At 41.0% G+C, this 144179-nt stretch overlaps 2 protein-coding genes across 8 annotated transcripts in view; both read left to right on the forward strand.

Annotated features, from left to right (window-relative positions):
• The first annotated feature begins 2193 nt into the window (after positions 1-2193).
• Positions 2194-76485, forward strand: mrpl1 (mitochondrial ribosomal protein L1). 5 transcript variants are annotated; one of them, XM_087985792.1, is made up of 9 exons: positions 2195-2330; positions 10915-11020; positions 14902-15175; positions 17558-17641; positions 18857-18928; positions 30819-30930; positions 43199-43299; positions 49884-50017; positions 76268-76485. In XM_087985792.1, the coding sequence occupies exons 1-8, from the start codon at positions 2231-2233 to the stop codon at positions 49968-49970; spliced, it is 936 nt and encodes a 311-aa protein (XP_087841918.1). In that variant the 5' UTR covers positions 2195-2230; the 3' UTR covers positions 49971-50017; positions 76268-76485. The 5 variants fall into 5 exon arrangements, with proteins under 5 accessions (XP_087841919.1, XP_087841918.1, XP_087841917.1 ...); XM_087985791.1 differs by lacking the exon at positions 76268-76485 and adding an exon at positions 59530-59611; XM_043696343.2 differs by lacking the exon at positions 49884-50017 and adding an exon at positions 59530-59611 and having other exon boundaries at positions 2196-2330.
• Positions 76486-107411: 30926 nt separating this feature from the next.
• fras1 (Fraser extracellular matrix complex subunit 1) overlaps positions 107412-144179 on the forward strand; it is a 446490-nt gene continuing 409722 nt past the window's right edge. For all 3 annotated transcript variants that reach the window (XM_043696280.2, XM_043696287.2, XM_087985787.1), the window contains exons 1-2: positions 107412-108840; positions 126989-127020. In XM_043696280.2, coding sequence (XP_043552215.2) covers positions 108768-108840; positions 126989-127020 — 105 coding nt within the window. In that variant the 5' untranslated portion in view covers positions 107412-108767. The remainder of the gene's footprint in view (positions 108841-126988; positions 127021-144179) is intronic.

Here is a 144179-nt window from a genome sequence, read left to right on the forward strand (position 1 = left end):
TTGCACATTCTCCCTGTGTTTGTGTGGGTTTCCACCCAAATTCCAAAAGATGTGCAGGTAAGGTGAATTGGCCATGCTGAATTGCCCATAGTATTAAGTGCATTAATCAGGGGTAAATGGAGAGAAATAAGTCTGGGTGGGTTCATCTTTCGAGAATTGGTGTGCACTTGTTGGGCCAAAGGGCTTGTTTCCACACTGTAGGGAATCTAATCTAAACACTTCCTATTCATAAACCCATCCAGATGCCTTTTATGCTGTAATTGTACCAGCCTCCACGACTTCCTCTGGCAGCTCATTTCTATACACACCACCCTCTGTGTGAAAACGTTGCCCCTAGCAGCCTTTTATATCTTTCCCCTCCCACCCTAAACCTATGCCCTCGAGTTCAGGACTCCCCCACCCCAGGTAAAACACCTGAGATGACAAAAAAGATTTGCTTGAAGGAAACAAGAATGAGGGGCTTTAGTTGTCGATAAAAATTAGAGAAACCAGGCATGTTCATCTTAGAGAGATAAGGTTGAAAGGAGATTTGATAGAATTGTTCAAAATTATGTGAGGTCTTTCCAGAGAAAATGTTTCCAGTGGAAGACACAACAAAATGATTGTCAAAAAAAAATCTTTTATTTACATTGGTTACATTGTGTTCTGTCATGTGGCACAATCATGATTTTGTACTTATATCAACTTTTTCAGTACAAAAGCAGGCTATTTGCCCATCATTCCTGTGCCTGATCTTTAAACTCATGCAACAATTTAACCCCAGATCCTTGCTCTTTCTCTCAAGCCTAAAATGTTACTCCATTTTAGGATATTTGTTTCCTTTTGAAAGTTAGAGAAACTATTTCCACTAACCTGGCATGCAGACATCCTAAATATGAGCAAATAAAAACTCTACACCCCCCACACCTCCCTCATAGCAGGAAATGTTATCCCGTAAACTCATACTTTATCTTTGGAACTTAAATCTAAAGCAGAATTACTTTCATTAGAAAGTTTCTTTCTTATTTAATTTTCAAGAATTTCTCGCAAGAGTTAATTTCTCTTACAGAAATAATGTACTGAGGTAGTTTAAAATCTGGAAGAAAAACAAAAAATGCTGGAAATACACAGCGGGTCTGGCAGCATCTGTCAAGAAAAACAAAGTTAATATTTCAGATCTAATCAGTTCTCATAAAAGGTCACAAACTCAAAATATTATTTTTCATGATTTCTATTACGAAAGGTCAGTTGATCAGACATTGTTTCCCTGCTTTGTCTTTTTGTGCAATACTCAGTTGATAAAATTAGCACCGAATTTTAACATAATAACTTGACTGTAAATCATAACTATTACCTTGCACATTTTACACTTGTAGTTGCTCCACGACCAGCATATTGTCATTTGAAGTTGAAATTATATGCAAGATACTAAAGCAAATTCAGACAAACTGGATTGACAATAAAGTCCAACAGCTTATGTAATTCCTATGTGTAAACAAGGATCATTTCAACTGAGTTGCTAACAGTAGTGACTGGAGGATCAGTTGAAGTTGTAACAAGGAATTTGAAGTTGTCAAAATTCCATTGTATTTTCTGCAATATCTGTATGGACCTGTGCTGTACTTGTTGGTTTTTACTTATAGATAATTTATGAATGAAGTGTATTTTTAAAATAAAATATTGTCTCTTCCAGAGACATCTCTCCAGAATGTGGGAGGCCTGGCCAAAGTATCAAGTTCAAAAACATTGTTATTATTTACACGTAGTGTTATAATCTCAATTAGCAGTATCTCTCCAGCACTATATGATCCAGTTGTCCTTGGAAAACGACATGTATGATTAGTAAAGATACATTGATGGAATATATATAATTAATTTAATTATGATGGTCATTTTCCTACTGTATAGCACTTGCTTTAATTTGAATTATTTGCTTATTTTTAATGTCCCCAAGAAGGACGCCTATCGTATACGTTTTATGTTTCCAACTGAAAAACAGGTCTCTTTCAATATATAATTTCAGTGGAATCACACTGTAAACTTTTGCTATAAATTCTGCGTCTTACGATCTCATACTCCACAGCCACCTGATGAAGGAGGAGCGCTCAGAAAGCTAGTGCTTCCAAATAAACGTGTTGGACTGTCACCTGTTGTTGTGTGATTTTTAACTTTGTCCACCCCAGTCCAACACCGGCGCCTCCGAATCTTGTTGAAAATGCACACAGGTGTGAGCTGCGCGGGGTAGGAACTGATGTTCGGCGGTCTGCATGGCAGTGGGGAACACAAACACGAACGGAACATTGGAGAAACCAACGGCATGGCGGCGGGTGTAGCAGGACGGTTGTCTCGAGGTCAGTTGGTGACGTGTTTAAATGCAGTCTGGTTCGATTTGAGGGCTTTATGATGTCGAACGTTCCAGAAAACGCTCGAGATTTCGTCTCTTCCCCCCGGGGAGAAACGGGAAGCGGCTGTGTCCTCAGCCCGGGCTGCGGGCTGGTAACGTCCCAAGCTCTGGGCCAGGAGACCTGGGTTCAAGTCCCACTTAACTCCAGAGGCGTGTAACAGCATCTCAGAACGAACGGGTTGGTTAGAGAATTTAGGTTTATTAATGGCCTCTGTGTGATCCTTGCCCCTGGATATTTCCGAGGGCCGGGGCTGTCCCTTATTCCGGCGTCGGTGGGAGTTGCGCTTCAGGGAAAGGAGATCCTGCGGAATTCCCATCGCAGCAGACTCCGAGGGAACGGCCTGCGAAGTGGTGCTTGGAAAATTGCTCAATGCCTGCAGCCCAGCCCACCGAAAGCCTCCATTTAAATAGGAGAATTCAAACAGCTCTGCTGAAGTTAAGTTTTTAAAAAAGTTGCCCAGGACCAAGTTAAGATAGTTAAATATCCAGGTAAATTCCTGAGCAACTATTAAACTGACTCCTAAGTTAACCCACACGCCCCAACTACACTTCCCCCAGACCTCCATCATCCCCACCCCCCAGCACTGACCCAAATTCCTGTCCCCTCACTGGGCCTGATAAACCCTAAATACTCTGCCTGCTGCCCTGCCACCCAGCTCCCTACTGTTTGGCATCTTAACCACTGCCCATCTGGCACCCCAGTCTTCTAACATCCTAACCTCGCACTTGCCATACAGCTGGAGTCTGTGTTCTCATGTTTAACTTTCAGAATAGAACAGGTGACTACTGTGGAAAAGGACGGTCTGTTTGTCTTCCTAGTACTTTATAGTCCTGCACTAAGAGGGAGCTGTCAGAATGGAAATACTACTCTTTCTTTCGAAAAGAGCCCTGGTCAGAGTCTCCTGTCAAAAATGTGGACCTCTTTTGTTGCCTAAGAAAAGGAGCAAAACTCCACTGTGTGAAGTTTCCATTCTTTCAAAAATGTGGCCCATTTAAAGGATCCACAGACCTGAAGTCTCCAAACTCCTAGTAGATGAGCAAGAATAATGATGTGGCAGAAATCATTAATCTTACCATAACAACAAAGTATGAAATTAACTTTATTAAAAGTGGTGATTAGTAAACAGCAACCAAAAATAATGCTGAAATCAATTAGCTAGCAGTGAAAACCCAACGGATTTCCTTTTATACTTATGGAATGAGTCATTCCACTCCTTCCTGCCTTCAGACCATATGTAACCTGGGTTTACGCAGTCATAATATATGGTTGACTCTTCATGTCTATTAAAGACATAAGCCAGTAAGTGTTTGTTCGAATGCATTCTCAAGGTGACTTAGTTGAACAGTAAATATACCTTTTGTTAATACTAGCCATATGTCAAGAACAAACTGTGAAATCAGATAAATGTTCAGCCTTTTCATCTATGTAATTTGTTTTTTTTAATTCATATGTGAATGTGCTTGCTGGCTGGCTGGCTAGCATTTGTTGCCTATTGCCAGAGGAAACCCATACAGACAGTTGCCTGAGATCAGGTGAATTGGCCATGCTAAATTGCCCATAGTGTTAGATGCATTAGTCAGGGATAAATATAGGGTCTGGGTGGGTTACTCTTCAGAGGGTTGGTATGGACTTGTTGGGCCAAAGGGCCTGTTTCCATACTGTAGGGAATCAAATCGAATCGAATCTAATCTATTCCCAGTTGCCCTTGAGAAAGTGGTGATCAGCTGCAATCCACCTGCTGTGTGGGTTCACCCACGATATCATTAGGGAGGAAATTCAAGGATATTGATCCAGTGACAGTGAAGGAAAGGCAATATATTTCCAAGTCAAGATGGTGAACGGCTTGGAGGGCACTTGAAAGTAATGGTGTTCCAATGTATCTGCTGCCCTTGTCCTTCTAGATGGAAGTGGTTAGAAATGTGCTAATTGAGGATCTTGGTGAATTTCTGCAGTGTATCTTATTGATTGTACAATCAGTGTCAGAGGTGAAGGGAGTGGATGCTTGTGGATGTATTTCCAATCAAGTGTGCTGCTGTATCCTGAATGGTGTCGAGCTTCTTGAGTATTGTTGGGGCTGCACTCATCCAGGTAAGTAGGGAGTATTCCATCACACTCCTGACTTGTGCCTTGTACATGATGGACAGGCTTTGGGGAATCTGTATTTCTAGCCCCTGACCTGCTACGTTTGCCACTGTGTTTACATGGGGAGGTGATGGCCTCGTGGGGCTATTGCTAGACTATTAATCTAGAAACTCAGCTAATATCCTGGAGACACAGGTTTGAGTCCTGCCATGGCAGATGGTGGAATTTGAATAAAAAAAATCTTGAATTAAGAATCTATTGATGACCATTGTTGATTGTCAGGAATACCATATGGTTCTCTAATGTCCTTCAGGGAAGGAAATTTACCATCCTCATCTGGTCTGGTATATATGTAACACCAGATCCACAGCAATGTGGTTGTCTCTCAATTGCCCCCTGAAATGACCCAGCAAACCATTCAGTTGTATCAATCGTTACAGATCAACTGGCAGTGATCCATGCACCGCAAAAGACAAGGGTAGAAACAGCCAACTGCAAAGTCATCTTTGCTAGCATCTGTGGGCTAGTGCCAAAATTGGGAGGGTGTGGTGCTGGAAAAGCACAGCAGATCAGTCAGCATCAGAAGAGCAGGAAAATAGGCATTTCAGGCAAAAGCCCTTCATCAGGAATGATGCTCACATTCTCGACTCAGATCTCCAACATCTGAAGTACTCACTTTCTCCCAAAATTGGGAACGCTGTGTCACAGATGAGTCAAGGAACAGCCTGACATAACTATACTCTCAGAATCATATATACAAACAATGTTCCAGACACCAGCATCACCATCCCTGGATATGTCCTGTCCCAGCAGCAGGACGGACTTAGTAGAGGTGGTGGCATCGTGGTGTACAGTCAGGAGGGAGTTGCACTGAGAGTCCTCAACATTGACTTCGGACCCCATAAAGTCAGGTGCAACATGGGCAAGGAAACCTTTAGGTGATTTCCAAATACTGCCCTCCCTTGGCTGATGAATTAATACTCCTCCATGTTGAGCACCACTTAGAGGATGCACTGAGGATGGCAAGGGCATAAAACATACTCTGGTGGGGGATTTCAATGACCCAGTACGACTGATCGAGTTGGTTGGGTGCTAGAGATTATAGCTGCTAGATTGGGACAGCAGTAGATAGTAAGGGAACTGATGAGGAAAAAAACATACTTGACCTCATCCTTAGCAATCTGCTGGTTGAAGATACATTTGTGCATGATCGTATTGGTAAAAGTGGCCATCACATAGTCCTTGTGGAGACGAAGTTCCACCTTCACATTGAGAGTGCCCTCCATCATGTTGTGTGGTGCTATCACCATGCTAAATGGGACAGACTTCAAACAGACCTCGCAACTCAAGGCTGGGCACCCATGAGGCACTGTGGGGCATCAACACCAACAGAATTGTACTTCTGACACCATTCTGGCAATAGTACTGAAGACTTGCTCCAGAATTTGCCGCTTCCCTCGCCAAGCTTTTTCAGTACAGTTACAACACTGGCATCTATCTGACAATGTGGAAAAGTGTCTAGATATGTCCTGTACATAAAAAGCAGGACAGATCCAACCTGGCAATTCACTGCCTTGTCAGCCTACTGAATCATCAGTAAAGTATGAAAGATGTTATCAACGATGCTATCAAATAGCAGCGGCTCGGTGACACTCAGTTTGGGTTCTGCTCGGGCTATTTAGCTTCTGGACAAAAGAGCTGAATTTAAGAAGTGAGGTGAGTGATATCCCTTGACACCGAGGCTGCATTCAACTGAATTTGGCATCAAGGAGTCCTGGAAAAACTGAAATCGATGGGTATGATGCAGCAAGCTCACTGCTGGTTGGAGTCCTACTTGGAGATAGGGAGATGGTTCTGTTCGTTGGAGATCAGTCATCTCAGCTCCAGAACATCTCTGCAAGAGTTCCTCTGAGTAGTGTTGTAGGCCCAATTATATTCAGCTGCTTATCAGTGTCCTTCTGTCCATCATAAGGTCAGACGATGATTGCTCAATATTCAGCACCATTCGTAAATCCAGATACTGAAGCAGAACATGTCCAAATATGCCAAGATCTGGACAATATCCAGGTTTCGGCTGACAAGTGGCAAGTAACATTTGTGTCACACAAATGCCAGGCTAAGACCATCGTCAATAACAGACAATCGAACTACTATTGCTTGAAGCTAGAGAAGTGATTGCTGAGCCTCTTGCTGAGATATTTGTATCATCGATAGTTACAGGTGAGGTTGGCAAACATGGTGCCACTGTTTAAGAAGGGCGGTAAAGACAAGCCATGGAACTATAGACCGGTGAGCCTGACCTCGGCGGTGGGCAGGTTGTTGGAGGGAATCCTGAGGGACAGGATATACATGTATTTATTTGGAATGGCAGGGACTGATTCGGGATAGTCAACATGGCTTTGTGCATGGGAAATCATGTCTCTCAAACTTGACTGAGTTTTTTTTTGAAGAAGTAACAAAGAAGATTGATGAGGGCAGAGCAGTAGATGTGATCTATCTGGACTTCAGTAAGGCATTTGACAAAGTTCCCCATGGGAGGCTGATTAGCGAGGTTAGGTCTCATGCATTACAGGGAGAACTAGCCATTTGGATACAGAACTGGCTCAAAGGTAGAAGACAGAGGGTGGTGGTGGAGGGTTGTTTTTCAGACTGGAGGCCTGTGACCAGTGGAGAGCCACAAGGATTGGTGCTGGGCCCTCTACGTTTTGTCATTTACATAAATGATTTGGATGCGAGCTTAAGATGTAGAGTTAGTAAGTTTGCAGATGACACCAAAATTGGAGGTGAAGTGGACAGGGAAGAGGGTTACCTCAGATTACAACAGGATGTGGACCAGTTGGGTCAATGGGCTGAGAAGTGGCAGATGGAGTTTAATTGAGTTAAATGCGAAGTGCTGCATTTTGGGAAAGCAAATCTTAGCAGGAATTATACACTTAATGGTAAGGTCCTAGGGAGTGTTGCTGAATAAAGAGACCTTGGAGTGCACGTTCATAGCTCCTTGAAAGTGGAGTCGCAGGTAGATAGGATAGTGAAGGAAGCATTTGGTATGCTTTCCTTTATTGGTCAGAGTATTGAGTACAGGAGTTGGGAGGTCATGTTGCGGCTGTACAGGACATTGGTTAGGCCACTGTTGGAATATTGTGTGCAATTCTGGTCTCCTTCCTATCGGAAAGATGTTGTGAAACTTGAAAGGGTTCAGCAAAGATTTACAAGGATGTTGCCAGGTTTGGAGAGGCTGAACATGCTGGGGCTGTTTTCCCTGGAGCGTCGGAGGCTGAGGGGTGATCTTATAGAGGAGTCCAGAACTAGAGGGCATAGGTTTGTGGTGAGAGGGGAAAGATAGAAAAGAGACCTAAGGGGCAACTTTTTCATGCAGAGGGTGGTACGTGTTTGGAATGAGCTGCCAGAGGGTGTGGTGGAGGCTGGTACAATTGCAACATGTAAAAGGCATCTGGATGGGTATATGAATAGGAAAGGTTTGGAGGCATATGGGCTGGGTGCTGGCAGGTGGGACTAGATTAGGTTGGGATATCTGGTCGGCATGGACGGGTTGGACCGAAGGGTCTGCTTCCATGCTGTACATCTCTATGATTTGATGACATTCAATGGTGCTAACATCACTGAATCCCCCACTATCAATATCTTGGGGTTACCGTTGACCAGAAACTCAACTCAACTTGGTTTGGTGACTCATTTCTTTGCAAGCCTGAGACTTGGCTGAGTAGAAGACATTGAAATAAATCAAAAGATTTGCATTATCGTGTAAAACTAAAGCACACAGGATGGGAGCAATGTTCTGTCATGGAAAGAGAACTGGTCGGAAACAAAGTATAGCAATAAATGGATATTTTGAGTGGCAGCCAGTGAGTAGTGGGGTATTGCAGGGATTGCTGTTTAGACGTCAGCTATTCACAACGTATATTCATAATTTAGATGAGGGGACTAAATGTAATATCTCCAAGTTTGCAGACAACGCAAATCTGGATGACAGAGTGAACTGTGCGGATAATGCAGATGTGCTTTGGACAAGTTGAGTAAGTGGACAAATGCATGAGATAGACTGGATAAATGTGAGGTTATCCACTTTGGTAACAAGAACAGGAAGGCAAATTATTATCTGAATGGCGATAGATTCACAAAGGAAGAGGCGCAATGAGATCTGGGTGACCGAGGACACGAGTTGCTGAAAGTAAGCGTGCAGGCACAGCAGGAGGTGATAAAGACAAATGGTGTGTTGGCTTTCACAATATGAGGATTTGAGTACAGGAGCAGGGATATCTTGCTGTAGTTGTACAGGGTCTTGGTGAGACCATGCCTGAAGTATTCTGTGCAATTTTGGTCTCCTTATCTGAGGAAGGATGTTCTGGCTATGGAAGCAGTTGAATAGTTTTCTGCCAGGCCGATTCTTGGGGTGGCAGGACTGACGTATGAAGATAATCTGAAACTCGTTAGAATAGTATTTACTGGAATTTAAAAGAATGAGGCATATCTCATTGCCTGTAAAGCTCTCTTGTCCAGACAGGAAGAATGTTCCTGATGACTTGGAGTTCAGAACCAGGAGTCCCATTCTAAGGATGTAGGGTAGGAGTGAGATGAGGAGACATTTTCTTCCCCCAGAGAGTGAGCCTGTGAATCTTCTGCCACTGAAAACAGTTGAGGTCAAAGTATTGAATGCTTTCAAGAAGGAGATAGATATAGTTCTTCGGTCTAAAGGGATCAAAGGGTCTGGGAGAAAGCAGGAACAATTTACTGAGTCAGGTGCATGATCGTGTTAAATGGCAGAGCAACTCGGAGGGCCAAATAGCCTACTTCTCCTATGTTCTTGTGTTTCAAGCAAGAAAGCTGCCAATTGAAAATACTTTGGCAATTTTATTTTCTTATTTTACTTAATTGTTGAATTGTTTCTTTGCTAAGAAATTTGAGTGACTTTAAATATTCTGCATCTAACAACCTTCTAAACAGACAGTTGTTATTTTAGATGAAATATTTTTATTTTGATTGCTGTTGCTACGTTTCATGGAATCTACAACATAAAAGCAGGCTAGCCAGTATTTGCAGACTCCCATTTTAATTACCTATTCCAACCCTGTGTTCATCTTCCATGCAATACAACTTGTAATATAGTGGCTATAAGATCACTAAACACCCAATGGCATTTTGGTTTTAACTTGACTTAAAATGCTCCTAACAAGCCATCTAAGGAGATATCAGGTCCAAGAGATAGGATATAAAGGAGATTCCTGATGAAGGGCTTTTGCCCGAAACGTCGATTTCGAAGCTTTTCGGATGCTGCCTGAATTGCTGTGCTCTTCCAGCACCACTGATCCAGTATAAAGGAGGAAAGCAAAGTGAAGAAATGTAGGAAGAAGAGGAAGCGCTTTGGGAGCTGGACAACTGAAGTCAGGATGATTGGCGCTGTAAATCAATTTGGAAATGTACAAGGAACTAAAATTTGATAGGAGTTGATATGTTGGAAGCTTGAGGAGACTAACAGGGCAGGGTGTGACTCATAGAATCCCTACAATGTATAAAGAGGCCATTAAGCCCCTCGAGTCTGTACTGAACCTCAAAGAGCATACCACCCTAACCCAGCCCTCCACCCTATCCCCCAACATTGCATTTACCATGGCTAACACACCCCTGAACATTCCTGGGCCACTGTAAGCAATTTACCATGGCTAATGCACCTAACCTGCACATTTCTGGACTGTGGAAGGAAACCAGAACACCTGGCAAAAATCCATACAAACACTGGGATAACGTGCAAGTTCGACACAGACAACCAAGTAATACTGGAATTAAACGCAGGTCCCTGGCGCTGAGAGGCAGAGTGTTAACCCCTGAGCCACTGTGCCACCTATCCCTCTATCACCTGTGCAGTCACAGAAGGATTTGAAAACCAAAATGTTCTTTGCCCGGAAGCCAGTGTAGGTTGAGAGTATAAGGGAATGGTGCTATTCTGCTTTACACAATAAGCTGTCTTTTAAATACAATTGCTGCTGCTTCAGCCACTCCTTCTGGAAGCAGGTTCCACGTTTTGAAGGAAAATCCTTTTTATATATTTTATTAATACCTGTCTTACATTTATCCTGGTCTGTTCTACATCTCATACCTGGAAACAATTTCACTGCAGCCACGTTATTTTACTGTGAATTTTTACATTCTGACAATTGGCAGTGATAAATGAAACTTCCTTTCATCATTTCTCAAGCAGCATATTTTCGCTGTGATACTTGACCAGTTTGAACACTGGACAGTGGATGATGTATCTTAGAAAAGTTATATTTATTGCTAATAATGATGTACTTTCAACTTTTATTTCAAAATATGAATAAATAAATGTAATATGTTCTATCTTCACTCGCTTGCAATCTAAAGAACTTTTAATGTATGAGTATTTAAATATGGAATGATTTTTTTGGGTGATTGGTTTTCTTTTATATTTCAGTGTTCATTGGATGCCATAAGCACACGTTAATAGGCGGTTACAGCAATACTGGCATATCATCCTTATCGAAGAAACATCTTGCAGTCAGGCAATTTGCTGCAGTGAAGTAGGATTTCTCAGATTTGTTGAAATGTTTTATTTTGTGCAGGATGAATATAAATTATGTAGTTTTTAAATGTGTGTAAAAATCTGTAAATAACAATAGGTTACCATTTGCATGAGAGCATTATTAATCATGATTCATTAAAAGAAACAGGGACATGGACATTTATTTAATATATAACATGAGGATGGCAGGACAGGTTGAGGAAATTGTTAAAATGGAACAAGGAGTTCAAAAGCAAAGAATTGATGTATTCTGCCCAATTTTAGGGCATTACTTTTTAGCTGTAATGTGAAGGCTTCAGAGAGGGTGCAGAAAAGATTTGAGAATATAAGATGCAGGAGCAGGCTTAAGACATTCTGCCCACCATTCCATTAGACAGTAGGTGCTCTGGTAATCTACCTGCCTGCTTTTTCCTCATCCCTTCAGACCCTTTAACTAAAAGTTTGTCTATCTCAGCTTTGAAGATTCTTAATAACCCAACATCAGCAGCCCTCTGTGGTAAAGAATTCCATAGATTCATTACCCTCTGAGAGACAGAAGTGCTTTTCACTTATGTCTTAAATGAGCAGCTCCTTAGCCTAGGGATATGCCATCTGTATCAAAACTCTCTGAAAAGGGAAACAACTGTTGTGCATTTATTGTTAAGTTGTCTAAGAATCTGTATGTTTCAATACCTGGTATTAGCCTGGAGAACCTGCTGTGGCCTTCATCCAATGACAATGTATCTTCACTTACATAAATGACTCAGAACTGTCCATAGAATTCCATGGAATCATTTTGCAAGATTCTTATTTCTATACTCCATTCACTTTGAAGTAAGAGCCAGCATTCTACTTCCTTTCTGTAAACTGGTGAATCTGTATGCGAACTTAGTGATTTATATTCAGGGACATCCAAATCCCTCTGTGCTGTAGCTTTCTGAAGTCTTTTTCTACATAATTAATAATCAGCTCCTCTCTTCCTCCTGCCAAAATGCACAACTTCATATTTTCTCACATTCTATTCCATCTGCCAAGTCTTTGCTCACTCGCCTAACCATTTGTATCCCTCTGTAGACTCTTTGTGTCATCTTCACCACTTGCCTTCCCCTCTCTTTCTGTGTGATTGCAAACTTGCCAATTGACAATATTGATTCGAGGAACGAAGAATGTTAAATATGTGGGGAGATTTAAATTATAATAATTGAGACAAGGTACAAACTAGATTTTGTTAGAACTGATATCTTTTTTCGATCATGTATGGGCAATTGAGACCTGCTGCTTGGAATTCTTGCATCATGTTTGAACCGCAGGTTACCTCATGCATGTCAACATGTAGGAAGTGGTTTCAGCTGCTTGTACCCAAGCTCAGCATTACTGAGTTTATGGGTAACTGAACTTGGTGGAATATGAAGAAGGTTAAGAATTCTTTGATTAGACATTCTAGAAGTTAAGCACTCTTTAGGCAGTGGGTGCTCATGATAGTGGATAGATTTTGATCAGGAAGAGAAAAGTCGTGCAGGACCTTTTGAAGTGTTTGCCACTCTCAAATTAGTACACCGCACAGGGAATTGCTGAAAGTTACAACACCCTTGCAAGAGTGCAATCCAACCATGGTATCAATTATTAAGGGATTGCACAGAGAATTGTGCCCAGTTATAGCCCCCACACTTTTGGAAGAATGTGAAGGTTCTTGAGAGAGTACAGAAGAGGTTGACCAGACTGAACCCAGGAATGAGTCAATGTCGATGCCAGGTCCAGATGAGAGAAGCTGAGATTTGTGTTCTTTGGAGTAACAGAGATTGAGGAGAGATCTGATAAAGATGGTGATGGTACAAGGACTAAGGAACACATATTTAAAACTTTGGACAAGAGATGTAGGATGAAATGAGGAATAATATTTTTACTCCATGACTGATGATGACCTGGAACTGGATATCTCCAAGAATGATAATCAAATTTTTCAACAAGAAATTGAAATGTACTTGCGCAAAATTAACTTTCAGGCTTTCAGGAATAGATTGGAGAATTGGTTTCATTGGCTTTCTCTGCAGAGAGCCAGTATGGACTCAATGTGCCAAATGGTCTTCTCCTTTGTTGCAATGACTATACCTCTGTGATTGGAGAATTTGGGGTTGTTCTCAGTTGAAAAGATTGAGAGGCAATTTGATAGAGGTCATTAGGGCTTCAACAGAGTAGATCTTAAGAAGCTTTTTCTATTGGCCAGAATCAGAGGACACTGTTTTAAAGAAACCATGACATTATGAGAAAAATTCTTTGCATGCAGCGAGTAGTTAGGCTCTCGAACACAGAACCTGGGCGTTTGGTGGAGACAGATTTAATTGAAGCTTTAGCAAGAGAATTGAATAAACCCCTGAAGAAACTAATTTGCACGGTTATAGGAAAAGCTTAGGTGAGTGAGCTCAATTGTTTCTGTGGAAAGCCGACATAGATATGATAGGCTATGTAGCTTTCTTTTGTGCTGTAACCACTCTGTTATTCTCATCATTGAGGAATGGAGCTAAGTTAGCATACTGACTTCTATTACCTGATGGATGTTCATGAGATATATTTGGAGAAAGTCTCCGGTGTCCATCCTTTAGCTAACAGTCCTATGAAGCAATGCATTTAAATTGTCTTTGGCATTTCCTTTATAAACTGTAATTCAAAACTCAAACTGAGCTACAATTTTGTCATCTCAGAAATCATTGGATAGTTTTAGGCACAAGATTGACTTTGGAGGTGGTTGGGACACATTACAGAATTGCTTGTTGTATTTTGTTGAAACTTAGATGCAGAAAGTGGGAAAATATACAATTTCCAGCACACATGTTCTTGTCCTTGATGAGTTCAGAAAATTATGATAAGAGTCCAAATTCATTTATTTTGTTGAAACACTTGCAACTAATCAGTAGAGTATAATCTGAATGATTGTATAGCTTGAAAATTAGGGGATGCAAAGCATTTAGCAAATTTGTCATTGCATTGTAGACAATTTGATACCAATATAATTTCAGAAGCAGTAGCAATATTGACAATATTGTTCCTGCTCCCAAGGAGTGAAGCTAATTAGGTTTCTAATATTAATAAAAACAGTGGGTTGGAATGTCTTTTGTAACATCAAAAACCTAAAAGAGCCCAGCAGATTATCTGGGCTCATCTTAATTGAAAAATTAAGTTAAATAAAGACGCATCCAAAATAAGATCAAATAATATCGAGTGAAAGCAAAAGGAATTGCCTGTTCCAGAAAATCTTGTACTAAACACGAAATTCGAAATTGGCATAGATTCAGCTGCAGTTATTCTGCTTATCATTTTGCAATGATGCAGAAATTGACAAGCTATTGCTTGAGATATGTAAAATCTTCTGACTGTTCTACTGCTAGAGGTGAGTTTTTCCCCCATCTTTCACATAGCTCATGTATTTCATTTTAAATATTCTGTGATATATTTTACATCTTTATGCTCTCTCCCTGCACCTTCTCTGTGGCTGTTACATTCTGTTCCACACTCTGTTCCACTACCCTGATGCACTTTGTATAGCACACAAAACAACACTTTGCACTGTATCTGTGTGTGTGACATCAATATATTAATCAATCAACTCAATTAATAACCCCAATCTTAAACATTAACATAAATTAAATAAAATTCCAAGATCCTTTGTTATCAGTGAGTTTGATAAGCTGTTTCTTTGGATGAACCACATACTGCACAGGAAATGTCCAGTAACTTGTTGTTTCCTTGACTGACTTGTTCACTCATGCATTATGAATACAGCTTCACTTGTAGAATTTAAATTAAAAAAAAAACAATTTTGATCTGTGCATTGTCTTGTATTTGTCATAATTAAATGACAAATTAAATAATTTTAATTTATTAAATAATTTTCCATTTTTTCAGTACTAGAGTTGTCAAAACAGAAAAGAAAGAACCAAAGGAGGAAAACCTGAAACCTAAAAGTAAGAGCAAAACAGACTTAAATAGACATAAACCATATGGTCTGACAGCTTGGGAGCCAGTTGATGATGTCTACCGGATCCAGTATTATCCAAAGAAAGTGCATGATATTGAAACTGCAATTGACATGCTGAAGAAGTTTCAGCAGTTAGACTTTACTTACACACGGCAACCTGTTTATATTGATCTGCGGCTTGACATGAAGCTGGAAAAGAAGGTGAAGTATGCAAGCCTGTGCTTTACATTCTTGAGCAAAAGCCTGTTTTATAGAAAACTTTAGGAAGTTAAATCATCCAATTTAGTTGTTCTTAAATGTTCTATTATTAATTGATTAAGTTTCTCCAAATGTTCAGGTCTTTGGTTGTGCCATATGCATATTAAGCCAACTGCAACTGAAAACAAGTATCTGCTGAAGCATCAGTTGCTTTTATTTCAGAGTTAAAAATCCACACAACACCAGGTTATAGTCCAACAGGTTTAATTGGAAGCACACTCGCTTTCGGAGCGTTGCTCCTTCATCAGGTGATAGTGGAGGGCTGAAACCTAACACACAGAATTTATAGCAAGAATTTACAGTGTGATGTAACTGAAATTATACATTGAAAAATTGATTGTCTGTTAAGCCTTTCATCTGTTAGAATACCATGATAATTTCTTTCATGTGGGCGGCATGGTGGCACAGGTGGGTGGCATGGTGGCACAGGTGGGCGGCACGGTGGCACAGTGGTCAGCACTGCTGCCTCACAGCGCCAGAGACCCGGGTTCATTTCCCGCCTCAGGCGACTGACTGTGTGGAGTTTGCACGTTCTCCCTGTGTCTGCGTGGGTTTCCTCCGGGTGCTCCGGTTTCCTCCCACAGTCCAAAGATGTGCAGGTCAGGTGAATTGGCCATGCTAAAATTGCCCGTAGTGTTAGGTAAGGGGTAAATGTAGGGGTATGGGTGGGTTACGCTTCGGCGGGTCGGTGTGGACTTGTTGGGCTGAAGGGCCTGTTTCCACACTATAAGTAATCTAATCTAATCTAATGTGTAAGTCACAAAACCTTTATTTAAAAAGTTGCATTCTCGGGTTAGCTGTTAACAATGGTGATAGCTAGACAATATGATGAAGGTATTAGTCCTCTGTGTTCTCTGTCTATGCCATGACGTTTAGATTGATTCTGATCTAAAAAGTGAGATAACGGAGTTTTACATGAATTCATGCAGTTTTTGAGCTCAGAGTTCGACATGAATGCATGCAGTGTTTGACCAAAGTACAATGTAACCCTGAAAGTACAAATTCACCCCACAAAATATATGTGTGCATGTGGGTCTTTGTCTGTCTGAGAGAGTGTGTGTGTGTGTGTATAGTGCAATGGTGGTCACCTGTAATGTGACCTCAACCCAAGGTCCCGGTTGAGGCCCTTCCTATGGGTACCGAACTTGGCTATCAGCCTCTGCTCGGCCACTTTTCATTGCTGCCTGTCCCGAAGTCCGCCTTGGAGGATGGTCACCCGAAGGTCCGAGGCTGAATGTCCTGGACCACTGAAGTGTTCCCCAACTGGGAGGGAGCAGTCCTGTCTATTGATTGTTGTGCGGTGCCCATTCATCCGTTGTCGTAGCCTTTGCTCGGTTTCCCCAATGTACCATGCCTCAGGGCATCCTTGCCTGCAACATATAAGATAGACAACGTTGGCTGAGTCACATGAGTTCCTGCCATGTACCAGCCCTCCACTATCACCTGATGAAGGAGCGACGCTCCGAAAGCTAGTGTGCTTCCAATTAAACCTGTTGGACTATAACCTGGCGTTGTGATTTTTAACTTTGTACACCCCAGTCCAACACCGGCATCTCCAAATCATTTCATTTCAGAGACCTTGTATCCAATACATAAATATTCTGAAAAATTCCTTTTTGTATCTAATATGCATTTTTTTGGTGTTGATATAATAAGACCAGTATTCATGTCAGTTCAAGTTTGCAGCCTATTTGAACTGTACAAATCAAATCTGTTAATGTGGATATTTTTCCCCTTTTATTGACTGTGCTGTTTCTCAGACGATCCTGGACTACATGACAAAAGATGCAGAATTTAAAACACTGAACAGAGTGGGATGGGTACAGTAGATTTCCCCACTGTGCCATTCTTTGTACATGTCCCCTTTTGGTTTACAAATACAAGAAGCTATCCGTTTATTATGCTGGCAAACTGAAAGTGGTTAGTTCAGAGTGTAGGATTATCAATTTCATATGTTTTTAAGAAATATATTTTAAAAATAAGTTAAAATATTTCTTTTCCTTTCACTTGTGGACCATCTCAAATCCCACCCCAAATCAAGCGAATAAAAAATTAATTGCTCTTAATGGCTAATCAGTCAAAGTTATTCATGATTTATGAGGTAGGTAAAAGAGGAAGGGCTGTGGAGTCTCTTTCTTGAAAAATTAGTCGTCTTAGTTGAGATATGTTCTTTGGCTCCTACTTGCAACATCGTTGTGATATCAGAAACTAAGGATGGAATATCATGGAGTCACAATAAGAGTGCTCACCGCTCTTTGTTAAGAAGTTTGGAAACAATTGTAAATTGCATTTGGTTTGTAACTTGTATTTTCTGTTGTATCCCAGAAAAAAGTGGACCCATTTGTCAGCATCGTGCATTTGCCTTATGCTTTTACAACAACGGTCAGCAAAGTGCTGGTGTTCACAGAAGTGAGTAAGAATCATATTTTTTCCTGCAAATTTCTGTAAAGCCTTATACAGGGGAACATCGATTATCCGAACGAGATGGGCGGGCACTATTTTGTTAGGATAGTCAATTATTCGGTTAATCGATTAAATGCCTTTCCTCTGGCGCTCAGAGTTTTTAAAGTCTGCTCCCCGTTTAGGAGGCTGCAGAAGCACACCGTGTGCGAGCGCATGAGCCCGTGCCCCCAGCCGCGCCCCTGGCCAATTCCGTCTCCAGCCAACACCGCCCGCCTCCCAACCCCGTCCAAAACCGACCCACCCCCAACCCCATCCAACGCTGCCTCCCTCCCGTCCCCCAACTGTCCAACATTTCCCCATGCCCCCCTGCCCGCACCCCTATCCCCATCCAGCACTGCCCCTTGCCCTTCAATCCTATCCAACAGCTGCCCCCGCCTGAACGCCAGCACACACAACTTTTTGACAGGTTCCAACTCTGCCCTGTACAGGACGATGTTGATCAGATTATTTGGGGAAGGGGGGGTTGTTTTAGGGTACACCCCTCTGTAGAAGTCCAGGGAAAGTGTGGGGAGGGAGGGAGAGAGCGGGAGGTCAGTCATTTGGAAACGGTGCCTGTTTAATCATTGTAAACGAAAGATGCGATCATTGTTGGAAAGCCGTCTTTGATGTAAAGTTTCTATCAGGACCTTGAGATCTCCTTTGGATAATCCGATTTTTGGATAATTGGTATTCGGATAATCCAGGTTCCTCTATAATTGAGGAGGAAGCAAATTGTCCTTTTGTTTTTAATAGGTGATTTCTAATTATTAACCAGCTGATTGGCTGCCTAATATTTCAAAGGACAGGAATGTTAAGTGTGTGGATCTTTTATGAGAGGCGGTATGAGCTGTAAAGTCTGGAATGACATTTTGTGAAGGATGAGATATGCCAATGTGAAAAATTTAACACTTCAACTCTGATTTATTTTGTTATGTCTCTGCGTAACTTGAGAGTCTTTTTCAGATAGCAAATAATGTGCAATTTGATCTTCCACCCTGTAAATACATAACTGTTTAATGATTTTGTTTATTCCGGTTTTGTCACTTGAGAAATGTAAATTTTATTTCACTTACGGAATGACTTTAAAGCTAGTATTGACCAAGTAAGGTACATTAAAACCCTCTCAGTAGCAAACCATTATGAGTGTTGCATTTGGTCTCTAAAATATTGTTGTTCTTGCAGAGTCCAGAAGAAGCTGCTGTGGCACAGAAACATGGAGCAGATATTGTGGGTGGAACAGACCTCATTCAGAAAGTATGTATTCATGAGCACAGTGATTTTCTAACAGTATAATAGAAAATTATGCATCCATGAAAGGCTTTCTTTTGATATTATGCTAAAACATAATTTTTCAATGCTTCAAGTTGTTTTCAGAATACAGTTTGAAAATGAGAAAAACAGTCTCCAGTCTTAGAACTACAGGACATATGCTACATCATGAGCTTTAACTGAGTCGGGATCTTCTGCCTCCAAATTCTTTTGGGCCTGTTAGTTTTGTATACTCATTGTAGACAGGTTAGCGTCGAGTCACGTCAGGTTTTGTGAGAAAGATTTTGTTTGTCTGGTGGGGAGCTCTTTACCCAATATCTATGGTGGCAGAGATATTTCTTTGATAGAATACTTGTAGAGTGCTAGACTATAGATAGAAAAGCATTTCTGCCATTGTAGATGCTGGACAATTAATTCCCCATTTGACTAAAGCTGTTCCTTTTGTAAGATGCTGTGTCCTTACACTGACTTGCGTGCACTGATCTCAACAGTCTCCCAAATCAAGGAAAGTACCAAAAAAGAGCGAGAATCCCAATTGTTTGCTACTCAACGTCACTACCACTCAAACACCTGTTCAGCATTGATGAATTGCACCTCTTCCTTTGTCCCCATTGATCTTATTTTTCTTAGTTTGTGGTGATGGTGGGTCTGCTTCTTTAAGGAACTTTGGTTTTGGGGAGTTAAGATAGATAGAGACAAAAAACTGCAGATGCTGGAATCCAAAGTAGACCAGGAGGAGGCTGGAAGAACGCAGCAAGTCAGTCAACATCAGGAGGTGGAGAAGTTGACGTTTCGGGTATAACCTGAAAAACTTCTCCATCTCATGATGTTGCCTGGCTTGCTGAGTTCAGATAGATGGCAGTCCTGGATGTCTTTGCATTTCTGTAGAATGATAGACAAACATAGAAAGGCCAACAATTTAACAGTTTTCCTTCCGGTTCATTGTTGAATTAGAAATGTACTGTTGCATTGTCATCCATATGTAGGAACATTGAAAACAGTGGTAGGCCATTTGGCCCTTCGAGTCAGCTCAGCCATGATTATGATCATGGCTGGTCATCCAACTCAATAGCCTGTTCCCCCTTTAACCTCATATCACTTAATCCCTTTAGCCCCAAGTACTATATCCAACTCTGTCTTAAAATCATAGAATGTTTTGATCTTGACTGCTTTCTGTGGTAGTGAACTCCACAAGCTCGCCATTCTCTGTTTGAAGAAATTTCTCATCATCTTAGTCCTAAATGATTTATCTCGTTTCTTAGATATGGCGTGATTTGTTTTCTCTCTCAATCTATCTTCAGACTTTAGAAGTTTGTGTGTACCAGTACAACCAGCTATTTCCTTGCTGGCTTTCATTGTTAGTCCCCTTATGTTGGTGAGAAATGTAATTAATGTGCTCCAAATGAGTGGTTTGAAATGAAATGGGAATTTACATGGAAAATGTTAAATCAACTGAACTGAATGCAATGGTGACATTTTCCAGTGTGCCTGAATAGATGCCGATCCTCAAAGTTGGAGGACTCATTTAAAGTTTCACAGGAAAAGTTAGAGGATTAAAACCGTGACATCTCCTCTCCACTCCTCTTCTAACCATTCAACTACACTTTCCTACATAGACACACACACACAAGCACGTACCCGTTGCAAAGACCATGACAATACTGAACTACAGTTAAATGAGACAAAGGGTTTATTTCTCACACTGAGACATGGGGAATGTTTTGTAACACAGGCACATTTGCAAATGTACAAGAAGAGATAAATTTGAAAAAGATAGAGAGATTATTCAATTAGTAATTTACACGCATTTTTTTAAAAAAAACAGGTATTTCCTTTTATTCATTTGATGGAATAACATGTGTGCAGTGCCGACTGGGCCACCATTTATTGCCCATTTCTCTTTGGTCTTAAGAAGATGTGGTGACCTGCTTTCTTGAACTGCTACAGTCCATTGTATGTAGACCGAACTGCTATTCGGGAGAAAGTATTAGGATTTTGAACCAGTAGGGAGTGATATATTTACATTATCAGGTTTGAAGGGGAACCTGCAAGTCAGTGATGTTACCATCTATCTGCTTCCCTTTCTCTTGTGGATGATGGAGATGGTGAGTTTGGAAGAAGCTGTTTAAGAATTATAGAACATAGAACAGTACAGCACAGAACAGGTCCTTCAGCCCACGATGTTGTGCCGACCATTGATCCTCATGTATGCACCCTCATATGCGTGTCCAGCAGTCTCTTAAATGTCCCCAATGACCTTGCTTCCACAACTGCTAGTGGCAACGCATTCCATGCTCACAACTCTGTGTAAAGAACCCGCCTCTGACATCCCCTCGATACTTTCCTCCAACCAGCTTAAAACTATGACACCTCGTGTTAGCCATTTTTGTCCTGGGAAAAAGTCTCTGGCTATCGACTCTATCTTTGCCTCTCATTATCTTGTATACCTCAATTATGTCCCCTCTCCTCCTCCTCTTCTCCAATGAAAAAAGTCTGAGCTCAGTCAACCTCTCTTCATAAGATGCAGCATCCTGGTAAACCTCCTCTGAACCCTCTCCAAAGCATCCACATCTTTCTTATAATAGGGCGACCAGAACTGGACGCAGTATTCCAAGTGCGGTCTGACCAAAGTTTTATAGAGCTGCAACAAGATCTCACAACTCTTAAACTCAATCCCCCTGTTAATGAAAGCCAAAACACCATATGCTTTCTTAATAACCCTGTCTACTTGGGTGGCCATTTTAAGGGATCTATGTACCTGCACACCAAGATCCCTCTGTTCCTCCACACTGCCAAGAATCCTATCCTTAATCCTGTACTCAGCTTTCAAATTCAACCTTCCAAAATGCATCACCTCGCATTTATCCAGGTTGAACTCCATCTGCCACCTCTCAGCCCATCTCTGCATCCTGTCAATGTCCCGCTGCAGCCTACAACAGCCCTCTATACTGTCAATGACACCTCCAACCTTTGTATCATCTGCAAACTTGCTGACCCGTCCTTCAATCCCCTTATCCAAGTCATTAATGAAAATTACAAACAGTAGAGGCCCAAAGGCAGAGCCCTGTGGAACACGACTCACCACTGACTTCCAGGCAGAATATTTTCCTTCTACTACCACTTGCTGTCTTCTGTTGGCCAGCCAATTCTGTATCCAGACAGCTAAGTTCCCCTGTATCCCATTCCTCCTGACCTTCTGAATGAGCCTACCATGGGGAACCTTATCAAATGCCTTCCTGAAGTCCACAAACACCACATCCACAGCTCGACCCTCATCAACTTTTCTAGTCACATCCTCAAAGAACTTGATAAGGTTTGTGAGGCATGACCTGCCCCTCACGAAGCCATGTTGACTGCATTTAATCAAGCCATGCTCTTCCAGATGGTCATAAATCAAATCCTTCAGAATCCTTTTTAACACCTTGCAGACGACAGACGTGAGACTTACTGGTCTGTAATTGCCGGGGAGTTCCCTATTTCCTTTCTTGAAGAGAGGAATTGCATTTGTCTTTATTATGGTGAATTTCTGCAGGGCATCTTGTAAATGATACAGACTGCTGCAACTGAGTGTCAATTATGGAGGGAGTGAATGTTTGTGGAAGTTCTGCTAATCAAGTGGACTGTAATGTCCTAGATGCTCCTTGAGTGTTGTTGGAGTTGCACTCATTTGACTTGCGCCTTGTTGGTCGTTTAGCAGAGTCTGGGTGAGTCAGTCGTTGCAAGAGCCTCTGATCTGCTCTTGTAATCAAATTATTTCGAGAGATTTTCTCATTAACCTGTTCAGGGATGTTATTAAATACCTCTGGAGTAGATAGAACTTGAACCTAGCTCTCCTAGCTAAGAGCTTGGGGCCATTGTATTTATATGACTAGCCCATTTCAGTTTCTGTCTATGGTTGATTGTGGAGGGTTATATAATGGACGTGCCATCAAATGTCATGTGATGATTTAGATTCTCATTTGTTGGAGATTATCATTGCCTGGCATTTGTGTGGTGTGAATATCCCTCGTATCAACATCAACTGTCTGCACTTCTGAACTTATGACGGAGTGAAAGTCATTGATGAAACAGCTGAAAATGGTTGAGGAAATCCCGCACAGATATACTGGATCTAAAATAAACAAGAACCAATAATCAGAAACATTTTTCTTTGTGCCAGGGATGACTCCAATGAACAGAGAATCCGTCTTGCTGATTTTCATTGAGTGCAGCTTTGTTAGGATTCCTTGATTTTACGTTTGGTCCAATGTCACCTTTGTGGAAAGGTCAGTCAACTTTACATCGCCTTTGGATGTGAAACTCTTTTGTCCATTTTGGAACAAATAAGGTGTAATAAGGTGAGGAGCTGAGTGGCCTTGGTTAGACCCAAACTGAGCGTCAGTGAGCAAGTTATTGCTAAATAAGCATTACTTGATAGCACTGTTGATGACAACTTCCCTTTTGTGAATGGTGGGGAGTAGACCAGGGTGGTAATTGGGCAGGTTAGAATTGTTCGTCAGTTTGCCAAGCCGGTTGTTTTTTTTTTTTGGCAACATTACATCCCACAACTGGGTGACATCTTCAGTGCTGTGTAGCCTCTGGATGAATCCTGTTGTGATGTACAGAATTGATATAGTTCTGTCTGTTGTTGCGGATGGTTTTATTTCTGGTTTGTACTTTTTGTGTGCAGGACAGGCCTGTGTAAATTTTCTCATTACTGGCTAGATGCCAGTATTGTCAACATACTGGAACAGCTTGGTTAGAGACATGGAAAGTTCTAGAGTAGAAGTCCTCCAGCTGTTTCTTGATATCATATGGCGTAAATACATTTGGCTGAAAATTGGCACCTGTGATGCTGGGGACCTCCATAGGGGGCCAAGATGAATTATCCACTTGGCTCTTCTGGCTGAAAATTATTGCAAAAGCTTCAACCATTTTTAAAATTGATGTATTGAATGCCCTCATCATTGAGGATAGTGATATTTGCAAAGCTGCCACCTTCATTAATGATTGGCTATGATAGACTGCAGAGTTTAGATCTGATCCATTGGTTGTGGAATTGTTTTACTGTGTGTTTGTCACTCATGGCTTGCATAGTTTGGCATGAAGCAGTCTTGTTATGTAGCTTCATCAAGTTGGCATCTTATTCCTAGGGTCTGCTGCTGTTCCTGGCATGCCCTCGTGCAGTCTTCACTGAACCAGGTTGTCCTGCTGACTTGGTAATAATGGTAGAGTGAGGGATATGCCCGGCCACAAGGTTAAAAATGTGTTGGAGTACAAGTCTTCTGTTGCTAATTGTCCACAGTGCCTTGTGGATTCAACCAACCCAACCTCAAGAGTATGTTACCAACATGTCTCCTGTCTCACCTGACTGCCCCGGACGACCCATCGTCTCAGCCTGCTCCTGCCCAACCGAACTCATCTCGGCATACCTCGACACGGTCCTTTCCCCATTAGTCCAAGAACTCCCCACCTACATTCGTGACACCACCCACGCCCTCCACCTCCTCCAGGATTTCCGCTTCCCCGGTCCCCAACGCCTCATCTTCACCATGGACATCCAGTCCCTGTACACCTCCATCCCCCATCACGAAGGACTCAAAGCACTCCGCTTCTTCCTTTCCCGCCGTACCACCCAGTACCCTTCCACCGACACCCTCCTTCGACTGACCGAACTGGTCCTCACCCTGAACAACTTTTCTTTCCAATCCTCCCACTTTCTCCAAACAAAAGGAGTAGCCATGGGCACCCGCATGGGCCCTAGCTATGCCTGCCTCTTCGTAGGGTATGTGGAACAATCCATCTTCCGCAACTACACTGGCCCCAACCCCCATCTTTTCCTTTGCTACATTGATGACTGTATCGGCGCTACCTCGTGCTCCCACGAGGAGGTTGAACAGTTCATCCACTACACTAACACCTTCCACCCCGACCTCAAATTCACCTGGACAGTCTCGGACTCCTCCCTCCCCTTCCTAGACCTTTCTGTTTCGATCTCAGGCGACCGAATCAACACGGACATCTACTATAAACCAACCGACTCCCACAGCTACCTGGACTACACCTCCTCCCATCCTGCCCTCTGTAAAAACGCCATCCCATTCTCCCAATTCCTTCGTCTCCGCTGCATCTGCTCCCAGGAGGACCAGTTCAAAATATGTACAACACAGATGGCCTCCTTCTTCAAGGACCGCAATTTCCCCCCCCGACGTGGTCGACGGTGCCCTCCACCGCATCTCCTCCACTTCCCGCTCCTCCGCCCTTGAGCCCCGCCCCTCCAGCCGCCACCATGACAGAACCCCACTGGTCCTCACCTACCACCCCACCAATCTCCATGTACAGCGCATCATCCGCCGTCACTTCCGCCACCTCCAAACAGACCCCAGCACCAAGGATATATTTCCCTCCCCTCCCCTATCAGCTTTCCGTAGAGACCACTCCCTCCGCGACTCCCTTGTCAGATCCATACCTCCCACCGACCCAACCTCCACTCCCGGCACCTTCCCTTGCAACCGCAGGAGGTGCAACACTTGCGCCCACACCTCCCCCCTCACTTCTCTCCAAGGCCCCAAAGGAAACTTCCATATCCACCACAGATACACCTGCACCTCCACCCACATCATCTACTGCATCCGCTGCAGCCGGTGTGGCCTCCTCTATATTGGGGAGACAGGCCGCCTTCTTGCGGAGCGATTCAGAGAGCACCTCTGGGCCACCCGGACGAACCAACCCAACCACCCTGTAGCACAGCATTTCAACTCCCCCTCCCACTCCACCGAGGATATGCAGGTCATTGGACTCATCCACCGCCAAACCACAACAACGCGACGGTCGGAGGAGGAGCGTCTTATCTTCCGACTGGGAACCCTCCAACCACAGGGGATGAACTTGGACTTCACCAGTTTCTTCATCCCCCCTCCCCCCACCTTGTCTCAGCCGAATCCCTCCAGCCCGGCACCGCCTTCCTGACCTGCAGTCTTCTTCTTGACCTCTCCGCCTCCATCCTACTCCAACCTATCACCCTCACCTTGACCTCTTTCCACCTATCACATTTCCAACGCCCCTCCTCCAAGTCCCTCCTCCCTACCTTTTATCTTCTCCTGCTGAACACTCTCTGCTCATTCCTGAGGAAGGGCCTGTGCCCGAAACGTCGAATCTCCTGTTCCCTGGATGCTGCCTGACCTGCTGTGCTGTTCCAGCAATAAAGTTTCAACTTTGATCTCCAGCATCTGCAGACCTCACTTTCTCCTCACCAGAGATCCAAACACCCTGTTCCATGCAACACAGTCATCAAAGATGCCTACCATTCCATTCCCTGCTCGCATTTTGGTAAATCAGACTCTAAGTCTGTGCTCCTTCTCCCAGTTTACAAGCAGACGTGAAAGCATGAGGATCCGGCAAGGAAAATTGTACACTGCTGGTCTGAGGTAACGGACGAGCTCCGACGTGACTGCTTGTAGTCAGTGGACTAGACTATATTAAAGAACTTAGTGGCCAACCTAAATGAATATGCTTCATTGGTAAGTGTGTAGAAATTAACCAAAATGTTCCCCAATTGAAACCATGGATGAACCTGAAGAGACATTCCTTACTGAGGCCCACGTGTTCTGAGGTGTCCAAGTTGTGTGACCCTGACCTAAATAGTCAGGGCACAGTCTTCACAAAACCATCAAGAATGCCAAGAGAGAGTACCAGACTAAACACAAGTTCCAGACTAATCATGCAAATGCACATCGACTGTGGCAAAGCTTAGATGATATACTTGATTACAGGTGAAGTTGAGTAGAATCGCTGATAACAATGCATTCTTCCCTGATCACCTCGATGTATTCTATGCTTGTTTTGAACAGAAGGTCAGTGAAATGATGTCACCTGCCCTGACAACCTCGGGTGCATCTGTACCTACTGTCACCGCTGCAGATGTTAGATCGGCCTTCTTGAGGGTGAACCCACAGAAGGCAACTGGTCCGGATGGAGTCCCCGGCTAGGCACTTAGATCCTGTGCGGACCAGCTGGTGAGACTATTTGCAGACATCTGTAACCTTTCCTTACTAAATGTGAGGTTCCCACCTGCTTCAAGAAAACCATTATCATTCAGTGCTAAAGAAAAATACAGCAACTTGCCTTAATGACTACTGCCCAATGGCTCTGACATCCAATGTTATGGAGTGCTTTGAGAGGTTACGAATAGCATGCATCAACTTCAGCCGCACAGATTGCCCTGATCTGCTGCAATTCGCCTACCATCACTGAGTCGACAGCAGAAGCCTTGACCCTACACTCATCCCTGGAACATCTGGATAATACCAACATCAGGCTACAATAATTGACTTTAGCCCTGCCTTCAATACTTTAATTTCAACAAAACTCATCTCCAAACTGAGATCTAAGACTGTCCTCCTCCATGTGGATCCTTGACTTCTTGACCCAGGCCGTAATGAGTAAGCATAAACGACAACACCTCCACAACAAGGGTGTTGAGGTGGAGATGATTGAGAGCTTCAAGTTCCGAAGAGTAAATATCATCAACAGTCTATCCTGGTCCATTCACGTTGACGCTACAGTCAAGAAAGCCCAGCAATGTCTGTAATTCTTGAGAAGGCTAAAGAAATTTGACATGTCCATCATGACTCTTTCCAGTTTTTATAGATGCACCAGAGGAAACATCTGATCTGGATGCATCACAAATTGGTTTGACGACTGCTGTGTCCAAGACCGCAAGAAAGTGAAGATTTGTGAACGCAGCTCAGTTTATCATGAAAACCAGCTTTTCTTCCGTTGACTCTGTCTACACTTCCTGCTGCCCCAGAAAAGCAGCCAACATCATCAAAGACCCCTTCCCACTCTGGTTATACTCTCTTCCATTGGGCAGAAGATACAAAAGTTTGAAAACACGTACCAACACATTTAAAAGCAACTTCTTCCCTACTCTTTTCGGACATAGGTCATATATTAGAATTGATCTTTCTCTGCACCTTCTCTGGAACTGGAACAACATTCTGTTCTGTTATCCTGATATACTTACGTACGATATGATTTGCCTCGGTAGTACGCATTACAGTACTTTTCCCTCGACCTCCGGACATGCGAAAATAATAAATCAGATCAAAGAATGTCAGTCAGAGTGCTGGATTTGCTCGGAGTCTATCCCATTGTTCACGGTCATTATGTCACTATGGAGGATATTCTCACTGTGAAGATTGGACTTTGTTTCTACAAGGACTGCATGTTCGTCTCTCTAATTCATACTGTTATGGGCGGGAGATCTGCAACAGGGGTATGCTTGAGGATGCAGTCAAGTATGTTTTTCTCTCTTGGTTCTTGCACCACCTTCCACAGACCTAATCTAACAGCTGTGTCTATTAGGATTTGACCAGTTGGGCCACTCATGGTGTTAGTCGAGAGTGTGGTGCTGGAAAAGCACAGCAGGTCAGGCAGCATTCAAGAAGCAGGAGAATCAACATTTTGGGCAAAAGCCCTTCATCAGGAATCAGGACTAACACTCTTGGCGTGAGTCATTGATGTTCCCCACCTAGCGTATATTCTGTGCCCTTGCCATCCTCAGCGTTCATCCATGCCTGACGCCGATGGTGGGCAAGTTGTTGGAGGGAATCCTGAAGAACAGGATGTACATGTATTTGGAAAGACAAGGACTGATTAAGGATAGTCAACATAGCTTTGTGCATGGGAAATAATGTCTCACAAACTTGATTGATTTTTTTTTGAGGAAGTAACATGACGATTGATGAGGGCAGAGTGGTAGATATGATCTATATGGACTTCAGTAAGGCGTTCAACTAGGTTCCCCATGGGAGACTGATTAGCAAGGTTAGATCTCATGGAATACAGGGAGAACTAGCCATTTGGATACAGAACTGGCTCAAAGGTAGAAGACAGCGGGTGGTGGTGGAGGGTTGTTTTTCAGACTGGAGGTCTGTGATCAGTGGAGTGCCACAAGGATCGGTGCTGGGCCCTCTACTTTTTGTCATTTACTGAATTGATTTGGATGCGAGCATAAGAGGTACAGTTAGTAAGTTTGCAGATGACACCAAAATTGGAGGTGTAGTGGACAGCGGAGAGGGTTACCTCAGATTACAACAGGATCTGGACCAGATGGGCCAATCGGTTGAGAAGTGGCAGGTGGAGTTTAATTCAGGTAAATGTGAGGTGGTGCATTTTGGGAAAGCAAATCTTAGTAGGACATATACACGTAATGGTAAGGTCCTAGGGAGTATTGCTGAACAAAGAGACCTTGGAGTGCAGGTTCATAAGCTCCTTGAAAGTGGAGTCACAGGTAGGTGGGATAGTGAAGAAGGCGTTTGGTATGCTTTCCTTTATTGGTCAGAGTATTGAGTACAGGAGTTGGGAGGTCATGTTGCAGCTGTACAGGACATTGGTTAGGCCACTGTTGGAATATTGCGTGCAATTCTGGTCTCCTTCCTATCGGAAAGATGTTGTGAACCTTGAAAAGGTTCAGAAAAGATGTACAAGGATGTTGCCAGGGTTGGAGGATTTGAGCTTTAGGGAGAGGCTGAACAGGCTGGGGCTGTTTTCACTGGTGATTGGAGGCTGAGGGGTGACCTTGTAGAGGTTTATAAAATCATGAGGGCCATGGATAGGGTAAATAGGTAAAGTCTTTTCCCTGAGGTGGGGCAGACCAGAACTAGAGGGCATAGGTTCAGGATGAGAGGGGGAAGATATAAAAGGGACCTACAGGCAACTTTTTCACACAGAGGGTGGTACGTGTATGGAATGAGCTGCCAGAGGAAGTGGTGGAGGCTGGTACAATTGCAACATGTAAGAGGCATTTGGATGGGTATATGAATAGGAAGGGTTTGGAGGGATGTGGGACTAGATTGGGTTGGGATATCTGGTCGGCATGGACGGGTTGGACCGAAGGGTCTGTTTCCATGCTGTACGTCTCTATGACTCTGATTGGTAGTAAGATTATAAGGGAAACAAGGGGAAAAAACCATGCCCACCCAGAACATTGTGTGTCTGTGTGTGGAAAACACTGTCCATTTTGATAGTTGAGGTGAAAACCTGCAACTCATTTAACAGGAACCTGGATCTATTTGAAATGCTATAACCTGCAAGTTCACAGACCATGTACTGGTAAGTGGAATTAGAATGGGCAGCTAGTTAATCCAGTTGGTGCAGACATGATGGGCTGATTGGCTTCCTTCTGTGCTGATCTTTCTATGTTTCTAAGTGTTATTAGTAAATCTTAAATTAACTCTTATTCCATGCATGTGTTTTTTTGTATTACTTTTAAGATGAGCTTTTAAGGTTCCTTCTTCTAAATTAATTTTGGAGATTGCAATTCCAAGCCCCAAAATGAATGTCTTAACTTGTCAAATCCTATATAAGCATTGAGAGCACAGCAGTTCTCCACTCTAATCTAAACTCTAGTTACCAGCATCTGCAGTCATTGTTTTTACCTATATAACCATTGAGCATTGCCAGGTATGCCATACCACATAGACTTGCAAATAAAAGCCTTTTTGTATAAAGTGACATTTACTGCAACCTCGAGTTTTTTTATGCCTCTTAGCAGTATCCACACTCTAACCTTTGCTACTCATCATAAATACCATGCAGTTTCAGTTAAGATTTGAAACAAGGCACCTTATTTAACATAAGACCTTTGTAACAAGAAGAGAGATTAAATTTCTATCAATTAGGTGGGCTGAATTCAAACAGTTTTCATAAGTTACAGGAAACATTCTGTCTCATCATGTCATCTACTTCTCTGTAGGGGTGTTGGAGTACAAATGCATATCACTTTGAATTGATGCAATGAGAAACCAATATGAAAGTGCATTTTGGTGTATTCAAACACACTTGAGCAAATTAATCTCCTTCATGGATAGTTTACGGTCACTTCTACTTTCAGATCATGGATGATGAAATTCAAGCAGATTTCTATGTGTCTGTTCCTGACATGGTATCAAAACTCATGCCTCTCAAGAACAAGCTAAGGAAGAAGTTTCCCAAAAGCAAACGGGGTAAGAAAATAATGAAACATAATTCGTAATTTAAAATAATATATTTGTGAGGAGTAAACCATCTGAAAATATAAACTGTATCGAGCAATCATAATATAAAGTTTTTCCATTAATAATCATTTCCTGCAGAAACCATAAGAAAATGGTTTGATGAAACAAATGTAGATTTTTTTTTTTACAGATGAGACATAATTTTAACCTAAAAAATATTTCATGATCCTCTCCTTTCTCAGGAAGTGGATTAGTTATTTATGAGCTAGCTTTTTCAAGGAGGAGGTGTCATTATTGAAGTATTTGAAAGACATTGCATGACTTCATTTTAACAATGGTTCTATTCTTGTTCAGAATAGGCCAGGGAAACTTAATAGGTGAAAGTGAGCAAGAAGGAACCTATAATGTGTGGTTTCCCATGCCGATTTCCTCCTTTCCCCCCCCCCGCCCCAATTCCCTTCCTTCCTGCCCACCCTCCCTCCTCATAATGTGCTGCAGTTGTGCTGTGTTTAGACAATAATGTTCTCAGACTTTGTGTAGATTTTAGCATGTTAGAGCATGGATAGATTTGTGTTAGTACAATTTTTAAAAAAATGTTTTCTAATCTTTCCCCTTGCTTGAGAGTCCTGCAAATTGAATATAAGTCAAATACTTTTCAATTTTGTTCCCCAGGAATGTTTATCGTAGACCATAAGGCATGGGCAGGGATTACACTACCAAGACAAATTTGCCCAGATGTGTGTATTTTCTAGCACAGACTGGTGCATTTCCTGTTAATCAACATCTCTACCTTTCCAACATCAACAAATGTTTCCAAGGCAGTTCACAGTGGAGAAATATATAAATGCTGAAAAAAACAGATATTAAGAGGATTGATCAAAAAGCTTAATCAAAAACGATAGGTTCTGAGGAAGGCTTTAAAGAAACAGAGGCAGGTAATTTCACAGGGTTCACAGGTTTCTGAAATAACATTTGTCAGTGATGGTGAGGGATGTGTTGAGGGAAGGGTCCACAAAGTCCGGAGTCAGCAGTATGTTTTGAAAGAGCATTTGTAGTGTTGGAAGATGTTGCAGAATTATGGAAAGGTAATGACATTAAGAGATTAAGATGCTGGATAGGTACTTAAAATTGAAGGTGCTGAGAGTCTGGAAATCAATGTAAGTCAGAAAGCAAAGAGGTGATGCACAAGCAAGTCTCAGTGCAGGACTGTGTACAGATAGCAAGTTTTGGATAAGGTAAAATTACCAAAAGGCAGAATATGATTTGCTAGCCCAGAGAATGAATTATTGAAAAAATAATATTTGTTCACATTGCAGAAAATGGATTCATTTCTTTATTAGTTACTCAAATAACCTACAAACATAAGAAACAGGAGCATGTGTTGAGATCCAGCCTTCCCATTCAATGATATCATAACTGATCTTGTCGATGATTTTCCTCTTGTAGCTATATTTCTTGATGTTTGTAACCAGTGAAAACCTATCAATCTCCATTGTGATTATACTCAATAAATGAGCTTCCACAGTTTTCTGGAGCAGAAAGTTGCAAAGATTCAGATCTTTCTGAATGAAGAAATTACACTTCATTTCAATCCTAAATGGACCGACGGTCCACAGTTTATCCTGAAATTCTGGCTCCTGGTTTCTATTTGCTAACTGTACCTGCCTGTTAATTTCCACTGTCTTATGAAGGAGGATGCTGAAATTCCTTTTTGAATTTTCTTGTTGACCTTCAGAACAAAGTGCATAATCTCAGTTTTCTTCACATTGTGTTCAATCTGCCAACTGTTTTCCTGCTCACTTAGCATTTCCAAATGTCCTTGAAGTGTCATGCAACTCTCACTTCCCTCTAGTTTTGTGTTATCTGCAGAGTTGGAAGTATTGCATTGAATAGCCTTATCCAAATCGTTGTATGTATTATGACGAGCAAGCGCTCATCCTTGTGGTATTCCACTATTCATAGCTTGTCAACTGCACAATGACAACCCCATTATTTCCTACTTTATTTTCTATTCATTTAACCAAGTTTTCATCTGTGAAAACGCTGTGCTAACTGTTTATGAATCGTTATGGCTGATTTACATTCTACCAATCCAAAAATATCCATTAACTGCTACTTTGTTTTGTGGCAATTCGCTTTTGACTCATCATCTGAATATCAAATTGCACATGAATCTCGAGTGCAGAATGTGATTAACTAGGGAATGGACTGCCAGCAACCTTAGTGGAACACAGACGAGTTATGAGATTAAAACAGCATGCTAAATTTAGAAAAAAGGTATAGAAAGAATATACATTAAATGATAAAATTAAAAATGTTCTAGTGTGCCTCAAAGCTGGTACCCTGTGGCATTTGTAGCAATAAAGAATAGGATGTCCCACCATTTTTAGTTAGATTTGGTTCTGCTCAGTAATAAGGATAGAATTCTCTGCAAGTATTTTTATAAGATACTTTAACAGTTCAAGGATCTGTGAACATTACTTAGAGCTAATTTCTTTAGTCAGTCAGAGAAGTGGATCTAAGCAATGATTGTACCATTAGCAGGCTGTTCAGTGGGTGGCATAGTGGGTGGCACAGTGGTTAGCACTGCTGCCTCACAGCGCCAGAGACCCCGGTTCAATTCCTGCCTCAGGTGACTGACTGTGTGGAGTTTGCACATTCTCCCTGTGTCTGTGTGGGTTTCCTCCCACAGTCCAAAAATGTCAGGTTAGGTGAATTGGTCATACTAAGTTGCCCGTAGTGTTAAGTGAAGGGGTAAATGTAGGGGAATGGGTCTGGGTGGGTTGCACTTTGGCGGGTTGGTGTGGACTTGTTGGGCCGAAGGGCCTGTTTCCACACTGTAAGTAATCTAATCTAATCTAATCTAATCTAATCTAATCTAATCTAATCTAATCTAATCTAATCTAATCTAAACCCAGTTGCTTGATCTATGCTTTAGAAAACATTGGGGCTAAAAAGAAGGCCTGGAGAGCTGCTGATAGTTCAGCGCAGCTGAGAATGTGGGGAAGGAAACCTAAAAGCAGTTTTGGGCTTGGGTTTGTTGGAAAATACAGGAGAAATTCAAGGGAAGTGCCAAGCTGTTTGATAAATAGTTGAAATTGTGTCAGTATTGAGTTGCTTTAGAACAGTGTCAGGAGTCCTGAGAAACATGCTCAGGTCAAAAGATTGAACTACCAGGGTGTGAGCAATTATTGAGTTCGTCTGTGATGGATGAGGAGCAGTATGCTGCTATCCACTGGGGAAAAGTTAACCTTTGGTGTTCTGCCCAGAGAGGCTACAAATGCTAGAGTTTTGCCATTAAAGCAATACCAGAGGACAGTTAGAGTAGAAGTCTCTTTTCAGGAAATGCAACAGCTAGATTTTCAAAAATGAAGATTTCAAATCCCTTGTGAAGGACACAGAGCTTCTGTTTGGGAGGATTGCTTAGAAAACTAGGCACTGCCCTGACCACATCTGCTGTTTGATGTACAAGGTGGTATTAATTCTGGATGTTGAAGATTAAGTTTGTTATTTGAGATGGTTTTACTTTACTGACTTCATGTTGTAAAGTTTATTTTATTTGTTTACAAAACTGTGGAATCTTGTTGCTTTATCATTTTATTGGGTAGCTGTATTTAATACTTTATGAACAAAAATTAATTGTCACTAAACCATGCATTTTTGCCTCAAATTGTATGGTTTTCCACCCATTAGTCAACTTTCTTACCATGCTATTACATTCCCTTCAATACAATGTGTCGTGACTTTATAAGACAGAATTCTTTCTGGCACCTTATTAAACAGTTCATGATCCTTTATGTCAATAGCATAGATAGGAAGTGACAGAAATTTTGATCTGCCCCAGTGGTGGAAATTTAGAATGTCTATTGTACATTTGTTGTTCCTGATTATGAAACTATAGTGAATTCTTAAATTCAAATGAAGGCTGTGACACTTGTATGAAGAAGATCACCATTTCCTGTAAACTAATCTTGATACAATTGTCAAATGCCTACTTTGCTGGTGTGTAGCTGCAAATAGAAATTTGTTCACTGTTCTGGAATCAATGATAACTTCAATAAATTGGAAAAGCTTAAAAACAAGTTGAAATTCAGTTATATGTTCCTGTAAAAATAGCAATTATTTACATACGGAGCAAACAACTGTCATTAAAAACCCCAAGATACTTTACAGGGGAAGTATCAAACAATGTTTGTCACTGAGCAAGGTGGAGAAATAAGCAAATGCATTGAGGAAAGGGACTGCAGAAAAAATACGTAACAGTGTAAGCACTAAATTTCTATTATTTCCAGAACACCTAAGTTCCCATTTTCTGCTTTACCTGAACAAAATAGCACCTGACATCATTATAATAAATCAATCATAGCAGTATCAGTAAACAGGAAACATTGATCTATTTTACGCAAGAGTCAGATTAAAGCTTCAGGCTGAGGAGTGGCAGAATAAATTTAATTTGCTAAATGTGAGGTGCTGCATTTTAAAAATGCAAATAAGGGCAAAAATTATACAATTAATGGTAGCGCTGTGGGCAATGTTGCTGAACATAGAGACCTAAGGATGCAGGTACATAATTCCTTAAAATTGGAGTCACGGGTAGACAGGGGAGTGAAGAAGGCGTTTGGCATGCTTGCCTTCATTGGTCAGTGCACTGAGTGTAGGAATTGAGATGTCATGTTTTGGCTGTACAGGACATTGGTGAGGACAGTTTTAAAATACTGCATTCAATTCGGGTCTCCCTGCGAGAGGAAAGATGTTGTTAAACTGAATTCCAAAAGTATTTTACAAGGATTTTGCTGTCGGAAGAGTTTGAGTAGGCTGGGGCTTTTTTCCCTTGAGTGTCGGAGGCTGAGGGGTGACCTTATAGAAGTTTATAAAATCATAAGCCGCATGGATGGAGAGAATAGCCAAGGGCATTTTTCTCAGGAAATGGGAATCCAAAACTAGAGGATGGAGGGTTAAGGCAAGAGGGGAAAGATTTAAAAGTGACTTCAGGGACTACTTTTCATGCATAAGGTGTGAGTATATGGAATGAGCTGCCAGTGGAAGTGGTGGAGGCAGGTATCATTGCAACATTTAAAAGGCATCTGGGGACTCAGCAAGATGGCGGCAATTGAGGAACTGTTGTGGACAGCTCTGCCTAACAGCCAAGGCATACCGGTGTTTTCTGCCATCCCTGGCCAACTTATGTGGTGGAATTATGAGTTTAAAACCTTACAGAACACACATTTGTTAATATTTGGGAGTGGGAAGGATGCCAAAGGGAAAAGGAGCGAGCAAACAGCAGCAGGGAGGAAACTCTCCTGCAGCACCAGGCATAACAGAGACTACAGCAGCCTCTCCTGAACCCCCCCCCCCGGGACCTGACAGACTCTCAGGAATTGGCTGCAGTGATGGAGATACTTATCTTGAAGATTGGCGCTGTGATTGAGGAAATCCGTGGGGAGATTCATGCCCAGGTCCAATCTATCGCATCCATGCTGCAAAAGCATAAGCAGGAGATCCAGGGCCTCGGGGAGAGGCTGGAGGAGGTGGAGGGTCGAACTAAGGCCTCGGAAGCTGCAACAGAGTCCTCGTCCAGTTGGATCCAGGTGCTGTAGCAAGAGGTGCGGGCCTTGTGAGACCATATCGATGACCTCGAAAATTGAGGTCGGACGATAAATCTCCGAATTGTTGGGCTTCCTGAAGGTGAGGAAGGTGAGCAGTCAGTCAGCTTCTTTGAAAGCTGGCTGCCAAAGTTTTTGGGCCTTCACGTCATCGAGTTCAGCAGGCTTTAGATTGAAAGGGCTTATCGGGTTACAGTGCACAGGTCAGGCCCAGTGCCGCACCCCCGCTCGGTCCTAGTGCACTTCCATTCATATAAGGACATATAAAAAGTCATAGAAGCTTCTAGATCCCTGGGAAATGATCCGCAGGCACTGCTGTACAAGGGGTCAAAAATCATGTTTTTCCAGGATTTCTCTGCAGCTGTAATTCGAAAGAGGAAGTCCTTCAATGAAGCTAAAAAGAGGCTGAGGAACCTGGGCATCCAGTACTCCATGAGATAACCCGCAGTACTTCATTTCAGCCATGAGGACTCAGTTTATACATTTGACTCAGCGGATGAAGCTAAAAGCTTTGTGGACACTTTAAAATAGACAGATTGGCCTGAAGAATACGATTAATGTTTCTTCTCTTTTCTATCTTTCCCCATGTTTTCCCTTTTTTTTTAATTCCTTTCTTTCTCCCTAATAATTTCCTTTTTGGAAATGGCGGAAAAGACTTTGGAATAGGTTGTTCCTTTTTTTTAATAACTGGATTTTCTGATGGGAAATTTTGTGGATGTTCTTTGTTGTCTCACCCCCTATTTTTTGTTTGTTCTGTTTCTCTTTTAGTCACAAGTAGGGCTGACATGAAGCCAGGGATGGGTGGAGTACTCATCCTGACTTTGTCTTTTTTTTTTCAGTTGATTTAAGGATCCTCTCCTTGTTTTTTTTCTGGCCGAAGGCTGGGGCACAGTCCGGGTTTGAAGGAGCTGTGAAGGAGGGAATGGGTTGGCTAAGTGCCCCCTATGGGCAGGGGGGAAGAGTCTTCCTTTCAAGGTTTTATTGTTGGTTTTCTTTGTAGTTTTTTGGTAGTAATAGTTGTTTATAATCACGATAGAGTAGTTTTTGTATGTATAGTTTTTCCATTCTATGAGTCTTTACTTGCTTATGCTCGGCGCTTTGTAAGCAGGGTTCTCCCTCCGAGGGGTTCATGGGTGTCTGAAAGGGGATATGGCTAAGTGTCTTATTAAATGGTGCACCTGGAACATTAAGGGAAGTCATTCGCCTATTAAAAGGAAAATAGTGCTTTCGAGCCTTAAAAGGGAAAGGGTTGTGATATCGCTTTGTTGCAGGAAACCCATCTTGAACACCTGAAATTACAAGAGGGGGGTTATGACCAGGTATTCTTTTCATCCTTTATACTAAAAGTAGGTGAGTGGCAGTACTTAGCCAGAAAAATCTTCCGTTCACATTATTAGAGCAGGTGAAAGATGAGCAGGGACAGTTTGTGGTACTTAAAACCCTGATACATGGGGAGGAATACGGCATTTTAAATGTCTACTGTCCTCCGGCGCACCCCCTCAAATTTCTGATTAATGCTTTCTCTAAGTTGAGTGCTTTTGGAACACAGCACATTATTGTAGGGGGGGATTTTAATTATCTTTTGGATCCGTCAGTAGACAGGATGCCTTGTGGGCCCCAACTATTTCTTCACAGGCCAAGCAGGTGGTTGACTTATGCGAGGAGTTGGGGCTGGTGGATATTTGGAGATGTCTTCACCCTACTGGCAGAGACTTCTCCTTTTTTTCAAACCCACATAAACGTCACACGAGGATTGACCTCTTTCTGGCTCCCTCGGCCCTTCTGGATTCGATTATGGGTTGTAAATTGGGAATATAGCTATCTCTGATCACCCAGCAGTACATTTGGAGGTTAATGCTAAGAGTGAGAGGTTAGGTTTGCAGTACTGGCGTTTTTACCCTTTTCTCCTTGAGGATTCCAAATTTGTGGAATACCTTTTGAAGGAGTTTCAGGAATTCTTGATTGTCAACTCAGGCACGGCTGGTAGTCCATCTATGCTATGGGAGACTGCTAAGGCCTTTGCCAGGGGATTAGCTATTTCCTATTCGGCTAGCTGGAAACGGCAGAGGAAGGAACAGCAGCGTCTACTTGAGACGCGGTTGAAAGCTGCGGAGGTGGGAAATTTTGCGCGGCCTTCGGTGAATAAGCTGCAGCCGATCACGGCCCTTAGGGCTCCTTGAATTCAATACTGACGCAAAACGCAAAGAAATAACTTGCTTTTGCTAGACAAAGGCTGTTTGAATATGGGGATAGGCCAGGGAAGTATTTAACGTACCTGACTAGGACAAAGCGTGTTTCCCAATCCATTACTGCAGTCAGAGACAGCGCCGTGGTCCTTACATACGATGCTAAAAAGATTAATGAGGCTTTTCGGAGCTTTTACTCTGAATTGTATTGGTCTGAAGGTTGTGGAGACAGGAGGGCTGAAATGGAGACCTTTTTTAAGAACCTGGACCTCCCGGGGGTAACCCTGGAACATGCCTCTCTCCTTAATGCCCACGAGACAGTTCAGGAAATACAGGAGGTAGCTAGGCAACTTCAGAGTGGGAACGCCCCTGGCCCTGATGGTCTTCCAGGTGAGTTTTACAAGGAGTTTATAGGGATTTTGTCAGGGCTGACGTTGGAGATATACAATCACTCCTATGTGCATGAATGCCTACCACCATCTTTGAGAGAAGCTAATATTTCCTTAATTCTTAAGAAGGGGAAGGTTCCTGAGGATTGTCTTTCACTACAGGCCCATCTCTCAATTAAATTCAGATACCTAGGCATTTTTATTACCCCAAGTTTGATCTGTTATTTCGGACTCACTTTGCCCACTTGCTCGACAGTATTAGGCGAGATCTCCAGAGATGGGAGGCTCTTCCAATTCCATGGCTGGGCCGATATATCTCTCATTAAGATGAATGTTCTTCCTCGTTTGCTTTATCCCATGTGTATGCTCCCTATAATGTTTCCCAGGTCAACGCTGCGGAAGCTTATGGAATCGTTTGGTTCCTTTGGCATCATGGGTGGCCCCTCATCAAACTTACTAAATTGCAGTTGCCTCAAGGAGGGGGAGGAGTTGATTTCCCAGACATCAGGAGATATCAATTGAGTTCCCTGCTGTCCTTTGTCTGCGATTGGGTAGGTAACGATCCAAACTCAATATGGCTGGATTTTGAGGGCTCCCAAGCAAAGTGCCCTCTTATTAACCTGTTGTTCATGGATAAGTTGAGGACAGTTATGGACCACTGCCGGAACCCCATTGTCATTAGTACAGTCAAGGCGGAGGACGATGCGTCAGAGTGAGGGCTGTTTATCCAAGACTTCGTCACTCACACTTCCAGTTGGCATGCCAGGGTGCCGACCAGGGATGATGGACTTGGGGTCAAACTATGGGCAGCAAGAGGAGTTTCTAGTTTGGAAGACTTGTTTGAGGGGGAGGTTATGACGTATTTTGAGCAACTGAGCTGCAAATACGGGTTACCCAGCAGAGATCTTTTCTGTTTTTTTCAGGTGAGGGATTTCATCCAGAAGAAGACTGCGCTTCTCACTAAGCCCTATAAGTCCGATACAGAGACGTTGTTGATACGTTCCACAAGCACCCTTTTGGTTAGTGCCCTCTGTTGCCTGCTGGGTAGCAGGGCCTGGTAGGATATTAACCGGTCATGTGAGCTCTGGGAGCAAGAGCTAGGAGTGGTGATCTCTTCTGAAACATGGGAGAACATATGGGAGAATACTCAAAAGATCTCCATCTGTAATAGGACATGTGCTATGCAGTTAAAAGTTCTGCACAGGGCTCATCTGGCACCAGACCATTTGGTGAAGTTTAAAAAAGGGGCATTTTCAGTGTGCCCCAAATGTAAAATAAATGTAGGTACTCTTACCCATTGCTTCTGGACATGCCACAGGCTCCATCTTTCCTGGAGCGCTGTGGCGGGAGAGATAGGGTATTGAGGACTGAAGCCAAAGTAAGCCCGATATCTCTCCTCTTAGGTCTACCGAATTTACCATCTTTAGACGGGCATGGGAAGAAACTACTTAATATTCTTGCATACTGTGCACGGAAGAATATTCTGATGAATTGGGTGTCTGAGAACTTGCTGGGATGGCAGAAATTAATTACGGAGCACATTCCCTTGGACATTTTTACAAACGTGGTACACCACACAACAGACCATTTTTATAAGACATGGCAGCCCTACTTGAGTTATTTGGAAATAGATTTGTCAGTTGTCTTAACTAGGGCGTTTGTTTAACCAGGATGGTTAGATTTGTCAAGCCCTGGGCCCTGGAGGGGGTCTCCTGAGTTAATACAGGTGTATATACAATGCTCCCGTTCCTTTGTTTGGGAGCTTTGTGCCGAACGTAACTGTTCTGTATTTTGTGGGTTTTTTTGCTTTTCTTTCTTTTTTTTTTGGTGTTGCTTTGCACAGTTTTAGGGTTTGTTTTGTATTAGAGGGTAGGTTAATAGTTAGGAGACAGTAGTTGTATTGTAATTTGTGGGTTTTTTTCTTTTTATTATACTGATACTTGTTTGTATTTTTCAATAATTTTATGTTTGTAAAGTGAAAATAAAATTGCTAATAAATATATTTACAAAAAAAAGGGATTTGGATGACTACATGAAGAGGAAAGCTTTAGAGGAATACAGTATTGGCCAAATACTGGCAAATGGACGTAGATCCATTCGAATATTTGGTTTGCGTGGACAATTTGGACCAAAGGATCTATATCTGTGCTGTGTAACTATGATTAAGTACAATGTTAATCTTAGCTCTCCAGAAGACTCACTTTCCCTGCTGTGTTAGATTGCAACTTCCAGTGTCCTTTAAAAGTCACTGCACTCAGCCTGAACTTCTTAGATTCAACTTCTACCAGCAAGGCCCATCTCTACATTCCTTGTTCCTTAAATCTCCAAATGTCCAGTTTGTTCTATTCTCTTTCAAACAGAAAGCAAACTCCTACAAGCATCCTGTTTCTTCACAGCATTACCTGCCTATTTTGTTTCTATTTCTGTCTCTCTCAAAAGCTTACTATAGTTATTATAGAAAAGGTGACAAAACTGAAACTTGATTTCAACAGATTTCTTGTTCGAGTTTCACTCCCAAGGCAACCAGACTACAAACATCCTGAGCTGGGATGATTTTGAAAATCCCAATTTTACCTTAAATTGGTACATTTTAAAACATAATTATCTTGTAATCTCCAGCACAACTTTCATGTCTCTCCCATTTAAAAATGTTGTGGCAAGTTTGACATGTTTTTAATTCACACTTCTTGATCAAATACAATATTGGCCTGAGAACCACAACCACCCTGCAAATGAACCTGATATCTCCCACCCGTCCTGACTTATTAAAAACATTGCATCATTTACCTTTGCATAATAAAACCAAGAATTGCAGATGCTGGACATCTGAAATAAACAAAAATAGGAAATGCTGAAAAAACTCAGCAGGTCTGGCAACATCAGATGCATCTGGTGTGAAGACCAGAATTTCTCCCTCAGTGTCAGAAAAACGAAGGAGCTGGTCATCAACTTCAAGAAATAGAGTGGAGGACCTGCCTCGCTTTGTATTAATGGTATGGACATGGAGATGCTCGAGAACTTCAATCTCTGAGGAGTAAATATCACCAACAATCTGTCCTGCTCCATGTCGATGCTGCAATCAAGAAAACATCCAATGCCCTCGCCTTCCTCAGAATGACTGTTAGCAATTTTTGTAGATGCATCATAGAAAACATCCTATCCAGATGTAATACAGCTTGGTATGTCAATGATCTGCCTAATCCATTAACTCCATCTTTACTTCATGTTGCCTTGGGAAAGCAGCCAATATAATGTTAAACCCGACTGCTCAGTTCTTCTCTCTTCTACCCTCTCTTGTCAGGCAAAAGATACAAAAGTTTGAAAAAAATGCATACAAACATTTCCAGACCAGCTTCTTCCCCACTGTTATCAGACTTTTGAATGGGACCCTCATATGTTAATGTTGATCTTTTTCTGTACCACCTCTGTAGCTGTAACACTTTATTCTGCATTCTTTTCCATTACTCTGATGTATTTATATAAAGTAGTATGATTTGCCTGGGTAATATGCAATACAATTCTTTTCACTATCTCTTGGTACATGTGACAATGATAAATCAAATCAAATCTATGGAGATAGAACGGTTAACATTTTGAGTCCTGTGACTGTTCAACAGAACCTTGTCCCCCTGGTAACCTACACACTTGATATCTTGTCCCACCAGGGACCCTATCCACTACTCACTTGGAATCTTAACACCTGGCACTCTCGTCCTTACCCATCTGGCAGTCTAATCCCCTACCCATCTGGTACCTACCATCTCAGCACCCTAACTTCATACTTTCTGTACAACAACTGCCAAAGTGACTGTAATTCTGAGCTTTTAACATTCAAAATAAAGCAAATAACGTGAAAAGGGGTTGTGTTTTGCCTTCCCTTGATCCTTCCGCACTATGAAAAATCTGTCAAAATGGAAGTATGGCTCCTCATTTCTGAAGGAGCCATGATCATAATCCCCTGTCAGAAATGAAGGAGCTCTCTCCTTTCCTTAAAAAAAAAAAGGGGCAGAGTAGTGATATAAAATTGTCATTCAAAAAAATCCAGCCTCACTGATTCTCTGAAGGCCTCTTTTGTGTATTTGATCATTTTGTTTTCCAGGCTCTGTTGGACTAAATATCCCTGAAATGATAGAAATATTTAAAACTGGTCATGAATACCTGGTGGAGCGTGACTGTTACATTCTAACTAAAGTCGGGACGGTAAGTTCTATTAAAACAGCAAAGACTTCTTACACTTAGCGCATAGCATTTAAAATTTGTAAACCCATTATTTTCGTGATTGAAAACATGTTACTGACAAATGTAAAACCTGTCTGTCAAGTCTGTTCATCCAGTTGCAACATATTCAACTTGTCAAAATGCTCCTTTAATTTAGGTTTTTCAATCTTACGTAACATACTCTGCTTTATATACTTGCAGCATGTATTTTAGTACAATATTGTACTGTTAAATAGCTTGTTTGATGTAACTCATATTTTGCAGTAATTAACTTGATTATGAAAACTAAACAAGTACAATTTTAGAAAAAATTCAAATAAATCTGGCGAATTCAGCTAATCAGATTCAACATTTATCCTTGAGTATTTTTGAATAATTAGTTATTGTATCTTGTATGTTTCGATTTACTGCAATCTCTACTTCCCAAGTAGTGTGGAACAATACTAATGAATCCAGTACACCAATGTTTACAGTTGCATACATTTGCATTTTTGAATTTCTGCTCTAAAATTAATGTTGTTTTGAATACACATATGTAACATATGAAATTGTATTAATCTCAAGTTAAATCTCACTCAACATATTATAGACTTTGACTATTATTAGACAGTTTTGTTTTGTTCTAAAGGAAATAAATTGGGATGGTTTATTGTTTGATGTCCCTAAAAATACCACTTAGAGAGAATTAGTCTTGTGCAGATAAAAGCAGATCTTGAGTATCACTAATTATTAATAGAAATGTATGGTAAGTGAAAACTGAGATGTATAAATTTGATTTGCTGTCTGTATATGGCTAGCTTTGTAACTCATGGCATGATAAATGCGTAGAATAAAATGTAATCAAATATTTAGATAGCAAGACTTTTTGTTAAAATGTCATTTTTCTCCCTACATTCTTCTTCCTTTTAGACCTTCAGAAATATTTTTTTTTTGCCTCCAGGGTTCTGCCTGACCCTTCCCCAATATTCAATTCTACCTCTTAAATTGATGCTGTTAGACTTCCTTCCTGTTAGAAAAATGGAGAGAAACAGGAGCAGGAGTAAGCCTTTGAGCCAACTCCACAATTCAGTGATATTGGGACTTAGCCGCTTCCACAATATTTTCCTGCACTATCCCTCCATCTCTTGATGCTTTTAATATGTAGAATTCTGACAAACTCAGTCTTAAACAAACCTATTCAGTGACTGAGTCTTCACAGCCTTTTGGGGAAGAGAATTCCAAAGAGTTACCATCCTCTGAATGAAAAAACGTCTTGCGCATTCAATCTTGAATTGCTTGCTCATTATTCAAGATCTTTATAACTCCCACCCAGGTGAACATCCTTTACGAATCTATCCTGTAACAACCTGTGAGAATTTTGTATTTTTGAATATGAGAACCTGACATTCTTCCAAACTCCAGAGAATATAGACCCAGTTTCGTTGATCTTTGCTTGTATAACATTTCTCCCATCCCAGGGATTAGTTTAGTGAACTTTTGTTGCATTTCCTCCATGGCAAGTTTGTTGTTCCTTCTAAGGCTACCAAAACTGCATGGAATTTTATAGATGACGTTGGTTTTGTCCATGGGTTGTACTGGGTCTTGTAAGTTTGTTAGTTTTTGTTTGAGAGTATTGGTGGGTTTGTGTGCTACTAAATCGGAATCCTACTAGCACACAAACCCACCAATACTCTCAAACAAAAACTAACAAACTTAAAAGACCCAGTACAACCCATGGACAAAACCAATCATCTATAAAATTCCATGCAAGGACTGCCACAAACACTACGTAGGACAAACAGGAAGAAAGTTAGCCACCAGGATTCATGAACACGAGCTAGCCACAAAAAGACACGACCCCCCTCTCCCTCATAGCCCTACACACGGATGAAAAAAACCACCATTTCGACTGGGACAACACATCTATCCTGGGACAGGCTCAGCAACGACATGCCAGAGAATTCCTAGAGACCTGGCACTCCAACCACAACACCATAAACAAACACATAGATAGATTGAGATACTATCAACCCCTCAGAAAACGAACAGGAAATGACATCACCACAAACCCCAGGAACCCCATCCAGGAGAAAGATATAAATAGAAAGCAGGAGACAACAGCTTCGCTTCACTTGGAGATCGCCACTGATGATGTTACCTAGCCAGGTAATGAAACATCTGGATATCAAACCTACAGCTCAGTGAGCAAACCTACATCCTACACTGTAATGTCACAGACCAGTGTATTCTCTCCAACCCACCTATTAACCCCATCAAATTGATGGACCCAGAGCTAGTTAAGTGAATGGTGCAGGAAAGCATGTCAAGAACAGCACCAGGCGCACCTAAAAATTAGGACATTCTTGATGAAGCTACAACACAGGATTACTTACACACCAAACAGCACAAGCAGCATTCAGTACAGATGTAAGTGATGTAGCAACCAATGAATCCGATCTAAGCGCAGCAGTTCTGCCACATCCAGTCATGAATGGTGGAGAATAACTAAACTAACAGGAGGAGGATTCACCAATATACCCATCCTTAATAATGGGGGAGTCCAGCACTTCGGTGCTGAAAATGAGGCTGAAGCATTTGTATCTTCCTTAGAAGTGCCATGTATCTGATCCATCTCTGCCTTCTCCTGAGGTCACGGATTCTAATTATAGTGATTTTGATTCACTCCATGTGATATCAAGGAGGAGCTGAATGCATTGGATACTGCAAAGGATCCTGACAATATTCCAAAATAGTACTGAAGGGTAGTGCTCCAGAATGAGCTGCACCCTGTACTCTTCCAATACTGTTACAATGTTGGCATCCACCCAGCAATGTGGAATATTTCTGAGCTATGTTCAGTCCTCAAGAAGCAGAACAAATTTAACCCATTGAATTCGTAACAAATCAGTCTACTCCGCCATTGGCAAAGTAATGGAAAGGGTCATTTGATAAATCTGTCGAGTGGCCCTTGTCATTGGAGGTCAAACATCTCTGCAAGATTTCGTGCAAATAGTGCCCAAGGCAGAACTATTTTCAGCTGCTGCATTGTTGACCTAACCACTTTCATAACGTGAGAAATGCAAATGTGGCTAAAAAAGCAAATCGAAGATAAGGAATCCTACAGCTTATAACTCACTTCCTGACTGCCTATCTTGGTACAAGTCATGAGTGTGATGGAACACTGCCTAATTGCTTGGATGTGTGCAACTCCATCACTCCTCAAGAAGCTTCACCTTATCTAGGATAAAGAAGCCCACTTGTTTGGTGCCCCATCCACAAGCATTTACTGCCTTTTCCACCAATATACAGGTGGCACCAATATGCATCTTCAACACGATGCACTGCAGCAGCTTACGCAGACTCCTTCGACAGCAATTTACAAGCCCATAATCTTGTACCATCTTACAGTACAAGGACAGTAAATGCATGGGAACATGGCCACTTAGAGATTGTGTCCTCTAAACCACTTCACATCCTGACTTGGAATTGTAACACTGAGGCCGGGTTAAGTTCATGTGCAGAATTTTTGTTTCTCTGAGGCTTGAAGCAATTAAAATACATTTAGTTGGGTCCAATGAGAAACTGCAGTGCTTGATGTGGTGCTGACATATTCACGTCAACAAAATCTCATGTTTAGTCATTCATTGAGACCGAATTAGCCAAAGCAATGAGTAACACAGTTACTCCAATGCCATTATGCGTTGCGTGGGGAAGAGCGTTTTCAAAATGTATGGGGGAGCTGTTAGCAATTGTGATCCAGCGACATCTGCTCTGTGTGTGTAAGGAAATGTGAAAACAACAACCAAATCTGTGGTGATCCTTCCAAGTGATGATACCCTGTTAACATTGACTCAGGAGACTTATAGTGAATACTGGTCCATTTGGAATTGTATCCCATTAAAAGTTACTGTATTTGCATTAGGAGGAATGAGTTATGGTAAGGAAATATTTGGATAGAAATGATAAAATCATGGCCCATCATGATAGTATTTCCAAAAAGGATGCAGGAATAATGCAACATAGTTGTTGTCTACCTATTAAAACAATATTTAAAACTGCAATACAGATTTGAATACTTCGCGGGTTTCAGAGGTACTTATTCTGTGGTATGGCATAATCTACCTTCTATAATATGTGCCAGGATTCTGAGGCTCTGAATAGTTATTCATACACATGTTGTGCAGTTACTGCCATGTTTTGTATTGTTATATTTTATTGGCCAAATTAGAACATGAGAAACCTATTATCTGCCAATGAGTGGGTGTATGATGATTTATTAGAAATATTTCCTTTGATATTTCTCCAAACGTCTGTGCCCATAATGGAATAAAATTGAGTTAATAAATTCAAAGGACCTTTTCACATTTAGAAACATTGAGTGGAACCTTCCAAGCTGCAGCTTACAATGTACATTGGTCTGTTTATCCTCTAAAAGCATCTCCAGTTCTGAGCTGGACGATGCCAACCACCACAACTTACGACTGAACACCAGCAGCCATCTCTCTGCCAACCCACCCTACCAGGGCACAATATGCCAACTCCTCACCGCTAAAGAGTAGAATTAAAGGCTATCCTTTGGTTTTCAAGGATACTTCGATTCTCTCAATCTCCTTCATTAGGTAATTCAGTCATGTAATAACAAACATCTGTGTTTGTATGCGCGTTATACAGGGTATTTAGATTCACCCAGAAGCAGTATCAAAATTTTTTTAAATATTCCCAGTAAGTGTTAATCCCATGAAACTTAAAGATGTAAGGAAAGTTTTAATATCCTAGATACAACAGTATTTGGCAAAAGACAACACAGATAGGTTAGTAAGTGTTTTTTTCAAATTAACTGACACTTCTAGACACAAATTGCCATCACTCTAAACACAAAATTTCAGATTTGCATTGTCACAGCTAATGTATTTTCATCACACATTCTTAAAAATGGAATAGTTTAATCATGCAATTTCTACATTTTTTTTTAACTGCAGCTCAGACCTGACTCCCAGATTGAATATTAACAATGTAACAGTTTTGATTACAATACCATCCATCATAGAGTTGCTGATAGAGTAACTGCTGCATATGTCATTTTAAATTATTGATACCACTTTCATTTTTCCATTAATCTGCCTCAGTGATTTCAAGTTTGTCTAACTCATAGTTAGCTGCTATATTAACACATTTGAAATGGTTCTGCCTTATCTTGCAGCCTCCCTTTCTCTCCCACCCTCCTTGTAGCTTGTGGCCACTCCCTCTCTTTGTGGCCTCCTCAGCTCTTCCTAGCCCCGTTACATCTCTTGCTGGTCCTCTCTGCCTTTCCATTCTCACTCTGCCCACTTTTCTTACCCAGCACCCTTGCGGCCTGTCCATTTCATTGCAACTCTCCCCAACTTCTCAGCCTCCATCATTGTTTCAACAGCCCCAAACAAAGATCTGGCAGCCAAACAGTAAAAGGAGGTTCCGTATCCCACATCAAAAAGGCTCCCTGGCTCCTCCTCTTCCTGGCCTCAGTAAAACAGCTATCTGCTCCTAAACCTCAACACCCTGTCCCCAAAAGATTCCCCAGTGACTCTCCTACTCCTGCAATAGCTGCTAGTGACTCCTCTGAGCCCATCAGGACCAATCATAAGAGAGTAACAACCTGTGATTGGTGGAGTAGCTTCTCACATTTCCTGCAATTCTATTCAGAGTCTTCTCTGGTCGCTCCTTCAGTGAATTTTCTGGGCAGTTGGGAATTTTGAAGGTCATTGCTGCCCTCTATTCTGAGCACCTATCTGTTCTCTGTCTCTTTATATCTACCCACCTGCAACCCTTATCCTCAACCCTGCCCGCCAGACTTATCTTCTCACCATAGCTAGTTATAGTGCCTTTAGAACCTTTAAACACTGGACCATAGCAGTTCAAGCTGTAAGAACAAGGCTTTGCTTGGCCTTCAATGCTGATATCATGCTGAGCTGGAAGCCTGTCAGATCAGATGTGCTCCGCATTTCCCAAGAGCCCAGATTTGGAATTTCTGGCAGAAATGCGGCGATCCAAACAAGTTTTAGGAAAAGGTATTATGTGTGGCAATCTGACAGTGACTGAACTCCTCACAGGAGTGGGGGAGGGGGAGTCAGCATGGATAACTGACCTTTCCCCCTTCTGGTACCTTCCATAAGGTTAATGAAAGTGGTGGTAGTAAGAATGATTCCTTAGCCAGGGCAGCTATTTATATGTTTGAGAGGAGTTGCTCAGCTCTGTCATTAAGCAGAAGGGTTTGGCCTGGAGAAGTGGTTACAGGAGCAAAGCCCATACTCCATGGTAAAAATAGGACAGTGTAGCCCAAGCTTGGATTTAATAAATGCCTTTCCCAGGCAGCATCAGGAGAAGGGTTACACCCGAAGTGTTGACTTCTCCACCTCCTGATGATGCCTGGCTGGCTGTTTCTTCCAGCCTTCTGCTTGTCTACCTTTCTCAAGACACCTGTAATTCTTTGGCAAATGTGCTGCTACAGTGCCACTTTGTGGCAAATGTGGAGTACTGCAGTAAAATTTATACAAGAGGCTGAGTTCAGTTAATTAATCTAAAACAAACTATGTTCAAATCAATCTGTTCAGAGATGTTATTACACACTGGGGGAAAAAAAGGCACACGTAGGACTTGAACCTGGACCTCCTGGCTCAAACATAAGGATGCTACTGTGACACTACAAGAGCCCTTGGAAGCAGAGGATAATTATGATCTTATAACGGTAGGTGATAATACCATAGTGCCACAAACATGGCTGTGGCATTAGAATATCGCTACCAGATTAGAAAACAGATTGTACCATATTCAACCTGTTTTGAATAGCAAGTCAGGTTGTTGAAGGAGTACAGTATGTCAGTTTTGGTACCTCACTGTGCCTTTTTTTTTCCGGATGAACATTCCAAGTGTAGTATTTAATGGATGAAACAGAAATATTTCTAAAACTCAAGTGTAACACCATTGGGCTATTGTGGCAATAGTTACTTTTTGTATTTTATTTTATCAAATAGTTGCAATTCATTTGAATGTAAATTAATTACTCACTCGGTTTCACGTCACTTATTGGATAATATGGTGATTAGATCTACTCACAAGCTTTTGACTTAAGGTTTCAGGATTTATCATTTCTTTTGGATATGTCACAATGTAATATTTATTTAAAACTCAACTGAACTTTGAGCCACTAAAGGTGATTGCAACAGCTGCTTCCTTTTACAGTAACTCTAGCAACTATAGAATTCAGATGGCAGAAATCCTGTTTGGTTACAGCTACTGGAGAATGTGACTTTATTGATGCAACTACATGCGGTCAGTTTATCATCCTTCCTTGTCTCAGCTCATCTAAATTTAAGTCCCAGTAGTAGCTTGACAAAATGGAAAAGGGACTAATTTGTTTTGTTATCTTTGGAACTGTAGTTTGGCTGATCGTGGGGCTGTACATTATTGTGTGCTTTTTACTTCTGTATTCAATTTGTTGTAAACCACAATACAACAATCACCAAATGGAAAATCAATCTCTGCCAACTGAAGAATTTTCAGAAAGTGTGTGACATGGACTGTGGACAGATTAAATGAAATGCATGTTTTGGAATGTTCGCCGAGGGAAAAAAAGGCACAGTGAGGTACTGAAACTGAGATACTGTACTCGTTCAACAGCTTGACTTGCTCAACAAAATAGTTTGAACATGGTACAATCTGTTTTCTAATCTGGTTTGAAGGCATCGGTTTATGGGATTAAGAATGCTTAAGGTGTGATTGTTACAAAGGATGGTGACATTCTATAACAAGATATATTTCATGAGCCTGTGACACCTTTCAATGATTTGGAATACTTTCTGCATTAATTGTTCAATGTTGCCTGTAAATTTTTGCCTGCAAACGATTATGTTAATTTCATGTAGATTTATCTGGTACATTTTCTGATTATATTGTAGCATATTGATTTTGACATGTCTTTATATATATATATATATATATATATATAATATATATATATTATATACACACACTGAATGCCATTTGCAAGCATGTCTGGGAAATGTGTAATACTTTACATGAAGCTAATATTTTTTTCCCTGAAATGAAAAACATTTGTTTTTACTTAGCCTTGTGTTTACGCTCATCAAGCTACATAGCCACTTTGACATTTCAAACAAAACAGAAGAGATTGCAAAACTGTCCAAGATTAAAATTGACTGTTATTTAGGGTAATTTTAATTTTTATACTTCACAGTTAAGTATTCATTATGCTGCAAATCTTCTGAGTAATTGAATTGAAGATGAATAAAATATAAATCTATTATTTTTAAACCAAATGCAAAAATCATGTTATGCACAAAGATATACCAGGTATGACCATGCATTTGAGAGCTTTTAAAAATATTTTTGCATCTCAGTAAAATATAACTATGAATGTAGATATTTTATTTACGTTCTGTGTATATAGGACTTTAAAAAGCTAGGTATTGGTGTGCCCAAGCATTAATTTGATTAATCCAGGAAAACAGGTCAGGAATCCTTTATACAAAACCTTGGGATCAACAGTTTTTTGTATGAAGAATATTCAGGTTCCTTCAAGCCCTTGGGGACGGGGGAAAAAACATTGCTTTTCGACATGTTCGGGGCGCTTTCAAAGAAACTTTGGTTTATACATCTTTTTGATATCCAGATATGTAGTTAAAGGATACCCAATCTGTAACAACTCTCTGGGTAGATAGTAAACTATTGTGAATGGTCACAGACCATACTGTTGTGAATGGAATGATTTAGCTGCAAGACAACTTTTGTAGTAAAATACTTTTATTCTCTATTGACTAAGTACATTACATTCTTGCTGAGCAGAAATGCAAAGGTTGCTGGGGAGATTGAATTCACTGCCTGAAAGATAGAAGTGAAAGGGAATGCAGTATACAAGTAGGGATGTTTTGCTAAAATTATACAATGCTCTGGTCAGACCACATCTGGAATACTGTGAACAGTTTTTGGCCCCTTATCGAGTCATAGAGATGTACAACACGAATCAGACCCTTTGGTCCAATTTGTCCATAGTGACCAGATATCCTAAATGAATCTAGTCCCATTTGCCAGCACTTGGCCCATATCCCCCTATTCCTTTCCAATTCATATACCCATCCAGATGCCTTTTAAATGTTGTAATTGTACCAGTCTCCACCACTTCCTCTGGCAGCTTATTCCATACAAGCACAACCCTCTGCATGAAAAAGTTGCTCCTTAGGTCCCTTTTAAATCTTGCCCCCCTCACCCTAAACCGATGTCCTCTAGCTCTGGACTTCCCCACCCGAGGGTAAAGACCTTGATTATTTACCCTATTCATGCCCCTTATGATCTTACAAACCACTATAAGGTCACCCCTCGGCCTCTGACGCTCCAAGGAAAACAGTCCTAATGTATTCAGTCTTTCCCTATAGCTCAAACCCTCCAAACCTGGATTTCTGGGTAATCCAAGATGGAGGATGGAAAAAATTGTGGTTCTAAGAGTTGTTCCTTTTTTTGAGGTATTTTTAGGTGTTGGAGCTGATTTACTTGAATTCTAGGAGCAGTAATTACTATTTTATAAGCATTGTTTTGGAACTTTGGGGGGAAAGCGCACAGTCTGCAGACAGTCAATGTAGGCAGTCAATCCACATATTATTTTAGAAATTGCATTTTGGAAACAGCACCACTCTGATTCAAGAATGGGATACAGACCGATTCTAATCTCACACCGTTTAATGCATTGTCTGAGCTGAGATGTCACCTTTTTTGTTTATAAAACCATTAGTTATCTCGAGAATGTGACTTAAAAGAAGTTCTGGGATTGAAATATTAATGAATGGAAACCTGCAACCCATTCTAAAAGTTGATAGACTTAACAGCAATCTGTTTGTTCAATATATCATTTCAGTTGCATCGCACGATAATCTTTTGCTATAAATCTTATGTCTTATGGTCCTGCTCCATAGCTACCAGATGAAGGAGCAGTGCTCTGAAAGCTAGTGCTTCCGAATAAACCTATTGGACTATAACCTGGCATTGTGTGATTTTTAACTTTGTCCACCCAAGTCCAACACCTGCTTCTCAATGTCATTTTTAAAGATAGAGAAGAGTCGATTTTCTTCTCTTGGATATTAGTTAATCTCTGGAATTCTTTATCATAGATAGCCGTAGAGGCTAGTTCATTAAGTATGTTCAAGCTGATTTAGACGGATTTTAATCAGTAAGGGAATGAAGGGTTATGGAAAAAAGACAGGAAAATGGTGTTAAGAATTTTCAAATCAGCCATAATCTTATTAAATGGTAGAGCCAGTTTGATAGACTGAATAAGATTAAGACATTGGAACTGATTTAGGCCAGTCAGCCCATCAAGTCTGCTCTGTCATTTGAACGTGGCTCATACATATCGCAATCCCAGTAACCTTTGATCTACTTAACAATCAAGAATCTATCAAGCTCGATCTGCCTCCACAACCACACTGATCAGGTCTCTCAGTAATCTGTAAGTTTCAATCAGACTCCACCTCATCCTTCTCAACTCAGTCGCATACAGACCCAGATTCCTCAACCATCCGCATATGACAAATGGGACCATTCTTGTAAACCTCCTCGAGACTCCCCCCAACACCAGTAAATATTTCCTCAGATATGGGCTCAACATTCCTCATAAATGCAGTCTTACCAAATTCTGCTCCAAGATTTTAGGGTCTTATTGTGGAGGCAGAAACATCACTGCATTTGAAAATCACTTGGATAAGTTGGATGGTAGAAACAGCAATATGCCAAATGCCTTATTCTTTGATGAAATGTTTATATGTTTTTGAATGCCAATCTAAAATAATGAATGCAAACTTCAGTGCATGTTTATTCGCCTGGTAAAACTGAGTTTCTTTCCAAAGTCTAAACAACGTGGAGTTTCTTAGTGCAAGAGTTATTATGCTTATAATATTTATGTTTTTTTTTGGTCTTACTTTCTCTCATGAATACTGTGGTCATTATAATAAATTTCAATATTAGATTTAAAGTAGAAATTCATATGCAAGTTCAGTAAATTAGTTTAATTGGTATGAGAAGAAAAATATTGAAGTAAATGAAACAAGTGTTGGATTATAGAGAAGGCTCATTTGTATCTGAAAGAGAGAAGACAATGTTTTGATGTCAACCTTTTTAAATAAAAATAAAGGGATAAATGTGAATCCATCTTTTCACTTTACAAAGTGATTGACTTGTTGTGTTTTCATCAATTTTGTTTTCTCCTGAGTTAGTTAAATATCTTTTAGAACAAAAAGTAGAAAAATGTTTAGCATTATTTGTCTTTTCAATAATAGTGACAATTTCAGTGAGCTCTCTCCTAAGTTGTTTTATCTTTATGCGGTTGTAATAGACATGAAACAGATTATGCGTTAAGTTTGAAAACATTTTTACCAATGATGGAGTGAAAATATGGTATTTATTATCCTTGCTCCCAATCATTACTGGCATACTTAAAATGCGACACTCTTGTGTAACATCATCTAATGTTTCATTCTCTTCCATTAACAATGCAAAAGTGCTGTAACGATTGATCATGTTAAGATTGGAAGTACTTGTCAACCATTTAAGTGTAATTTGAAAAAATGGAAAAATATACAACACTAGAAGTGTTGGAGTATCAGGACTAACCAAAAATCAACTTCAGCTGTGTGTATAAGAAATATGAACTTCAGAACTCGGAGCCAGATTGGGAATTCACAATTTAATATATTATAGCTGATCTCATCATGGTCTCAAATCCACTTTCTTGTCCACTCCGCAAAGCCCTTTGATGCTTTCCAAATATAAAATCTCCTCCTCAAATTTAGCTCATGTGCTGGCTTCACCAGATTCTGGTGAATTCCACAGATTTATGATCCTATGAAAGAAATAATTTCTCTTAATCTCTTTTGAATCCACCTCCCCTTACTTGAAAGCTGTGACCTCTCATTCTTGATTCATCCACAAGGGGAAAATTCTGCCCAATATTGACTTCATCAGTTCTCTTTGGCATCTTGTATACCGCAATCAGATCTTGCCTCATTCTTCTCAGCTGTAGTGAGTATAGGCCTAAACTGTTCAAACTTTCCTCATAAGAAAAACCTTTCATTTTTGCTTCCAATGCAATTACATTTTTCTTCACGTAAGCTGACCAAAACTGTGTGCAGTATTCCAGATGTTGCTTTGTAGAATTGGAACAACATTTCCCTACTTGTATACTTGATTCTTTTGTGACATACCTTTGGAACCATGCCTTTTCTTGTTTCAGCATTGACAGATAATAGGCTTCTCATCCTACTCTAATTTGACCAGAAAAAAAATAAAAATGCCAACATGTGGTAGTAAGTTCACTATGTAGGTATGAATAACTATTCAGAATCACAGGACCTTGGCATATATTGTACAAAACAGATTACATCGTACCACAGAGCAACTACCTCTGAAATTCTCAAAGTATTCAAATCTGTATTGCTGCCCTAAATGTTGTTTTATTAGGCAGACAACAACTATGCTCCATTGTTGTTGCACCCTTTTAAGAAATACTGTGATGGGCAGGATCTTTTCACCATCTCTATCCAAATATTTTCTTGCCATAACTAATCTCTCCTATTGCAAAGAGAGTAATTTCATTCGGGATACAATTCCAAATGGGGCCCCAGGTATCCATCATTCACACATATTTACACAAATAGAGCAAATGTCGCTGCGTCGCAGTCTGGAACAGCTCCCCCAGTTATTTTTAAAAAGCCCTTCCCTGTATAGTGCACATTGACACTAACTGTATTGTTCATTCCTTTGGCTAATTCTGTTTAAATGAATATCAAACATGAGAGATTTTGCTGATTTGAAAAGGTCAGCACCACATCAAGCTCTGCTGTTTCTCACCCAAATAAATGTACATTTTACGGTACTTATATTGTATAAAATAGTCAACCTATTGTATCATATGTTTAAACAGTTCTCTAAAATTCACTAATTACAAGATGAGGAATTAAGTGAGTATTGAACAGGATTGAGGTTTAAACTAGAAATGGATTGTAGTTTATGTGTAAACTCATTAAGAAATATATCTATCTATGATTTGGAGGTGGCAGTGTTGGACAGGGGTATTCAAAGTTAAAAATCACAACACCAGGTTATAGTCCATTGGGTTTATTTGGAAGCACTAGCTTTCGGAGCACTGCTCCATCATCAGATTCTGATTAAGGAATAATGCCCCGAAAGCTAGAGCTTCCAATTAAACTTGTTGGTCTATAACCTGGTATCGTGCGATTTTGAACTTTATATTTATCTATATTTTCAACAGTGCTGGAAAAGCACAGCGAGTCAGCAAGCATCCGAGGAGCAGGGGAATTGACATTTCGGGCATAAGCCCTTCATCAGTAATGAGGCTTCCGGGCTGGGGGATGCTTTTGGCAATGAAGAGGTCAAGGGCAGGTAACAGACCAGTATGGGGTGTCCAAGTGGATGGGGTGTGTTGGAGGTGGAAGAAGTGGTCTTCGGAGGGTGGGTGGGAGCTTAGATGGAAAAAGTGGACCTGGAGGTGGAGATGGCGAAAGAAACGCTTAAGGTTGCAATGCGAGTCAAACTCATTGATCTGGGAATGTAGTGCGATAAAGGTGAGGCCTTTGCTGAGAATTTATCATTCATCCACAGTAAGGGGGAGGTCTGGGGGAATGGTAAAAACATGGCATGGCTGGGAGCTCGGACCTGAGGTGGGACTGGAGCTGGGAGTGTTACCACCCAGGCATCCCATGCTGGTGTGTTACCACACAACCTATCTACCTGTACACCCTGTGCTGGTCTGTTTATCCCGCCTCCAACACGCCATCCACCTGGACATCCTGTGCTGGTCTGTTACCACATACCCCATCCACTTGGACACCTCGCGCTGGTCTGTTACTCTCCAGTCCCACACCAGGTCCTAGCTCCAAGCCTTGCCATGTTTTTACCATTCCCCTTGACCACCTCGTTACTGAGGATGAATGATCAGTACTCAGCAAAGGCCTCACATTCATCCTCCTACGTTTCCAGATTAATGAGTTCATCTTGCGTTGCAATGTGGAACATTTATTCTGCTGTCTCTGAGCCCACTTTTTCCGTCAAGACTCCTGCCCACTCTCAGAGGATCCCTTCTCCCACCTCCAACACATCCCATCCACATGGATGCTGCGTGCTGGTTTGTTACCCACCCTTGATCTCTTAATTTCAACACACACCCAACAACCTCATTCTTGATGAAAGGCTTATGCCTGAAATGTTAATTCTCATGCTTCTAGGATGCTGCCTGACCTGTGCTTTTCGAGCACCACACTCTCAACTCTGATCTCTGGCATCTGTAGTCCTCACTTACACCTATATTTTCAACCGTCTTGCAGCAAGTTTGTATTTACAATGTTTTATAATTTCAACTACAATGTCTTTACCATAGTTCTGTGGAGATCGAGGGTTGACAAAGAGCTACTTTGTATACCCTATTAGGACGAAATTTAAACAATTCTTGTTACAGTTAAGATTTGATATCTGGGATGGAAAGAATGCCGATCTCAACTGAATTCAGTAGCCCCAGAGTCAGAGAATAATTGTTTGCCAGCAATCAGAACTAAAACTGGAGAATAAAACCAGAATTCCTTCTGCTTTTGTTCGAAAGAAAAGGTGTATTTTGCTTTTATATATAAACAAATCCCCACCTCAATATTGTACCATTATATATGTGTTAACACTATATGTGTTAAAACAACTCCTTTGCATTTTTCGATCTGGTAATTCAAGCAAACTGTCTTTTTTTGAAAAAAAGAAAGAATCTGTAGTTAATTATAATCTTTGTAATCATTTTAAAAAGAATACTGATAAGACTGTTTTCAGTGACGTAAAGTAAATATGTAATATAGTTAGCTCATTCTGTACTTGCTGTACAAACAAGTGCATTGCACCTCATTTAGATTGCGTTTTGTAATATTTTTACACCAGTAAGGTGCCTATTTAACTGGAATATGCTATTAGTGACACAGTTACAGTGAAATTGAAAAAAAAACATGGTAGACACATGAATGAACTAATCACAGAGGCTCACCCAAATTATACAAGTACATATGGTATTAAATTACATTACTGATAGAAGGCAATAGTTCCATTCCTGTGCGATCCCAGGTTATAAGAAAATTGCATAATAGCAACACTATTTAAACCAATGGGACCAGAATCATGTTACAGCCAATATAGGGAAGGAAAGTTTGTGTTCTACAAACATGCTTCAATCGCATTGTAGCCAATTCATGTTGAAGAAACGCACGTTATAGCAGAATCGACAGAATTGTAGATAACTAAAGCCAATCATTATATCTCCTTTCTTGTGTCTTCATTGGACCAGTATATATTTTGCTGTATTTTATTTTGATGAACAAGGAATTCAAATCTATGCTAAATTGCAAGAGTTCATTAGATATGGTTAGCTAAGTGATATAGACAGGTTGACATCAAATAGTTATTTGTTGGTGGAAAAATATTTTGCATGATGAAGTGACTGCCTTGTTAAATATCAATTTTTTTTTTAAGAATCTTGTTACATGCTGGGACTGCACTGTAATATAACATTTGTTGCGTGCTGCATATTTTGAAAATAGTGTAGAGTATACATGAAGGCATGATACCTTATTGAGCAGCAACAGCAACAATGTGCCTATACTTAGTCAATTTTAATGTGGAAATCATTCCAAGATCTTTACAGAATAGATGTTAAGGCAGAATGGGACAGGTGACCAAAGGCTTTATGGAGATAATTAGTTTAAGAATGTTTTTTAAAAGTAGCACAGATGCTAAGTGTTGAGGAAGAGATCATACACTGCAGGGCTGAAGTGTTTGAAGGCTTTGCCACTAATGATAATTGTGTGCAAAAGATATGAGTAAGAAATCTATAGTATGTTGAAAGGAATTTAAGCCTGAGCAAGTTTGCAGACATTGGATACAATGGTGTGAAAGTGATTTGAACATTAGGATGGAACAGATGAATAAGAGTAAAAATCACTGAAGAAAACGAATACTTGCCTTGAACAGACTAATGAACAGGAAAACAGACAAATAAAGTGAGCGATTTACTTAATGTGGAGTAATTGGCAGGTTCAACTGTTGGGACGTAGGGCAGTAAATTCAATAAGTTGATGATGAATTTGCGTTGCAAGAGTGTCATCTCCCAAACTGTATAGCATCTTGTCATCCATTGTTATTTTTCAGGTGGATATGCCCAGGGAACACATTGTTGCTAATGTTGCCACAATTATCAAGGATGTTTGTACGCACAGACCAGTGGAATTTGGTGAGTGATATATTTTGGAGAAGTAAACTAAACATCAACCATATGTTTATTAGCACGTGTCAAAATCTTCACTATTGTCAGCCCACTGTAATTTCAGAGACAGCCTTGCCGGTATGATATTTGTTGTGTGATTGTCCACTGGAACCATCTGAGATCCTTTGGTAGATTCACTGCGGCCGATCCATTTTTCTTCATAATAATCTAAATTATTTAGAGATTTTAAAAAGACTTGTGAACGAGGTTGCAGATTCATTTGCCGAGCTGGTGTGGTTTTCTGCAGACATTTTGTCGCCTCACGAGGTGACATCATTAGTGTGTTTTTGATATTTTGGTGGTCTGTCCCATATTTATGTATTTTTTTTTATACTTCCAGTTCTGTATCTGAGTGATTTGTCTATGGGGTTCAGTTCAATGTGCTTATTGATTGAGTTCTGTTTGGAGTGCCACGCTTCAAGGAATTCTCTCGCGTGTCTCTGTTTCGTCTGTGATTTGATGGTTATGTTGTTCCCAGCTAAATTTGTGTCCTTTGTTGTCTGTATAGTTGGAAATGAGAGAATACTCATGGTGTCTGGCAGTGGCGAGTTGACATTTGTGCACTCGTCTGGTCAGTTTTCTTCATGTTTGACCTTTTGTAGTGTTTTTCACAGATCTTGCAGGGTATCTTGTAAATAATGTGCATCCTGTTGGATGTGGGTGTAGGGAAGAGCTGTGAAAGATGTTTACTGGTTTGTAAGCCTCAAAAGTTCCGAGTAGAGTCATAGAGATGTACATCACAGAAACAGACCTTTCGGTCCAACCCGTCCATGCCGACCAGATATCCCAACCCAGTCTAGTCCCACCTGCCAGCAACCGGCTAATATCCCTCCAAACCGTTCCTATTCATATACCCATCCAGATGCCTTTTAAATGTTGCAATTGTACTAGCCTCCACCACTTCCTCTGGCAACTCATTCCACACACGTACACATACATCTGCGTGGAAAAGTTACCCCTCAGATCTCTTTTATATCTTTCCCCTCTCACCCTAAATCTATGCCCTCTAGTTCTGGACTCCCCCACCCCAGGGAAAAGACTTTGTCTATTTATCCTATCCATGCCCCTCATGATTTTATAAACCTCTACAAGGTCACCCCTCAGCCTCTGACGTTCCAGGGAAAACAGCCCTAACCTATTCAACCTCTCCTTATAGCTCAAATCCTCCAACTCTGGCAGCATCCTTGTAAGTCTTTTCTAAACCCTTTCAAGTTTCACAACATGTTTCCAATAGGAAGGAGACCAGAATTGCATGCAAAATTCCAACAGTGGCCTAACCAATGTCCTGTACAGCCACAACATGATCTCCCAACTCCTGAAGAAGGGCTCATGCCCGAAACGTCGATTCTCCTCCTTGGATGCTGCCTGACCTGCTGCGCTTTTCCAGCAACACATTATCAGCTCTGATCTTCAGCATCTGCAGTCCTCACTTTCTCCTCCCAACTCTATACTCAATACTCTGACCAATAAAGGAAAGCATACCAAACGCCGCCTTCACTATAGTATCTACCTGCAACTAATTTCTGATATTTCTTTGATGTACGGTATGGTCACTATTGTGTCTGATCATTTAATGTTTTCTTCTTTAGGTTTGTTGCGCAAGTATCAGAGGACAGTGCTCTTGGGGTACACATTTCATTTAAATCCCATGAATAGGTGTGCCTGTTCTGCCTTCCAGAGTTCTGGGTTGCTGCAGTGTGTCCTTGCTTGTTTAATAGTGTTCTAATGCAGCTTTGTTTATCCGCTGGTAGTCTAACTCAGTATAGCACTACTGATGAAAGGCTTGTGTCCAAAACATCAACTGTACTGCTCCACGGATGCTGGCTGACCAGCTGTGCTTTTCCAGCACCACCCATTTTCTTTCTGATCTCCAGCATCTGCAGTCCTCACTTTCTCCTATGTTATAGTATTACGCCAGCACCCACAACTGAAGGATGACAGTAATATTAAGCAGAGAAAACAAACAAACTACTCAGTGATATTGCTACTTAGCAACAGGTAACGATAGACCTGACCCCACAACTCGAGAACAGATCACCATGACACTAAAGCAACTACAGTATACAGCGCAGCAGACATCAGCAAAATAGACCTGCAAAAGATGAAATCTGATGGATCCCGCACACCCTGATTTTACAGACTACCCAAGGTTCACAAAAAAAGAGCCCCCCCCCAGGCCTATTATATTACTCCCAGGGACACCTACCTACTGGCTAGCCAAGGGCTACAAACAAGACAAAATCTGAATCGACCACTCCATTCACTCCTCCCAAGAGTTCCTTAACACCATCAGAAACCCCACTATATAGGAGGACGAAATCATGATTTCATTTGATGTAATGGCGCCAAGAGTACCATTGCCACGATATTGGATCAAGTGGTTACTCGGGCACCCTATGACACCAGCAACATCAACAATAACAGCATGTTAACTTTACTGGACTTATGCCTCAATACTCACTTTACATTCAAAAGAAAAGTGTACACCAATAGGCCACCGATATTAGGACTGACAGCAGAAGCAGTAATGCAATACTTAGAACAGCCCTCCCCACCATCCAACCCAAACTCTGGATCCAATATGTAGATGATACCATTGTCATCACTAAACATACCCAACTGGAAAGTTCACTTCCTTTCCTGGACACGTTAGTGGAACTCCCACCCATCGGTGAACTCCAGACCAGTGTATACAGGAAGAACATCTATACAGACCAGATACTGAACTATAACAGCAACCACCCCAGCACCCACAAAAAAGTTGCATTAAAACGCTACTTAAATTAGCAAAGACACACTGAAGCAACCCAGAACCCTAGAAGGCAGAACAGGAACACCTAACGAGGGATTTAAACAAAACGTGTACCCCAAGAGCACTATCCTCTGATACTTCCGCAACAAACCTAAAGAAGAAAACACAAAATGACCAGACACGATAGCAATCATACCGTACATCAAAGAAAAATCAGAAATGACTACCTGACGACTTAGACCCCTAGGAATCTTTATGGCTCGCAAAGCAGTAAACAGCTTTCACCAGCTCCTCCCAAAGATTAAAAACTCACACCCACATCTAACAGGATGAGCATTATTTGCAAGATACCCTCCAAGGACTGTGAAAAACACTACATTGGTCAGTTTTCTTCATGTTTGTCCTATGTGTGCACAAACATCAACTCACCACTACCAGACACGACCAGTACTCCCTCATTTCCAACCACACCGATAATGAAGGACAAAATTCAATTAGTACAATGTAACTATCCTATCACAGGCTAAACAGAGACACGTGAGAAAATTCCTTGAACCATAACTCAATCAGTAAATACATTAAACTGGGCCCCAGGTACAAATTACTCGGATACAGAACTGGAAGTACCAAAAAACAGAGACACATAAATACCAGGTGGGACAGACCACCAACACCATATCAAAGACCCATTGATGATGTTGCCTTGTGAGGTGATGAAATTTCTACACAAAGTCACACCAGCTCGGTGAACAAATCTATGACCTAATCTAAATTATTGATACCTGATGGTGAAGGTTGCTTACACTGAGTCTTTGGCAGAAGGTAAGCTCAGTCTTGATAAATGGAATAGTTTATTACATATTATTTAGTTACTGGTTATGTTACCTCTGAGAAACATGAATGTTTTTGGGAAGAGCTCATAGTTAAGAGTCAGTATACGTGACTGATACAGAAACATCCTGATGCACAATTTACAGACAACTGAACAAAAACCTAAATACTTGAATGCATACTAAATACGTCAGTTCCCTCCCAAGAACAATCCTTTATATCTTGATGAGCAGAGCTAAGAAATCAGTTAACCCTTTTAGTTGGTGGAGTTTACTAAATCTTGGTCAATGTCTTAGTAATTTGGGTGGTACACCCACACCAAATATATATCAGCCAGACTTCCTAATGGCACTACAAGCTTGACAGAAATGGAAAGATAAAAAAAACAATATATAGGATTTTTCATGATCACTGAATGTTTCAAAACCCTTACAGTCAATGTGGTACTTCTTTGTGTCTAATAATTGTTATAATGTTGGAAACTTGACAGTTAATTTCTGCACAGCAAGTATCCCCCCAAACTTCAAGGTGATAATGACGAGGTAGTCCTGCTTTTTTGAGTGCGTGTAAATGATTGGTCAGTCTACCAAGGGGTAAACTCTTCTGCATTTCTTCTAGTGCCATTGGATCTTTTATGTCCATAGGACTGCAAACAAGGTGTTTGTTAACATCTCAACCAAAAGGCAGCATTTAGAACTGCATTGAATGTTGGTTTCTGCTTTTGTGCTCTAATTCTAGAGTGGGAATGGGGAAAGATATCCAGATAATTTTCAAAGTTTAATGCATTAAAGCGGATTAAAGAGATTTATTATGCATGTAACAACTACTACACCTGATATAGAGCATTCAGTTCAGACACTAGATTCTGTTCCTCAGCGATGTTATCTTTTTTAAAAGAGCACAAATTTTAAAATGTTTATTTTGTGTGTCATTTATTTTAAAAGAATTGAAAGATGAGTATAGATGAATGACAGATGAGTTCAGGGTGTGGATTTGTGATGTTATTGCCGTCACAAAGATATGGTTGAGCTAGGTACAGGACTGGCAACTCCATATTCCAGCATAGACGTTCTTCAGGTGTGTGTAAAAGAGGAAGTGGTTTGCATTATTAATTAAGGAGTCCATTATTGTAGTAAGGAGAAAGGACCTCTCGAAAGTGTTGTAAAATGTGCTTTGTGGGTAGAGTTTAGGAACAAAAAGGTGACAGTCACACTGTTAGGAATGTATTATAGGTAGGTAATTGAAAAGAAGATATTGTCTAAAGATATGTAGACAATTCACTGAGGGTAATTAAGTGATTTCACTTAATTACCCAAACAGCATAAATCATAGAATCCCTACAGTGTGGAAACAGGAAATTTGGTCCAACAAGTCCACACTGACCCTCCGAAGAATATCCCACCCAAACCCATTCCCCTACCCTATTACACTACATTTACTCCTGACTAATGCACCTAACCTATACACCCCTGAACACTATGGGCAATATAGAATGGCCAGTTCACCTAATCTGCACATCTTTGGATTGTGGGAGGAAACCAGAGCACCCAGAGAAAACCCACGCAGAATGTGCAGACTCCACACGGACAATGTTCCAAAGATGGAATCAAGCATGGGTTCCTGGCACTGTGAGGCAACAGTGCTAACCATTGAGCCACCAGACAGCTCCCCAAAAATGTTACAATCAGTTGGCATAATCAGAAGTTTAGAGGGAACAGATTGCTGAAAATCTATTCAGGGGAGCTTTTGCTATCAATGTGTGGAATACTCTACAAGGGATGGTACAGTGCTGGACCGACTTTTGAGGAATGAAGCCAGTCAGGTGTTCAAGGTCGCAGTAGCGGAGCATTTAATGATTGCGACCACAACACCATATGTTTTTAAGTTTGATGTGGAAAAGGAAAATGATGGTCTACCAAAAAGAGTTTTGGATTGGGAAAGGCAGATTCTATTAAAATGAAATGCACCTGGCCAAAGTAGACAGAACTGCTGTTTGAGGGGAAATCTATAGGTGAATAGCAGAAGGATTTGAAAAAGGAATTGGGGAGAGGACAGGCCCATCATGTTCCCTTTTGGTGATTTGCAGAAGCAACAGAGCCGGGGAACATTGGGTGCTGAGGAATATTCAAGACTGGATAAAAACAAAAAGAGAGGCATCAAACCATACATGAAAATCAACAGAGGCACTATTCGAGTATAGAAAGGGTTGTGGGGGGGTTAAGAAAGCAATTCGGAGAACAGAGGGTATGAAAAAAAAACAGGGCAAGATGATGGAGAATCCCAAATCATTCTACAAGTATATCAAAATGAAGAGAATTACCAGTGAGCATATGGCACATTATGGACCGTGGCAGACATTTGTGTATGGAACTGGAGGACGTTGGTAGAGTATTAAACAAGTATTTCATAACTGTATTCATTTGGGGGAAAGGAAGATGCAGGCATACAGTTGGGGAAGATGGACTGCGAGGTACTTGAGCAAATTAGTGTAGTGAGTGAGGAGGTTTTTGCATATTTAAAAATGGACAAAAACCCAGGTCCGAATGTATCTCAGGCTGCTGTGGAGAGGAGAAGGAAATCACAGTGACCCTGAATCAAATTTTAAATTGTCTTGCTACAATTGAGGTGTCAGAGGAATGGAGGACAGCTCATGTGGTTCCACTTTGCAAAAAGGGAAGAGATTTACAGATCAGAGTCTCACATTATTGATAGGTAAACTATTAGAGAAAATTCTGAAGGAGACAATTAATCTCTTCTTGGAGAAATGACGTTTTATCAGGCATTGTCAGCCTGGGCTTTGTTGAGGCTTTCAAAGAAGTCAAATACGTAGGTGAGTAGAGTGCAGTTGATGTATATGGATTCCAGCAACGCCTTTGACAAGCTGAAAGTGATGGGATCCAGAGTACCTTGGCAATTTGGATTCAAAATTGAATTAGTGGCAGGAGATGGATGGTAATGGTAGAAGGCTTGTTTGTGTGACAGCAAGCCAGTGTCCAGTGGTGTACCACAGTGGTCAGTGCAAGGTACCTTATTTTTTGATTTGGAGAAACAATCGAGGGGGATGATAAGTAAGATTGTGTGTGACACAAAGATTGGCCAGGCAGTGGACAGGTTTGAAGTTACAGGAGGATATATACTGTTTGGTCAGATAGACAAATCAATGGCAGATAGAAATTCACCTGATAAGTGTGAGATGATACGTTTTGGAAGAAGTAACAAGACAAGGAAGTACTCTGTGACTAGCAGGACACTAGGAACTTCAGAAGAACAAACGGATCTTTGTGTTAGTCCACAAATCCTTGAAGGTGGCAGAACATGTTAGTAGGGTAGTTAAGGCATACAGGACACTTAGCCTTATCAGGAGAAATTGAGGACTGCAGATGCTGAAAATCAGAGTTGAAAATTGTGGTTCTGGAAACGCACAACTGGTCAGACAGCATCCGAGGAGCAGGAGAGTAGATGTTTTGAGCATAAGCTCTTCATCAGGGGTGGCCTGAGGGGGGTGGGGCTGTGGGAAGGCAGCTGGGAATGCTATAGGTAGATAGAGCTTGGGGGATGATGGTGATCAGTCGGAATGGAGGGTGGAGCGGATAGGTGGGACAGAAGATGGACAGGTGGGACGATTCAACGAGTGGTACTGAGTTCGAAGGTCGGCTCTGGGGGGATCCAAGATGGCGGCGACCCAGCAAGTCTGAGTGCTCCTCCCAGGACTTGGGCAAAGTGGGTCGCCCACCCCCACCACACTCACCAAATCATTTAAAATAGCTTTTACTTAATACAATTAGTTGTTTAGTATATTCTTAGAAGCCTCCAGAAATCTTGGAAAAGATCCCCAAGCCATGATCTATAAAGGATCCAAGATCATGTTATTCCAGGACTTTTCCCCAGCTCTGGTCTGAAAGAGGAAAGCGTTCGATGAGGCGAAGAAGTGTTTAAGGCACTTAAATATTCAGTACTCCTTGCGCTACCCAGCGACGCTATGCTTTAACCATGAAGGATCTGTGTATAACTTCAGATTGCCGAAAAAGGCCAAGGAATTTTTGGACTCACTTAGATAAATTGTAAGAGATAATTGATGTTGGTTTGCTTCCCCCCCACTCCAGTTTACATCTCCCTTCCCTTTCTTTTTTATATATTCATCCCCTTTTTTTTAACCTTACTGTTTAATATTATCTTGGGGATGGGGAGAGGGATTTATTTATTTGTTCTCTACTTAACGATTTTCTCCCCCCCCCCCCCCGCCCCGTGTTTTTTTTTATTATTCTATATATATATAGGCCGGGGGTCTAGTGAATGTTGGTGGGGGGAGGTGGTTACCTTATTCAATTTACCTCTGTCTCTAGGAGCGGGGTTGTTTCCCTTGTAATTTTGTATTATTATATTTAATTATTACTTGTTGAGGTTGTAATTTTATAGTTATATATGTTTACACATGGTATTAACATTACCAAATATATCCAGGTGTGTTGGTGTGGGTGGGGGGGGTGGGGGTAGGGTGCTCACTGTTAACTCTAGCTCTGTAGTATATTTGAATTTTCCTCATCTTATTGAGGAGTGCCTGGGTCAAGGGTGGGGCACTGGTTGGGGAGGATACGATGGACCTTTGGAAAGGAAGTGATACCCCCTGGGAACAAGGAGAAAATCTCCATTTAAATATGTTTTATATATTTTTTTTAAAAGTTTTTTATTATACTGTTGTGAGTGTATTAGAGAGCCTTTATTTTTGTGAATTTTATATGCTCTATGCTCGGGATGTTCTGGATAGGGTTTCCCCTCCTGAAGGGTCTCGGATTTGCCTGGACGATTATGGTTGATCAGTCGGTTAAGTGGTGCACCTGGAATGTCAAGGGGAGTAATTCGCCAGTCAAAAGGAAGAAAATATTATCAAACCTCAAGAAAGAAAGGGTTGATATAGCTCTCCTACAGGAGACACACTTATTGGATAAAGAACATTTGAAATTATGACAGGGTGGGTTTGATCAGGCCTTTTTTTTCTTCTTTTAGCTCAAAAAGCAGGGGAATTATTATTATTCTTCGGAAGAATTTCCCTTTCAAAATTCTAAATCAGATAAAAAACGAATCTGGACGATATATTCTGATTAAAGCCCTTATAAATGGAGAGGAATATGGGACTTTAAATTTGTATTGTCCCCTGGGACATTCTTTTAAATTTATAATGGAAGCGTTCTCAAAATTGATGGCTCTCGGTGCCCATCGTACAATTATAGGGAGAGACTTTAATTGTATTATGGATCCGGAAATAGATAGGATTCCCAAGCGTACTGCAGGAGTATCTCCCAGATCTAGACAATTGGCGGATCTGAACAAAGTATTAGGATTAGTAAATGTATGGAGATGTCTTCATCCATAGGGCAGACATTTTTCTTTTTACTCCAATCCACATAAATGCCATACCAGAATCGATATGTTTTTTGCCCCCTCGATTTTTTAAAATTCCATATCATCCTGTAAAATAGGCAGTATAGCAATTTCCGATCACGCTGCTGTATATATGGAAATCAAGGCGAGGAACAATGAGACATCCCCCCCGGCATTGGCGTATGGACCCCTTCCTGATGAAAGATAGTAAATTTGTAAGGTACTTCTCTCAAGAATTTTAAACTTTTTTAGAAATTAATTTAGGTACGGCTAGCAACCTATCAATGATGTAGGAGACCATCAAAGCTTACGCGCGAGGTTTGATCATCTCATACTCAGCAACCCAGAAAAAAATAAAGGGAGAACAACAGCGTCTGCTTGAAGCTCGCTTAAAAGTGGCTGAAACAGCATACGCCGACAGACCTTCTATTATCAAATTGCAAAGGATTACGGCCTTTAGGATAGCTCTAAACACCATGCTTACCCAAATGGCTAAGAGGGAAATATTATTTGCAAAATAAAGGTTATATGAATTTGGTGATAAACCGGGTAGATACTTAGCATTTCTTGCAAAGAAAAAGAAGGTCCCTCAAACTATCACATCTATCAAGGAAAGAACAGATATTTTGACTCATGATCATAAAAGATTAATGCGATCTTTAGAAAATTTTATTCTGATTTATACAAATCGCAGGACTGTGAAGACAGGACTAGGAGGATGCAAGCATTTTTAAAAACTTTGACCTTTTTGGACCTAACTCCAGAACAGGTATCGATCTTAAATGCTCCCCTAACAGTCCAAGAAATACTTGACGCAATCGGGCAACTTCAGAGCGGTAAGGCACCTGGCCCAGATGGCTTTCAAACTGAATTCTATAAAGAATTTACAGGAATATTGGCTGGTCCACTTATGGACATGTATAACTACTCATACAGCCAGGGCTATCTCCCGCCTTCGTTGAAAGAGGCAAATATCTCTCTTATCCTTAAAAAAGGAAAGGACCCAGAAGATTGTGCGTCATACAGACCAATATCCTTGCTAAATGTAGATTTTAAAATCCTCTCTCAAACGTTAGCATTGAGACTAGAAAGGGTATTGCCACATATCATAAAGGAGGATCAGACGGGGTTTATTAAGGGCCGTAGATCATCCAATAATGTTAGAAGAGTTTTGAATATGATTTAAGCCTGCCATCAGGGAAAGATACCAGGAATAGTAGTCTCATTAGATGCGGAAAAGGCATTCGATAGGGTTGAATGGTCATATTTGTTTTACACATTGGAAAGGTTTGGCATTGGAAAGATGTTTATCAAATGGGTCTCAACATTGTATAGTGATCCCAAAGCAGTTGTGATTACCAATAGATTAGGCTCGGATAGCTTCAGTGTGGATAGGGGCTGCTGTCAGGGATGTCCTCTTTCGCCATTGCTATTTACACTAATAATTGAGCCACTAGCAGAAGTTATACGGGCTGACCCTAATATAACGGCCCCGAGGATTGGTACAGGTCAACATAAAATTACCCTTTGTGCAGATGATGTTCTCCTATTCCTCAGTAATCCTCTGATGTCCGTGCCTCGCTTAATCCAAGTTATTAATACATTTAGTGCATTCTCAAGCTATAAAATTAATTTCTCGAAATCGGAGGCTATGCCAATGGGTATGATACCCCACTTAGTGGACGAATCCCACTTTCCCTATCGGTGGTTCCTGGAGGGTTTCTTATATTTAGGCATTTTTATTACCCCAGTATTTGGTCAGTTATACAAGGCTAACTGTGTGCATTTACTGGAAAGCATAAGGCAGGACCTCCAGCGATGGGGAAACCCTTCCAATTTCCTGGCTAGGTAGAATAGCACTAATTAAACAATGTCCTGCCCCGTCTCCTATATCCGATGAGAATGCTTCCGGTGATGCTGCCAAGGCTGGGACTACATAAATTATAGGGCTGGTTGGGTTCCTTTATCTGGAATCATAGACGGCCCCTCATTAAGCTGAAGAAATTACAGCTTCCATAGACAAGGGGAGGATTGGATTTCCCAGATTTTAGGAAATATCAGTTAAGTTCCCTATTAAGTTACATAGCTGATTGGGTCTTGTCTGACCCGCAATCAATCTGGCTGGACATCGAGGCTTCTCAAGTAAAATGCCCACTTATTAACCTTTTATTTTCAGACAAGAGGAAAATCATTACGGATCACTGTAAAAACCCTATAATACTAAACACAATTAAAGCTTGGAATATAATGCTGCAAAATGAGGGCAACTCACATAAAACATCCCCCTATGCTCCGATAGTGGGAGCATGGGGATTTCAACCGGGGTTTACAGATGCTACTTTCAAACTCTGGAGATCCAGGGGTCTCTCTTGTTAAGGGGATCTATTTAAAGATGGGGTCCTGATGTCTTTTGAACAGCTGCGCCAGAAATTTGGATTACCTAATGGAGACCTCTTTCGATACTTCCAAATTCGAGATTACATACGGAAGAAGACTACGTTACTAGATAGTCTTTATAAATCAGATAGAGAATGTAGTGTGCTTTGGCCAATGGGGGAATCTTCTGCCAGTACTATTTATCATTTATTACATGATGAAGTTTTGGGAGACATGGACAATCTGCTTAAAACATGGGATCAGGATTTGGGACTAGAAATCTCTATAGAAACGTGGAATGACATTTGGGAAAACGCCAGAAGAATTACCATCTGCAACAGAACTCAGGCTATTCAGCTGAAGATACTTCATAGGGCCCATATAGCACCGGATCGATTGGCACAATTTAAGGCAGGAGCATCTCCAGTGTGTCCCAAATGTAAAATAGAGGTAGGCACTCTTGTACATTGCCTATGGACCTGTCATAAGATCCGTAGATATTGGACTAAAGTAGCAAGTGCTCTGACAGAAATCCTAGGAACGGAAATTAGAGTGGACTCTGCATCTCTCCTTTTGGGCTTTTCGAACTTACCCTCCCTGAATGTGCACGGGAAGAGATTATTTTCTATTCTCTCGTCCTGTGCAAGGAAAAATATTTTGGTAAACTGGGTGGCTGAGGGCCTCCCTGGACTTTCAAATTGGCACAGATTAATTATGGAATGTATTCCCCTTGACTTCCTTACAAATATGGTGCACCAAAAGACCGAATTATTCCATAAAATATGGCAGCCCTTCTTGAATTTATATAAATACAGATATTTTGGCTATCCCAACAAGGGCTTTTATTTAATTGAGATGGCGAACCTGGCTGATCCGGGGCCTCTTGGGAGAGGAATCCCACACAAATACGGGTTTTCTTACATTTGATGTTAACACATTCTGAGCATGTATCTCACTATCCAATTTCTGTGTTATCCGTCGGGTTTTTTTTTTCTTTCTCTTATTTGAATAATGTAAGAGACTTAATTATACACTCTGGTTAGTTGTAGGTTAGATTAGTAGTCAGTTGAGTTGATTTTTTTCTCTCAATATTTTTCTTTTGTTAAATTTTGGTTATTATTTATTTAAGATTTAATTGTATATCAATGTTAATACTTGGGAATTTTTTTATTTTTGTAAACTTGTAAAAATGTTGAATTTTCAATAAAAATATCGATTTTAAAAAAAAAGGTCAGCTCTGGGATAAGGTGGCGGGAGGGAAAATGAATGAACTGGTGACTTTTACATAGATCCTATGTGGTTGGAGGATCCTTTGGCAGGAGATGAGGCGTCCTTCCTCCAGGCGTCAGGTGGCTAGAGTTCGGTGGTGGAAGAGGCCTACGATTAGCATGTCTGGCAGAGTGGGAGGGGAGGTAAAAGTGTTCAGCCAGAGGGCGGTGGGGTTGTTTGGTGCATATGTCCCAGAGACTTTTTCTGAAACATTCTGCATGTTGGCATCCTGTCTCCCCAATGTAGAGGAGACCACACCAAGAGCAATGGACACAGTAGATAATGTATGTGGAAGTATAGGTAAATCTCTGTTGAATGTGGAAGGATCCGTTGGGGCCTTGGACAGTGGTGAGTAGGGAGGTTTTGCACTCCTTGCAGTAAAGACAAATGTCGGGAGTGGAGGATGGGTTGGTGAGGGCCGTAGACCTAACAAGAGAGTCGCGGATAGAATGGTCTCTGTGGAACGCAGATAGGGGTGTGGAGGGAAATATATCCTTCGTGGTGAGGTCTGTTCGTAAGTGGTGGAAATGGCGGATGGTGATGTGTTGTATCCGGGGGTTGGTGGGGTGGAAGGTGAAGACCCGAGGGGGTTTTGTCCTTGTTACAATTGGAGGGGTGGGGTTCCTGGGCGGCGGTGTGGGAGGTGGAGAAGATGCACTGGAGGGCATCGGTGACCACATTGGAGGGGAAATTGCTGTCCTTGAAGAAGGAGGCTGACTAGGATCTTCTGTGATGGCATTGCTCCACTTGGGAGCGGAGGCGGAGGAATTGTGAGTAAGGGATAGTGTTTTTACTGGAGGCAGGATGGGTGGTGGTGTAGTCCAGGTAACTGGGAGTCAGCGGGTTTGAAGTAGGTGGGTTTGAGTCGGTTGCCAGAAATGGAGGTGGAGAGGTCCAGGACGGGGAGGGAGAGATATCCGAGTTGGTCCAGGTGAACTTGAGGTCAGGGTAGAAAATGTTGGTGAAGTTGATGAACTGTTCAACATGTGCACGAGGTGGCGCTGATGCAGTCATCGATGTAGCAGAGGAAAAGTGGGGAATGGTGCCAATGTAACTGCAGAAGATGGACTGTTCCATGTACCCGACGAAGAGGCAAGTATAGCTGTGGCCCATGCAGGTGCCCAGAGATGTTTTCTGAAACATTCCGCAAGTTGGCACACTGTCTCTCCAGTGTAGAGGAGACCACACCAAGAGCAATGGACACAAATAAATGATGTGTGGAAGTACAGATAAATCTCTGCACCTTTTCCATGACTTTTGTTTCCCTGGCCCCCAGTACCTCATCTTCACCATGCACATTCAGCCCTTATAACACATCCATCCAAATTGACAAAGGCCTCCAAGTCCCGTCTCGCTGATCCAACAAGTACCTTTCCACTGACATACTCAACCGATTGGCTGAACTGGTCCTTACCCTCAACAAGTTCTCCTTCGAATCCTCTCACTTTTTCCAGACAAAAGGGATAGCCCTGGGCATCTGCATGAGCCCCAGCTATACCTGCCTCTTCGTCGGGTACATGGAACGTTCCATCTTCCGCAGCTACACTGGCACCATTCCCCACCATTTCCTCCGCTACAATGATGACTGTATAGGTACCATGTCATGCTCCTTTGAGGAGATTGAACAGCTCATCAACTTCACTAACACCTTTCACCCCGACCTCAACTTCACCTGGATCACCTTGGACACCTCCCTCCCCTTCCTCGACCACTCCATCTCCTTTTCCAGTGACCGACTCAACATGGACATCTACTTCAAACCCACAGACTCCCACAGCTACCTGGACTACACCACCTCCCACCATGTCACCTGTAAAAACACTATCCCTTACTCTCAATTCCTCTATCTCTACCACATGTGCTCCAAAGAGGACCAATTCCACCATAGAAAATCCTAGATGGGCTCCTTCTGCAAGGACTGCAATTTCCCCTCCCACATAGTTGATGATGCCATCCAGCACATCTCATCCACTTCCCATACCTCCACCCTTGAACCTCATCCCTCCAATTGTAGCAAGGACAGAAACCCTCCCTCACCCTGCCTGGTCCTCACCTTCCACCCCACCAACCTCCGGATACAACATGGCATTTCTGCCGCCTATAAACAGACCACGGCATCAGGGATACGTTTCCCTCCCCACCACATCCATGTTCCGCAGAGACAATTCCTTCTGCGACTCCTTTGTTAGGTCCATGGCCCACACCAACTCTCTCTCCACTTCCAGCACCTTCTCTTGCCACCGCAAGAAATGCAAAACCTGTGCTCACACCTCCCTACTCACCACCGTCCAATGCCCCAGTGGATCCTTCCACATCCAACAGAGATTTAACTGTACTTCTGCAAGTCATCTACTGTGTCCGTTGCTCTTGGTGTGGTCTCCTCTACATTGGGGAGACAGGACGCCAACTTTGTGGAATATTTCAGAGAACAACTCTGGGAGACGCACACTACACAACCCCAACGCCTTCTGACTGAACACTTTAATTGCCCCTCTCATTTCGCTAAGCTCATGCAAGTCCTGGGCCTCCTCCACTACCACACTCTAGCCACTCGATGCCTGGAGGATCAACACCTAATCTTCCACCTTGGGACCTTCCAACCACATGGGATCAATGTAGATTTCACCAGTTTCTTCATTTCTGCTCCACCCACCTTATCTCAGAGCCGACCTTCCAATTCTGCATCGCCTATTGAACTGTCCTACTTGTCAATCTTTCTTCCCATCTATCCCCTCCACCCTCCTTTCCAATCTATCACCATCACCTCCCCAACTTGATCTATCTATCACATTCCCAGCTACCTTCCCCCACATCCCCCTCATTTATCTCCAAGCCCCTTTGAGCCACCCCCTCATTCCTGATGAAGCGCTTATGCTCTCAACGTCAACTGTCCTGCTTCTCGGATACTGCCTAACGTGCTGTACTATTCCAGCACCACACTCTGGATTCGTGTCTCTGGGCCAATGCTGGAAATTGAGATGAACGGAGGTTTAGTATAGCTTTGACATTACAGACATGAGGGGCCTCTTCTGTACTGAGAGATTCTCTTAAATCACAGCTCCCTGATTACAGCAATTAAGAGCCAGGAACCTCCAGTTTGCACCTTGCTTGTGTTGAATTAGCTATGGCAATAGAAATAATATAATTGACTTAAGTTTTGGATCAGGAAGAGGTAACTTGATTTTGCTGCAGATCCAGCAACCCTACCTATCTAACTATATGCTTTTTGCAAACAGGATAGGTTTTAGTTGAATGCTTTCAGTGATCCTCTTTGGGGTAGATAGTCATGACAAGTTTACACAGGCAGTTTCTATTTTAAACATGGATATGAAGATTTCATTGTGGAGAAAGTGAACAGGTACTCAAATGTAATATGCTTGATATACTGTACGTGAGAAGAGTGATAATTTTACATGTGAATTGAAAGGGAACCCATATAAGAAGAGCATATGACATAGGAGTAGAAGTAGGCCATTCAACCCATCGATGATGCTCCCCTATTCATGAGACTGCAATTGATCTGATGATTCTCAATGTCACCTTACTGCCTTTTCCTCATCACCCTTGATTCCATTATTGATCAAGAATTTCTCTCTCAGCTTTAAATATACTTGGTGGCCCAACCTCTTCAGCCTTCGTGATAAAGAATTCTACAGATACACTACTCTCTGAGAGAAGAGATTCCTCCACATCTGTCTTAAATGGGTGACCTTGTATTCTGAGATTATCTCCTCTATCATTAATTCAAGACAAAACATGCTTAAAAGGAACATAATTCCACCATTTTAGATCAGCAATAACTCAGTTGAATAACAAAGTATACTGCTAAAAAGATGAGTCAATTTGTTATAAATCTGTCTTGCTGCTGAGCTCTTTTAATTGCATGATTTAGAAAATATTGTTCTAAGTATGGAGTTTTCACTTGAATATCCTGAGTTTAATTTGGTTAATTGTTGATTTTTATGTTATATTTTTCAAATAACAGTTTAAATTATCAAATGTTTTATTTTTTTCAGGGCCATTTGTAGAACGAGCCATTATTTGCAGTGCAACCAGTGAGTCTTTACTGTTCAAAGTAGAACCTTTCCTTCCTCAAGTGACGACAGAAGATAATGAAGAGAATGAAAATGTCAATAATTAACTACATTGTATTATTAAGTATAGATGATCTGCTAATTGCTGTTGTATGTCCATTTGGCAGATTGTGATGCAATAAAAGCTTTGATTCATGTGACATGAATGAACAAGTTTGTCAGCTTTGCTTAAACAGGGGTTTTGGGCATTGAAATTGAATCAAGTAAACAACCAGTGTGCATCTTGTTCATGTTTGTTTAAGACAAATATTTGCTGTTGCACAGATACAATCCTGCTCATGTTTGTTCAATGAGAATGATTGTTAAATATTATTCTCAATATAGCTTGATACTATCGTAAGGATTACCTTCCATATGGTGTCTGCTAATATCTGGATGTCTCCAATGTTCCAAATTACCATATCTTGTATACCCTGCTTTAAAGTACTGCGATAATTTATAATTTGAAGAATTATAGTTGTCACATTAAAGACTGTCTGGGCTTGACTCAACATGGTTATAATTCTAGTATAACAATTGGGCAAAACTCTATAGTACTTAACATATCCGCTGAGTACTTTCTAAACTGAAGCAGTTTCCAAATTTCCAATTAAATTCACATTTTCCGATGTTGCCAATGTACATCCATGAAACTATTTAGTGGCAGTGTATTTTAATATGTTCCTTTGTGAGCAAGATTCAGAAAGACATGTTCGATTCTCTTACCTTCTCTTTAGAAGATGCAATTTTCATTGAATCACAAATGCTGGAACAAAATATGCGATAATCATGAATCCGTGTGAAAACGTTTCAGGTGGACACCACTGTTAAAAGGAGAAGTATAAACTAGAAAACTAAATTAAAAGTTAAAATTCTGGACATAAACAGCAGACCTAATTGCATCTTTAAATGGAAAAATATATTAACATTCCTTATTAGGGCTGTCTTCAGAACTCTCAAATGGTTATCTGGATGGGCCTTCATGTACGATAGAGGTTCTGAGGTGGGTGAGACAAAACTAAACTCTTCTTTACCTCATGAATGCATTGGGTTTACTCTTGTATCATTTGTGATTCTGCTAATCATTTCAGCTCAATATTTGTAGTTTTATATTTTTTTTTCATCATTTTCTGCTGTGCAAAGTAATATATATCAACATATGTTGAAATTGGCAAAACTCCCAAGTTTCCTCCGTGGTGGTTTGATGTGACAGGTTGAACAATGTCTCCTGCAGCAGACATCCCTGTGGTACATGGACAGAGAGACTGCACTATCGGTTTGTAAATGTCTATGATGGGCAAATGGCATCAACTTAGGTTTGGGAAGAGAACTCATTAACCACATGACGAGGACGACTGGTAAGTGATATGGTAATTATGATATATTTGTGTTTTGATGCCAACACCAAGGAGGATGTGGAGTCACTAAGCCTGAAACCAATAAGCTGATTGCTGAAAGTGAGCAGGCCATCACTGGTCGTATGGAACTCCAGAGAACGTGGTGCAATGTGCAGTGCCTTCTTATCATTCTCCTCTCTTTCTCACCGGTCAAGAAGAGACAGCCACTGATCCTGCTGGGCTGTTTTCCAGTTCGGAGGATGACACCACCTGATATAGTGCCACATAATTCCTTCCTCAGCACAGATTCTCTTATGTCAATTGGCAATCCCACACACAGCAACAACAGTACAACACACATGAATTCCAGTATCTGATAGAGGCAGTGGTAGTTACGCCAACATATACTAGGACTGTGGTAGGTTATGGTGATGCTGAGCTTCAGACTGATGACATGCCTCTGCAATCAACAACGTGGCAGGTGCTGGAGCTCTCGTATCAAGTCTCTAAATAGCTGACTGAATTTCCAGAGGCTTTGAGCATCTTTGCATAAGTAACAATGGATTCTGTGTGAAAGATGTATAGGCACAACTTTCTGCACAAGGCATCCTGAAGTGGTGACCCTCGTGAAGGGCAACACTCAGCAAATCAGACTGGTTGCCAGAAATGCAAGTAAATCTGCATCTTCTTTGAGATCTATGGAACAATAGCTGGGTGATAGGTGCCAAAATCCCCAGATGCTCACGCTCTCGGGAGAGCAATAAACATATCCTGAAAGGATGAGAGTGGCAACTGGGAGTCTTCAAGGTGCTACTAGTGTAGACAGTGAGTTCTCCTCTTGTATAATGATGACATGAATGCCTTGAAACTGCAAAGCAGGAGCTTGTTTCATGTCTCACCTGCCGAGTCGAGAAATGGATGTAAAAGTGAGAAATGCACGACAAGTTGAATTGTAATCTCTTGGGAGTTATTCAAGACTGTGAACAACATGGGAGAAAAGACAAAGTCTGGGCTAGAACATGCTTTGTGCCTTCCCTTTTCAAAATATACAAGAACGTGAGTTCAAAACTAGTTTGACCTTGATGTCTGCATGCTAGTGGAAGAAGGTGTGCTACTAAGCTCAGGTACACATGCATTTCTCATGGTAAACTGGTTAGCAAGGTTAGATCATATGGAATACAGGGAGAACTAGCCATTTGGATGCAAGACAAGCTTGAAGGTAGAAAACAGAGGGTGGTGTTGAAGGTTTGCCTTTCAGACTGGAGGCCTGGGACCAGCAGTGTGCCACAAGGATCGGTGCTGATTCCACTGCTTTTATAACTTATAAATTTATATAAATTATTTGGATGTGAACATAAGAGGTATAGTTAGTAAGTTTGCAGATGACACCAAAATGGAGGTGAAGTGGTCAGCCAAGAAAGTTACCTCAAGTACAAAGGGATTTTGATCAGATGGGCCAATGGGCGGTGGGGTGACAGATGGAGTTTCGATAAATGTGAGGTGCTGATTTTGGAAAGGCACATCAGAGCAGGACTTATACACTTAATGATAAGGTCCTGGGGGAGAGTTGCTGAACAAAGGAGACCTTGGAGTGCAGGTTAATTGTTCCTTGAAGGTGGAGTTGCAGGTAGATGGAATAGGAAAGAAGGCTTTTGGTATGCTTTCCCTTTATTGGTTAGAGACTGAATATAAGAGTTCGGAAGTCATGTTGCAGCTGTATGGGGACATTGGTTAGGCAACTTCTGGAATATTGTGTGAGATTCTGGTCTCCTGTCGGAAGAATGTTGTGAAACTTTAAAAGGTTCAGAAAAAGATTTACAAGGACGTTGCCAGGGTTGGTGGATTTGAGCTTTAGGGAGAGGCTGAATAGATTGGGGTGAATTTCCCTAGAGCATTGGAGGCTGAGGGGTGACCTTGTAGAGGTTTGTAAAATCATGAAAGACATGGATGGGGTAAATAGATAAGGTCTTTTCCCTGGGATGGGGTAATCCAGAACAAGAGGGCATAGGTTCAGGGTGAGGGGGGAGAAATTTAAAAGGGATCTAAGGGGCAAATCTTTCACGCAGAAGGTGGTACATGTATGGCATAAGCTGCCAATGAAGTCTGATACAATTACAACATTTAAAAGGCATCTGGATAGGTATATGAATAGAAAGGGTTTAAAGGGAAATGGGCCAACTGCTACCAAATGGGACGAGATTAATTTACGATAACTGGTCTGCATGGATAACTCGTTGCACTGAAGGATCTGTTTCCATTCTGTACACCTCTAAAACTGTTAGCTATGGGTTAAAGCTGTGGGTTAAATGCTGATGTGCCATGAAGGTAATAGTTGAATCTATCGCTGACTAGTCATTTCTGTGTTGCTGGTAAAAGACACTGTCACTGGCTGCTAGTAAGCCAGTCAAAAGGAAACAGAACAAAAGAATTTCAATTTGCTTGTAAAACCAAGAATCTCAAAACCACTACTCAACTATCAAATTTCCACTCCAGTGCTTCATGAACAACCTTGAGACTGAACTATATGTCTTTAAGTTTTTTATCAAAGAATTGTGGATGCTGTAAATCAGAGACAAAAATAAAAATAGCTGGAAAAGCTGAGCAGGTCTGGCAACATAGAAAGAGTTCGGGCAGAGTGATCCTTCTTCGATTCTGAGAAAGGGTCACTTGACCTGAAACATTAACTCTGATTTCTCTTCACAGATGATGCCAGACCTGCACAGCTTTTCCAGCAATTTCTATTTTTGTATATCTTTATTTTTGGAATCACCTCATTCTTATTTTGCATCATTATTTCTTCATACACTCAAATAAAGAATGGATATATTCATTTTCTAACTCAAGAAAGCCTGATTAAATTTGCTCCTTTAAAAGCATGAATTTATTTTCTAAGAGAAATGTAACCACAAAGAAGTCTTTATGAAGTAACCTGGTTATAAAAATCACCATAGCCCATCATGACAGACCTTCTCCCAAATCTTTATCCTCAGAGAAACCATTGTGATCTGGTCTAAGATATCATCATTATTTAAAATGTCTATCCTCTGTAATACCACAATTTTCAAAGCACAGAACATCAGCATGTTACTCAAGACCCTTCATGGGGTGTCGATCTTGAAGGCACATAAAGTCTGAAAATCTGGGACTGGCTTAGAATGATGGTATTGGAACATACTTCCCTGAAGCCTTAGACAGATATGAAGGAAATACTTGCAATGGCCCAAAATATTTGCACATTTAGCAAATTGAAGATATTCCTGTGGGAGAAGGCTACTGCCTGGACCTGGAAGTGTTGATAGTCATGTCTGAGATCAAGGATAGTTCAAGGAATCCTTTCCATGGATGCATTGAGAAGCTCCCGAGACAAAAACATTCAGCATCACTGTGACTTTCACTGCCACAGGCAATGGGTGTCCACCAGTTCCCTTCAAGGCTTAGATCATCCTCCATCATAGCTACACAGCTGAGTTACTGTCTCCCTGGAGAGGTGCACATTTCAGTGACAATGCTGTTTCGAAATTTACAGGAAGCAGACCATCAGATTCTAAGCCTTATTTCCTCCTCCTGTGCAAACAGGCTGTCTGGAAACTCCTCTGTACTACTTTCATGTATCATGATCATTATGCCTCTCTGGGTGCTGTCAACCCCTCAATGGCTGCAACCTTCTCCCCTCTTTTATTGTCATCCTCATTTGATATTTCAAACCTGGAGTGAATAAGCTCCATGTTAAATTGCTACATACATTTTACAAGGCCTCTCACATTCTCATTTCGTAAGACCATAAGAAGTAAGCCATTCAGTTCATTGCGTCTGCTCCACCAGTGAGATCAGGACTGATCTGATAATCCTCAACTCCATTTTCCTGCCTTTTCTCAATAAACTTTAATTCCAATGATTAAAAGTCTGTTCATCTCAGCCTTAAATATACTAAATAACCCAACCTTAATCACCTTCTATGCTAAAGAATTCCACAATTTCACTAGCCTCAGAGAAGAAGTTCCTCCTCACTTCTGTTTTAAATTGTGATCCCCTTATTCTGAGATTATGCCCTCTGGTCCTAGACTGTTCAATAAGGGTTGCTTCCAATTCTTCTACGTTCCAACAAGTATAGGTCCAATCTACTCAAACTCTCGTCACAACAGAGCCCCCAGCCCACCAATTACCTGCTGTCAGTCTAGTGAACCTTGACTGTCAATGCCAGTATCTTTCCTGAGATAAAGGGTCCAAATCTGTTATTATTGTGAACTGCCTTGTACAATTTTAGCAAAACCTTTCTACTTTTGTACCCTATTTCCTTTGAAAGAAAGGCCATATAAAACAACTGTAGATTCAGAAGTCACAGTACAACCACAGATTATTTTAATTTTTTTACTTTTGCATTAATTCTGGAAATGCTAGTGTCATTCAAGATCTTCCCTAATGTATATTCTTGAGTACATAAAATAGATGTATGTATTTTGTAATTTAGACATTTTTAAAATTGTATTACTTTGGATCTGCTATTGATGAACCTAAACTGACAACTTGTAAATATACTGCATATGATACTGTTTTGAGATGTGTGCTTGTATGGAAAGATGCATTTGCCCTTTTCAAAATAAATTAAAGCAAGTTTCGAGTCCTGCGCAGTACTGAGGGAGCGCTACAATTCAGATGAGACATTAAGTAGTGTCTGCAGGTTGATGTAAAAGATCCCCTGGCACAATTCAAAGAAAAGCTGGGGCTTTCATTGCAGTCTATTTAAATCCTTAACTGAATCACTGAAACAAATTAACGGGTTGTTAAAAAAATTCTTGCTAAAGTGTATTTGCAGATTCCACCTAAGAAAACATGAACCTTATTTGATATGCAAATTACTGGGACTTAATTTTGTCTCAAGGCTGCAAGAGGGGCAAGATCATTTGGCATTGTAAATTTTCCTTTTAATTATGTATATCGCGTCTTATTAGCATATTAGATAGTCAGGTAAATTTACACACAGCAGATTGTTGACTACAAAATCTCAAGGAACCAGAAAACAGATTAATCATTCAGCCTTCCCTACTGTTAGATCGTATAGTTTTCAATGAGAGTCCAAGTCCGGTGGTAGTTTCAAGCAACCTTTATTGCTGTACAACTATGTTACAGCTTCAGGTCTTCATAGCAACAAGTTTCTAAACTTATTTTATATAGCTCAAACTCATAGCGCACAAACCCCTTGTATAGAGTTGGTTGGCAGAGCTGAGTTATCCAAGTGTGATTGGATCTTTGGTACAGCATTTTATGCCAGCAATTTGCCTCAGCATTTTACTTGCTGTCGTGTCCTGATTGGACTGTTACTTGACTCTCTTATCTCCCTTCTTGGGTCTTTTCGCAATGGACACTGTATTCATGTACATTCCTTCCCAAGCGTTTGCCAGCTGCACCATGTTAACTGCCAATTAATTAGATACTTCCCTATCACTTAAGGACCTTTTAAATTCCTTTGTAACCTCATTACAGGAAATGCAAAAGAATATTGAAAAAGAACTGTTATAATATCAGTTCCAACCAAGTTATGTGGTTACACCTCATGTTAGTGATTTTTCTGTATATAGGTAGATCTATAACTACTTCAGAATCTATATCTATGATTATTTTAAGGATCTTAATTAAAACCTACTATTAGTATTGTAACAGATTGATTTAATTAGTGAATCTCTCTTGAATTATTTAATGTAGTGTGAAATGCTTTTATCTATATCTTATACGTAAACAACTGTTAAAAATCACACAACACCAGGTTGCAGTCCAACAGGTTTAATTGGAAGCACTAGTTTTCGGAGCACTGCTCCTTCATCAGGTGGTTGTGTAGCTGCAGCTGTATATATTATCTCAGTTCTGTTACCTTGATTCTATTGAACTAGTATTGTTCTACTTGTTAAGACTACATTAAGCAAATATTTGCCAAGCTCTCTTCCTGCTGTCAGTCATATTCTACTGTATTAGCCATTTTGTGCTGCTCAGTCATCGGCAGCTCAAACACTTACCTTTTTGAAATAAATTGAAGAGGTGGAAAAAGTCAAAAAAATGAAGTTACTCGAGAAATTCATAATATTTTTATGTAGGTTAAAAAGAAACAAAAAAAGAGTTACATTTATATAGCATTTGTCATCAGTGAACATTAGCACTGCTGTGATATAGTAAATGTGCCAGCTTGTTTGTGCTGAGTGAACTGCATAAGCAGCGATGTGATCGGGACTAAATAATCTGTTTTATTGATGAGGATGGTTTCAGACCAGAACTCCCTGAATGTTCTTCAAAATAAGACCATAAAATCGTTTGCCTCCACCAAAGAGGTCAGACGAAGCCTTTTGAACTGCAGCTCCTATAACCTGTCAAAATTCAGCAGAGCCATCAAACTTAACTTTAATGCTCAAATCCTAGACAGGGAGTTGAATCCACAACCTTCTGAATTAGAGATAGGAGTGTTACCAACAGTCTAATGTATGACATATACTACTTCAGTATACAATATTATTGCAACATTTGAATGAATGTCTAGATTTTCTTTGAAGTCAGCATGAATTAAAATTACAAGTATTGTTCAAATGTTGGGCAAAGAGCTCCCATTTGCAGTTGCCATGAAAAGTTCTTGATTTTGTTTGTGATATGAAGCAGTTGTTTCTGCTCATGAAGGTGTTGCACAGGAAAGCTGGACAGCATCTCAGTCTGGACTGCTCAATTTGCACCATCTAGTGATCGTTTTCAGAACAATTTTGACACCAGATTAATTATGTGTAGAAAATACATTGTCAAAGGAAATACTTTAACAGTCTGCAGAAACCGCACAAACAGTTCAAACTGTCCTAATGTCAACTTTGCTTTCAATTCTGCCCGCCTGCCTTCTCTTGTTTGGGTCGCCGGTCATCAAGCATTCTCTATAAATCCACTGATTACCATTGCTACCTTTGACTACACCTCCTGCTATTTCCAAGTTTTTCCAATAATGCAAGATTCCTTACCAGCACTATGAAATGTTTACTTTATTGTTCAACTGAGAATTCTCACAACAGTGGTTGACAGGGTCTGCAACCACATCCATTCAATTTCCTTCTCCTCTTTTCCACATCACCAGCCTTTTAAATTCAACAGATGGACAAGATAGTGGCAAAGTAAGACTGTCCAGTCAGAACTCCACTGTTCGCCAGTTCCTTTTCCTTTCTCTTTCTTTTCTTTGTCTCTTCGCAGCAGTCCTTACTCACCCCCCCCCCCCCAACTTTTAACTTTTTAAACTACCTTACCCTACTTGGAAATGGAGGCGAAGCGAAGGGAGATGAGAGGGAGCTGAGCCCATGTGAGAGCAGAGCGTGTAGGCCGAGTCCTGGAGCAGGAAGCTGAGCGGGTCGTGGCAGCAGAGAGAATGCAGACTGAGTCCCGGAGCGGGAGCAGAGTCAGCCGTGCTCAGAGCCAGCACATTGAGCCAGCATGGGGGCCTTATATCCTGAAGCAGGCATGGACTCATCTTTGAAAAGGACGATAACTTGAGACTTTAAAGAGACATTTTATTCTCATTCTGGATTTTTAAACTCTGCATTCCCAAGCTAATCTATTTTCAACTACTTCAATTCTGTGACAACACTTACAGTATCTGTACCTAGTTCCCCACTACCTAAGATGGCACTTTACAAACTTTTCACTGCACTCATTTGAATGCACGTGACAATAAGTACTATTCTATTCTATTCCATTCTTCTGCCACTGTCATTGCCTCCAACATCATGCCACCATAAATACATCTTCCTTCCATTTTCAGCATTCTGGTGGGATTGGTCCTTCCACAATACACCTAGTCATTCTTTGATCATCCTCAACATCCTGTCCCCTTCCCCTCCAAGCACAAGGGATACAGTACCCAGCCATTTATCTACTCCATTTGCACCATCCAAATTCCCAATCACACCTTTTTGGTTTGATTTGATTGATTGTAGTCAAAAGTGCTGAAGTACAACATAAAGCTTTGTTTTGCGAGCAGTACAGGCAGATCATAGGGTGTTTAGACAGAGTGACGCATACAAGGTTACAGCTGCACTAGATGTGTACAAAGCAAGATCAACATTAACAAGATCAACAATTATTTAAATTAGAGATGTCCATTCAGCAGTCTAATAACAGCAGGGAAGAAGCTGTTCTTAAATCTGTTGGTGCATGTGTACCTATACTTATTTCAATTTGGCATGACCACTGCTCATAGTGTGGTTGCCTATACATTAAGGAGAACAAATTAATATCGAGAAATTTGAGAATTATGTTTCAGAATGGGCCTTGTCAACAAAAATTGTCAGCAGAAATGCAATGATATTAAGTGGGTCACATCAAACCCCACTGAATCCAGTAAAGGTTTCAAAGCTAATTATTACATCCTCCTTACGGAACAAAAACATTGAGTTGCTGTGACAGAAGATCAAGATTGTTTAGAGACTATCTTGATGGTAAAATTACCAGTTTCCTGCAATTAATTATCAGACACTTGTAAAAATATGGGTACCAATTTTGCGATATCAGCAAAATGAATAAAACACCAATGAGTTTTGATGTGCCCACAACCAAGCTGTGGAATGGAAATGTTCAAAGACAGTTCTAGTGAAAATCACAAGAAAACAAAGTTCACAGTGATTCTAACTTCCATGATTGATGATTCAAAATGAAGCGTATGGTAATTGTGAATGTAAAACCTTGTTGAAAATCAATTTTCCTACTGGCATTTGTGGGCATGTTCACAACAATCATTAGATGTAGGAGGGTGGAGGGAAGTTTAGCTTAATCTTAATATAATTGCAATGTGGGTTATATTGTTTACAGGTACCTCTTCATCTAATCAATTATATGGGATCTGAACATGTCCCATACCAATAAGCTAAACTTCCCTCCACCCTCCCACATCCTATGATTGTTGTGACCATGCACACAAATGTGGTTAAAGGTATCTTTGTACAACTAATTTATTTCAAGAAACTGTATCACCATTAATTTAACAACAATTACTCTACATTTAAATTATTAAAACCAGCAAAATCTACATGAGTAGTTCACATCTTATTCTTGTTATATGTAAACTGACCCTCATTTTAGAATGATTTCTGAAGACAGATAAGCCAACACCTATAGTATGTCTGAAGGTTCAATTGGTCTTTCTTCACCTCTAGATGGTGACAAATTTCCAAGGGGAGAAAAATGACAGGCAAGGCTAACAGCAGCTGGATTGTAACACAATAGTTCATAACTTCAGTATATTAGAGCACTTCAGTCTTGAAAGGATATTTTTAACTCGACCCAAAGGCTGTATTTTTATAAATGTTCTCGAATCCGACACAACATGCCCTGACATGCAGCATTAAATAGAAGTTTTTGCTGCAAGATTTGTTGTTAAATTAATAAAAACATAAGCAACTAAAGGAAGAATCATACAACCAAAAAAAGCTACTGATACAGACAAGTACTCAATAACTTTAATTTTTAAGCAATCTGTTCATTTGTTCCAAATTTTAACTATTTGAGTAGAAATTAAATGAAGTAATCATATCTGGATGTTTGGAAAGTCAGCACTTGGCCCAGTGCTAGTATTACCACTGTAACACCTGGTTTCAATCTCCTGTCAGTTCCTATAATCTAATTCCTACAGAAAGTTTTTGGTCATGTGCTGACTTGCAAATTTTTGAATCTGTCCCAACAATTAAAAATGTAAACATGTACACATATCATCAATAGCTGTTTCTTCAGAATGCCCTGCTGAATATCACCCTAATAGTAAATATCACGGCAGAAGGATTGACAAATACATTCCCTCAGGCTGCTAAATGCCTCAGGTCAGGAACACACCAGTCAGAGTCTTTTGCTCCATGGTAGTAAGCTTTTTGTTGTTCTAGTAATAATGCTATGGTTTAAATGGTTAACGTTGTTAATTCTAGCACCTTTATAACCATCTGCAGCTATCATTCATCACAGATTTTAAAACTCTGCAGATAAACTTTTATAGTTAATTTCATAGTATGGCATGCAGATATCCTTTTTAATATTTGTCAACCATTAGATTCCTCTTCCCTTGAATTTTATGCCTTTCCTAATGATACTGCCTCACGGTGAGATACATTTCCCACAGCTGCCATCTCTGTGTGTAAGTGTGTGCTGTGTTGGGTGCGAAAGGGGTGGCGGTGACATGAAAAGAAAGCAAGAGAGACTCAGATTTATACCACTTTCAAAACCACAGCATGTTTCAAGATGTTTTGCATCCAATTATTCTGCTGTAACGTAGGAGGAGGGCCATTACAGTTCAATCTTATTCTCAGCCAATGTACCATCAGTAAGCACTGAAAAGTGAAGGGAAGCATAAATCTTGGTGGAGTTATTTTATCCCCTCCTTTCCCAACTAGCAGCAGCTTAAAAATGTGTTGCTGGAAAAGCTGGAAAAGAGAATTACCTATCTACTCCTTGCAACAAATTCATAAACACATTAGAATCAAACTATTTGTGATTTTACAATATGTATTTCAAAATTCTAATAAATTGAACTGCTTATACAAAGATAAAAAAAGTACAACATACTCAATGAAAAGAAAAACATAGAGCAGTGCAATGGACTAGGTGAAGAGATATTTTACAAATTAAAAACCGAAAGAACTGCGGATGCCGCAAATCAGAAACAAAAACAGATATTGCTGGAAAAGCTCAGCAGGACATCCACTAGAAGGAAATGCAAAATGTCAAGTGGATCCCAGGCTGATGAAAACTCAGTCACCATTGAATATTGATCTCTTTACTTGATGTCTACTTAATTCTAATCCCATTCTTTAATGGGAGTGGTCTGAGCTATGTCAGGCCTCAACACCTCTATGAGCACTATGTTGCCTCTTAATTAATATTGTATCATCCCTGAGTGTAAATTATTACCCTAGTTCAAGCAGGGCCCATAACAAATTCAATAGTTGGTACTTACTTTGTTAATGTCGAAGCAATCATTGACAGATACACTGGAAATCCCAAACTCACCATGATCAGATCAAGGACTTGAAGAACTAACATTTCTAGTTCCCACAATTATCTGCTGTCTTCACTTCTCCCACTCCCAGTTGTTGCATGCTGGATAAGCACACCAATCCCTGAGGAAATCTGAAGCCTGAACTTTTAAAAAAAACATGGAATGAATATTGACACTGCTGTATCTGCGAATGAATTGAAGGTGGGGTAAGACTTGGAATTTCAATTTGCACATACAACTCCAGTAAGTGGGATTGTTTCTAGCATAAGGGAATCAGCAGAGAATGGTTGGATAAAATAACTTATGTGCCTGACTCGAATGGCAGTTACTTACAGCAACGTGGACTCTACATGTAATACCTTAATTCTGATCCTGACTAATGGGCTCTATTTCTTGATTTGGGGCAAAATCCCAAAGTCAATTCAGCAAGTTAGAATCCATGCTGGCTTGAAGCAATTAATTTTGACTTCATTATTTTATGTCTGTAAGCTGTGCAGTGGAAATGGTGTGCATTCACATCATGTTATCTCTGTTGTATTTAAAGGGGCAGTAAACATGTAGAAATTAAAAGTGTTTGTGATGAATATTGTTCATATTGTGGGGTACTAATAGACAAGTATGCCCAATGATTCATAAAAACTCTTGGTCATTGTTGTGTTGCTTGCATTGCCATCTATGTGCAGCTTTTAGCACCTTATCCCAATGATAATCCAGCCAGATAGATGAATACAGATGTATACAGATTTTAGCCATGTCACCACAGGGAGGTTTACCTAGCTTTCAGTCTGAGCAAACAATCCATCCATCACTTGCCTTCTACATTTACACGCAACAAGTGCAAGATCCTCACCATAAGTCTGGTAGCACCTTAAAATGAACCACAAGCAAAGAAAGTGAGCCCATTGATGATCTACACAGCCACTGCCAATTCATGTCATTGATGTTCAGCAGGGACTGGATTCTTTTTTAGGTGCTGGAGATATGTGATCACCAGATGTCACGTTCTCAGCATGCAGAATTACTGCTCTTCTAACATGTCAAGGAACCTGACTCTAAACCCAATGACATGGATAGTAATTCCTGTGACCAATCTCCTCTTGTATGTATCAATCTACTCCGAAATACTCTCTTATATTTCACTTTTCATGCATATGCTGACCCCACCACATCATGTTATGGTTGCAGTGCATGCTAACAGTCTACCTGTTCTGAAATGCATTAAACATAGCCCACACTGCTCTTAGCAGTTTGAAAGCCTTCAAAGTTTTGAAAATGTTGGATCTGACAAATGTTTAGTAGAGAGAATGGAGACCACAGCAGCAAGTGAGTCTTTCGAGTCATAGAGATGTACAACACGGAAACAGATCCTTCGGTCCAACCCGTCCATGACGACCAGATATCACAACCCAATCTAGCCCCACCTGCCAGCACCTGGCCCATATCCCTCCATAGTCTTCCTATTCATATACCCATCCAAATGCCTCTTAAGTAATGCAATTGTACCAGCCTCCACCACATCCTCTGGCAGCTCATTCCATACACGTACCACCCTCTACGTGAAAAAGTTGCCCCTTGGGTCTCTTTTATATCTTTCCCCTTTCACCCTAAACCTATGCCCTCTAGTTCTGGATTCCCCGACCCCAGGGAAAAGACTTCATCTATTTATCCTATCCATGCCCCTCATAAAATTGTAAACCTCTATAAGGTCAACCCTCAGCCTCTGATGCTCCAGGGAAAACAGCCCCAGCCTGTTCAGCCTCTCCCTGTAGCTCAAATCTTCCAACCCTGGCAACATCCTTGTAAATCTTTTCTGAACCCTTTCAAGTTTCACAACACCTTTCCGATAGGAAGGAGACCAGAATTGCACGCAATATTCCAACAGTGGCCTAACCAATGTCCTGTACAGCCGCAACATGACCTCCCAGCTCCTGTACTCAACACTCTGACCAATAAAGGAAAGCATACCAAACACCTTCTTCACTATCCTATCTACCTGCGACTCCACTTTTAAGGAGCTATGAACCTGCACTCCAAGGTCTCTTTGTTCAGCAACACTCCCTAGGACCTTACCATTAAGTGTATAAGTCCTGCTAAGATTTGCTTTCCCAAAATGCAGCACTTTGCATTTATCTCAATTAAACTCCATCTGCCACTTCTCAGCCCATTGGCACATGTGGTCCAGATCTTGTTGTAATCTGAGGTCACCCTCTTCACTATCCACTACACCTCCAATTTTGGTGTCATCTGCAAACTTACTAACTGTACCTCTTATGCTCGCATCCAAATCATTTATGTAAATGACAAAAGGTAGAGGACCCAGCACCAATCCTTTTGGCACTCCACTGGTCACAGGCGTCCAGTCTGAAAAACAACCCTCCACCAGTACCCTCTGTCTTCTACCTTTGAGCCAGTTCTGTATCCAAATGGCTAGTTCTCCCTGTATTCCATGAGATCTAACCTTGTCAATCAGTCTCCCATGGGGAACCTTGTTGAACACCTTACTGAAGTCCATATAGATCACATCTACTGCTCTGCCCTCATCAATCTTCTTTGTTACTTCTTCAAAAAACTCAATAAAGTTTGTGAGACACGATTTCCCATGCACAAAGCCATGTTGACTATCCCGAATCAGCTTTTGCTTCCCAAATACATGTATATCCTGTCCCTCAGGATTCCTTCCAACAACTTGCCCACCACTGAGGTCAGGCTCACCAGTCTATAGTTCCCTGGCTTGTCTTTACTGCCCTTCTTAAACAGTGGGCCCACGTTTGCCAACCTCCAGTCTTCCAGCACCTCACCTGTGACTATCGATGATACAAATATCTCAGCAAGAGGCCCAGCAATCACTTCTCTAGCTTCCCACAGAGTTCTCGGGTACACCTGATCAGGTCCTGGGGATTTATCCACCTTTAACCGTTTCAAGATATCCAACACTTCCTCCTCTGGACGTTTTGCAAGCTGTCACCATCTATTTCCCTACAGTCTATATCTTCCATATCCTTTTCCACAGGATACTGATGCAAAATATTCATTTAGTAACTCCCCCATTTTCTGTGGCTCCACACAAAGGCTGCCTTGCTGATCTTTGAGGGGCCTTATTCTCTTCCGAGTTACCCTTTTGTCCTTAATATATTTGTAAAAACCCTTTGGATTCTCCTTAATTCTATTTGCCAAAGCTATCTCATGGCCCCGTTTTGCCCTCCTGATTTCCCACTTAAGTATACTCCTACTTCCTTTATACTCTTCTAAGGATTCACTCGATCTATCCTGTCTATACCTTACATATGCTTCCTTCTTTTTCTTAACCAAACACTCAATTTCTTTAGTCATGCAGCATTCCCTATACCTACCAGCCTTCCCTTTCACACTAACAGGAATATACTTTCTCTGGATTCTCATTATCTCATTTCTGAAGGCTTCCCATTTTCCAGCCATCCCTTTACCTGCGAACATCCGCCTCCAATCAGCTTTCGAAAGTTCTTGCCTAATACTGTCAAAATAGGCCTTTCTCCAATTTAGAACTTCAACTTTTAGATCTGGTCTATCCTTTTCCATCACCATTTTAAAACAAATAGAATTATGGTCGCTGGCCCCAAAGTGCTCCGCCACTGACACCTCAGTCACCTGCCCTGCCTTATTTCCCAAGAGTAGGTCAAGTAGGTACATCCACATACTGAACCAGAAAATTGTCTTGTACGCACTTTAGAAATTCCTCTCCATCTAAATCCTTAACACTATGGCAGTCCCAGTCAAAAAAGGCCAGCACAAGTTTAAATACACACCTATAGCTCAATCTCACCTGTTTCACTGATCACTTTTGTGAACCCTAAGAAATCTGGGATAGAGTTAAATTTATAACAATCTCCCCGTCCCCCTCCCCATCCCCCCATCCCAATATAGTCCATTGGAAGTCATCATTTATACAATAATTAAAACCTTGACTAACTTTGGTGTGCCGTTTACTCAAAGATGTTCAATCATGTTTGTTAAACCCAAAAGGACAGGAGTCAGGATGCTGTTTCAGCTGACAGATCTTTAATAAATAGCATATGTGTCTGTGAAATAAAGCAAGTACTGAATATTCCTGTTACGTACACCTTGTGACCTGTAAGCCTAAGAAAGATGATTAAACTCAAAATGACATGGAAACAGCAAGAGTGGAGGATATTTGACCTCATTCATCTCCCAGGAAACTGGCAGGAGCAGATCAGGCAGTGCTTTATGCACTTCCCAAACTTTTTTGCCATTGACTATCTCAAAACCCAGATTATTGCAGGTGTCATTAAGTAACCATAAATCATGCATTTTAGGCTATATTACAGTCCTATAATGTGAAATCCTTTGAAGATTTGAGCTAAGACCTACAATTGCAGGTTCCAGCTGCAATGTGCATCCCATAGGTAAACAGTGGTCAGTCATGCAAAAGCTGTAGGTTTGTGAGAAGACCTGGCAGGCATCAGCAGTACCCGAGGGCAAAAGGATCTTTCACAGATAATAGCTTTAGCTGGTCTCCATCAGTGGTTGGAGCTAATAACACCTAGGTTTGTCGGTGTTTAAGTGAAGGTTATGTTAAGATAAGAGTCTATAATAACCTAAAGGAAAGCCATCTTCAATTTGTACTGTCTTGCACCAAGATGGACTGATAAAGTGAAAAGCATTTCTACAAGTGGGTTGCAAGTGACCTCATCGCATAGATTGGCTGAAATTGAAAAGATTATCACTGTATAAAATATGTCATATTTTAACCCAATGATCATAAACAAGTTAACTAGGGAAGACTAATGGAAGGCTTTTCAGGGGGCTCATTGGATTTCAGGGAAGGTAAACAGATCTACTAGACAGAAATATTGAAATAATTAAATAAAATAGACACACAAGTTAAGAGTTTGAAACAGAAGTAAGATTCAAACAGGGTAAGGAAATAGAGAAAATTACACATTGATATCCTGAAGATAAATCCAAGCAGCTCAAAAGGGAGGTATGCAATACACTACTTAGGAAGAAGGACATTATAGAAAATGTGGAAAGATTGTCATTTTAGTTTAGATTACCAGCAGTAGGTTCAACCTGCTAGATTGTAATATAATTGGGTGAGCTTATCTATTCAAAGTTATTAACTGATTAGCTTTTTACAATCTAAATTGAAATGACTGACTTTATGCCACTCATGGTAATTGAAGAAGTAGAACCTATGTGGTGCTGAATTACTTTGATGTATTGAACTGTCTTTGTGAACAGAGATATTATTTGTCAATTATATTGTGCACATTGAGGATCATGACAAATTAATATTAATTTGTTGTTAATTGTATTATCATAAATGAATTACTGAATTTCTCCACAACCTTACAACCAGAATTCTTTCTTTCTTGAATTCTGCAAAACAAAAGTTTGTCCTGATATTATTATTTCTAGGGGAGGGTGATGTCAAGAGGCAACAAATGAAAATACAGCAAGTTTGGACTACAGATGTGCTGCTGAAATTAAATGTGTTATATTATGACTTAAAAGAAAATCCATTTCCTGCTTGGAAGCGATGAGGTTGGAATGCAAGACTGAAGATCAGCGATTGTAATTTGGAAGAAGAACGGGGTGTCAGTGATGAGGAGAGGCTGTACATGTTATTGACGGTCATAGCCCATGAAACACACTTGAAACGTGAAACACTTAGCTCCCAGTCATCATTTCACTTCTGGGTTCCCTGATCCTGGAATACCTGCACTGCAATAGTGAGTTTTAAATTAGCTTTCAATTCCAATATGGGAGTTATATTTGATGATGTTAATGGACGGGCAGGACCTCAAATGACACAATATCCAATGCCATTAAAAATAGTCTATTCAGAATATATTCACCATACATTTAAGTCTTTAATGCATCATCCTGCAAACTATACATCCACTGTATGCTTGGGATGGGAGTTAATATTTTTGGAACTGATACGACGGTTCAGAAGAGTCAATTTTAGACATTGGTGCTTTCTTCGACTGATGATAAATTCCAAAATAGTTTACGAGAGAGGGGTTAAGAGATCTTGCATTAATATTATTTATTTGTTGTCAAGTCTCAATTTGTTTACACACAGGTCCCAATTTAGAGTTAGAATCAAAGAGAATGTTAAAGCAATTAGATTACAGTTTGAATATGAAGAAGATTAAAATGATCTTGAGATTGTGCTATCCATGAGTAGCAACTGACTGAAATTTTTGTAAATTCATGATATTTTGTCACTCCAGAATATTAGTTTACTGTAACGTTCTCATAAAATCAAGTTTTTAAATAAAATATTGATTGGTTTGTAATAGTGATTGGAATAATTGCAAGTAGGTATTGTGGATCATTTAACATCAACCAGGAAGATGAATGAATGATTTAAGTCATCCAATTCATCATGCTATCTCCACACCATTGATGGCCTTACTTCCAAAATACGCAGTAAAGTAACAATGCATACATGTCCTTGGCGACTGCTGTACAGTGGCTTTATCAGGTGTCAGAAAATTGTGGAGGCAGATGTTAAATCTATTTATAAGAACATAGATACATCAAAAGCCGGCTAAACAAACTCAAAACCACTTTAATGGAAACAAATGAACAACATTAAGATCATGATCATTTTCTGTGCTGCCACTCAAATCACTCCAAATATCAACTTCCCAAAAAGGCTGTATTCTCAATAAGGTGCAGCCCTGGCATATGCCGAATGTATTTCTGTCATGTTACAATATCCTCCCTCTCTCAACACAATCTATGACAGTGCTATTTTGTCAGTGAGGCACTGTAAGCTTGTAAATTATTAGATAATGGCCATACTTGATACACGAATAATGCAGAGGATAATTTAATCTGCTCAACTCAACACTGCAACATTGGCAAAATTCCATAATGACAGCAAGAAGAAAACAGCTTATATAATATAATAGCAGCTAGTTTTTAAAGAATATTAAGGAATATTTTCGTAGTGAAGAATTGATGAAGTTCAGGCGTACAAAGGCAAGACTGATTTAAGCATCCATGGGTGCAGTGAAAAGACCATGGGTGCAGTGAAATGTTCGTTCTTAACAGAGTATGAAAGCCTGTATGAAGCATTTCAATGTTCTACTTGAGAATACAAACTATGTTATGGATAAAGGTTAATCCAATATGTCAGGAAAGAATAAGTATTAAGCAAATCTTAAAAAATGGAAGAATACAAGAAAGATAAAATAGGAAATTAACAAAGGACAGATCACAAATAAAAGCTTAAAAGAAAGTAACATCATTGAAATTTGGTATCAGAATTAAATAGTCGGTGTGTAAATCTAGAAGGTATTCAAAACAAAATTGGAGTATCAGAGCCATTAATAACTTTGCAGAAGTATAACATAACAGCTCTAATGGACCCATGGTACAAGTTCGAACAAGATTAGGAACTTAATATTCCTAGTCACAACATTTGCAAGAGAGATAATAATCCTAGCATTTATGGGGAGACAGAGAGAAAGTCCATGAGTAGGTGAGATGCATCTAAGAATTTTGAAGGAATTAAGAGTGGAATTTGCTGGGATACTGGCCACAATTTTTCAGTTTTCCCTTGACTCAGGCGAGATGCCAGAAGATTGGGAAGTTGCAAATATCATGGATTTATCCAAGAAAGGTTGTAAGGACATGTCCAGAAATTACAAACCAGTCAGTTTAACTTCAGTGGTGGGAAGCTTCTAGGGACAAATTATTTGAGATAGAATTAGTAGTCACATGGAAAAACGTGGGTTGACTACGAAGAGTCAGCATATAATTTCTAAAGGGAAAATCATATTTAACTAACTTGCTGGAGTTATTTGAAAAGGTAACAGAAAGGATTGATGATGGTAACACTGTTTATGTGGTGTACATTTACTTTCAGAAGGTGTTTTCAAAAGTGTCACAATAGACTTGTGAGGAAAGTTATAGGTCATGGAACAAAAGGGTCAGTAACAACATGGATACAAAATTAGAAGCAGGGATTAATGGTCAATTGATGTTTTTTCAGCTGGTGGAGGATTTGTAGTGGAGTTCTCCATGGGTTGGTATTAGGACCATTGCCTTTCCTGATATACATTCATTATCTCGGTCTTGGTTAATGGGGCAATCTCCAATTTTGCAGATAACTGAAAACTTGGACAAATCAAAACCTTTGAGGAGGACAAAACAGAACTCCAGAAGGACAGAGACAAATTGGTGGAGTCAGCAGATAGGCAGCAGATGAGTTTCAATGCAGAAAATTATGAGGTGATGCATTTCTTTCAGAAGAACACTGAAAGACAATATAGATCTTATTCTAAATAAGGTCAAAAATCAAACAACACTGGGTTATCGTCCAACAGGTTGATTTTTGACATTGTCCACCCAGTCCAACTCCGGCATCTCCACATTATTCTAAATAGGGTATATTAGAATTAAGGGGGTGCAGGAACAGAGGGACATGGATATACATGTGCACAGATCATTGAAAATGCCAGGACAGGTAGAGAGAGCATATAGTAAATGTATACTATCCTAAACTTTATCAGTAGGGCTTCAAGAGCAAGAAGGTGATGTTGAAATTGTACAACCTACGTGTTAGGCCTCAGCTGCAATATTGTGGACAGTTCTAGGTGCCACATCGTAGGAAACATGTAAACACATTGGAGAGAGATGGAAGCCATTTACAACAATGGTTCAAGGGATTAGGAACCAGTTAGGAGGATAGATTGAAGAAGTTGGGGCTGTTCTGCCTGAAGTGAAGAAGCCTAAGAGGAGATCTAATAGAGGTTTTCAAAATCATGAGTGGATTGGATCAATAGGGAGAAGCTATCCTACCTGCAAAAAGGAACAAAAGGGTACAGATGACTGCAAAAGAAGCAAGGGTGAACTGAGAAAAAACGTTTTTATTCAGTGTGTAGTTAGAATGTGGAATGAACTGCCTGGGTGTATGGTGGAGGCAAGTTCAACTGAAACATTTAAAAAGGTATTGAATGATTATTTGGATTCAAATAATGTGCAAGAGTATGGGGGAAATGCAGGAGATTGGCACTAGGTAATGATGAGTCGATAAAGTGTGGAGCTGGAGGAAGTACAGCAGGTCAAGCAACATCAAAGGAGCAGAAGAATCAATGTTTCAGCTCGGGACCCTTAAAGTAATGATAGTCATTTAAAAAGCCAGTGCAAGCATGATGGGCAGAATGACCTCATTCCGCACATAACAATTATGAGATTCTGTGAAATAGAATGGGGGGAGTGGGGGAAAAGGCAGATGGGTGGTTGTCATGGCTAGGAAAAATGTATGTGTGCTAAATTCAGAAGTCATGCTGAACTTGTTGGCAAAATTTCATTTGATTATCTTTTCCTTGCTTTCTACACAGAGCCAATAAGACTGAATAAGAGTGGGCTGGGGTCAAATTTTAAATTTTTAACCTTTCTCTCATTTGTAGAGGAGATTAGAATTGGTCCTCAGAAAGGTAAAATATGGGAAGTGGGGTGATAGTATTAATCCATGATTTACTCAGCAACAAATGTCCAAGTATTCTAAATAGTTTTATTAAGCTACAACACACATGACTATATTTAGAGACTTCATTCATTCATATGTACTCTGCCTGAAGTTAGGTCCTTGGCTCATTGTCAGCTGCTGCTTTATTTTGATCTTTTTTCTTGATAGTTATAGTCAGTGTTGGGGGTTTGCCATTGCCTTCTGCTCTCAGAGGAAGGGTGAGGAAGCATATCCAAAGTCAAACTCAACAGGAATAATGTTGGCATTATTCTGAATCACAGGCTAACTAATTCAGCTAACTGTCCCAGCATAAATAACACCTTTTCCAAGCTGCTTCTAGTTCTCGAGAAGGGTAATTGAAAAACAACTTTAAACATTATCTCTGTTTTCTCTCCACAGATACTGCCAGACATGCTGAATTTCTCCAGTAATTTCTGTTTTTGTTTGTTTCAGATCTCCAGCAACCACAATTCTTTGTTTTGTTTTAATGGGGAATTAAGTTGGACATTAACAGGTTAAACGTAAATAAGTGAAACAGCAAAAATCAAATAAAATGGTATATTTTAATTATAGCAGTAGACTTCCTGTTGTTCAAGTGTGGCAGAGAGCTTGTTCAAATATGTCCATGTTGTTTCACCTCACTGGGCTAATGCAATGAAAATCATGTCTCACCATTATTGAAGCCCTCACAAAGCTAAAGATTTTATAAAAGTACACAAAATTCCTTAATTTACTGGTCTTTTAGACTCAAGTTGAAAACATTAACCAGGCTTCTGTTCTTAACAAGGATGACTATTTATTATAAATATATTCTAGCTATAAGCGAACAATGATGGACCATCAGAATATAACTAAACTACTTGTTTTCCGAAGGCCTCCACGCAGCAGGTGTCGTGCACGGACCATCACCTGGTGTGGGCGGAACTCCTTCCGTTCGGCGCCAGGCTCGGCTCCGCGTACTGGCACTTTAACAACCTGCTGCTGGACGACGAGCGGTTCTGGGACTCGTTTCATCGTTTCTGGGCCGGCTGAAGAAGGAAGCGGGGAAGCTTCCCCTCCCTGAGGCTATGGTGGGACGTGGGCAAGGCTCACGTCCACGTCTTCTGTCAGGAGTACGCGAGGGGGTCGACGAAGAGGCGGAAATCCAGGATCGGGGAGTTGGAGAGGGAGTTGCTCGACCTGGAGTCACGCCTCGGTCAGCCTGACGCGGACCTGGCCCTGAGCCGGGTGTACGAAGGGAAGAAGGCCGCGCTCCGGGACCTGCAGCTCGTCTGGGCTCGGGGCGCGTACGTGAAGTCGTGGATCCAGCTCCTCCAGGACCTGGACCGCGGCTCCCCCTTCTTCTACTCGCTGGAAAAAAGGCGTGGCACCGGTCAGCAGCTCCTTGTGCTGCTGGTCGACGACGGGTCCCTCGTCTCGGATCCGGAGGGCATCAGGGCCCACGTCCGAAACTATTACACGGCTCTGTTCTCTCCGGATCCGTCCAGCGAGGATGCTCGCAGAGTTCTGTGGGAGGACCTGCCGCAGCTCAGCCCGGAGGACGCCGGAAGGCTCGACGCTCCCGTCACTTTAGAGGAGCTGACCGGCGCCCTCGACCGGCTCTCGAGGGGCAAAACCCCGGGGCTGGACGGACTGACAGTGGAGTTCTTCAGGGCGTTCTGGGACGTCCTGGGGAGCGACTACGCACAGGTCCTGGGGGAGTGTCTAAATGCCGGAGAGCTGCCCCTTTCTTGGCGCAGGGCGGTCATCGTCCTGCTGCCAAAGAAGGGGGACCTTCGTTCTTCTAAGAACTGGCGTCCGGTCTCCCTCCTCAGCACGGATTACAAAATCTTTGCCAGGGTGTTGTCTTCTCGCCTGGCTTCCGTGCTGGCCCACATGATTCACCCGGACCAGTCCTACACGGTCCCGGGCCGGAGGATACACGATAACGTCCACCTGGTCCGGGACCTGATCCATTTCTGTCGACGGGCTGGTCTGCCGAGCGCCTTCCTGTCTCTCGACCAGGAGAAGGCGTTCGACAGGGTCGATCACGAGTACCTGCTCGGGACTCTGCGGGCATTCGGGTTCGGGACGCAGTTCGTCGCCCGGATCCGACTTTTGTACACCGCCGCAGAGTGTCTGGTTAAAATTAACGCGTCCCTGACGGCGTCCCTTTGCTTCGGGAGAGGAGTGCGTCAAGGCTGCCCCCTGTCCGGCCAGCTGTATTCCCTATGCGTGGAGCCTTTCCTGCGCCTCTTGCGGAGGAGGTTATCGGGGCTGGTTCTGCGTGGCGCGGGCACGGGGGTGGTCCTCTCGGCCTACGCCGCCGACGTACTCCTCACTTTCACCGACCCGGCTGACCTGGGGAGGATGCGCGAGTGCCAGGCCATGTACTCGGCGCCGTCTTCCGCCAGGATCAACTGAGCCAAATGTTCCGGACTACTGGTCGGCCCGTGGCGGGTGGACTCTCTGCCGCAGGAGTTACGGGGGTTCAGCTGGAGTACCACCCATCTCCTCTACCTGGGGGTCTACCTCAGCCCGGCTGAGGAATCCTGGCCGGCCAACTGGCAGGAGCTGGAGGCCAAAGTCTCGGCTCGCCTAACCCGCTGGACAGGACTGCTCCGAGTGCTATCTTACAGGAGTCAAGTGCTGGTCATAAACCAGCTGGTGGCCGCCATGCTGTGGTACCGGCTGGTCACTTTGGTCCCTCCTCCTGGCTTTGTCGCTGACATCCAGAGAACGTTGGTCGATTTCTTCTGGGACAAAAAGATGCATTGGGTCACCGCGCAGGTTCTGAGTCTCCCTATTGAGGAGGGCGGTCAGTCGCTGGTGTGCGTCCGCACCCAGGTCGTGACGTTCCGTCTTCAGACCTTGCGGCGATACCTTTATGTCGAGCCTCCTTCTAGGTGGTGCGCCCTGGCGCCGTATTTTTTCCGCCAGGTGCGTAACCTCAACCACGACACGCAGCTCCTGTTCGTCGACCGTGACGGTTTGGAGGTCGCCCTCAAGACGCTGCCTGTCTTTTACCAGGACCTGATCACTGTCTGGAACATGGTCGAATCGCGTCGCGCCTACCCTCCGGCTGGAGTAGCGGCTGTCGTCAGGGAGCCGTTGCTCAGGAATCCGCACCTCTGTACTCGCGGGTTCGAGTGACTGTCGGAGGGGAGTCACCCGTGGCGGCGAGGGTGACCAGGGTCGGGGACGTGCTGGGTGCCGGGGGCCTGGGCTGGACGCTGCCGCAGGACATAGCAAGCAGGGCAGCGGTAGACGTCCGGTACGTGGCCACCGCCATCCAACGCCTTAAAACGGCGGTGCTCGGACCCGACGTAGTGCACCAGTTGGAGGACACTCAGGTGTGCGGTGGGATCCCGTCCGCGCTCACCCCAGCCCGGACGGAATTTCACATTGGTCCCAAGGTCCCGTACTTCCCGCGGGAGCCTGTGCCCCACAACCTGAGCCGCCTCCGAAATTTTAACTTTGTTTTGTTTAGGGAAATAAAAAGAAGAGCCCTGTACAGACTGCTGCTGCACACCGTCCACCTCTTCTCCCTCATCCACCGTCCGGACACGCCTTGGCATGCCCATTTGCCACCGGGCGGTGGGGATCCCCAGTGGAGGGCTCTCTACGCGGGAGTCCTCCCCCTTTCTCTCGGGGATCTGGGGTGGAGGGTGCTGCACGCAGCAGTCCCCTGCAACCGCAGATTGCGGTGGTTCACGGACTCCCAGCCCAACTGCTTGTTCTGTGGCGCTGTGGAGTCCGTGGACCATGTATATATTGGGTGTGGGCGTTTGCACTCCCTTTTTGATTTTCTGAAAAACCTTCTCCTCTGTTTTTGGCTGCACTTCAGTCCCACGCTCCTGATCTCTGGGCACCCGGTACGGAGGAAGGAGGGCAGGTCTGAAGACCCCCTCGTGGGTCTGCTCCTGGGCCTAGCCAAACTGGCCATCAACAGGTCCAGGCAGCGGGCCGTGGAGGGGGTCGTTAGGGCCGACTGCCTGCCCCTCTTCCGCGGTTACGTTAGAGCCCGGGTGTCCTTGGAGAAGGAGCATGCGGTGTCGACCAACACCCTGGAGTTGTTCAGGGAGAGGTGGGCGCCGCAGGGAGTGGAGTGCATCATTTCTCCCTCCAACTCTATTTTGATTTAGTCCATACCCTCTCCCTCACTGTTTTGATCACACAGCACTGTCCTTTGATGTGAAGGGCAGTGTTTGTCACTGGCCACCCAGGTGTTTTCCTATCTTCCTGGTGGTGGAAATTGAATAAAGAATCGTGCACTTTGTGTCTTTCACTGTGTCTCACACCTGCACACACACACACCATGGGTGCTGGGGAAAAAAATAAGCACTACCGCACTTAGGTGGTAGTGTGGGGGTTAAAAAAAAATAAAAAATAAACAGAGCTGTCAGCAAAAGAAAAACAGGTGTGCTCCCCTTCACTGTTAAAGAAAAGAAGAAAAAAAAGATCTCCCTCTGTACACATTCTCCTGGCTCTTGCCTGTCGGCAGTCATTCCCCCACTGCTTGAACAAACAGTATTGTAAACTTCACTTTAATTGAATTCCGGGTAGCTTTCTTTTAAAAAGTGAAACAATCCTTGGTTTTCAAAACAGTCCTTTCCCCGTTGCGGTCCACAACAAAAAATACAGGCAAATAAAAGGATGGTCTTCACTTAGCTCACATCATCTGATGGTTTTCACATGACTGAAAGTCTGTTGTGGATTGACAACGTCCACAGAAGTTAGTTTCATGTTGTCATGGTTGCTGTCTGGAGGAACTAATAATGTGGTACCATCTCTGGCCTTCCTTCAGAAAGCTGGTGAGGCTACGGCCATTAGACCATAATAAGACTATAAGACATAGGAGCAGAAGTAAGGCAATTGGCCAATTTAGTCCATCATTCAAAAAGATCATGATTGCTCTGATAACCTTCAACATCACTTTCATGCCTTTTCCTCATTACCTTTGATTCCCTTACCAATTAAAAATCCGACCACTTCAGCATCAAACTGACACATTAATCTTTCAGTTATACATTCACCCCTTGGAAGAAACAGTTTATAGCCAATGATGGGAGAAAATAAATCTTTCACTTTTTGTTTACTCAAACATTCCTCATATGATGAGCTGTTTATCCCTGGGACCATTCTTGTAAACCTCCCATAGATCCCCTCCAATGCCAGCAGATTCTTTCTTAGATAGGGGCCCAAAACTGCTCACAATATTCCAAATGTGGTCTGACCAGAGCCTTATACAGCTTCAGCAGTACATCTCCCCTCTTGTATTCTAGCCCTTTCAAAGTGAATGCTAACATTGCATTTACCCACCTAACTGCCACTGAAACTGCATGTTAAACTGAAGAGAATCCTGAACTAGGACTCCCAAGACGCCCTTTTCTTCAGAATTCTGAAGCCTTTCCCCAATTAGAAAATCGTATATGCTTCCATTAGAGTCATAGAGATGTACAGCATGGAAACAGACCCTTCGGTCCAACCTGTCCATGCCGACCAGATATCCACCCAATCTAGTCCCACCTGCCAGCACCCAGCCCTTCTCCCTCCAAACCCTTCCTATTCATATACCCATCCAAATTCCTCCTAAATGTTGCAATTGTATCAGCCTTCACCACTTCCTCTGGCAGCTCATTCCATACACATACCACCCTCTGTGTGAAAAAGTTGCCCCGTAGGTCTCTTTTATATCTTTTCTCTCTCACCCTAAACCTATGCCCTCTAGTTCTGGACTCCCCGACCCCAGGGAAAAGACCTTGTCTATTTATTCTATCCATGCCCCTCATAATTTTGTAAACCTCTATAAGGTCACCCCTCAGCCTCCGACGCTCCAGAGATAACAGCCCCAGCCTGTTTAGCCTCTCTAGCCTCTCCTTATAGCTCAAATCCTCCAACCCTGGCAACATCATTGTAAATTTTTTCTGAACCCTTTAAAGTTTCACAACATCTTTCCAATAGGAAGGAGACCAGAATTGCACGCAATATTCCAACAGTGGCCTAACCAATGTCCTGTACAGCCGCAACATGACCTCCCAAGAGTTCAAAATTAACATGAAAGAAGTCTTCGATAAGCTCTTGGTACTTAAAGGTTGACAAAGCACTGGGACTTGATGAAATGCATCCAAGGATCTTGAAGGAAGGGACAACATGGACTTGGAGGAGGCGCCAGAAGACTGGAGAACTGCAAACATTGCAGCCTTGTTGAAGAAAGGTTGTAAAGATAATCTCAGCAGTTATAGAGCAGCCAGTTTAAATTTGGTGGTGAAGCTTCTGGTAATTGTTATTCTGGTCAAAATTAGCAGTCACATGGAGAAAGGTGGATTGATTAGGAAGAGTCTGCATGGGATTTCTGACAGGGACATTGCATTTAACTAACTTGTTAGAGATTTTTGAAGAGGTTACAGGCTTGTCGAGGATAACATTTCAGCTCTCCTCTTTGTTATCCATCCTGGCTGTCCTAGGGAGTCTGGCATCCTTATAGCCTTGACATTATGCTGAATGGCATGCATTTGAGGGGATTAAAGCTCCAAAGTGTGACTTCAAATTACTTGGCGACATTGGTGTCTCGATTTTGCTATCCTATCTCGCCCACATAGGCTGACACAACAGGCTGTGTGCAGGGGTCTGCTGGGCACCACCTTCATTAATCAAAAGGGAAAGAGCTAATGATTCAGCACCTCAGCAAATCTTGACAGTCTTGGTTCTGTGCACATGTTGGAATGCATGCAAGGAGATTCTTTACTTAGAATTCACAAATTGAAGCCAGCGTGCATTTTAAAAATATTCAAGACTAAAAATACAGAGGAGATCAATATTCTCTAACATCCCAACAACCCCGCTCCAAAACAATGTGTCTGACCCTCACAAAAATGGCGGCCAGTTGCCCAGGAAACCCGAGAGCTCTTTCGCCGGTGAAGTAAACACTGGGCCTGTGGGGTTTTTATTGGAGGCCTCAGGCGTCCTCTAGGAGTTGATAAACTCCCCAGTCTCCCTCTTCCTGTGGTTTCCAATCCTACCCTGTCTCACGATCTGCTCTCCCCGGGGGCAGGAGCGAGGTCATGTCGCTCGGGCCCGGCGACCTCCCCGGGATGTTTCTGAAACCTGTTTCTGTTCTGAAGGATCACCGGACCCCCCCGTAGCTTTTCCAGTGGTTTCTGTTCTTGTTCCTTCAGCCGCTGGAGCCATTCCTCTCCCACACTCAGTAACACTGCCTCTGTCCTGTTGCAGGTCCTACTTCTTTCTACCAAAGTGCCTAACCCCACACTTTTCAGATTGCATTCCATCTGCTATTTCTTTGCTCACTCTTTTCACATTTCAAGTCCTTCTGCAGCCTCCGACTTCGTCAACATTACATGTCCATCCACCTATCTTTGCAAACTTAGCAACAATGCTCTAAGTTCTTTCATCCAGATTGTTAACAAACAACATGAATAGTTGTGGCACCAACATGGACTCCTGTGAAAATCTACTGGTCACCAGCTGCCATCCTGAAAAATATCCCTTTATCCTTACTTTCTGTCTTCTGCCAGTCAGCCAATCCTTTGCTCCTAATACCGTGGTCTCTTACCTTATTTAGCAGCCTCCTGTATGGCACCTTGTCAAAGGCCTTCTGGAAATCCAAATAGATCATGTCCACTGGCTCTCCTTTGTCTAACTCTGTTTGTTAACTCCTCAAAGACTTCTACTAGAATTGTCAAAACATGCTTATTTAAATTTCAGTGCTTGTTTCCTTGTGGACTAGTTGATTGCAGTGTTTTCATGAGAAAGGTGGATTACAATGCTGATGTTTTTGATTAGAAAGTGTTCTTGTTGTATTTGTAATTATCATTACGATCTTGCTTGCAAGGAAATAGTCCCCTCTAGAAATATCTGCCTGAGGAGTCTGTCATAATTTGTGCAGAAGTCATGGTTTTCCCAACTAGGTTGAATTTTCTGGCAGCTGGTCTCCATGCTGTTACGTATAACACGATGAACAACCTTGTTGTTTGTGATTTTGTCCTGCCATTGAATTGTTATGATGGCCACCAGAAGTTTTATTTTATTCATGGAACACGGATGTCACTGGCTTGGCCAATATTTATTGCTTGACGCTAGTTGCCCTTGTCAAGGTGGTGGTGTGCTGCCTTCTTGAATCACTGTAGTCCACGTGGTGTCGATAGACTCACAATACCCTTAGGGAGAGAATTCTAGGATTTTGACCCAGCAACAGTGAAGGAATAGTGACATATTTCCAAGTGAGTATGGTGAGTGGCTTGGAGGGGAACTAGCAGGTGATGATGTTCCCATGTATCTGCTGCCCTTGTCCTCCTGAAATGAATTTCTATACCATCACTTTGGTTTTGCCACCTTTTCAACTTTTCCATTGTAATTGTGGTGGAACATTTTAAGAATTACTTTGGAATTACTATTGCATTAAAAACTCAACGGATACTTACAAGAGACATAAAAAACTGAAGCAATAAAGAAATTGTCAGATTACAGCAAGTTTGGCAGTGGCATCACAGAGAGAGATGAGGTACGAAAAATGAATATGTAAAAAGGTGCCAGCAATATACAGGTAAATGTTTATTTCCAGGCATGTTAAAAGTAAAACATTAATTAAAATAAGAGTAGAAGGAGTCTAGCTATGGTATACAAAGCTACTGGAGAGACATTATATAAATATTTGTGTCTGTTTCTGTAAATGAATAGGCACTAGCTCTTTGGGGATTTCCCATTGGACTGTAAGCCTTCTCACCACTTTTGTCACTTTGTCCAACATGATGCTCTATTTGACCTGGGAGTGAACAAAGTGAACAGTAAATGCAAAAAACTTGGAAGATGGATAAACATTCTCTATACCTTGCCACAGAGAACCTGACCCATGGACATTGTTAAAAATAGTTTATCTCAACTGGGTTAATTATTCCCGATCTACAAAATTCCTGGGTTATAGCAGGGAAAATTGGCCAAGCAATTTACCTTCTGATTACGATCTAGGAAGCTTTGAAGTGTAAAAGTAGACAGATAATGTTAAACCACAGTAATTTGTGGGACCCAAAGTAACACCGCATCTGCTCTGCCATCACCAATTCACTCTTGTACTAATCGACCGTCTCGTTGGAATCAGACTTGATGAATGGCCAAACGAATTGTGTGCATTGCATTTTTGGCATTTTTAAAAGCAAACAGTCACTGCAATTAGTGTTTATTCTGTAACCAAATTGCCGAAATGTAAGTCTTTTTTAAATTTGCAAACGGATGCTGTTTACTGGTTTTAAAATTGACAAAGGCATGTCCCTCACATTGTGTGGTAAGTCAATCTTCCGAACAATTACACTCGAGGGCGCCATCTGTTGTCACGAGAGGAAGAAAAACAGTAAATGAAGAAAAAAAAGAAAGCAGTCACAAATGGGGAAAACGTTGCATCCACCAAACTAAAAGGCTGGAGACAGGGAAGTGCGTTCGCTTTCCTTTCCATACATCTAGTTTAGAAAACAAGCCGCCTGCATTAGGATCTTTCCAGGGTAATGCGCTCTCGTGAATAAAAGATCAGTGCATTATGAAAACTGAGATTTTTCACACGTCGGTACACGATGTGAATGATCTGAGGAGACTTACTCCATTTCACTGGATTACTGCAGCATATTTAGTGTAACGTTAGGAACAGTCGGCTCTTGAGATGAACTTTCTTTTGCTTCTTGAAGAGAAAGCGAGACCCCGAGTGGGGAGGAGAGTATCGTGTTACATCCACGTGACTCGATGGAATCCCGGCCCAGCGTTTCCCAGTTACCAAGTAGCAGTTGCGAGTTTTGTCACAACTCTCCGGCGCTGCTCCAAGCTCCCAACTTCTGCTCGAGGGGGGTTTTCTTTTCTTGTTTTCCCCCCTTTCCTGTCATCTCTTTCGGTGTGGTCACTCCTCCCCACCAGCCCCGGGAAGCTGTGCAGAGTCGGATTTGCTGCATTCAAGGCAAAAAAAAAGGACTCCCGCCCTCCCCGGTAGCTCGTGCAAGGAATACTGCCGTCAGCTCACTAACTCAGGCACCAGCTGCTGCTCAGGACGTTGGCACTTTTCATGTTACATTTTTTTCGCTTCAAAACAAAAGTTCACCAGGTTCCCGCGAGAAATACGTCGCGGAGATTTTTTTTTGCTCGGATTGACTTAAGGGAAGGTGGCAAGGAGTTCAGCTCAGAAACGCTGGACATATTTTATTGCCTGGTGTGTTTTTGTTTAAATTGGAGGCGGGAGAGGGGGCGGAATGATGTCAAAGTGAAGTCACATACCGAGCAGAAAGGTAAATCCGTGCTGGTGCAAAAAGAGCGTTTGAGCACAGCGACAGCTCCGGGTACAGTGCAGCGCCGATTCTCCCTGCTCCTGAAACTCAGCACTGCTCTTGACTGCAGCTCAGTCCATCCCCCAGCAAGATCACCAGGCTGGAGGCTGGAATCTGGACCAGCAGAAACATCAAAAACATTTGTTTCAGTCACAACTTGCAACTGCTCTCAAACAAGTCAATGATTCATTTATAGCCACCCGGATGCATTAACTTAAACGGTACCAGGAATCTGTGAGATGCCATTTGGAAGTGCCTGTCCACCGACTTTCGACTGATAGGAAAATATCAGCAACCAAAGACATTTTATTTCAACTGGATCACCATCATGAGTGACTTGACATTTTGGGTTATTGCAGCCGTGTTGATCGGCTTTGTAACCTTGCCGCAGCAGAGTGAAGGTTGGTGCATGTAACATTTATTGAATATTGTACACGAGTGTTTGCCTTTCCAACCTTTGTGGGTTAAATCATCTATTTACTCTTAATTATATTACCGCCTATACATTTAACTTCAGTTAAGTATGAATTCTTCGGTATGTTTGTTTAGCAAGCCCCTAAAATTAACAGTGACAGCGACCGAATAAAAATAACACTTCAGAGTTTCCCAAAACTATGACTGAAACGAGCAAATTGAGAAGCTGTAATACGGATACATACAGCTACATAATTTCACGAATTGTTACAATTGACTTAAATTGGTATTTATGAGAAATTCTGTTGCGCTTCCATTTGTTGTCAATAATGGTCTGCAGACATGTTCCAGCAGTGTTTGCTGTTCAGAAGCAGAAGTCACTACAAATTATTCTCATTCATTTTTCAGAGGCAACATTGTGACCGCTTAAGTTTCAAATTGTACTGCAAAGGGATATCACAGCTTGCGCTGATACTGATGTAACTCCGATGCTCCTATCTGTGTTTACATTTTGATTTGCATTTCGACTATTTACAGCCCCCACCCCCAACAACCACGAAGTGAGCGAATTGTGAACCTGTTGGTACTTTGTCATTGGTGCTCATTCATAAATCGGCCGTTGTTGTTGAACACATATTAAAAGGGCAATGTATATATTCATGTAGGTATACATTTTCATTCAGGAATGATATATTGCAGGAATTAGAAATAATCTACTACGCGATGTTTACTTCACCCGATGTTCACTGGTTCACCTTGCAAAATCTGACACAATCTGGTGGGACCCACAATTTAGCGAGGGCCTCTTTACACAAATAATCTTAAAACAAAAAGAACTGCAGATGCTGGAAATCAGAAACAAAAAAAAAAGAAATTGCTGGAATAACACAGGACTATCAGCATCTGTGAAGAGGAAACAAATTAAACGTTTTGGGTTCAGTGACTTTTCAGAATTTTATTTTTTTTAGCGAAAACGTAGGAAATGTTACTTTGAAATAATTATAAAGGACAATCAAGCAATGTTGCAACGTCGCCGAGAGAGAGAGAAAATGACCACCTTAAGCAATAAGTTCTCATGCTTTGACATATGACTCGGGCCCCTGTTTCAGGAGCTGATCTGATCAGATCTCTATTGTCCCTCCACAAAACAGCACGTATTAAAAGGGAAGTTGTTAACTACATTTTGCTCATTGATCCTATATGTTAAGGTATCAAGATGTCCTCGGTTCCACTCTGTTCTCTGCAAGGCAATTCCACAAACGACAACAGTATGCAGTATCACAATGAACGACCGATATCTTCACAATATATCTATATGTTTAGACTAAAGTACGCAATTAGTATTTTGTAATAAATTGTCTGATGGGTAATGCTGATCTGACATTAGATCATGCAAAATATTAAAACACTTCTACGACTCCTCCAAAACTTCCAGTGAATGAAGTTGGTGGCTTGGGAATGGGAACACCTCCGCCAAGCCGACTGTTTACTCTTGTTGGTTTGAATTTTATTCCGGATGTTTATTCAGCACTTGATAGATTATTTCGGCAACAATGTTATAATAATTGTTGTTGACCTGTACCCCTAAGCCATTCTCAAACAAATACACTCAGTAAGTCTGTTATGTTCTAGTTGAATGTATTTGATAATTTATTTCCAATAGGCCAGTGGATGAAAACTGCGTTGCATAAAAACAAACTACAGAGAAGTATTGTAGCAATTAGAGTCATAGAGATGAATAGCACAGAAACAGACCCTTCGGTCCAACTCTTCCATCCCGACCAGATATCCTAAACTAATCTAGTCCCATTTGCCAGCACTTGGCTCATGTCCCTCTAAACCCTTCCTATTCCTATACCCATCCCGATGCCTTTTAAATGCTGTAATTGTACCATCCTCCATCACTTCCTCTGGAAGCACATTCCATACACGTACCACCCTCTGTGTGAAAAGGTTGCCCCTTAGGTCCCTTTTATATCTTTCCCTTTCTCATCTTAAACCTATGTCCTCTAGTTCTGGACTCTACCACTCCAGGGAAGAGGCTTTGTCTATTTATCCTATCTATGCCCCTCATGATTTTATAAACCTCTATAAGGTCACCCCTCAGTCTTTGATGCTCCAGAGAAAACTGCCCCAGCTTATTCAGCCTCTCCCTATAGCTCAAATCCTCAACTGGTTTCAATGACCCTCAACCCTTGTTATAGTAAGCAAGGGTTGTCTCTTGTTACAACAGTACATATAATTAAAAGAAAAGTTCAATTTGACTTAACCCGACTCACCATTCAAGTTAGGGGTTCACAGCATTTCATTTTCCCATATCATTTTATCTTTTTTAGTGCTCTGGGAATTAACAGATGGAAAACAATTGAATTTGATTCTACGCCACTGAAGTAGACATGGATAACTGAAAAACAATGACTCATTTAAAAAAAAACTTGCAGCTAACTTGTGTCCTCTTTTGAGGAACATAAAAGAATTATCTCTCCGGCGGCATAAATAATACAATCAAATGACTTTTTTACCTGAATATCAGATCACACCTGAGCACAAATCCTTTACACTTATTCATTTGTGGATGTGAACGTTGTTGGCTTGGCCAGCATTTATTGCCCACCCTTAATTGTCCCTGGAAAAGGTTGTCTTGAGCTGCTGCCTTGAACTGCAGTACTTCTTGGGTTATATAGACCAAATGTTCTGGAAGGGAAGGGATTTCCAGTATATTGTCCCAATGACAGTGAAGGAACCGTGATACCTCCCAGGTTAGGATTGTGGAACTTGCTGGTGGTGGTGTTTCCATAGCCCTACTATTCTTGTCCTTTTAGATTAGATTCCCTAGAGTATGGAAAGAGGCTCTTTGGCCCAACAAGTCCACAACAACCCTCCGAAGAGTAACCTACCCAGACCCATTCCCCTGCATTTACCCTTGTTTAATGCACCTATCACCATGGGCAATTTAGCATGGCCAATTCACCTGACCTGCGTATCTTTGGATTGTGGGAGGAAACTGGAGCACCCACAGGAAACTCCACACTGACAGTCATATGAGGTGGGAATTGAACCCGGGTCCCTGGCACTGTGAGGCAGTAGTGTTAACCACTGAGCCACGGTGCTGCCCTTGAGCAACTGTGCCACCCTAAACCACCTTTTAGGTGATAGAGGTGTAAGGTTTGGAAGCTGTGGTCAGTGGAGACTTAGTTGTAGATGCTTTCTATGACTGTGGGTTGCTGGTGAAGGAAGTGTAACATAAGATGGTATACGAGGTCCCAATCAAATGGGCTGCTTTTTCAAGCATGGTGTCAAGGATGGTATCAAGTTTGTTGAATGTTTCTGGAGCTGCAATCATCCAGGCAAATGGAAAGTATTCCATCACCTTCTGACTTGTATGTTCTAGATGGTTTATAGGCTTTGGAAGTCAGGAGGTGACTTACTGCAAAATCCTGAGCCCCTGACTTGCTGTTGTAGCCACTGTGTTTATATGGTTGTTTCAGTTCAGTTTCTGGTCAGTGATAATCCCCAGGATGTTGAGAGTGATGGTGTTGCATTCACATTTAAGGGCAATTGTTAGATTCTCCCTTTTTAAAGACTGGCATTGTGTGGCACTTTGTGTGGCATGGAAATTGCTTACCAGCATGAACCTGAATATCTGTCCATGTCTTGCTGCATAACGACATGGACTGCTTCAGTAACTGAATGTTGGAAATAATGTTGAACATTGTTCAATCTTCAGTGAACGTCCCTATTTCTGACCTAATGTTCGTGGGAATGCCATTGAAACAGCTGAAGATTGCTGGGCTTGGGACATTACCTTAACAAACTCTTGCAGTTGAGATAACTGACCTCTAACAACCATATTTTATTTCTTTCACTATAAAAAACCACAAAACATTCCAGCAATAGCTGTAAATCAGAAAATGGAAAGGAGAGAGGAACTTGGTAAAGTTGAAATCATTGTGGAATGGAAAATGAGCACACTGATGGAGCTGTGTGCTGACACATACCCAGGAATGATGAAGGGCTTTTGCTCAAAACGTCGATTTTCCTGCTCCTCAGATGCTGCCTGATCAGCACCACTCCAATCTAGACTATGACACCAGCATCTGCAGTCCTCACTTTCGCCTGACACATCCCCTGGTCATGATAGATTTCATCCTTGTGTCTAAAGAGAGGTAGCTGATGAGCTAGTGCAAGTTGTGGAAAAATGTGAAGCTTCATACTTTGGCAGGAAGAATAAAAAGATGGCTGTTACTTAAATGGAGTACCACTACACAATTCTGAGGTGTAAAAGAGCTTGGGTATTTCAGTGCAAGAGTCACAAAATGTTAGTAAACAAATACAGCGAGGTGTTCAAGCTAACGGAATACTGTCCTTTATTCCATGGAACTTAAAGATGTCATGCTTCAGTCGTACAGGGCATCATTGAGCTCTCATTTTGAATATTGTGTCCAGTTTTGATCTCCTTGTTTAAGGAAGCTTGTAATTGCTCTGGAGTGGGTTCTGAGGAGGAGTACCAGTTTGATACTTGAAGTGAGCAGGTTGCCATATTTGAGCAAAGATTGGATGGACTGAGTTTATTTCCACTGAAGTTTAGAAGAGTGAGGCATGACTTGAGTGTTAAGTGTATGGAATCCTAAATGATCTTGACATTGTGGATATGGAAAAGGATGTTTCCACTTGTAGGTGAGTCCAGATCTTTTGGGTGCTATTTTAAGATGGAGGTTAACTCTTTCAGGAGAAAGATCTGGAGAAATAATTTCTCTCAACGTTTGCGAGACTTTTGTAGCTCCCTGCTTCAGAAAGTGGCAGAGGCAGTGTAATTCAAAATTGAATATTTTCAAGGCAGAGGTAGATGGATTCTGTTGTCTAAGGTTATCAGGGCAGATGGAAATTTTGAATTCAAAACATAAGCAGATCAGCTATGACCTTATTGAATGATGGAGCAGGTGCCAGGGTCTACTTTGCTCCTAATTCGTATGTTCTTTTTCAGGCAAACTGAGTTTGACCATTTATATAAAAACGTGCAAACCGTGTCATGAGGGTAATTGTGCAGGAATACGTGAAACAAACCTACTTAGTATGTGTGAAACTCTTAGTCCTTCATTCATTTCTTCAATGATGAAGATTTGGTTGAGAAGTGCCTCTCTTTGTCATTGTCATGCTCACTTTCTGTTTATACTTTGAATTCTGCTGTTCATTTTGCAACCTTTGTTCGTTTTGGCAACTATACCTTATATCTTCAGCTAATGGGATAGGGTCAGTACAGACTCAATGAGCTGAATGACCTCTATCTGCATTGTAGGCATTTTATTCTAATGTTAATGCCTCTTGCATCAGTCTTCATAGTGGAAGACACCAGCACCATAACATAACTTCAGAGAGTCAGGGATCAGAGATGAGCGTCGTGGCCATCGCTTCAGAGTTTGTACATGGTTTGTAGGTGGAATGAACTGCCAGAGAAAGGGTGGATTCAGGTACAGTTACAACATTTAAAAGACATTTGGACAGGTACATGAATAGGAAAGGTTTAGAGGGCTATGAGCCAAACGCAGGCAAGTGGAACTAGTTTAGTTTGGGAACATTGTTGGCATGGATGAGCTGGACCGAAGGGTGGGTTTCATGCTACTTGACTCTGGTTCTATAAAAGTTTGGGCAAAGTAGTGGCAGATAAGATACAATGAGGGTAAGTGGGAGGTTATGTATTTTGGTAGGAAGAATGGAGGAGTAGACTATTTTCTAAATGGGGAAAGGCTTCGGAAATTTGAAAGGGACTTGGGAGCTAGAAATGCAAATGCAATGTGAGCATTCATTTCGAGAGGACTAGCATACAAGATGTACTACTGAGACTGTATTAGGCTCTGGTCAAACTGCACTTGGAATACGGTAGCGTGTTTGGCTCCATTTCTAAGGAACAATGTGCTTATATTGAAAGGGTCCGGAGGAGGTTCACAAGAATGAGCCTGGAAATGAAGAGCTTGTCATTTGAGGAGCGGTCAGAGTCTGTACTCAATGGAGTTATGAAGGACTGAGGGAATTTGATTGAAACTCAAAGAATACTGCGAGGCTGAGATAGTGTGGATGCAGAGAAGATGTTTCCACAAGTAGGAGAGATTAGGACCTGAGGGCACAGCCTTAAAGTGATGGGATGATCATTTAGAACTGTGATGAGGAGGAATTTCTTCAGGCAGAGGGTGGTGAATCTGTGGAACTTGATTCCAGCAGAAGGTGGGGAGGCCAAGTCTTTGAGTTTACTTGAGACATAGATAGTTCTTGATTAGTAAGGGAATCAAGGGTCATGGGAGAAGAAGGAGAATGGAGTTGAGAAACATATTGGCTGTCATTGAATGACACAGGAGACTAAATGGCCTAATTCTACTCCTATGTCTTGTAGTCTTGCTCTGCAATTTTGATCAATGGCCTAAATAATGGGAAAGAATCTGGATAATATATTCACATACAGATCCATTGCTGTAATGAATAGTGGTTTATTGAAAAGCAACCATACTATTATAGTCAATGTTTTTGAATTCCTCTATGCACAGGAAATTTCTTTCTTGGGTGTTTTCTCTGTGAGCTAATTTTTCATGAAAATATATGTGTAAATATACAATGGCGGGACATTACATAAATATCTTAGAAATTGATGTTTTGTTTGTGTCTATGAGTATAGTGAATGTCAGGTTTTGAATGTTTAACTTATAAATAAAGCTGGTATTAATCTAAGTAACATTTCTTAAAGGAATTTTGTAGTTAATCTTTAATTACAATACATTACATACCAGTGCACCTGGCATGAAATTATTGTACATGTGTGCAAAGTCTCGAATATTATTTACACAAAGGCATCCTGCTCCAAAATTAACTTTGTCGTTCAAACAGCAATTATAGATGTCTGCATTCTGTAAATTCTTTTCCTCAATCATATTGCTCAGACATTAAAGGCATATTTGCAAATAAAAAATGCATGTTATATTTTAGTGTATGCTTATACAGAAAAATGGGCCTTAAGGTGTTTCTCCATTTGGCATACACCAAAATTCCAAGGCAGTGAAATACATATCAATCTTCTATATTATAAACATTCTGCTATCTCATTATGTAGAATCAAGTCTGGGAATAAAGAATTAAACTTGAGAACCAGACAGTTTAAAGCCAGTGATAGGAAATGTACTGGAATCTGCATGCAAATAAGTGACAGAGCATTTAAAAACACCAAAACTAACAAAACTTTGTTAGCATGGATTCTAAAAGGTTAAGTGATGCTTAATTGACCTGAGAATTCTTTGAAGAGGTAGTTGATAAAATAGACAAAGGTGATGCAGTAAAGGCCTTCTACTTTGGTTTTCAAAGTACCTTTTGATAAGTCAAGCTCATGAAAAGATTAGGGCAAGTGGTTTGAGGATAATTGGAGGATGGGTAGCAAATTGAGTGAAAAAGACCAGGATAAAGGGTCATTTTCAGATTGGAAGTGGTTAGAAAGTGGTGCTCCACAAGGATAAATGCAGGTCCCACTGTTATTTATAATTTACAGTTAAGGATTGGTGAAGAATTGGTAGGTTATAGCTATTGGAGAAAAAATGAATAGATTAGGTTTTCTTCAGAAAAGTGAAAATGTAGAGGAATCTGAAAAGAGGGATTTAAAATGGTAAATGGACAGGTATTTCATGATGCAAACAGTTTCTTGGCTGAAGGCCTTAAATTGGAGGTCTTCTTACATAAGATGAGACAATGAATGATGGACTGCTGCAGTATGGGATTACCTGAATTGTCAACCTCATAGGAGGTCAATGATGTAAGCTGAAGCCTTTGGGTCTTTAGGACTCAGTATTGCTGTGCAGGTGAGTCATAGGTTTATAACAGTGCAAAAGATATCCCTTTGGTTTATCAAAACAAAGAATGAGGTTGGACTGATAAATTAAACTGCATTTATTTGATTCAAGAAGCCCAACAAGTAAGTTCGATGACCTCAGGCATGTTTGGGAATATAGGGCTGGAACATCATAGTGATTACAGAGACGTGGCTCAGGGATGGACAGGGCTGGCAGCTTGATGATCCAGAGGAAAGAAGCTATAGAAAGGGAGGCAAGAGAGGAGGGGGAGTGGCATTTTTGATTCTGGATAATATTACAGCTGTACTTAGGGAGGATAATCCTGAGAATGCATTCAGGGAAGTTACTTGGGTAGAACTGAGCAATAAGAAAGGGATGAAGAAAATTTTCTAATTCGGTATGTGGATGTACCAACTAGAGAAGGTGCAAAACTTGATCTACTCTTGAGAAATGAGGCAGGGCAGGTGACTGAGGGGTCAGTGGGGGAGCACTTTGGGGCCAATGGTCATAATTCTATTAATTTTAAAATAGTGATGGAAAAGGATAGAAGGATCTAAAAGTTGAAGTTCTAAATTGGAGGAAGGCCAATTTTGACGGTATTAGGCAAGAATGTTCAAACATTAGGTCGGTGGGGGGATACTGGGGAAGGTGTGGTGGTTCATGGGTAAAGGGAAGCCTTAACGAAAAATTAGATAACAAGTCCAGAGACAGTATGTTCCAGTTAGGGTGAAGGGCAAGGCTGGTAATGCTGAATGCTGGATGACTAGAGAAACTGAGGTTTTGATTAAGAATAAGAAGGAAACATATATCAGATGTCGACAACAGAGATCAAGTGAATCCCTAGAAGAATATAAAGATAATAGGTGTATCCTTAAGAGGGAAATCATGAGAGCAAAAAGGGGACATGAGATAGCTTTGGCAAATAGGGTTAATGAGAATCCAAAGGGATTCTACAAGTAGATTAAAGATTTAAAAAAAAACAATGTAGAGAATAGGGCCTCTTAAAGATTAGCAAGGCTGCCTGTGTGTGGAACCGCAGGAGATGGGGGAGGTACTAAACTAGTATTTTGCATCAGTGTTTACTGTGGTGAAGGATATGGAAGATAGTGAACGTGGGGAAATAAAGTGTGCCATTTTGAAAAATGTCTATATTACAGAGAAGGAGGTGCTGGACCTCTTAAAATGCATAAAAGTGGTTAAACCCCAGGAGCTGATTAGGTATACTCTAGAATTGTATAGGAAACTAGAGAAGAGATTGCTGGGCACATTATTGAGTTATTTGTGTTATTGATGGCCACAGGTGAGGTGCCAGAAATCTGGAGGTTAGCTAATGTGGTGCTACTATTTAAGAAGGATGATAAGGAAAAGCCAGCAAACTATCGACTGGTGAGCCTGACATCGATAATGAAGGGGTAAGTTGTTGGAGGGAATCCTGAGGAACAGGATTTACATGTGTTTGGAAAGGCATGAACTAATTAGGGATAGTCAACATGGCTTACTGCTTGAGAAATTGTGTCTTACTAATTTGACTGAGTGTTTTGAAAAAGTAACAAAGAGGATTGATGAGGGCAGAGCAGTGGACGTGGTCTGTGTAGACTTGAATAAGCCATTCTACAAAGTTCCTCTTTGGAGACCTGGTTAGCAAGGTTAGATCACATGGAATAGAGGGGCAACTAGCTTTTGGGATACAGAAGTGGCTTGAAGCTAGAAGAGAGGGTGGTGGTAGAAGGTTGCCTTTCAGACTGGAGGCCTGTGACCAGTGGTGGGCCACAAAGATTGGTGCTGGGTCCATTGCTTTTTGTCATTGACTTGGATGTGAATGTAGGAGGAATAGTTAGTAAGTTTGCAGATAACACCAAAATTGGAGGTGTAGTGAACAGCGAAGAAGGTTACCTTGGAGCACAACATGACCTTGATCAAATGGGCCAATGAGCCCACATTTGGCGAATGGAGTTTAATTTAAATAAATGCGAGGTACTGCATTTTGGAAAGGCAAAATAGGGCAGGACTTAGATACTTAATGGTAAGATCCTGGGGAAGTTGCTGAACAAAGAGACCTTGGAGTGCAGGTTTATAGTTCCTTGAAAGTAGAGTCCCTGGCAGACAGAATAGTGAAGAAGGCATTTGGTATGCTTGCCTTTATTGGTCAGTGCATTAAGTAAAGGAGTTGGGAGGTCATGTAGTGGCTGTACAGGACATTGGTTAGGCCATTATTGGAATATTGCATGCAACATTAGTCTCCCGGCTATAGGAAGGATGTTGTGAAACTTGAAAGGGTTCAGAAAAGATTTACAAGGAAGTTACCATGTTGGAGGGTTTGAGCTACAGACAGAAGAATAGATTGGGGTTATTTCCCCTGGAGTATCGGAGGCTGAGGGGTGACAATAGAGATTTGTAAAATCATGAGGGGCGTGGATAGGGTAAATAGTCAAGGTCTTTTTCCCTGGAGTGGGGGAGTCCAAAACTAGAGGAATAGGTTTCAGAAGAGAGGGATAAGATTTAAAAGGGACCTAAGGGGCAACTTTTGACACAGTGTAGTGCGCGTATGGAATGTGCTGCCAGAGTAAGTGGTGGAGGCTGGTAGAATTAGAACATTTAAAAGGCATCTGGATGGATACATGAATAAGGAAGGGTTTAGAGGGATATGGGTCAAATGGTGGCAAATGGGACTAGATTAATTAAAAATATCTGGTTGGTATGAATGAGTTGGACTGAAGTGTCTATTTCCATGTTGTACAGTTTTATGACTCTAAGTCCAGCTTCTCAAATCTAATTTTGTCAATAAAGTTCTTCATCCTCAGAATTGTTCCAATAAATCAGCTTTGTCACAGTTTAATGATTGTTGTATCGTTCCTGTTTTATGGTAACCAGAAATGGACACAATACTCCAGTTGAAGCTGAGCCAGAGTTTTATAAAGTTTCAGTATAGGTTTTTACATTTGTGTCAGTAGTTGTATTTATGAAGATGCCTTGACCATTTGTTTCCAGTTTTGACCTTTAGCACCCGAATATATTGGTTTCTGCTGGGGTACTGTTCCTTTGGTGTCTGCATTACCAAACAAGCCCAGCCAAGTGACTATTGTATTCGCATGTTCCCGAAGAACATAAGAAAAAAGTAGCAGGATTAGTTCCTTGAGCCTGTTTCATCATTCAATGTGGTCAAGGCTGATCTTCAGCATCAACTCCACTTTCCTGCCCACTCCCCGTATCTTGAGATTCCCTGAGGAATTAGAAATCTGAGTGTCTCAATTATAAATACATTGAGCAACAGAGCATTCATAAGCCTCTGGAGTATTCCAAGTGTTCATGCCTTTTGATTTAATAAATCTCTCCTCATCTCTGGAAATAATTGGTCCTTATTCTGATACTGCATCCCCATGTGATGGATTACCCATTCTCCCAAGGCTTAGCGAAAAACGAGGTGACCGTTCCCAACATGGAAGTCAGAATGATTATCTGGTGACCCTAGCTTACCACTTGCTCCTCCAGCCCTCCTCCTTTGAAAACAGACACCAAAATTCTGTGGCACGTTCCATGGATAACAACCACATGCATCTCCATCCACAAATGTTGACATTGGACACCACCAGCTCCACTGCACCATCGTGGCACATCTCCGATTCACTTACAATATGATTCTGTGCTTCAGTGCTTCATTTTGGAGTGCACTCAAAGTTTTGTTTGTGTGCTGGTACAGACTCTGATGTCATGGATTTGATCAGGGTGCTCTGATAGCACTTTGAGTCTTTGCACCTACTTCAATGCAGGAGCCATGATCTCATTGAATGGCAGAGCAGGTTCAAGGGGCTGAATGACTTACTCTTGTTCCTATGTTCCTATATCAATGACAAAATCATTTTGCCTGCTAGTGACCATGTGATCAGTGCTTAGTTGACTGAACAATTTGGGGCTGGAATGAAATATGGAGAAATGATATGATCTCCACCAACACAGGAGCTCTCTCTCTGCTGTCAAAACCCATTTTTAACCTGAAGAAAACCAGTTTAATTTTCCTTCAGCAATCATTGTAAACTATGATTGAAGATGATATGTCAAAGACATTTTAGGAGCGCATCAACCACATTGAAAGCATCTGCTAGTTTGCTGAGACACAAAGAAAAGTGACTGAGAATCAACATTCTGACCATCATAGGGATCATCTCACAACTTGGCAAGAGGAACCAATGAACCTTTTCAGTTTCTCTTCACCCATAATGTATTTCTCTGTGCGTGTGTGTGTAAGGGGGAGTTTGTAAAGGGGATTAGATTTTTAATTTGTAGATTTATATGCTGATGGTTTTTACTGTTACCTTTAGGTAATTTCTAATTACTTGTAATAAATAATAATTCTTGTAACGTGCAGAAACAATGGAAATGTTGGTGGGGGATGTCATTCACAGTAAACAGAACCTTGGTTTTAACAGTGCACAACTTTGCCTGGCATGATGGTTTGACATGCCTTGGGCTCAGGGAGTAAAATGGGGAGAGGAACAGTGAAGTAAATGGTCAAATAAAAGCAAAATACTGGAGATGCTGGAAATCTCTAAATCATGAAACGCTGGAGAAACTCATTGGGTCTGTTAGTATCTGTCGCGACAGTAACATGATGCAGGAGTTACTCACTTTCCACTTTGGGCCATAACATATCAGATGGTATAACTTTGTACCTTCACTGTTGTATTTGTAGCTGGAAAGACATTCACTCTCATAGCTGATGATGGCAATTGAACATTTATTTACAAATCTAAGAATGCATCTACAATGAAGCTTCATCAGTACAACCATGGGCTCTCAGAAGGTGCTTGTCTTCTTTTCCTTCTCAGTATGTTTCAGGGCAGTCCCACGGTCCCCAACTAAGGTAGAGGGAAACTGCCCTACTATGGAGCCTGTTAATCTTCCAATTTTGGTCAAGCAAATTCAAGAATATTTGTTGGTAGAAGGTGTGGACTTGCTGAGTGTGTCCTCCCTACAGGTTGGTACATCATCCTCAGATTGAACTGCCACAGTGCTGAGGGTGTTAGGTTGTAGATGGAAAAGCTGGCCAACTCTGGAGCCTCCTGAGAGCCCTGAGTGTGATTCCTCTTCCAATCCTGTCTCCTTGTGAGGCAGGGGAACCAAGAGTGAGGTCAGGGTTGCTATTTCACCTGTTGCTCAATAGCTGGTGCCCTATTGCAGGTTGTTTTCTTCTATAACTGGGGCAAAGGGAGGGATTGTGTGAAATGAATGGAGCTGGCTAAATTGTTAGTATTGATACAGGTGCACTGTCATGAGGGATTGAGTTGGCAGCACAGAGTTGATGCAGAGTTAGAGTGGCGGGTGGTGCTGGGGTTGGTGAGAGCAAGTGAGGGAAGAAGTTGCATATGATAATTAGAGTAGGGGACCATGAGTCTTGATGGAATGTGAAGGCAATGGCAGAGGATGGATGTGAGGTTGCAGAGAGATGATGGGAGCATTTATCTGCATGGAGGTGAGAAGGTCATTGACCTTGTTACTGCAGTGCCAGTTGATCCTTTGGAGTGTGGATACTGTATTGACCAGGGGGGGAATCTTGGACTAAGCTGGGAGTGGTCGTCTTTGCTAGTCCTGGGGGAAGTGACAGTTCTTGCCTGCATCATTTCATCCTTGAGGACCTCCAGCTTCTGCTCACAAAAAAGGCTATCTGTTTCCCTCTGTCCGACATGTCCATAAAGAGTGCAGGGCAGCACTGGACTGACGCTCCCTTGCATGGTGAACAATTGCATTTTAAGTATGGCACCAGCACCAGGAATCCCAATAGGTCCCAGCTGTGGTAAGTACTTCCACCTATTTTGAGAGGAAAGGACCACTGGGGTGCCACAGAGGCATGGTAGATGGGTAATGAGGTGACTTTTGGAAAATAGTGTCAGAAATTTTGCTAGCTTTCATGGAGAGAAATCTCCATGAACTCAGCAAAATTCACACTTGGCCAATTTCTTGTAGAATTCAGCCCAATGTTAATATTTAGCTACTTTGTTTTCCATGTATTGAAAAATCTCTTAAAATCTGCTTTTCCCTTCCAAGCTAGTTTACTATAATTTACCTCATATTTTTGCTTAAGCTTTTTGGTCATTCATTGTTGGTTTCTTCAAGAAAGAAAATAATCAGGCTTACTTCTATTCTTTGCAAGATTATAAGTCTCTTGAATGTTATTCTTAACTTCTTTGGTAAGCCATGATAAATCTTCCCTTTGTTTTCTAATGGAATGCATTTCTGTTGAACATTTGTTTCTTTGCGTGCTTCCCACCTCATTTATAGCCATACCCTTTCATTTTATTTACCTAGTCAACTGTAGCCATCTCTTGCCTTATATGTGTGTAGTTTGTTTTGTTTAAGGTTTTTATTAAGTCTGGAGTATGTCAGTTCCAGACTTAGGCTCAGTACTGCTGAATTCTGTGTTACCGTTTTCCAGTGGGTCCTTAACTATAAGATTAAAGTTATCCCTAACTCATTTTACAATACTGGATCAACAATAGCTTTATAACTCATTGGTTTATCCAGTTATTGTTCCAAGAACCAGCCAGAAAATGTTTTACAAACTCAGCTTTCATACCACCTTTGCTGCTTTGAGCACAGCAGTTTGTAATGATTCAAGTCCTTTGTAGTAATGCATCGCTTTTGTTGAAATTCCAATGATATCCTGCTTATTTCTCAACAATGGTACAACAACTGTTTTGGGGCGCATTAACAAATCTCATCAGCATTTCCTGACACTCACTTTCTCATATCTGCCTTTTTTGATTCTGCTTTCTTATGTTCTCAGGTAAATTCCTTTCTTGTCACAGTCCAAATGTAATCTTTTACTAACAGGTCTGCTTCTCCTCCTTTTCTCATCTCTGTATCTTTTCAAAATGTTGTGTACCCTTGAATATTCATTTGTCAACTTTGGTCACCTTATAATCATGACTACACAACTGCAATGGACTGTTGCCAAATGTGGAGGACATGAATCAGTCAGATCCTACTTTCATCCAGTATCCAGACAAATGCACTCTTCAGGGGCTGGAATCTTGAGTTTTTTTTTTACCTTTTTTAATTTACTCCAGGTTGAGGAGCTGATGGTAATACATAGTGCACCCATGGTGCCTAATCTGAAATCAGTCAAACCAGTAATGTTTGAGAGTATCATACGAAGATGTCAGTTTGCTTTCAAAATGTTTTAGGCTATTAATCAAGTTCAAAAACTGGACTTCTTTCAGTTCTATCATCTATGCACATAGAATCTGACATTGTGCAGATTTGCAGAGTGAAGGTGCAATGGGATACTTTGGATCTGTCACTGGGACCTGCCAGGAATGTATCACAGGAGCTGAGTTCTGCACATGTCCTGCCTACTGCGACATGTCCTTGCTGAATTGCATAATCACCACTTTTATTCCTAAATTTTAGTGATTTTCTTGCAGAAAATCCTTGCAGAGAGAAATTAATAATAAATTAATGAAATTATGTAACATTCCACATGCACTGTTAATTTCTATAAAACATTTGGAAAATTTTATGTTTTGTTGAATGAGGCTTAGCTGGATTTTTAGTGATGAATCAAGTCATAATTATTAAGACTGGTTGTTCGAAGCTTTTAGTCTTGCACTCATCAAGATTGACCCAGAAGTACAAAATTGCCATGGGAACAATAACTTAGTTGCATAAGAAAAGGGTGCTGATTGATTGACATAAGTCATAGGAGCAGAAGTTTGGCCATACAGTCCATCTAGTCTGCTATGCCATTCAATGAGATTGTGGCTGACCTGACAATCTTCAACTCAACTTTCCTGTTTTGTCCCCATAGCTTTCATTTCCCTTACTGATTGAAAGTCTATCTATCTCAACCTTAAATATACTTAATGACACAATATCAACAGCCCTCTCTGGTAAAGAATTCCATCGATTCATTCCTCTGAGGAGGCAAAATATCGCCACCTTTCTGTCCGGAATGCATGTCCCCATTACTCTGAGATTACACTCTCTGTTTCTAAATGAGCCCACAAGAGAAATAATCTTCTCACATCTATCCTATCAAGTCCGCTTAGAATCTTGTATGTTTCAATAAGGTCTTATTCTTCTATATCCAACAAGTTCAGGCCCAATCTACTCAACCTCTCCCGATAAGATGGTGCCTCCTTACCTAATATCAGCTGAGTGATCCTTCTCTGGGCTGTTCCAATGCCAGTATATCCTTCCTGAGATAAGCGGCCCAAAATAGTTCATGGTATTCCAGTTGTACTTGGATTACTGCCTTGCATACATTTAGAAGGACCTCCCTCCATTCTCTTTGAAATAAAGGTCAACATTCTATTTGCCTTCCCTATTATCTACTGAACTTGAATGCAAGCTTTTCTGATTCACGACAAAGACTCCCAATTACTTCTATTTCTTAGCTCTCTGTGGTCTTTCTCCATTTAAATAATATTCAGGTCCTCTATTCTTCCTGCCAAAGTGCCAAACTCCTATTTCGTTACAATATATTCCATCTGCCAAGTTTTTACCCACTCACTTAACTTGGCTGTGTTCCTTGGAGACTCTATGTCATCCTCACCATTTGCCTCCCCACTATTTTTGTGCCATCTACAAATATTGCTGTTGTCCATTCACATTCCTCAACCAAGTTATGGATAGATATATTGTAATTAATTGTGGCCCCAACACTCATTCCTGTGACACACCACTAATTCCAATTTACCATCCTGAAAATTCTCCTCTTATCCCAACTCTCTGACTCCCATTAATCAGCTAATCCTCTAAACATGTTAAATTCTACTTCCAATCCCATGGGTTCTTATTCTATTAAGTAAAGTAATGTATGAAACATTATCAAACACTTTCTGAAAATCCAAATGTATTGCATCCACTACTTCCCCTTTATCTGTCCTGCTTCATACCACCTCAAGGAATTCTAATAAATTCGTCTGGTACGACTTTCCCCTTCATTAAACCGTGCTGACTGCTTGATCATATTACGCATTTCTAAACGTTCTGCTGTTAGTTCTTTATAATAGACTATAACAAAGTGTTAGGAGAAAGTGGGGACTGCAGATGCTGGAGTACCAGAATTGAAAAATGTCGTGCTGGAAAAACACAGCAGGCCAGGCAGCATCCGAGGAACAGGAGAATCGACGTTTCGGGCATAAGCCCTTCTTCAGTGTTGCCTTGCCAGTTTTCCAATCCTTTGCAACTTCTCCAGAATTTAAGGATTCCCAGAGGATGACTACCAGTGCATCCATTATATCTCTGTTGATACTTTCTTTAATATTCTAGGGTGTGTCCCATCCAGGATCCAGGGTGTCTTCTACTGTGCAAACTGGTGCAATGTATTGAAACAACTCCTGTATCATTTCCTGGCTATCCATTATTATTTTAGATTAGAGTGGTGCTGGAAAAGCACAGCAGGTCAGGCAGCATCCGAGGAGCAGGAAAATCGACGTTTCGGGCAAAAGCCCTTCATCAGCCCTTTTAACCCTATTCATTATTATTTCCCCAGCCTTATTCTCGAAGGGACCATGTGCATTTTGGCATCTTTCTTCCTTTTATGTATTTAAAGAAGCTCTTGTTTTGTGTCTTGATACTCATTGCAAGTTTACATTCACAGTTTAGTTTTGGCAAATTGACTCTGGTTAAGGCATTGTATTCAGTTGAGTTAATGAAGTCACTTGCTGAATGCTTCATGTTCTTTGCATCTAAGTTAGAATTAATGTTTGGAATGGTGAAATGTGCAACACAGAGATCTTTTGTGGGCAAACATGTATATTACTCAACTGTTGGAAATTTAAGATAATCCTAAGGCTCACTTCATTGCCCTACTGTTAATATATTGTGTTCTACTTATTTTCAACCTCTTGGGAGATATTACTTCAACAAAAAGTGCAATATAAATGTAGTTGTTGTCTTGAGGGAACAGTATTTGAGCCATCTTGATTTCGCTTGATGTGCAGATGTGTATGTTTCTGGAAGCACAGAGAATTTCGCAGCGAGAGCCCCAAAATATTTTGTCTTTCGTTTTTTGTTAATGGATATTAGAGGCTAATTGTAGTATTAGGAATATTCTGTTTGCAATGAGATAACTCAGCACAGGGCAGGGATAATATGTTTCTCTGGCCATGTACATTTCCCCAGTGAGCCATCTGAGCAGTAGGTGCTCTTTCTTCTCTCTTATTTCAGTATAATACAGGAAACAATTCTAAAAATGACAAAAATTGATAGCATATGCATTACTTGATGAATATTAGAATTGAGCTATTTTATCAGTTTCCATAATTAAAACAATTCTTTATCAATGAACTGACTTCCTGTTTCCTTTCTCCAGGTGCATGTATCCATCAGGGGTCACTTTTCGCGGTAGGTCAAAACTTTACCTTTATATTTTGTTATAGTTGCGTTTTATTACATGTATGTATGACATTAATGATGGCTGTCAGAATTACTACGTTTTTTACTGTACAAGTATGGGATTTAGATATCTCAGTGCTAAACATATTGTTTCCATCAGGACATTCTAGGTTTCTATTATGTAGGCAGAAGTGTGGACTGCAGATGCTGGAAATTATAGTTGTGTGTGTGGTCATGCAGCACCTGAGGAGCAGGAGAATCAGCGTTTTGAGCAAAGACCCTTCATCAGGAATGAGGCTGTGAGCTGAGGGAGTGGTGAGACAAATGGGAGGGCGGTGGGCCTGGGTAGGACATGAACGACAGGTCATGAGGGTGGTGCCAAGTTGGAAGGTTGGAACTGGGATAAGGTGGGGTGGGGGGACGCCAGGTGGCAAGGGAGTGGCGATGGAGGAGGCCCAGGACCTGCATGTCCCTGACTGAGTGGGAGGGGTAGTTGAAGTGTTTGGCCACGGGGTGGTGGGGTTAGTTGGTGCGGATGTCTCAGAGATGTTCGTGCTGGGCAAGTAGGCATCCTATCTCTCCAGTTTAGAGGAGACTGCATTGGGAACAACAGATAGAGTAAATGTCATGTGTGGAAATGCAGGTAAAACTCTGATGGATGTGGAAGGCTCCTTTGGGGCCTTGGACGGAGGTGAGGCGGGAGGTATGGGCGCAGGTTTTGCAACTCCTGTGGTGGAGTATGTGTAAAAGGACAACATTATAAAGAAGACTATAAAAGTAATCCAGTTAAAACAAATGACCTAACTTTGAATGTGGCTTAGCAATGAGAACCACAATTGTAATTTGATGCAAAAGTTAAAATTAATCATGCCTAATATGTTACATTTCAGATTATAACTTGCTGTATTTGTATAATTAGATTAGATTCTCTACAGTGTGGAAACAGGCCCTACTGCCCAACAGGTCCACACTGCCCTTACGAAGAGAAACCCACCCAAACCCATTCCCCTAACCTATATTTACCTCTGACTAACACACTTAACATTATAGGCAATTTAGCATGGCCAATTCACCTGACCTACACATCTTTGGATTGTTGGAGGAAACCCACGCAGACACAGGGAAAATGTGCAAACTTAACACAGACAGGCGGGAATCGAACCCAGGTCCTTGGTGCTGTGAGGCAGCAATGCTGACCACTGAGCTACCATGCCGCCCTATGAATGGCACACGACTGCTTCACTTTCCAGGAGAAATTTGTCTTTAGTCTATCTCAGCTGTAAAATGTGAAATGAAATGAACCACTCACTATCACCGTAAAATTAGTTTGATATTAGGCTGCATTATGTAAACATTAGGAAAGCAGAATAAGTTTTCATTTGATTTGAAATGAAGTTGTCCTCCGCCCACCACTGTTTTGATACTCATTAGAAACCTGTTCGCATTAAATTATGCATCTGAAGGTCTGTATAATTCTCTAAGGAGTTAGACTGAAGTAAACACTGCTGGTTTGTAGTCTTTAAGATTGATGTTATCGTACCTCATTAGATGTGCTGTACCAGTGGAATTCTTAAAACAAGAGAAATTATCTGGTCAATACACACAAACCTTGAATTTCATTTCTTAATCAAGCAGCAGCATTTCCAAACATGTCAGAGACAAAGTTCTTTTGCACTGGTGATATCAATCAGAATTAGAAATGAATAATCAGTTTTACAGTTGAAAGCATTACTGTTAGGAGGATGTGCTTCTCCCTTTCGTTAATAACTGCAGCAGAACAGAAACCATCATTGAAGACCTGGGAATATGCAAGTGTTCAGGGCTTTATTGATTTGTAAGATTATGTTACCTTATATAATGTAATGCAATATTTCAAGTAGAGCTGTATGAACAGGAAGATTTCCTTAAGTACAGAATTTAGATTTCGGCAACATTCTAACTTACTGTACAGGTCAATTAATCTTGCTTAAATGAATTGTTTTGGACACACCCCTCCCACTGAAAGAAACTTCAGGTTCCAGGACTGTGTTGAAAAAGGATGGTTATAAAGCCAATGTCAGGTATAGAAAATAATAATAAAGATAGTGTCAGAATATGCAATGTGCAGGGGCATTTGAAAAATTAAATGCAAGGCCGGAGATAGAATGTGAGAGGATTAGCGGGTATTGTAAAGGGGAATCTAAAAATCTTGTATCAATATGTACAAAGTGAAAATGTATTTCATGAAAGAAGATAGTGCATGTGACATTTAATACCATAAATAACAAACTAAGCACAAAGATATTTCCTCTCTCAAAGCTATACAGAATTTAAAAACTGAGGTTAGGTTGAATTTGTATTGAACCTTGGTTAGCTCAGACTCTGCTCCAAACTATCACCATTATCCCCCACCTGCATCCACCTGTTGCCTTCCAAGCTACTTCTTGCCACCCCATCCCCTTCCTATTTATCTTTCAGTCCCCTTGGTGGGCACACCCCCCACCCACCCCCACATTCCTGATGAAGGGCTTATGCCCGAAACGTCTACTCTCCTGCTCTTCGGATGCTGCCTGACCTGCTATGCTTTTCCAGCACCACACTCTTTGACTCTGATCTCCAGCATCTGCAGTCCTCACTTTCTCATACTCAGGAGTACTGTGCGAAGTTTTGTGCTATAGAAGGGATATGAAAGCAATGTGGAGGTTTCAAAAGAGATTGACAAAGAACATCAGAAAAAGGCACATGGATACACTATATAGTCTCTCAAGGCTGGTCCATCATTCAATAAGAAGGTGAATGATCTTCAACCTGAACTCAACGCTAAAAGTTCATCCTGAGGACAAAGAAGCTTTTTAAAGAGAGCCTGAGAGAACCATTGCTGACCAGGGAAGTCAGGGACAGCATAAAAGCAAAAGAGAAAGCATATAATGTGGCGAAGGGCAATGAGAAGCCAAAAGATTGGTAAGCCTATAAAGACTAACAGAGGACAACGAGAAAAGAAATAAGGACAAAGAAGATTAAATATGAGGGTAAGCTTGCCAATCATATAAAAGAAGGTTGCAAAAGTTTCTTTGAGATATATAAAGGGCAAAAGAGAGACAAAAGTGGACACTGAGCTGCTAGAAAATGATGCTGGAGAAGGAGTAATGGGGAACAAAGGAGGAACTGAACAAGTACTTTGTGGAAGACATGAGTAACATCCCAAACATTAAGAGAATCGGGGGACAGAAGAGAGTATGGTGGCCATTTCCAAGGAGAAGATGCTTTTTAAAAAAAACCCAAAAGGTCTGAAGGTGAATAAATCACCTCCACCAGATGGACTGCACCCCAGAGTTCTGAAGGAGATAGCTGAAGAGTTAGTGGAGGCATTAGTGATGATCTTTCTGGAATCACTGGTATCAGGGATGGTCACGGAGGACTGGATAATTGCTAACTTGACCACCCCCCCCCCCCCCAATTAAAAAAGGAGTAAGGCAAAAGACAGGAAATTACAGGCTGATTAACCTGACCTTGGTTGTTGGTAAGTTTTTGGAGTCTGTTGTGAAGGATGAGATTTCTGAATACTTGGAAGTGCATGGTAAAATAGGGCAAAGTCAGTATGGTTTCATCAAGGGGAGGTCATGCCTGAAATCTGCTGGAATGTTTTGAAGAGGTAACGAGCAAATTAGACCAGGGGATGCTAGTAGATGTTATCTATTTGGACTTTCAGAAGGCCTTTGACAAGATGCTGCTCTGGAGGCTTCTGAGTAAGGTAAGGGCCCATGGTGTTAGAGGCAAGGTACTAGCAAGGATAGAAGATTGACCATCTGGCAGAAAACGAGAGTGTGGGAATAAAAGGGTCCTTCTCAGGATGGCAGCTAGTGACTAATGGTGTTCCACAAGGGTCAGTATTGGGATCACAACTTTTCATTTTATACATTACTGATCTTGATGAAGGAACTGAGGGCATTCTGGCTAAGTTTGCAGATGATACAAAGATAGTTAGAGGGACAGGTAGTATTGAGAAGGTGGGGAGGCTGCAGAAGGATTTAGACAGGTTTGGAGAGTGGACAAAGAAGTGGCAGATGGAGTACAATGTGGGAAGGTGTGATGTCATTCACTTTGGTTGGAAGAATAGAGGCATGTACTATTTTCTAAATGGGGAGAAAGTTCATAAATCTGAAGTGCAAAGGGACTTGGGTGTTCTCGTCCAGGATTCTGTCAAGGTAAACTTTCAGGTTGAGTCAGTAGTTAGGAAGGCAAATACAGTGTTGGCATTTATTTTGAGAGGACATGAATATAAAAACAGGGATGTACTTCTGAGGCTGTATAAGGCTTTGTTCAGACCACTTGACCCATTTTCCTCTAAACCCTTCCTATTCATACACCCATCCAGATACATTTTAAATGTTGCAATTGTACCAGCCTCCACTTCCTCTGGCAGCACATACATGTACCACACTCTGCATGAAAAAGTTACCCCTTAGGTACGTTTGAATCTTTCCCCTCTCACCCTAAACCTATTCCCTCCAGTTCTGGACTCCCAACCCAGGGAAAAGACCTTGTCTATTTACCATTCTCATGCCCCTCTTGATTTTATAAGCCTCTACAAGGTTACCTCTCAGTCTCTGACGTTTCAGGGGAAACAGCCCCAGCCTATTCAGCCTCTCCCTATAGCTCAAATCCTCCAACCCTGGCAACATCCTTGTAACTCATTTCTGAACCCTTTCAAGTTTCACAACATCTTTCCGATAGGAAGGAGACCAGAATTGCACGCAATATTCCAACAGTGGCCTAACAAGTGTCTTGTACAGCTGCATCACGACCTCCCAACTCCTGTACTCAATACTCTGACCAATAAAGGAAAGCATACCAAACACCACCTTCACTATCCTATCTACCTGCGATTCTACTTTCAAGGAACTTTGAACCTGCACTCCAAGGTCTCTTTGTTCAGCAACACTCCCTAGGACCTTACCATTAAGCGTATAGGTCCTGCTCTGATTTGCCTTTCCAAAATGCATGAGGAACTCTGCGCCTGTATTCAATGGACTTTAGAAGGTATGGGAAGTATAGTTTGTGAATGATTAAAAAAAAATTGTTAATGTTGCAAAAGTGAGCAAGATGGTAGATTTTTGGAGGCTATAGATTGGTGAAATGGGCAGACAGATGGAAGGTGCAAGTTATTGCAGGCAAGTATGAATGCATTTGGGGAGAAAAAAATATATTAAAGCAGTATCATCAAAATGACACTAGTGCATTGGCAAGAGAGACCCAAAGTCAAATTTGCATTTGGGTGCAGAGGCATGTTTAAGTGTGCAGCGAACCACATTTTTTTTTAAGAGTAAATCTGATTTTCTTCCACATTCCCAGATCAGGCATGCACACAGTCTCTTTGTGACTTTGGGATCTCCATCTTAAGTGGGGCTTTCCTACACACTTGGAGCACACACTGATAACTGAGGCAGGACATCTAACCGAACTGCTTCCATCCCCTCACACCTCATGGGTTCCAGCTAACCCTGGAAACTACAAGGCAAACTTGACCAGTCTTGGGGCACTTTAAATTAGATTTCCTCCTGCATGCCATTTTCCACTGGTAATGTAGGCATTTTGAAGCCCATTCAAACCATTGAAGATGTGTGAGTTCATGAAGAAAATGGAAAGGCTGCTGGAGAGTCTGGACAATTCTTTGAGTTAAAAGCAATGTGTTTTTAGGAGGTCAAATGTCAGTGGGTGCTGAGTTGGAATTTGACCTCATTTTACTGTAATGATTCATAAATAAGGATTAGTTTAAAGATATGTTGACTGTTACATTGACCTGTTTTGTATACTTGTTCACACATATTACTTGTGGTTTTATAATAGAATAATGGTATGGAGAAATGTTAGAAAATGACCTGTCAGCCTGTGCTGTAATTTTGTGGATCTGACTGGTACATGTATATAAAAAAGAAAATGGCTTTGACATTTAAAAAAAAAATTAACCAATTGTTTCCTGAAATTGATTTACACACACTGCTTTAAATAAAAGTTAGCAACATCTGCTCCTTCTTTCCCAGACACTCTGTCATTTAGACAGCTGTAGCCATTATCAAAGCTTAACTGTGTTTCTACAGCTAAGGAATACCTTGCTGTACTGAAAATATTCACCTGCGAATAAATGGCAGTTTCAAGAAATTGAAAATGCAGATTGTCCCTTGTAATTTGTTGTCACAAGTATTATAAGATGCAAAAAGCATCCTTTTCACTGTTTCACTATAATTAAGACTTTATTAAATAGCAAAAACAAACTATTTTCTCCACTGACTTGTAAATATTGCAAAAATTTGACAATTTTATACAGTGCATACTTTGTGAATGATGATAATGGAGGATGCCTGGAATGGCGTGGGTGAAAGGAAGGGGCATGGGCTGGAATGAGGTGTGGTTGAGGGTACTGAGGGAGGTGATGGTGAAATATGAGGCTTTCCTACGCAGTTGGAAGTTATACTGGGAACTGAGGCACGTTATCTAACTAAACTGCCTCCATACCTCCACACATGGGTTCCAGCATGCCTCAGAAACTACACTGCAAACTTGACCAGTGTTGCTGCTCTGACAAAATGGCATGTGAGGTCACACACTGGCCCAGTGTGCAGATTTTCTTGAGTCCCGAGGGAGTTTTGACAATTGGAGGTAGCTTTTCACAAATCATTGAAAGTGGTAGGACATTTGATAAGGTAGTTAATAAAGTTAGGCAATTATTGACGACATGATAAGAGGCACTGAATATAAAAACAAGGAAGTTTAATGAGCCATTAAATATTAGTGGTTATCCTTCAGTTATGCATAATTTTGCAAAGCAAACTTCAGAAAGAACGTATAACGTTCAGAGGAGGTTGACCAGGAAGATACGAGGGATGAGAATCATCTACTAAGATTGGAGAAGTTTGGATTCCTCTTTGAGCACAGCAGATTAATGGTGGTACAAACAGAGGTATTCAAAATTTGGATTTGTCCTCATAGAACAAGTAAAGAGAAGGTCTGGCAAGTGAGTTTGTAACCAAATGCTATTAATTCAAAATATTTGGCAAAAAAACCAGATGGGGAACAAGCAGAATTATTTCACTGACAATTGGTATGAGTTGGAATGTACTATCTGAAAGGTGGAGAAGCAGGTAAAATAAAACTTTCAAAATTAAATTTGATATGTATGTGAAGATAACTAATTCGTAGGTTATGGAGATAGACTGGAGTTGGGATTGAGTTGAACAGCTGTTTCAAAAAGCCATCACAAATATGACATGTTGAATGGGTCCTTCAGTATTGTATTCTGTGCAGTATGATTCTATGTTCCAGTCATGAACAAGGATATTGTTGTGCAAAATGGAAAACTTCTGGAAGTCTTATAGCCTTAAAGGAGCAGTCCTATCAAGAGTAATTTCCTTGTTTAAATCTATTTCATCCTGAGACTGGCCGAGGATGACTGTTGACCTTGGTCTGACTCTCAATGTTCTATTAAACATTATGTTTCATATATAATGGGGAGGTGCCAAGTAAGGTATATCAATGGTCTTATGGATAAGGATTTATAGATTTTGCTACAGTGGTCAGTTATTAACATTTAATATGCATGCAGCAAATGATCATTTTTGTGGAGGAATTCACAGCTTAACACCTTTTTAAAATAGTGGAGAATATTATTTCTTATTCAGCTAAGTATTCAAACTTTAAATCGCATGCTATAATGAGTGGGCTTTTTAACTGAACAAGCCTATTTTAAATACAAACATTTCTTTCAATACAAGTGGAATTTCTCAAACTGTTCAGAAAATTCATAGTAAATTAGAGTTTTTTTTTCTGATATTAATCTTTGAAAAGCATAATACAATTTCTGAAGCTTTGAAATCATTATGTGGGTGGGTAGCAAAGTAAATGTGATAAAATATTGATTAATTGATTTAGGTGGTATGAAGTTTTCCATTAGTATTAGTAGGAAGTCTTATTTTTAATGTCAAGGTAATAGAGTTTCAGTTGTTGAAAAACATTTTTGCAAGAAGCAAGGCAAAGTATAGTACCTACTGAATGCAATGTTTGTAAAAGCCAGAACCATTGTGATCCAAGTTCTGCTGTTTCATATTGCATTAAAATATTGGGATTGAATTTTTGAACCAAGCAATCCTTAAGGGATTTAATAATGTCCTTTTATTGATCTGTCTTCAGTTCTCAAAATATTGTATTTGCTGGCTTTTAATTATGATGTGATCTGCTAGACATAAGTGGGTTTTTGAAGCAAACCAGCAGTATTAGAATGTGAAGATTAAAGTCAAGGAAATTAACTTGGTTTGGCCTTTGAAGTTATAACTTGAAGACAGCAAAGTGAAATACGCACGGTTTTACATTGACTCTGACAGTTGAGCTTAAAATCAATTCTGCCCAGTGTAATGTTGAGCTTTGCGGTTTTTCATTGCTTCTTTTATTAGACTAGAAAGTCTTACTGTGCAGCAAAACCCAAAAAATCCTATCTTTCTCTCTGTTATGTACATCAACCATTTTAAGAAATATCTAAGTGCAAAGCAGATCTTAAAACGAGAATAAGAAGGGCAAAGAGAGAGTATAGGAATAGATTAACAGGTAACCATAAGGGAAAACAAGAAAGATTTTAAACACACAAATGACAAGATAAAAGTTGTCAAAGAAAGAGTAGGGCTGACAACGGACTAAAAAGCAGAATATGTGGGGAGGCATCGGGTGTAGCTAAAATTTTGAATGAGCCCTTTGAACTGTCTTCAGTAAAGACAAGGATACTGCATATATACCAGTAAAGAATTAGGTGCAGCAATGTGAGGTGGGAGAATAGTACATAAATGGTGCACTTAAAGATAGTCAGTTCTTAAACTTGAAAAGTAGGTCAGTCCAAATAAAATAAATTCTAAGTTACTGATGGAAGTGTCGGGGACACTGAAGAAGATCTAGCTGTAATCTCCCACTCCTCCTTGAATATAGAAGCAATTTAAGAGCACCGGAAGAGTGTAAATATTCAACCCCTGTTCAAAAAAGGCAGAACGATTAATCAGACAGCAACATACCAGTCTAATACCTGTGGCATGAGTCAGTTTAGATATAATAATCCGGGACAAATCTAAATGGCAGTTGGAAAACTGAGGTGATAAATTTTAAGTCAGAAAATTAGTTACATAAGAGCTATTTTTAAAAAAATGATCAGGTAGAGAGGAAACAGAGTTCATGTTTGAGTCCAGGGACCCTTAGTATCTTGCAGCCTTGCTTGCCCCCTTACAGTGTTCCTCTCTTTTCACCACCCTCTTTTCCCTGATGCTTGCCGTAGCTTTCTAATCTCCACTCACCCCTCCTTGCAGTTTCTTTCTTCTTCTTGTCTGTTCTGGAGCCTCTTTCTTGCATCACCACACCGAGCAGACATAACAGCTGAAAGATGGATGCCTGGCCTCTGCTAAGTATGTATTACCTGGAAATGTCACCCACTATTTTAAGTTAAGTTCAGACTTGTTCGCTAACATATTGTGTGGCGCTGTTCTAATATCTAACCCAGCTCCTCTGATGTTTGTTGTTGTATAACTGAGTTATTCTGACCAGAAGAATCCATGCTTGATCTCAGTTGAGTGCAGGCAATGTTCGGAATGGACATGCTGTCTAAGATTTTACTTTCTTGGATGTAGACTATTTGGTTTCCAGATTTCAACCCTCACTGTCAAGGCTGACAACTCAATGATGCATAGTTGAGATGAGATACTGCTGGACAAACCATACTCAGATGGAAGCTAATCCCTTTCGTTGGATGGAGAACAATATAGAATGATGACTTCTTACTGCCTTCTGAGGCAGAATGTTCCAAAGTTGCACAACCCTCAGAGAGAAAAAAAAACTCCCCTCTCCCCTATCTTGAAGAGGCAACCCCTAATTTTAGAATATCGTTGTCTTGTTCTGGAGTCTCCCACAATCCATTCTGATATCCATTCTCACTCCTGTATAATTTTCACAGCTGTGCATGAGGAACTTGGTGACTAGTATCAATAAGTTCTTAAAGGTTGGTGAACTCGTAAAGGCAAAACATACAAAAAACTAGAGAAGTGGTTGTGAGCACATTTCAAAGACTAACCCAAGATCATTCATCATCACTGGTGCTGATGTTCTATACAGAGGTATTTGCAGTTTTTCAAGAGTACTTTCTGCATGTATTAGTTTTCGAGTGATTAATACTTGAAGATGAAATACAGACTTTTCAGTTCCATTCCAAAATAAAAGCTCAGGACATTGTGTATAGAATGAGTGTGCTGACTCTGAGGGAGCCCAAAAGACTGCCCATGTGTTTTGCTTGGTCTCAAAATATTTTTGATTTTCCTTGAATATCTTTAGCAGTGCTGGCCCTCAAAATAACTTATTTTATGGCGATAACTGATTACAGTATATGTTTGTGATGTTTGAAAAGTTAAAAATAATATTTATTTTTAAACAAATCAAAATACTTATTTACTTTTTCAACAACATTGACTTACTAAATCTGAAACAATGAATAAATGAAATAATATTATAAGAGAAACATTCTGATCTCTCTTCCTCTGACCTTTATAGTTTAATAACCTGTACATATATAGGAAGTATTTTTCTAATAATGGTAACAAACTGTTAAGATAAACATCAATCTAAAAGAATGTTTAATTTCAAGTTGTGAATATTTTTATTATAATATTTTCAACATACTTGGCATTTGAGATCAAAGCTTTTCAGCTCTAATATAACAAATATTTGTCTGAAACTCCTGTTTTTAAGAGGCCATATATTTATGACACATCCAAAGGTATAATTAGTAAATAATCTGGCACCTAGTTGTATCTTGTGAAACTGGCAATCAAGACCTAAATGAAGGCAAGGAGAGCCACTTTGCTTTCAGGAAGGTGGAATTAATCTGGATAGGGTCTTTGCTGTGATTGCACATCAAAGACAACATCTGTCATTGCCTCTTTGTTAGAATCTACAAAATGACCCTAGTGCTTTGTATGGGAGGTAGAATTGTTTTGACTGGAGTGCAATTCCTAGGTTGCTTTTTTAGAGCACCAGGGTGTACAGAAAGAAAACACAATTTTATTGTGTTCAGACATGAAATAATAATGATTGTGAAAAGTTTTCAGTCTGAAAAAATGTAATTTTCTACATTTTATCATTTTAATCTAATTCTGGTCTTTTCCTATCTACTGTTTAATTACTCAAATATTTGCAAACATGCTTTCAGCTGTCCAAGCCTCTAAATTCTGAAATTCTCTCCATTTGGCCTCCACACTCTTTTCCTCTCCCATAACCCACCGGCTACTTAAAATGTAGCTCTTTGACCAAGCTTTTTGGCATCTTTCCTGAAATGTGACTTGATATCAAAATTTGTTTTGGCAGTGGTACTGTGAAGTACAGGACCCTGGTAATTTTTTTTGTGCATTAAAAACACAATGTGAAAACCAGTTGTTGTTTTATGCTGTATGATAGTGAGAAGCAGTAAAAATGTACCAAATGAGTTCAGAGGTCTGAAGGCATATTGTGAAACCTGTGAAGGATAACGAAGAACAACACATGGAATGATGAATGGTCTGCATCAATGATGAAAGCTTTGATAACAGAGTAAGGCAGATTAATAGTAAACATTTGTCACCTTGCCCTTATTTTCTTCTCGTATTTTTGACAAAATTGATAGTAGAGATATCTGATCAAATAGAAATAGAAAGTAATAGAAAGGGTAAAGAGATGTTGGACCTCTGAAATAATCATGTGGTTTAAGCTAGTTTACAAACCTGTGTTATGTCTCGCACTCAGTATGTCAGTTACATGCTTATGATATCATAGCATGTAACCTAAGGGTATAAAGATCTCTCATTCCATCTTTCCTCAAGTCACCTGAGGCATGAAAGTCTTCTGAAGCACACCTCTATGTGATAGTCTAACAGCTTAATATTATCTCAGACACTGATGTGCCTGAAGAATGTAATGTTGGTACACAATAGTAGAAATAACAGTCAGTTGCATTCTTCAGCTTTGTAATGGGAGATAACACAAGTATTACCACATAAGGGAAAACACTCTGTTGAACAGAAATTCTCTCCATGGTAACAGTGATGACTATCTATGAAAGATTAGAATGCAAGTTGTTCTTCAAGATAAAATACTTTTCAAAGATTCCCTTCATTAAAAGCAATAAAAATAATTGAATTGAACTTTTGAATTGGGATACAAAGGTAGTGCAATACACTACAAATAGGTGGAAGGCTGCAATTCTTTGTTTTTGAGAGTTGATATTATAATCAATAGTTTCTTATAAAACTACAAAGTCTCTTAAGGAGAGACCAGTTCTAATTTTGAGTAATTCAAAGTCAATGAAACATGGCTGCAGGGGTCCAGTGGAGTGTTTCTAAGGTGGAATCATTTTTTTAAGATGTTTAAGGAGATAATCAATTGCTCCCAACTGAAATATATTCCAGAAAGGAAGAAATATTCTAAGAGGCGGTTTAAAAAAAAGTCCATGGTCCAAGTTAATATAAAGACAAAAAAAAGGAATACCATATTGGAAAGGTGAATGACAGGCTAGAAGATGGGAATATTTTAAAGGTCAACATAAGGTTACTAAAAAAGAAATAGATAAGGTGACATTTGAAAGAAAACTGGTGCAAAATATGAAAATGGATAGCAAAACTTTTTCCAGGATATAAAAGGGAAGAGAGTAGCAAAAACGAATGTTGGAGGATGAGACCGGGAGTTAATATAGGGGACAACAGAAAGAGCAGAGTCACTGAATAAATATTTTGCTTCAGTTTTCACAATGGAAGGCACCAATACCAACCCAATAGTGACAGGTAATGTAGAGACTAGACAAAGAGAGGAACTTCAAATAATCACAAGGGAAAAAGTACTGAGCAAACTATTGAGGGCAGACTTGCAAAAATTCAAGGGATATGAAAATACATGCCTGGGTAATTAGAGACTTGATACTCCAATTGTTGAAAGATTGAATATTATTATTAAAAATTACATTCAAAACAAAGTATTCAAAACAATTGGATACTTTTCCACAATCTGTAGTGTTGCTTGACCTGAATAATTTCAGCATTTCCTGTTTCCTTGTATATGTAATATAATAGGTTATTATGTCTGCTGTAGAACCAAAGAACATAACAGTTTAAATGCTTTGCTTTACAATGAGCCCATTGATAAACTGCATATAACTTAGCAATGATAAAAAGAAGCGTGGCACATTTCTTTGAACAGTTCAATCAATGGTCTTAATAATTGAATACTTTGTTAATAAATTGCTCCAGTAATCTAATTTATTGCAATTCATTTCTTTATGTTTAAAATCAACTTCTTTTGCATTAACTAATTTCTATGGAACAAAAAATTGCGAATTATGCAAGCTCAAGCAAATTGCCTCGCCAACATCTCTTGCCTATCTTACAACAGTGTCAACAATGCCAGCTGCTCCATTTGTCACAAAAACTAAAATCATTCACTTCAGATTTCCAGTCACGTATTCCTGACATGCTGCTAACACTGCATTTATTGAAAGGTTGTGTTTCAGTCACTACATCACTTCCAATTTGTGTCAGGAGTGGAAAAAGATTTTCAGAATGGTGGGCTCGTGAATTACTTGTAAGTTGTGGGTAAGGTGAGTAAATGGGAATTTTCAGCTTGAAGAAAAGATTTGCATCTCTGTGCAGACTTTTTAAGTTAAAGCATAAAACATCTTTTGTTTTGCTTTTTGTATTTTTTCAGCATAGTGGACAAATATGTCTTAAAGTTTGTTACAATCATGTTCTTTCGAGCTGTGTCAATAAAACTAATTGATTTGAAGATCATAGTATAATGCAGGTGTTTAACAATGGAACTGTATAGGTTATTGTTATGATTTAATTATGTGTTTTTCTGGGATAGAAGCGGCAGTAAGATAGGCTTGGATCAAATTTGAATCATCACTGCTGTATCTATTTTTGTTGTCATAGAGTATTCTGCTAAATTGTCAACCAGGCTTCTATGACAGTTTATAGCAGTGAAGTAGATTATTTCAGAGGAAAAGTATTCCCAAAGTCTGAACAACTTGTCTTCTGTTAGACAGCTGCTGAGTGGCATTGAGTGTTGAGGCACAAAGAGTCAGGGACAAATTCTTGTTCCCTCTTGTCTGAAACGGGAAGCAAAGTAATTTGAGAGCTGAAAAGAGTAGAGGAGACTGTTCGGAGGAAAATATTTTGAATTTTTAATGTAAGCATTCTGCTTAATTTGAGTGTTGAAAAGGGGGGACATGCTTCTCTTTTGACGTCCAACATTTTGTTCACATTTTGCACTGGTGATGGGAAGACGAAGTCCATGAGAAATAGGAATAGGAAAAGGCCATTCAGTCCCTTGAGCTGCTCTACCACTCAATAGAATCATGGCTGATGCAACATTCCTAACATCCATTTTTGCTGTCCTTTCCCCGTAATCTTTGATTCACCTACTGATCAAAAATCTCTGTCCATCGAAGCCTTAAATGTACGTGAGGATTCTTACCCCCCACCTCCCCCAAGCTCTTTCTGGCAATGAGTTCCAAAAGTATTTATCTCTCTGAGAGAAGAAGTTCTTTCTCAGCTCAGTCTTAAGTTGGTGCCCATTTATTCTGAAACTATGCAGTCTGGTCCTTGACTCTCCCATTTGGGGCAACATCCTCTCAGCATTTAACCTGTCAAGTCCCTGTTTCAATAAGATCACCTCTCATTCTTCTAAACTCCATTGAGTAAAGTCCCATCCTGTCTAACTTTTACTTATAAAATAATCCCTTCATACTAAGGATCATCTTCGTGAACCTCTGAACTGTTTACAATGAAATGATATTTTTCCTTAAATAACCAGACCTGCTCACAACACTCTAGATGTGGTCTCACCAGTACGTTGTACAGTTACAGGAAGACTTCCCTACTCTTATACTCCCACCACCTTGAAATAGGCATTCCATTAGTTTTCCTGATTACCTGCTGCACCCATGTGCTCGCTTTGTGTTTTGTGAATGGGTACCCCCAAATCCCTTGTGTTGCAGCTTTCTGCAGTTTTTCTCCATTTAAATAATATTCTGTTATTTTGTTCTCTCTTCCAAAATGAACAACTTTGCATTTTCCCACATTATGCTCCATTTGGCAACTTTTTGCTCACTTACTTAACCAATCAATATCTCTCTGTAAACTGTTTGTATCCATCTCATGACTGGCCTTTCCACCTATTTTAATCTCATCTGCAAATTTGGCTACTGTACATTCACTTCCTTCAAGTCATTAATTGTAAACAGTATATATTGGAAACAGGAGTAGTCCCAGCACAGGTTCCTGTGGAACTCCACTGGTTACAGGTCACCAACCTGATAAAGAACCTCGATGACCTCTTGCTGTTTCCTGCCCATTAGCCAATTCTCCATCTATAAAAATATACTACAAACAGTACCCTGAGCTCTTATCTTATGACTTAACCTTTTGTGAGGTACCTTGTCAAATACCATCTAAAGTCCAATTATAACACATTTACTGGCTTTCCCGTGCGTGTTCTGGTTGAGACTTCTTAAAAAAAAAACTGTAATAAATTAGTCAGACATGATTTCCCTTTCATGAAACCATGTTGACTCTGCTTGGTTAGATTATGATTTTCCCAGTGTTCTGCTATTGCTACTTTAATACCTGATTCCAATACATTTTCAACATAGATGTTAACCTAAATGATCTATAGCTACTCACTTTTTCCATCCCTTCCTTTTTGAATAGGAGAGTCACATTAACAGCTTTCCACTTGTTGGGCCGAAGGGCCTGTTTTCACTGTAGGGAATCTAATCTAATCTAATCTAATACCAAATGCCAACTTCATTATTCTAGCTACTGTGACTCTATTTTCCAGGAGCTATGAACCTGCACTCCAAGGTCTCTATGTTCAGCAACACTCCCTAGGACCTTACCATTCAGTGTATAAGTCCTGCTCTGATTTGCTTTTCAAAAATGTAGCACCTCACAATAAACAAATTTAAACTCCATCTGCTACTCCTCAGCCTATTGGCCTATCTGATCAAGATCCTGATGTAGTCTGAGGTAACCTTCTTTGCTGAAAACTGCATGTCCAATTTTAGTGTCATCTGCAAACTTATATACTATACCTCCCATGTTCACATTCAAATCATTTATATAAATGACAAAAAGTAGTGGATCCAGCACCAATCCTTATAGTACATGACTAGTCAGACACCTCCAGTTTTCTACCTTCAAGCCAGTTCAGTATCCAAATGGCAAGTTTTCCCTATATTTCTCTAGATCTAACCTTGCTAACCAATCTCCCATGAGGAGCCTTATCACTGCCTTACTGAAGTCCAAATAGATCACATCCACTGCTGTCATCAACCTTCTTTGTTACTTCTTCAAAAAAACTCACCCAAGTTCGTGAGACATGACCTCCCACACACAAAGCCATGCTGACTTTCCCTAATGCGTCCTTGCCTTTCCAATTACATGTACATCCTGTCCCTCAGGATTCCCTCCAACAACTTGCCCACGACCGATGTCAGGCTCCCGGACTATAGTTTCCTGGTTTTTTTCTTACCTCCCTTCTTAAATAACGGCACCACGGTAGCCATCTCCAGTCTTCTGGCACCTCAGCTGTGACTATTGTTGATAGAAGTATCTCAGCAAGGGGCCCAGCAATCACTTCCCTAGCATCCCACAGAGTTTTAGGATATACCTGACCAGATCCTGGGAATTTATCCACCTTTGTGTTTCAAGACATCCAGCACCACCACCCCACATAATATGAAAGTTTTTCAAGATGTCACCATCTGTTTCCCCACATTCTATACCTCCCATGTCTTCCTCCACAGTAAATACTGATGCAAACTACTCGTTTAATATCTCCCCATCTCCTGTGGCTCCACACATAGACTGCCTTGCTGAACTGTGAGGGGCCCTATTCTCTCCCTAGTTATCGTTTTGTCCTTAATGTATTTCTAAAAACCCTTTGGGTTATCCTTAACCCTATTTGCCAAAGCTATCTCACATACACTTTTTGCCATCCTGATTTCCCTCTTAAGTATACTCCTACTGCCTTTATACTCTTCCAAGGATTCACTCAATCCCACCTGTCTATACTTGTCATATGCTTCCTTCTTTTTCTTAACCAAAACCTCAATTTCTCTAGTCATCCAACATTCCCTATCCCCA

This window comes from Chiloscyllium plagiosum, unplaced genomic scaffold (genome assembly GCF_037043375.1).
Source record: "Chiloscyllium plagiosum isolate Xiang-an unplaced genomic scaffold, Cpla_swu_hap1 HiC_scaffold_1, whole genome shotgun sequence".
NCBI classification, from domain to species: Eukaryota; Metazoa; Chordata; class Chondrichthyes; order Orectolobiformes; family Hemiscylliidae; genus Chiloscyllium; species Chiloscyllium plagiosum.

What these genes read in the sequence shown, in the direction of transcription:
- mrpl1 (XM_043696343.2), top strand. Translation starts at nt 2,231, where the DNA reads ATGTTCGGCGGTCTGCATGGCAGTGGGGAACACAAACACGAACGGAAC. An exon ending in ACATGAAGCTGGAAAAGAAG is followed by an intron (nt 15,176 to 17,557) that starts GTGAAGTATGCA and finishes GTTGTATCCCAG; the next exon opens with AAAAAAGTGGACCCATTTGT. An exon ending in GAACAGACCTCATTCAGAAA is followed by an intron (nt 18,929 to 30,818) that starts GTATGTATTCAT and finishes TTCTACTTTCAG; the next exon opens with ATCATGGATGATGAAATTCA.